The following is a 115,080-nucleotide window of genomic DNA, read 5'->3' on the forward strand; positions in this document are numbered from 1 at the left end:
GGCTGGGCCCCTTCTGAGCGTCTCCACTTCCCTTCCCCAGCACCGGCATGCGGCAGAACTGGCAGCAAAGGGGGAGGGCTGTTGGGGATATTTTATTATTTTTTGGCACAAGGGGGTGTAACAGCATCTTCTAAAGATGGGGTCAGCAGGAGCAAGAAGAGACCTGGTCTTGGCTTGATTTGGGCAATTTGGCCGGGGGGGGGGGGGGGGGGGGGCGTTTACTGTCTGGAAAGTAAGCTCGGGTGCACTGCCTTGAGGTGTTTGGGGGTGCTTTGCAGTTTGCCCTGGGACCCCCCTGTCACAGAGCAAATGAAGCACAGCAGCTGCATGGGGGAATTCAGTCGTGTCCCCTCCTCTCCCCCCGATGCCTGAGGCCACTCCAAAAATGGGGACCCCCCCCTCCCCAAGTGACCATTTCTTCCCCCCCCATTTCTTCCCAGGACGGCTGCAGCTGGGGCACCCAGGCCGGTAGGGGCAGGGGCACAGCGGCCCCCGCCATCAGATCCTGTTCGCCCTGGGCCGAAGGTGCTGGGGGGGTCCCGGGGGTTTCCGGAGCTGATTTCTGGGGTCCCAGCGCCAGCCCCGATGGCAGAGGCAGTGACGGCCGGGTCCCCGCCAGCCACTTGCTGCTTCTCTGCGTCCGCAGGGGGGGGCGGAGAGGTGCCGGGGTGGGCTGCGTTTGGGGGGGACCCTTTCGCTGCCCCCCCGTAGCACGATGCAGAGGGCGCGGGGGGCGCGGGGTGACCCCGCTGCCGCGGTGCCGAGCGCCTCGGGAGGGAGGAGGCGGAGGGGGAGGACGTGGCCCGGGGGGCCCGGGGGGGCTCGGGGGGGGCTGGGGGGCCGCGTGCCGCGCGGGGGGGTTACGTGGCCCAGCCCAGCAGCCCGCCCGGCTCCTTGCCTCGCATCCGCAGCGCCAGCAGCGCGGCCGCTTTGTGCTCGTCCTCCGGAGGGGGCTCGAAGGGGCGGCCGCTGAGCGCCGGGGGGAGGCCGTGCAGGGAATAGAGGCTGCCGATGGCGGGGGGGTGCCCGGGGGGGGCGGGGATGCCCACGAAGCCGGCCACGTTGCTGTGAGCGGGGGGGTACGGCGACACGCGCGGCGACGGGACGCTCTCGGGGGCCGCGAGGCAGGGCCCCGCCGGGCTCCCGGGGCCGGCGCTCGGCCACAGGTTGCTCTGCAGCTGGGGAAAGGCACGGGAGGCCCCGGGTGAGGCGGCGGAGGGGCTGCGTGCGCCCAGGGGAGGGTGGGCACCGCGTCGCCCCCAGCCCTCGCATCCCCCCTGCCACAGCGAGCGAGCGCCGCAGGGGCTGCCGCCGCTTCGCTTCGATTGCCTGCGGGAGCGAATCCCGACAGAAATCCGCGCAGCACGGTGCCCGGGGGGGCTGCCCCGGGGGGGGCTGCCCCGGGGGGGGCTGCCCCGGGGGGTGCTGCCCGCAGCGCTGCTGCCCCCCGGCACCCCCCCAGCCCCCTTCCCTTGTGGTGCTGCAGCCCCTACACCAAGCAGGGCGGTCACGGGAGAGCCCCGGGGACGTGTACGGAGCTGCTTTTTAAGCTATTTCTGTGCTTTTCAGTGTTTGAAAAGAAGGCGGTTTTGCAGAAAAGGGAGGGGTGAAACGCTGGTGGATTTATAGGGCAACGAGGAAGAGGAGGGAGACCCTGGGTGACCACGCACCATCGGGGGATGCTGATGGGATTGATGGATCGCCGGCCCTGCAAAAGGGGTTTCCTTTCATGGGGGGGGACCCAAAACCTTCCCGGAGGGGCACGTTCCCAGGGGAGACGGCAGGGCCGTGCAGCAGCCTCGTCCTGCCCTAGCAGAAGGTGACGGTGACGCTGCATCTTCCCCTTTTCCCGGGGGGCCGGGTGCCTTGCCGGGGGGGGTGGACGTAACCACACAGCTCGTGGCAGAGGCAAAAGCTGGGCAATGTGGGTTACCGATGGGGGTACCGGGGTGCGATGGGGGTGCCGTGGGCAGCTGTGGGGTTTCTCACCTCCTGGATTTTCCCGTAGCGTTCCCGTTTCCGCCACTTGGCCCGTCGGTTCTGGAACCAGACCTGGGGGGCAGAGGAGGGGCTGAGGCATGGAGACCCCTGCCTGCCCCGGCAGGAAGAGCAGCCCGTGCCCCCCCCATCCCTTCCCTGCCAAGGCTGCTGATTCTCTCCGTGGTGGGGAATGGAGAAAATTCCCTCATGGGCAGCCCTGGCCAGCCTCAAGCTCCCCAGACTTTTTATCTAGCCAAAGAGCAGAAATGGCGCATCTCTCTTGGAAAAGAAGCAGTCCTGCTCCACGCGTGGTTATTTTCTCTCCCTTGTGATTCTGGGCTTCATTTACCCCAGGTTTTGCTGCAGGAGGCTCTTCAGGACAAGACGCCCCCCCCCACCCCCCCTCTGTGCTGCTGGGACCGGTCAGGTCCAGCAACGTGTCCCGGAGAGCAGGACATGGTGCTGGGATTCCCACCACACAGCTCCCAATGCTACTGTTAATTTCAGCCAAATCCACCCCAAATCAGGGCTTGGAGCTCTCTCAGAGGCCATGGCAGGCGCTGCCAGGCTGGGTGTTTGCTGGCTTGGGGTGAGTGTCCCCTGCCCCTGCCGTGGCCCCAGCCCCTGCCCCATGCAGGGGGCAGCACCCGGGGCTCGGTGGCTCAGGGCAGTCAGCGCCCAGCCTCGCGCCACGCGCCCCCAGCCTCCTGCCCTGCTCTGTTCGCTCCCCCACCCGCGCTGCTCCACAACACGAAAGTGGGGTCCCGGGATGGGATCCCCAACCCCACCCAGGCTGCACCCTGGGGGCTTGGGCTGGGTGCGGGGCTGCTCCACCGCTGCTCATCCGGGATTGGGATGGGAGGGAGGCCAGGGGGCGGTGAGGGGGCTGTTTGGTGGGGAACTGGGTACGGGGAGGCTGGGGGGTGCTGGCAGCAGCCTCCCAAATTTTAACTTTTGCTGTCCCTTGGAGGGGACAAAGGAAGAGGCGCAGCGAGGCACCACGGCGGTGGTGGGCGCAGTGAGCACCGGGGCTGGGATTTCCTCCCTGGGGCTTGGCCCAATCCTCCAGGGAGCAACAGCTCCTCACTCAGCATCACCTCCGCAAGCTCTGCTGTGCAGGAGAGGAAAGTGTCCTCCAGCCCTGCCTGGCATAACCCCTCAGCAAGATGCCGAGAGCCCCGAGCCGTACCTGCACCCTGGCCTCGGTCAGGTCCGTCCGCAGCGCCAGCTGCTCGCGGGCGTAGACGTCGGGGTAGTGCGTCTTCTGGAAAACCTTCTCCAGCTCCTCTAGCTGGAAGGTGCTGAAGGTCGTCCTGTTCCTCCGCTTCTTGCTCTTGCTCCTGCCCAGCGGCAGGGACTCGGGCAGCGGGGGAGCCGGGTGCTCCCGCAGGCTGCCCAGGGGTGCTGCCAGCACGCAGCCCAGCTGTCCCGGGGCTTTGCTGGGGGCCCGGCAGGCTGCGGGCACCGCCTGGTACTCACCTTTGCATCCCTTCTCACCACCTGGGAGGGGAGAGGCACAAGATGGGTTGGTTAACGCAGCAAGGAGCCCCCCCGTCCCTGCGGGGAGAGGGTGAAGACTGCAGTTCAGGAGCATTCCCCGTCACCCCATGAGATGTGTGGGTGCAGCTCCAGGGGAAAGGGGCTGCGCCTGGGTCAAAGCCATGGCAAGGAGCGTGGAGGGCAAAGCCCTTGCTCTGAGGGAGTGGGGGGGCTGGCTCCCCGGGGGTGCCAGGGTAAAGCTTGGTGGGTGCTCGGCACCGCAGGACCCGCGCTTGGGGCACCTCTCAGGAGCTGCTCTGACGGGTACAGGGTGTGCGGCGGGGCAGAGGCGGGCGAGCGCGGGTTCACCTTCCCGACCGAGCTTTGCTCAGCTCTCCCTGCTCCCTTCCTGCGCAGGCTGCTGCCTCCCCCCGGGACAGAGCCGTTGGAGCCACAGCGCCTGGGCCACATCCAGAGCCCTACGGCTCAGCTCGGTTCGAGGGGGGACAGGCACAGTGCACCCCATAAAGCCTCTGCCTGCCACTGGTGCTGCATTTCCCTCAGCCGTAACTCTTAGGAAATGATTTGAAAAGAGAAAAACAAATAAAAAAAACACCCTCTTTGCTCCTTTCCCCTCTCTCCTGCACAATGGGAGCCAGAGCAATAGGTTTGGGGTTCCCCCCTTCCCCCCGCTGCTGCTCTGCCTGTGGGGAGTCCCACGGAATGGGCTCCAGGAGATAAATCCCTGCCGGTGTTTCAGAGGCACCACGATCGCCTTTGTCCCCCAAGGAGGGGTGCTTGTCCCCACGGAGGGACGTGCAGCGCTCAGTGAGTCTGAGCGGCTCTGGCCAGGACCAGGTGCTGCGGGGTCCCCCGAGGAGCAGAACTGGTGAAGGGGACCTGGTCCCCCAGCAGTCGCAGGGGACACACAGGGGCTTTACCCGGACAGGAGATGAACTGAAATCCATTCTTTTGCCCCCACCCAGCCACCACCTCCAGAGACTTGGGCTGGCAGCAGGTGGAGGCCAGAAGCCCCCCGGTGGGCTCGGCCCTGGAGAGGGGCAGGATGCGGCCCACCGCTGGGTGCTGGGCACAGCGCAGCGCTTGGGGCCGGCGAGGGGGGAAATCACCTCCTTGGGGACGGATCCTCCTTCCTGGCCTGTTACCGTCACATCTCGGCAGAGCGGGGTCCCCGTCCCTGCACACCCTCATGGGGCTCTGTGCCCCCCCGCAACCAGCCCCCGGAGCGGCCTTTTCTGGACTTTCCTTTCTGATTTTTGGTTGTTTCATAATTAAGGCAATTTGGAGGTTACTGCGCACAGCCACGAGTCGAGGTGCATCTGCTTTGAATTAATGGGAAAATGTTATCTTGGGGCGGGTTTGGGGGGGCGACCGCTCCCCTTCCCTCTCGGTACCGACCTGTGTCCGTGCCCGGCGGCGGGTAACGGCGAGGGGACGAGGCCGAGCTGCCGCTTCCTCCCGGCTTTGTCTTCCAAAGGGCTCAGCCGGGCTGAGCCCGGGTTAGAGCTGGGCCAGGGGGTTTAGCGATAAAAAACAAGCCCCACCAAAGAGCGGAGCAAAGGCAAGAAAAAAAAAATGCAACCGAAAATCAGGAAAAACAAAGTAAAAAAATCCGCTGCACAAACTGGTCTGATAAACGCGGCGGGTTTGGGGTTTTCCCCCTTTCCAAAGGCACCGCATTTCCAAGCGACCAGCGGGTTCCAGCAGTGGAGACAAATAAATAAATGGCCAGAAAGGAGAAGGCAGGAAGGGAGCAGGATACGGGCGCGCAGCTAAATAAACAGAGTCGCAGGGGGACAAAGAGGATGGGAAAAAGGGAAGGTACAGAGACCCCCAAACCGACACCCCCTGACCAATTCTGCGGCGCTGGGTTAGCGGCAGCTGGGGAGCAGCTGCACGGTTATTGGGTGAACCGGGAGGGGAAAGGAGCGCTCAGAGGGATCATTAGCGGAGGGACGGGGCACGGGAAGGGCTCCCGGGAACCGGGGGAGAGAGCGCGGCCGCCGGCACCCGGAGCAGGTAAGCGCGGCCCCGGTACGGCCCGGCCCGGGGGGTGGCGGGGGGGTCCCCGGTGCCCCGAGGCTTTCTCTACCTGTTGTGCCGAGCCCCACCTGGTTCCCATTACACTGCGGTGCTGCCTCTTTTTTTTTGGGGGGGGGTCTATTAAAGCGAACGGGGACATAAAAGGCCCGCGGGACGGGATGAACCGGAGCCCTCGGCGGTCTCCGACGGCCTCGTCCGGGAGGGAAAGAGCGAGGAGAGGAGCGGGCCCGGGGCGCTGCCCGGCCGGTGGAGACCGGGGAACGACGAGGAGCGCCCGGGGGAAGCGCCGCGTCCTGCCTGAGCCTGGCGGCGGCCCCGAGCCGGGACCCCCGGACCCGCCGGGACCCCGGGACCCGCCGGGACCCCGCCGCTCCCGGCCCGGGAGCTGCCGTCGGCTGCCGGTGAGGCCGGGCCCGGGCGGCGGCCGGACGCATCCCCCCGAGGGACGGGGCCGCTTTTCCACCCCCGTAGCTTGAGCTCGCGCCGCTCCCGGCCCCGCCGCCCTGCCCGGGATCCCCGCTCCCCTCGGGCGTGCCGGGGTCGAGGCCGCCCGGTCTGTGCTCTAACGGGGCCGCGTCGCGACAGCGGGAGCGTGTCAGCGGGGAGGGGGCCCGGACGCACCGAGGGCAGCCCGCCCGGGGCATCCCCGGGGCCGACGGCAGGATCGGGCTCCGTGCGGGGGCAGAAAGGAGGAAAGGAAAGGGGTGGGGGAGGAACGGCCCCGGCTCCCACCTCCGCCCCGCAAGCCCCGGTACCTGCAGCCCCGGCCGGGTAGAAGGGCTTCCCACTGACGGCCACGGCGAGGGGGCCCGGGCCGGCGGCCCCCAGGTACCGGGGCTCTGCCTTGTCCGGCGGGCAGTGGGGGCTGAGCGGCGGCGGGTGCCGGGGGGGTCCCGGCAGCCCGGCCACGAAGGGGCCGGGGGTCCGCGGTGGCCCCGGGGGGGGCTCGGCCCGGCGGCCCGGGGGGAAGGCCGGGCAGTCCCTCGCCTCCATGCCGCAGGTTGGAGGGGCCGGGGCGGCCGCGGGGAGCGGATTTTGTGCGGGGCTGGGGAGGAGGGGGGGTGTGGGGCTGGAAGGGAGGGCTCGCCCAGCACCCCCGGCACACTCACACCCACCCACCCCAGCCCACCGCACCGCTCGGGTCACGTGCGCCCTCCCACCCGCTCCGTTAACCCTCGAATCCCGGTGCCCCCCAGCCCCGGGCGCCCTGAGCCCCCTCCCGGGGCTGCGGGCACAAACCCGCTCCGTGCCCGGGCGGGGGCTGCGGGGTCTGGTCCTCGCCGCTCGCCGCTCCCGGGGGTCTTCGGGCTGCAGGAAACGCCCAGGGCCCTTCCTCGATTCAAAGCTTCAACCCCAACCCTGGGAGCAGCTCCGAGTCCCAGGCAGGGGGACAAACCTCTGCCCTCGGTCTCTCAGACGCCCGTGGGGTTTTTTCCCCTTCGCGGGCCGCGGGAGGCTGTCTGCGGCCCTTCCCTCCTCGGGGCTGCGGCTGAGGCCTGGGCAGGCCGGGTCAGGGAAGGCGCTGACCCTGAGGCACGGCACCGGGGCAGGCAGGGCTCTGCCGAGGCCAGACCCACGGCTCCGTGTGCTCCGTGTCTCTGTCTGCCCTCGGAGCAGCCCCGCGGGGCTGAGCACCGCCGTGCCCCCAGCCCGGCTTCGCAGAGCTCCCAGCTCCCTTCTCTGCCGCGGGGATGGCGAGGCGAGGGGCCGGGGTTCGCCGGGGCTCGCTCCTCTTCCACCCTCTCTCTCCTCCCTGTCTGTTCCTCTGCATCCATCTGCAGCAGAGCCACTTCGGCTGCATCCTGGGGCCCCGGCGTCTGGATTTGGGGGCTGGGGGCAGGTTTTATACAGCTTTGGGGGTGGTTAAGTGCAAAATGATCGGGTCAGGTTTGGCGATTCAAAGGCCGGGTGTTACAGCAGGGAAGATCAATGTCAAAGAGAGAGGAGATTAGGTAACAGACGCAGAGAAACGAGGGGATAGCCAAGCTGCAGGATGATGTTTTGTGCTTCCATTTGCTGTTTTCCCATATGCATGGCACACAGCACAGCTTTCTACTAATCCTGGGACATTGCTCTGTGCTAGGATCTCAAAAAAAAAATCTAAAAAAAAAAAACTGTGGGTATCAGGGTAGCAGGGCAGGGGATGAACTGCTTTGGAGTAGCAAAAACAGGTGGAGAAGAACCAGGTGGGTCACAGACATGATAAACAGCCAAACAACAGCATAACACCGAAAAATAATGTTGTACAGCGCGCTATTGCTTTTATTGGCAGTGCTGAGGCAGTATAGGTGTGCTTTGTTAGCCCGTGGCACAAATCTGAAATCAAAAGGCAATCTTGCTTTGAAGATTATGATAAAAATATAATGTAATCCCTATGTCCCATCCGCAGATGCAGGATTGATGCGATGGTGTCAGGTCATTGCAGAGCCCCGTGTTATTGCAGGAACACCAGGTCTGCAGCGTGTGCTGTAAATCACGGCTGGGTATTCCAGCCCCCGGGGAGGGAAGCCGAAAAGCAAGGAAAGCGGTTGTGGGGCTGCGATGTGGGGCCCCGGCTTGTTCTGGTGGTGTCCCCTCCTTACCCCCCCAAATGCCTGTGATGGCTCCCTCCACATCCTGCTCTGCACGCAGCGCTGCCCAACACTTTCCCTTCGCAGCAGCTGGAGCTGCCGGGATTTTCCCCGTTCGACTGTCCTCAGCTCGCTGCACATTGTAAATTATTGCTAAATAGGGACTTTAAGTCCTCTGGCATGTGACAAGTCATTAAGTGTTATTAAACATAGCATAACTCCTGTAAAGATTTATTAGTTTCAAAGAACCTCTCCCAGTTTTACTGCTGGCATTTAGAGACTTTTAATAGCAGAGGGATGAGTCTATCCATGTGTGCTGCTGGTGTGTGTGGGGGGGGGGGCGGCAGGGACAGGTTTCTGCCCGGGGATGTTCTGTCCTTCTGGGCTGGATCCACGGCGGGGACCCTCCTGGGCAGGCGGAAGGCTCTTGGGAGGTGCTTGGTCTAGAGCCAGCAGGGATTTGGAGGATCTGGGTGCTGAAGGCAGTGGTGGGGAGAGAGGTTGTGAGCTCTTTTGGGTATTTGTTGTGCAGATGGCAGCCTGTGGAGGTGCTGGGGGGTTTTGTCCCATCAACCCAGCCAGTAGGGCTGACCCAGGACTCCTGGGGTCTCCCGGGCCCACCACCACCCCTCTGCCCTGCGCTTTCTCGTCTGTGGAGCCAGACCGCGGTGCCTCATCCTCCTGGCTTGGCCCACGGATGGGCTGGGTGCTTTGAGATCAGGGGAAAGGCTGCAGGGGAGGCCAACGTGGCGGTCTGCTTGTGGCCCTCCTTGTGGCCTGCGGCTCTGCCCTTTGCACTCTGCACGGGTGTTGGGACAGGACTGAGCAGGAGAGGGAGGTCACCACGGGGCTCATGGGGTTCATTTGTCACAAACCAGAGTATTTGCGGAAGAAGGATGATCGTGACCCTTCAGGGAGAAACTTCACGCTGTCTTAGCATCCAAATGACACCTCTGCAAGGAGACATGCCACTGGTTCTGCTCTTGGATGGAAAAGTCCTTTTGTGTCCCAGTTTTGTCTATTTGCACATGTGCTACCAGATGAACCATGGCAAAAGATCTGCAAAGTGCAGCAGGAGGACTCCAGTGGGATGCTTGGAGTGAAAACATTTTTTGTTTTCAGTTTCTCTCTTGCTGGCTCAGAAGAGGATTTTTTCCCTCTTTGCATCCCATTGGCTCTCCCAACCATCTCAAGCCATCTCAGAGAGCTGTCTTGCCTCCCTGGAGATCACAAGATGTCACTGAAGTGCTCGGCAGGAGTCCGGGAGGGTTTGCATAGCTCTGTGGTTTGTAGGAATATCCCTGCACAGCCAAGACTTTGTAAAGCTACCAAGAGCCTTGGAAAAGCTCGCACGGCATGGAGCAATCCCTACTGCGCAGGATCGGGGGTGTGTTCTCTCCCTCTCGCCCTTCCTGCCTCCTGAAGGATTTGGGGTCCCTGCCTCAAAGCCAATGCTGGGGTGTGCCAAGGTGCTGGGCTGCACCAGCCTCACGTCCAACCTCCACCGGGGCATACCCAGTGCCCAAATCACCCCAAACTCCCTGGGTGCAGTAGATGGAGGCCACAGGAGGCAAGGGCCAGCCTGAGCCCCTTGGCAGCCCTCAGCCAGAGCCAATTCCACTTTCAGCCCCTCTCTGCAGCGCTGCGAGCAAGCAAAGGGCAAGCGGAGCAGCAGGCAGCGCCAAGGGGGGGCCAGCGGCCCCACTTTGACCGATGGGCTTTGTCTCAGGGATTTTGATTTTTTTTTTTCCCTGAGAAATCTGCAGTTTGCGAAGAAAGCACTTCCTGGGAGCCTGCTGAGAAACAGCCACGGCTTCCTCTGGAAAGCGCAGGGGAGCTCAGCTCAGCGTGGCTCTGTGCCTCGGCTTCAGGGTTAGGGCAGGGCTGGGTGCAGGGGCGACTGCCCTCCTGATGCCACTGGGGCACCAAAGCGCAGCCTGTGGCATCCCCGGCTGTGCTGGGCCATTGCAGACTGAGCCTGGAGCAGGGCTTGGAGGCTGTTGTGCGGCTCTGATTCGCCTCTCCATGTCTGCCATGTGCGGACAAAAGGAGCTGGGATGTGCCGCAGGCCTCTGCCTGTTGTGGCAAGGACACGTGTTGTGGGGAATCCAAGAGGTTATTCCCTCCACCGAGGAAGATGTGGGACTTGGCCATACTGGCTGCCTGCATCCCTAGCCGGGGCTCCTCCAGGCTCCGCGCCCCAGGGCAGGAACCTTCTCCTGGTCCCCAGCGGGGATTCACCCCGGCTGGGCTCGGTGTGCTCTGGTGCGGGGCTGGGGCACGTCCCTGCCTCTCGCCCTCTGGGACACGGGGAGCGACCTCAGCCTGGGGGCAGCAGCTGGGCACGTACGTGTGCCCCGAGAACTGTGACCGAGCGCGGCCAGGCAGGGCTCTGCTCCGTGCAGGGCTCCTCATCGCGCTCCTCCCCATCCTTTCCATTGGGTTGTATGGCAAAGGGCTTTGCCTCTGTTCGGGCGGTTATTTCATTACGGATCTCATTTTGCTTTGTTTGGGTCAGCAGTAGCATGGGGCAGGGGCATTTTCCATATTCCCAGGCAGCTTGATGCCAGCCTTGAGCAGCAAAGGAATCCATTTCTTTGCTCACATTTTTTCCTAAAGCTGCAGAAGTACCATCAGTTCAACCCTCAGCCTTTGCCTGTCTGCGTATCCCTCTTTTCCTCACAAATACCCCAGAAAATCCCCCAATTTCTGTTGCCTGATTCATTGCAGAGCTTTGTCTCCAGCCAAAGTTCGATCTTGCTCAGGAATGTGCGTGGTGATGGCAGGAAAATGACTTTATTAATTCACCTGGGGAAATCTTCCTTGCTGCTCGCGATCCTGGTTTGCGTTAGGCTGAGTGGGAGACAGAGCCCCTCGGCCTGACCCTGCCGGAAATCCATCGGTTCCACCGAGCCGGAGCCAGATTTGCTGTTTAATGAGGCTGGCGAAGTAGAAAATGGTCCCGCTCCCAGGTCTCACAAAGGAAAAGCGTGGACACAAACATATCCCCGCATGGAGTAACAATGCACAAAGGCAACGGCAGCCTGCGTGCCACACACGCGCTTTACACAAATACCTATATACACGCGTATTTATAGCCATCCAGATGTATGCACAGATAATTCAATTGCATGGAAATGTGTATTATAGACGTGCACACAGCACAGGGCATTTCTCTATCAGTGTGTGTTACCAACACATGGACAGCAAAATCGTGCAAGCGTGCATCTAGATTGCGGAGACACAGATGAGCGTGTGGCAGTTGCACCCGCACAACGGCAGAAATATCTCAATTTGTACAAACATATTGTGATCATATTTCCTATATAATCCAGCCCTGCCTGGCTGGATTACAGCCCTGTAGAAATAGCCAAGGAGTGATATCTGTGTGCTGCAATAGTACATGCGTGCCCTCAGCACTGCTAATGGGGGGAGTTTTTCAGGCAAATCGTGGCTTTGTTGAGAGTACAGCTCTGGGTGAGTTTTTCGGCATCGTTACCGAAATCTCTAAGTTATTGCGTCGTTCCGGCAGCGGCTTGAGTTCTTACTCCAGAACAACATTCGGTGTCAAAGCGCGCCTTAAATTAACGATAGCAATAACAATCAAGGCAACAAAACCCATGAAAATGAACTGCATGGCTGTGAACGGGATTAAACACAGCACGAAAGCCAAGCCGAACTGCTTTTGTTTTCATTTGCATTTTACGGAGATAGATTGAGGGGAAATAAAAAGCGGCGGTGTTATTTTGGCTTGACTCAGAGCAGAGTAAAATCTAGCCATTTTCTGTAGCTGCCAAATAAAAAATAACACACAAGTGTTTACAAAGTGCGTCGGTGATGCAGTGGCCTTTAGAGGAGCTGCAGGAGTAAATCAGCTTAATTCCCCCGGGCTCAGCCTGGCCGGGCTGCTTTAAACGCGCACAGGATCTGGCCCTGTCTTTGCAAGCGAGAACCCGGGGTGGATTCACGCCGGCTGGTTGGGTTTCCCTGGCTGCTGAGTTAGCCGGGCAGTTTGGTGTCTGTAAGCTCGGTTTTATGCCGGAGCAGAGCCTCTCCCCGCAGGGACACCGGCCCCTCCGTCCGCCCCTGGCCCCGGGCTGGCAGCGCCGTGCCGGCCGCTCTGTGCTGTAATGAGGAGAGATTTGTGCTTTGTGCACCAGACGCGCGGGAGATTTCCAGGTTGCCTTGGACAGTGCTGTGGGGTTCCAAGTTCAGGCTTGATTTTTCTCAGAGCTGCCCCAAATACATAAAAAAAATAAGAAAATAAAAAAGCAAAATGAAGCCTGGAAGTGGCGGCAGCCAGGGTTTAGGGGAGATGCTGGGCTCGACATGCTCTGGTTGGGTTTGGGGCATTAATCCTGTTGAAAGTCATGGCAATAGTACTTTCAATTCCTAAATTCTGACAGCATTTGCAAAATCAGGAATGCATCTAGGGATTAAATGGAATTTATTCCAGATTGACTCTGCTGGGAAGTGGCCGGACTGTGGCAGGATTCAAGGGTGCCGATTTTTACTTCTAATTTTAGAATATCACCGTTATACAGCATAAGTTTGAAATAATGACACTAAACGAGAAGTATCACTTAGAATAACAAATACGTAACTGGGAGCTGGATCTGGCCCTGATCTAATGCAGCAGCTGGTTAAATGGGTCTAAATCAGAGTAACTCCGTGCCAGGGCTCTTGCAGATTTCAGTTGCCCGTCTGGCTGCGTGTCCCCCTGGGGGTTTATTCTCCTTTGTGGAGGGCTGGGCTCACCCGATTGCAGTTATTTTGCATTTATATGGGGTGACTGTAGGCAGAATTGAGCCCTTACCTGGAAAGTCACCTGAAAAATAGTGCAAACGAAACAAAAAAAAAAAAAAAGGAAAAGGGAAAAAGGGAGATGGTGTTGGGGAGAGAATGCAGCAGGGTTTTTTTTTTTTTGCACTGTCTGTGCAGTGAGAAAGCGCTGAACTGACTCTGATGCCAGGACAGACCAAGAATAAACCTGAGTCCTTCCAGAAATCGGCTTTGTAGGAGCAAATGCACTCGGCTTGAACTTCTCCTGCATGCTCGGTGTTCGGGGAGCAGCTCCCAAACGGCGCCGTGAGGCACCCCCTGACCTGCACCCAGAGCCAGATCCGCGCCGTGCCGGGACGCTCCCCCCGTGGTGGCTCAGTCAAGCCCCCTGGGGAGAACCCCAAACCCCCCCCGGGATTCGCCAGCCATTCGTGGAGCTTGGCCGGACAAAGCTCTTCCCCTCCCCGCGGGACTGATGGATTTATTCGTCTCATCCCCTAATGAGCCACTTCCAGAGCCCAGTAAATTATACGCACCAGGACGGATGAAACCTTGCTCCATAAATCAGATCTGAGGCTGACAAGTGCTCCCTGCATCATTATCCTGGTGAGTGGCGTTTCGGAGATCCCAGGTATCGCCGCCTGCCTTGCAAATCCCAATAAATCTGGGAGTAATCATTCCCGACAAAGAGCCAGAAAAGCACCGGAAAACATTTTCTTCCCTTAAAATGTAAGTGGAAAATTTATTGCAGGGAAAGGAAAAGTCCACAACAAACAGGGATGCGAGGAACCCCCAGGGCCGGGTTGGCATCGCCTTGCGCTTACTGGGGCAAATCTGGAGCAGCCCCTAGAAATTAGGGGAGAATTTTTTGGGGAGAGAAAACAAGAGGAAAAATGAAGCTGTGTGTCTCCAACCATGTCATGAAAGGACAAGGAAATCTAAGCGGAGCCAACGTGCCGCAGTCTGCTGCCTTCTGGTTTGTGTTTAGCCTTTGGAAAAAATACCCCCTTGCAAACCTCCCCCTTCCTTAAGGGGAAGATTTATTTTATGAACTGGCCGACACCTGAAAGCAATCGGTTTTTGGCGGGGGTGGGGGGGGCGGGAGGGAGCCATCCCCGGGGGCTCGGCGGGGAGCCTGGGCAGAGCTGTATTTTCTCGCTGCTGTCGCTCCCACTTAGGTGTGAGTCCCGCTGCCGGCTGGGATCTGCTGGGACAGACAGACGGACGCGGTGTGGAACGGGCGGCTGCGCGGCGCGTGGTGCTGTATGCACGCGGGAGCCTCTGGTTCTCAGCATCTCGAGCTGCAGTTCAGCAGGGGGTGCAGAGGTTCCCCTTTCAGACAGGGAAACTGAGGCACGGGGCACCAGCATTGGTCATTTGCTGTATTAAGTGTTGAAGACACCCGACCGTCCCTCCACCTGGTGTCTTTGTGATGGGTTGGTGGTGCTGGGCTGCGCTTACAGCCAGAGGAAGCTGGGGCTGAGGCTGGCCTCGAGGAGCCTCAGAGAGGCCCATCTTCGTGCGGATTCACTGGGGTGATGATGCCTGGGGCTCTTCTTCCCCTCCTCATCCCATGTTTTCTCCCGGCTGCACGCTCTGCAGAGGGTGAGCGCTTTTCCAGCAGGCACGTCGGCAGGCATTTCATGCTTCTGTCATCAAATTGTGCGTGTCAGGACTTCAAGAGAGCGGGGTGGTGGTGATCCCTGTACCTGTCAGGGTGAATGAAAGGTGACAACACCAAGCGAACGCCAGATGGGCTGTCAAGGCTTCGTGCTTCCCACCCGGGTTTTGCCGCCTGCCTGCCCTGGCTCCCGGCCTCGAGCTGCTGCCTGATTTAAGGTGAGCGAGGACCCGCTCGGGTGGGAACGGGAAGGAGCTGGGAGCCAGCTGGAAGCAGGCAAAGGGGAAATCCTAGTGCCCCGTGGCTTGGAGCATGGGTTGGGTTGTCTCCAAGCTGCTACAGGCTGGGATGGCTGGAGAGAGGAGGATGGGGTCTGAGAACGAGGCAGAATTGGGTAAGAGCTGAGTCCAGCAGTGTTTAAGCTTTGCTACCGTAGGAGATTGCTTCTAGCATCTGGTTATTTGGGCCAGGAGGGCGAAGCTGGCCAGGCTGGTCACCCATCACCTCACTTGGCCGTGGAGAAACACATCCCTCGGTGCCAGGAACTGTTTAACCTCAGGAGACTTTGGTCTTGTAAAGCAAACGCTGCTTCTGGCTTTCTCTGGGGGATTTGTGCAGAAACACTGCCCTGTTCCTGCAGAGCTCTGGAGGGGTCCAGCACCCGAACCACATCCACGTCAATGATGCAAACCAAACCAAACCAAACCCGGCCCAACCCAACCCAATCCAGTGGTGCTGGGAGGGATATGGGGCAGGTTCACGGGGCTGAGTGGCCACCACCACTACCAGTGGGGCCAACCCCATGGTTATGTTGCTCAAATCCAATTTGGGCAATGGTACCTGAACCATCACACCCCAGTGCCCTTAGTTCTCCTGTGGATGGGACAATGGGTGCATGCTGGGGTGGTGGGGGCGTTGCCTTCCCCTCCATTGCCTTGTCTGTAGGACTGGGGATAGGGCATAGTTCCTGTCTCCTGGGTTTCTTCCCACCTTCTGCCATCGGTGCCTCATCTCCGGACCCCCAGTGCCTCGGTGCTCTGTCCTCGGCGTGACCTCCCCTTCCCGACCCAGACAGCGAAAGGTTTCCTTCTCGCTCGGCCAACTCTGATAAGGGGAACCAGAAACAGCTTTGACCTTTCAACTGCAAATCTCCCTGAGAGGAGCTGCAAGCTGTTCCATGCCTCAAAGGTCCCTTGATAGGAAACAAAACCACGCCACTGAACTTTTAATCAGTTTCACCCCCAAAAATTCTCAGGCACCCAAGGAAAGCTCAGCTGGATATCACTGGGAGGTTGTATCCCTGCCGAGGAACGAGGCCAGCATGTACTACTCATACGAGCGGTGCCCTGGGTTAACCACTTGCTTGGCGTATTGGGCGTGTGCTCCCTCCTTCCCCTGCGACTTCCAGTTCAGCCTTGAGATTTCAGCAGACGCACGACACAAATCTCCTTCCTTGCTCGTTCTCTCAGCCCAAAGCAGCGTGGGCCAGCTCGCAGCCTGTAACGGAGGCGTGTTGCTCTCCAGGCTGTCGCAGCTATAGGAAGGTGATGGCTGGAGGTGTTGGAGCTCATTAATTGCTCTAAGAAAGCTAATTGGCATCAACACAACAGCGGGAGACGTGGCGGCACTGAGGCCAGCAGAGCTGCTTCGTTTCCATGACTTGAGCTTCTCTTTCTCCTTGCGTTGGGCGTTTATCAAGAACGGCACCCATGCATGAAACAGGGGGCTGTCTGGGTGATGGAGAGCCTGAGTGTCCCACAGAATCAGGCCCTAAACACCAGCAGGCACCCTACATTTCCCCTGATATTAAACCTACATTTTCCCTGCTGTTGGTTAACCGCATTAATGGGATCTGAACCGGTTCAAAGCCTTTAGAGCAGCGGGGGGGGAGCTCAGAGCAATAAGTGGAGGCGACCCCTGCCAAATTGGAGTAAAAGATGTCTTCCTCCCATTCCTGAAATAACCCACAGCATTTTCACATTAAAACTGTGAGCCCAGACTAGCTGGGGAGGAAGAAACCATGAGGATCAGCCCTTTCTTAGCCCCTTACCTGAGGGAGCACGGATAACGGTCCAGCAGCCGATCCTGTGAGCTAGTGGAGATGCTCTGGGAGGTATCACCAGGGCTGGGGTTTGGAGGACCAGGGTCCCAGGATGTGCAGTCTGTGGGAAAGTCCTCAGATCCAGGTAATCTGAGGGAAAGTTAATGTTTTAGGGGACTGGGACATAGTAAAAATTATGATGGGATCTGATCACTACATTCCTCGTTCAGTGATAAAATGAGATCAGCAGAATCAGGCTGTGTTTGGGGAAATACATTGATTTGTTGTTGGCTTTTTTGATGTTGCTTCTTCTCAGTCATAGAATCATAGAATATCCCGAGTTGGAAGGGACCTGCAAGGATCATCGAGTCCAACTCCTGGCACCACACAGGTCTACCCAAAATTTCAGACTGTGAAATTCCATGGGGGCTCCCCCTGAAGTCCCCAGAGCTGGAGCAAGGTGCGAGGGAAGGGAGTGTGGCTGCCCCACGCCTGGGGGACCCCTCGGTGCTGCCAGGAGCATGTGGCCAGGAGCACGTGGCCGGTGGAAGAGGTACCAGGTGAATCCCTGTCCCATGGTGTCCTCAAACATGCTGCAAAGGGAAGGGGCCACAAGGGGACCCCGGTGTCGTGGGGAGCTGGGGATGGAGCTTGGAGGGATTTGGGTGTTGGTGCTGGGGTCTTGGGGGACGAGGTTTGTAGGGGCAGAGGGTCTCAGAGCACCATGGGGCTCACGCAGGCTACACTTGGCAGCTCAGGTGACCGCCTTCTCTGTGTCTAAAGCTGCCCACCGGGGTAATGCGGGTCCCAGCACACCCCTTGCTGCTCTCAGGGTGATGGAGTTACCCTGTCAGCAGGAGCCAGGCTGCACCAGCAGCTCCCCTTGGCTCCCCTCCTTCCTTCCCTTCTCCTGAGGGCATGTGTGACCCAGGAGCACGTGTGACCTGGGGGCTGGCGCTGCCCTGTCCCCAGGACAGGCTTTAATGGGTCCCACCTGGCTCCCAGGCACAGTGTGCTGGGCTTGCTCCTCCAGGGGACTGAATTCAATAACTTCACCCAGGGCAGGGGCTCAGTGCGGCTTCCCTCAGCATTAACCCTGTTTCCTCTGCACACGGAGGAGTCACGGCTATTAGCTGGGGCTGCCGGCACCAGAGGGGATGCAGAATGTCCCTCGCTGTGCCTCTGCCCTGGAAAATGCAGCCTTATACCCCAGGGAGCTGAGCTGAGGCTGCCTCTTCCTCACCACCCAACCCAAACCATGCGTGGGGACCTGGTGATCCCGCCAGAGGATAAAATTGCACAGGAAGGTTAATTTGCAGCAGGGAACAATGACGTTGCTGCACCTTTCTTTGCTGTCCAGGCTTCTGCAGTGCTGTTTGATTTGCTCCCACGCTCTCTACCTCACTGCCAGCCCTGGCAAGAGCAGGGCACCAAGAGAGGAGACTCGGGGGGTTTAGCAGCGTCTCCCCCAGCCCCTGCCCCATGAAGCATCCCGCGGTCCCTGGCACAGAGGCAGTGCTGGTGAGCTGCGTGTGGGAACACTTTTGCTCAGAGCGGGGCATGGAGCCTCTTGCCCCCCCCCCCCCCCCATCCTGGCTTGCAGTAATCTCATTAACTCATTTAATTCAAACGGGGCAGCCTGCGGCAGTGTGTGACACACTAACCCTGTTGAGGCCGTGATGTCTTGTGGGCTGAAATCCTTCCTTTCATTGATTCCAGCAGGGACATCCCTGAGCCCTTGCCTGAGCATGGAGGATTAATTCCCCCCTGCCCATTAATGTGAGCACTTCTGGGTGAGAGCGCAGCAGCCTTTTACTCACCATCCAAGGCAGTGATTTATTCTCGGAAGGAGCAGAGGGTTGGATCTAGCTCCAAAGTGTGTGCGTGGGGGGAAAATAGCAGCAGAAATACCCTCCCTGGATGGGAATGGGGCAGGAAGAGCATTTGCTATGGGAAGAAAAATGCAGCTAGTCTGCAGGATATTGTCCATTCCATAGGTGCAGGAGCAACACGAAATCCACCACCCCACATCCTACCACCCCTTTGCTTGGACATCTCCGCTCAACAGACCTGGTGTGCCCTCCCTGCCCGCGGCGAGCACGGGGCAGCTCCGCGGGACGTGCGGAGCAGCTGCCTGTGGGATGATGACTTTTTCCAGGAGGCCAGCTGCATCACTCCCACTGCCGGCTCCAGCTTCTGCCAGCCACGCAGCAATGTGCAGGGGCACCCGGAGGCAGAGCCCGTGTTTGTTGTTTCAATAAATACGGAGCAGACAGGCCTGGTGTGGGGGAAGCTCTCCTCCTCTTCCTCCTCCTCCTCTTCCTCCTATAAGGGGATCAATCCCTTCTGAGTGGCTGTCAATCACTGTCATCAGCTGTCCTGGGTCAGGGTGGCTGACAGCAGGTGGAGGGGGTTGGCTCCTGTTAACTTGCTGCTGTCTGCTCTTTTCGTGTTGTAGGGTAGGGGTTGAGGGCTGAGTGCTGCTCCCAGGGTAAGGGTGCATGGGGCTGGGCTCCCTGCAAACATCTCTGCTTCCTTCTCGTTGTAGAAGAGGATGAGGAGAGGTCTGTGCCATGCTGGCTGCAGCAGGCTGGTGACTCTCTCTGCGTCCCCTCCTTAGATTGCCCCAGGTCTCATGTACCTGCCCCATTTAATGTACCCATCCCAGCATCTGCGTGGTGATGTAAGAAGGCAGGAGGTGAGTGCTGTGCCCTCCCCAAATGAACAATTCCCAGGATAAATCCTAACTGCCCCACTTGGGTGCACCCTGATGTGTTCTACCCAGCCCATAGGGTTGGTGCCCCAAAGGGGCCTGGGCTCTGTGCCTGTCCCAGCAGGGACAGTGGGTGACTTCAGTCTGAAGGCTTCAGCCTGCAAATGCTTTGTGGGCTCCCATCAGCACCAATTTCCTGCAGGCCCCCATGATAAGAGGCTGATCCTCAGTCATGGAAATTCGATGCCCTGGTGTCAGGGAATGAAATCCTGAGGGACTGTGGAAACACAGCTGAGAATGAGCAGATCTTGCTGCTTTCCCTTGTCCCCTCTGCCAAAGAAACGAATGTGGCTGGAGGATGTGTATGGTCTTAGTGCCGCTCCCCAGCACTGAGGCTGGAGTGCGTTGCCCTGATTTCTGCTGGTGGTGCTGTTCTCAGTGTGGTTAAAAGCTGCTGGACATGAAAGCATCCAGGAAATAACTGGGTATTCGTTGTGGTTTAACTTCATCCCTTTTTTAGGCTTTGCTCTGGTCCCTTTACCTTGCCTCTGAAGACCCAGGGACTCACGGGTCCCACCTGCTCTCTGGTAAGATTTGAAACAAGAATTGCAGACAAAGGCTATGTTTTTCCTGTCCCACTTCACCTCCCATCGTCCCATCTGGGGTCTGACCTGACCATGTTTGAAAGGAGGGAGCAAGCCCTAAAATCTCTTCCCTAAACTGCCCACATTGGGTGGGTGGTCAGTGCTGTGGATTTTGCCAGATGAAGATGCTGGCTGGATACTGGATTTATGGGCTCGGAGGCAATGTCTCACTGCATCTCGGTGCTCTCTGCACAGCATGAACCAGAGGAGCTGAGCAATTCTGGCTTATTTGCTCCCATCCTTCATCAACCCTGTGCTGGAGCCCAGGTTATACCCATTCCCTGACTTCACCTCCATCCCCATATCCCAGTGCTGCAGTGTCCTGTGCCTGCACCGTGACATCTCTCTGCTCTGCCAAGGCCGTGGGCTTTGTCTTCCCAGCTTGTCTTGAAGTTGAGGAGAATTTCTCCCCTTTCAGCTATTCCTGTGCATTTTAACCATGCTTTTCAGTCTGCAGCTGCACCTCCCAGACCTGACCACACCAGAGAGAAACCATCTCCAGGTTTTGCTGCTTCTTTCCCAAGCAGGTACTGATTCAGCTCTGTGCCTGCCCCATCACAGCTGCTGGTCCTGGAGGGCGGAGGGGAGGTGTGAGGCTTAGGCAGGAAAAACAGCTCTGAAAGCCTGGCTGGCACGGTCTGCTGTGGATTGAGCCTCCTGTGTGAAGCATCGTTAAACCAGAGCTGTTACACGCCCAGAAATTACACTGATTTAATGGAACTGGTTTCTAGATTGGTTTGTACCGTGTGCCAGACGCGATTGAAATAAACTGATTTCCTTAAGGGGTTCCACGCCTGGGAGGCCGGCTGGGAGCGCTGGCATCGGCCGCTCTGCTGCCGCCGGGTGTTTGCCTGCGCTGCGTGGTGCTCTCGTACCCCGGCGGGGTGTGGGCGCAGGCCGGGGGCAGCAGCACCGGGCAGCTTTTCTTGCCTGCCCGACTCAGAGTTCGCACAACGCGGGGCCCGTCCCCGCTGCGAGGGGACGGCTGGGGTCTGCACGAGGGCCTGGTGGGTTACTTGTGGGACCGCGCGGGGAACTCGGGGCCCGCGTCCTCTTCGTGCCTGGGCTCGGAAACGTGGGCAGCGCACGTGAGCGCCGAGCCGAGACCGTTCCGGGAGCAATCCCAGCTCGGCAGCCAAAATCCTCCTTTTCCCACCCAAATAAAGCCTCAGCCAGGAAAGGGGCCGTTTCCAGGGCAACGCAGATGCCTGGCGGCTTCGCTTTGCCGCGATCCGCCCCCCCCCCGCCGCCCTCCCCTGCGGCAGCTCCGGGCTCGGCCCCGGGCTCGCTCCGGGCTCGCTCCGGGCTCGGCTCCGGGCTCGGCTCCGGGCGGAGATGCGGCACCGCCACCTAGCGACAGGGAGCCGGGGGCTGCGGGGCCCCCCCCCGCCCTGCGGGAGCTGGGGCCGGTGTCCCCGCGGGGCAGGAGGCTGCTGCCCCGTGCTGCGGGTTCGGAGCTTCCCCTCCTGCCCCCGGGCCGCGGCACCGGCTCCGGAGGGCACCCGGCCGCGTAAAGCTGGAGAAGCCGGAGGGGAAACGGTTTCTCCGGTCCTGGCCGGCCGGAGGGCGAGTGCGTGGTGCTGCGGCTTTATGGATCTCTGGGTCGGGGTGTTAAAACCCTGCCTTTTCCAAAGGAGCTGGCGGGGACGAGCTGTCCGTGCACCCCGGTTCCCTCCGGTGGTTTGGACACGCCACAGCCTCCCGAGTATCTCTCCACCTTCGCTCATCAGCACGGGGAAAGTATTTAGTGCCTTTAATGTAATTAACACATTGCAATCCCAAACTGCTAGCAGCTGCCCAGCCCTGTAATTCATTCTTCCACCCAGCCATTAATGCCTCCCTCTGGGCAATCATAAAGCAGCCCTGACCTGGCAGAAAAATGCTGCGAAACCAAGCCCTGTGCCTAGGGAAAAGGAAGAAATGGGGCAGCAGACCTGTATACGTTAAAATAATTAACACACTATGATGCCAAACCGCTGGTAGCTGCCTGGCTCTGTGATTCATCCTTCCACCCAGCTGTTAAAGTTAAGAGACCGCCTTTTGGTGCACACGTGTGTGCAAACGTGCATGTGCTGCCTGCACCCCCCCCTGTGCCAAGGGGAGCTTGTTCTGCGGCCCTGGGGTCGTCAGTGGTTCCTTGCTGCTGTGCTGTCCCCGTCCCCCCTTTTTGGAGGTGATTTCCCTTCCAGCGTCATCTTCCTGGCTGTGTCTCGCTCCTCAGTTTGCCACCCTGAGTTATGGCAGTCGCTGCATGATTATACGCCTCCGTTCTGTAATTACCTTTGCTCACAGTAATTGTGTAATTGGAAGAGGCAATTACCTGGTGAAATGAGATAGGAAAAGGAGCTGGCTTGGTGTCCCAGCATTTGTGGGATGGTGTCTTGGCCACATCCTGCTCACACTCTTTCCAGTCACCCTGTAACGCTCGAAATCCTGACCTGTGGGGTTTGTTCGGGTAGCAGCGGCTCCCCCCGACCGTGGCCTCTCCCTCCAGTTGCCTCCTTACTTGCTTTCCTGCTGCATTTCCTATTGTGGGGTCACAAAGCATCCCCCCCCGGCTCCCTGCTGCCTGTCCACCCGTGATGGTGTTCCCAGCCTCGGGCAGACCCTGCTCACCACAGTCCATGCAAATAAACATCCCCTGGGCTGCTGGGGAGCAGACGGCAAAGTCCTTGGGGGATGGATGGGGCAGGGAGGGGAGTGGCAGGATTTGCTCCAAGATTAAAGCTCTGACTTCTTTCAGCCGCTGTTTTTCCTCGTTAGTGCTCTAAGCTGATTGTGTTAAGCCACTTGGTGAGTGATCACTTTTGATGTATCTTCCCACTTTTCTCAAATCCCCTCTGCTGCCCTCAACCTATTGCCTCTGCCCATGCCCCCAGGACCACCTGCAGCTTTTGGCTTTGCTGGTTTTGCCCTGTGGTGCTGGCGAATGGCTCAGAGCCCGAGCACCCACACAGAGGCTGGAGAGAATCAGCCCAGGCCAGCACACAGTGCTGCAGCTTGCTCTAGTCTTGGGGCTAAACGTGAAGCTTGCCCGAGGAGGGAAATGAAAGCCCAGGCGTGGTGCGTTTCCTCTGCAGCAGTGCTGAGCCTGGGTGCAAAACATCAGGCGAGGGGCATGCGGCTCTGAGTGCCTCGGCAAGCAGCCACCACTGCAGCCTGAGGTGCTTTGGGTCGTTCAAGGTGAGATGGGTGCAATTTGGGGGGGGTGAAAGACTTGGTGGCACTCACTGGGGTGTGTGCTGATCCCCTGGGTACCGCCCTGGTCCCTGCTGCCCAGCACGCCCCTCTGACATGGGGAGCTGGGCTGCCTTGATGGCAAACGCTTTTTCCCTCTGAACTCCTAAACCCCAGCAGTTTTGTAGGATAAAGGTAAGCCTTGCTACGAGACAACAAAGGGCAGTCAGCACTCCCAGCGTGGAGGCACTGGGACAATTGTCTTCCCCATGGGATCCTGCTGCAACAGCCCACAGTGCCGGGAGCTGCAGCTGGAGCCCCCGGGTCCCTGCGGCACCAGCAGCAGATCGCAGGCACACATCAGGCTCATCTGGTCCGCATTAGAGGTGGGCATCGTGCAGGCACTGGCAAAGGATTTGGGTCCCTCAGGGACCCTGGGGACCTTAGAGGACAGCCCTGAGGGAGGTGATGCCTGGCCTCCTAAATCACTGCTGGCCACAAAGCCAATGGGAGAGCAATCGCTGCACCATGTGAGTAGATTCCTGTGGTGTGGCCAATGGGCAGCTTGCTTTTTGCATATGTGATGAAGGAATAATTAACAGCTGGGTTTTCCCTCCCATGCTGATCCCTCAAATAGGGGATAAAAGGGCTGTGCTGAGCACAATGGCTTGTTGTTATCCTTTTGTTATGGTAGGGCCAAGACAAAGACCTTGTGGGTCCCTCATGAGGGTGGGGTCCCCCCAAAGGCAGCCAGGGTGGGCTGCAGCATGGCAGGGGTTGGTGGCCTCAGCCACCAGCGTAGCGCTGGCCCCATGAGGGGGGCTCTGGTCTAGTGAGACAAATCCCATAGGGAGGAGGACAGGGAGTACCCAAATCATGGCTGGACAGTTTTGTGTGTGCTCTTGCTGGCTGGCGTGGGAGCCGTGGGAACCCCCAGGGCCGGGGTGAGGGGCTGAGGTGGGGACAGGCGGGAAGGCAGCACTGGGGAGGGTGAGGGGGGCATTGGGAGGTGCAAATGGTTTCAAAGGAGCTGCTTGGGGAGGTGGGGAGCAATTATAGCACAGAATAGAACTTGGCAGCCCCAGGTACGTGTCCCCTGTCCAGGCTTGAATGGAGGCATCATTAAAAAGCCCCCAAGGCTTTTTAATGCCCTAAGGGGCATCTGCCTCATGGCGTAAAGCATCCCAGCTTCTCCAAGCAGATTTTCCTTCCCCTGGGCAGCTCCAGGCTGGCTTTGAGCCTCAGGAGGCAGTTGCTGAAGGTCCCTGACCCCTGTGGGTGCTTCAGTGGAGGAGCCCTGGCTGGTCCTGTCCTGGGCACAGACGCCACCTCCGTCTGTCTGTCCCAGGCTGGGTCCCATCCTGCCCGATCCCACGTGTCCCCTGAGGGCTGGGCTGGTGCTGGGGACCAGCTCCCACAGCAAAGCTGAGGCAGCGGAGCTGAAACGAGCCCAAGGAATTGCAAGTGCCCGCGGCAGATGGTCGGTGCAGTCTGTCTCCCTGCCGCCGCCTCCTCATTCTTCCCTTTCCCCAGCCTCTCCTCCAGCTCGTCTTATTCTTGTTTTTGCTGACTTCCTCCCATGGACTTTCCAGACCTTCCTCAAGGTGGGACCCCACCATCCCCTGCACACCAGCCCCTATTTCCAACCCAAAGGGAGGCTCAGTGTGCAAAGCCAAAGGCTCATCCGCTGAGCTTGGATGTTTGGAAAAGGAAAGTCCTCATCTTCATGGGGAAATGAAGGCGTGATGGGGGCTGGGACCTTCTGGGCTCCCCTTGACAGAGATGGGCACAGAGCCCTGGTGTCTGGGGACAGCCTGGCCCCAGGGTGTTGCCAATTGCCCCCTTTCCCAGCTGCAGAGAGTCCGTGCTACATGCTCTGTGCCATTAGCTCCGGCTTTGAGCGTCTTCTTGAAGGGGCTGTAAATTCTAGGTAATGAAGAGAAGGGGAGATTAAGATGTCCATAAAATTATCCTCAGCAAATGTCTCCCATCAGGTCCAGGATCCTTCTGCATCCTGCTGCCCTCCCCTCGATTTGCAGCTCCCCTCCCCAGCTCCTGCTCTGCCCAGGGGTGAGACGTGCAGGTGTTGCAGCCAAAACTGGGCCACAAGCACTCGCCTCCGATGGGGATGGGGCATGAAAGGTTTTGCAATCCCTGTGCCAGCCCCCTCCCAGACACGAACATCCCTCGACCCCCCCCAGGGGACCCCCATGTGGCTGCATTCCTCTGCGGTCCCTTTCTCAGAGGTGGTGGCCACATCAGTCAGCAGAGGTCGAGCCCTGCAGCGGGGACGATGGGATTTGTCCCGGCTCAGAAAGATTCATTGTTTTTTAGGGTTTATTTCTCTGTTTGTTTGTCTCTTCCCCCCTCCGGGGTCTCTTTCGTGTTGCCAGTTTTGTTGTGCGTCCAAAGCTCCCCTCGGGTGGCAGCGTTTGGGCCTGACCCGGACAATGCAGCGCGCTGCTGTCCTGGCAGCGGCCCTGCGTGCTGACAGCCGTGGGGCAGCGGGGGGGACGGGATGGGGACCGGCAGGCGGTTGGGCCTGGGTGAGCTCCTGCATGGAGGCAGAGGATGCCCTGGGAGGTCTCCGGGTTGCTGGGTTTGAGGTGTGTTCCTGGGGGTCGCATGGGGCACAGACGCTGTCCCCGGGCTGCACCCATCGGGCAGGGGACCTCTGCACCATGCAGCTGGCACAGAAAGCTCTGGGAACTGGGGAGAAGAAGGAGAAGTGAGAAACACCCGGGGAGCAGGGAGGTATGAAGCCAGAGCCCACACCACGGCCAGCCGTGCTACAGCCAGGGTTGCATCCCATCATGCTGCATAGGCGGCACTTCTCCCTGCAGCTGAGCTGCCTCCTGCTGTCATCCCCATCCCAGTGAGGAGGTTTGGGAAGGAAAATCCCCCTCTCCCAGCTCCTTGGAAAGCTGGAGCAAACACAGCCTCGCTGCAGGGTGCTCATGACATGAGCCTGCATCTTTGGCTGGGGCAGCGTGGCCGTGCTGGACCTGCACGGCTCAGCCCAGGGGTGCTACCCAGGCAAAAGTGCTCCTGAAAGCTCTCCTGAGCCCGATTCCTCTTTCTCGCCCTGCTGCAGCTGGGCTGGGTCTGTGCCGCAACCAGCCCTGTTGTGCTGCTCTGTGAGAGAGAAGAATCGACCCTGCGGGGGTTAACGGGGGGAAGATGCCTTCGCTTGTGCCAGCTATAGAGGGGCAGCCCGGCTCTCCCTGATGGGCGCGGGCTCCTCTGCACCGAGGCGGGGAGCAGCGGCCCCGCAGGCGGCTGTCTCGCTGGGTGGATGGGAGCTGCCGTATGAAAGGGCTGGCAATGGGAGCTCAGCGGGGAGAGTACGGGATGGCATCCAGACTCCTCTCTCCAGCAGTGTTTCACATACCTTGGGGCCTGTGCTGTCCTTAAAGCGCAGTGAAACCCCGTGCGTGGGGAGCTCGGAGGGTTGGGGGGCACGAGGGAGGAGAGGCTTGCCCAAACCCGCTTGTCTTCATGTGGATGATTATTTCCAGCTGGGGCGCTGGGATGGGTTTTTTATCAGCTGCTTTAGTCCTCTCTGTGACCTCTCCCAACCCCAAGACCTCCTGCTTTTCCCCCTCCACCAGTCCCTCCCAGCTCTGCCTTACCTCAGATGGGCTGTGAGATGTCCTGCCACGGGTGAGGTGGAGAAATGCCCATCTGGGTTTATGGCCAAGGGATTCAGAGACAAATCGGGGTGTGCGTGGGGTCTGGGATAAGGAAATAGCCCCTCAGCCAGATGTTTTGGGCCTTCTTTGGGGCAGGGATGCCAAGGTAGGCAGTGGGTAACCCCAAGCTGGGATGGATGCTCTCGACCTTGGGCACCCCTAAGAAAGGACACGGAGGCACTCGTGTGACTGGTGTTGGCACTGAGATCCAGTGGGATTTGTTAAGAGAGAGCTGCAGATAAAAATTCTCAAGAGGAGGAAAAATAGCTCTGATCTTTGCCCTGTGCTGCTCTCCATCATTCCTGGCGCTACCCAAACAGCTCAGGTGGGAGGCGACCTGCAGTTCAGATGACGATGATCTCCAGAGGCTGTTTCTGGGACAAGATGTGTGAGCAAAAAGCTCAGTGTGTGCCTGCACTGCAGTGCTGTGAAAGGTGCCCCAGCTGCTGGAACGACGCAATGGCCACACTGCTCCATCCCTGCTTGCCTCCACGTCCCCAGATGGCCGTATCCTGCTCCCATCCAGGATGGGAGGTGGTCAGGGACTTTCCCTCTTGCTCCTTGGCAGGGCAGGACACAGCTCATTTGGGGCTGGGGCCAGTCCAGGAGGGTGGCTGGGATGGAGGGGATGGGGTCTGGCTCCTCATGGGGCTTTTTGGGGTGTGGGGAGGATGTTTCACTTGTACCCAGCTCTGAAAGCAAGGGTGGATCCATCTCCTGAAGCTTCCCCATTCACCCTTTGGGGCCAAGGGACTGTTCCTGCCATGAGTCTGAGTGCCAGGTGAACAGGCCACCTCAGCCTGTGTTTTTCCACATTTCCTTGTTCTCCCAAAAGATTAAATATCACCTCTCTCCTCCCCATCTCTGTTCAGCTGCTGAGGGGTGACCTGGCTGTGCAGCACTTGCAGAAAACGGAGGGTCGGTGTGTTGGTGATGCTGCAGGAAGAGCCCAAGTGGGGGAAGCTGAAGGTGAGATTTGGGGACCATTTTTTCTGGAAACATATAGAAAGCAGCATCCTGGGGAGATGGGGAAGAAGGCGTGACGTCAAAGGCAGCGCTTAAAATACACCCAGGGCAAAATCACACGACAGCTGGTGCGACACGAGCTGGCGGGCTCCACACACGGAGCCCTGCGGGAACCTGCAGGATGCGGTGGGAAACGTCTGAAGCTGGCAGCTCTGCTTTCACCACTCCCTGGGTCCCCCCATGACCCAGGAGTGGCTGTGCCAGGCTGGGGACAGTGGGGAAGGACACTGGTGGCAACGGCCGCGGGTACCCCAGGCGGCCGGCTCGCACCCAGCTGCTCCCCGCCAGCCGCGACATCACAGCCCCAGGCAGTTCCTGGGTGACTTCTGGTGACAGCAGCTACTGGTGGGGATGGCTGGGTGGCATCTGGCTGCTGCTCCTTAGCTGGGAGGGGAGGGTGCCGGGAGCCAAGCTGCTGGGGGTTGTTTCCCTGTGGGGGACGAGGTCCAGCTGGGTGGTGGTGGTGCAGGGGCTGTGCTCAGGGCATGTTTTTTTCCCCCAGGGGATGCACACTGGGGTGTAAACCCCGCACTTTTGGGCAATTTTAGCTCTGCATGGCAGGCAGGTTGCGTGGTTGAAATGAGTGTAGGAGGAATGAGACACATGGTGGTCTTCGCAGCATCAGGCACAGACGTGGCAAATGCCCTCCCCTCTGGGCTGTGTCCTCTCACACCAGGTCCGTTGGGATTTGGGAAGGGGACACGTCCCCTCTCAAAGGAGCCAGCCCGAAGGCAGGCTGAGGTCTCTGTTCCCCTGGGAACGCGCCCCGCAGCCAGCAGCGTCCTTGCTGGGAGATCTGAGGCTGAGCAGCCCTTTGAAGGGATTTGTTTTCATTTCCAAGGACAAAATGTCCAAAGACCCCATGGGTCCGGGAGCCACAGGCGCTGCTGAGACTGTCCCAGATCCCCTGAGCAGCCTCTGAGCTGGATCCGGCCACGAGGGAGGGCTTGTGCTGCTGCCTGCGAGGGGCAGTGCCTGGGTGCTGGGTACCTCCCCATAAACCCACCTGTGGGGCCGGCTGGGGACTGCCCCACTGCAAATCCATCAAAGACACACTGCTGGGGCAACTGGAGGACTGGGGTGGAAAGCAGCAGCAGCAGCAGAGCTCCAGGAGAAGCCACCCGAAACCCTCCCAGACCCCAGCTGCAATCACTCCAGGCCCCTCTCTAACTGACCACCAAAACCACCTGGGAGCTGAGCCCGGTGCTCCGAGGGGGTGGGAAACTGCAGCTCCCCACCCGCCTTCTGCTGCCGACAGCGCGCCGCTGACGGGCCCGGCACTCACAAATTCGCCCTCCGTTGCACAATGCAAACTCGGCTGCATCTGATCCGATGGCGGCTAAGCATGTGAAGAAAATTAAGACCAGAAAGCAGGAGCAGCAGCACTTTAAAGAGTGTTGTCCCGCTGCTAGGAGCATTCGCCCAGGGGCAGCGAGACATGGTTCTCATTCCTGCGCCTGTGCTGGTGTTTATTATTTTTCCTTCCATTGTGCAGTCCCCTTTATTCCCTGCATGCCTCTCCCCCGGGGCTGAGTGAATCAGCGTGCTTTCCTTCTTCCACTCAGCCATGGCTTATTGCCTTTCTCCTTTTTTTTTTTTTGTTTTTCAGACTTGATCTACAGGCCAAAAAGCGTCAGTCCAGCTCCCCAGCAATCTGCAGCCATGGGGAAAAGTGGCCAACAGGTGAGCGCAGAGGGGCAAGGGGAGAGTTTTATTGAGATCACTAATAAATGGCATTTATTTCTTCTAAAGGTCATTTTTTCCCATGTTTCTTGATGTTTCCAGCTGGGGCTGCCTGGCACTCATCCCTTGCACAGGGACACAACACCCTGCAGGGTCAGCAGCCTGCTTTTGGATGGCGAAAGTGTGAGGTCTGGGTGTGGGACCCCTGGAAGTGCCACCACGCCTGTGCTGGCCCAGGTGTGACAGTCACTGGCCCAAATGTGCCCCCCTGCCCAGGGATGGGCAGGGAAAAGCCCAAGGGGAAATGTCACCTGCTGCTGCTGGGGCTGCGCTGGCCCTGCCGTGATGACACTTGGACAAATCACAGCCATGCCTGGCACCTCTGATGCATTCTTTTACATCTTAACATCTCCAATTCCTGTAGTAGAGGAGCTCATAATTTTGTAAGAGGTGTTTGAGCCTCTCCATGAGGGGTGAAGGATAGATCTCAGCTGTGGCACCTGGAACCTTGAGCAAGTCCCTTCAGTCTACAGCGTTACGAGGCAGGCTGGGTTTTGCAAAATGAGTTGGGATCCTCGGGTGGAAAATGCTACGTAAGAGCTTGAAATTCCACTGCTCTGAGCCAGGACGGGCGCTCCTTGCCAGGCTCCGTCCCTATCCCTCTGTGTTAGCAGTGCTGGACCGTGAATGAGCCATGACAGGCTGTGGCTTTGCAGGCAAATACATATTTAGAAACTGGAGGGCATTTTCCCCTTAGATTATTATCACTTGAATGTAGGTTGGCTTGACAGCTTAGGTGGAAAACCATCTTCTGAGTGTACCGGCAGCTCCGCACTCACTTGCCTCACTAATCCCCTCCGTGTGCACCCTGCTTTGGGCAAAAACTTGTCCCCATGCTGGCAGCACCCTCATGGTGCTCCAAACTCCTGGGGCCAATCTGGGAGGGAGTCACTCATCCCTGTGTGCCCTGCAGATGTCTGTCTGTCCATGCTCCGCTGTCGGCCCTCCCTTCCCATAGCTCTGCCTGTGTGTTTTGCAGGTGCTCCTGCCTGCCTGCAGCACGCACCCTCCACGGCGCTTTGGAAATGCGGCTCTGCTGCATCCCTGGTGGGGAGGGCTGCTCGGTCGTCACATGCTCCTGTTAAACCTCCTGTATTTTTCCTCCCCCGAATCTGCAACTTTCATCCTTTAAAGCAGCTTGGCGGTGCCTCCCCTGTGCCAGGCCCCCTCCCCTGAGCCAGTCTTATGAATGAATGGTTGGTGGCCCTGTGATGCCATTGCCATGGTGACAGATGGCAGCCGAAAATGCAGGGATCAGGGTCACATGAGAGCAGCGGTAAATTCAGGCGGTTATTTATAGGCTGCTGCTCAAGCGTTTATGGAAATGCGTCTGTCTTGGACCGTGTTATCAGCCCTTCACTGGCTCTCCGGGGCACTGCACTTCCAGGAGAGACATTACTCACGCACATGCTCCACTTTCATCCAGCCTGTTCCCATTGCCCATGCTGGCTGCTCGGGCTGGCGGCGGAAAAGTACAGGGCTTTGGGTTTTTTTCTGAGTCTGAGTCTTTGGATCAGCCTCCACCTGGTCCCTGCCATTATGAAAGGCGAGACAAATGCAGCCGCAGCCAGAGCTTCTCGCTTCTGCCTGTGGCATCTTCTGCTCCCATCACTGGCACCATCCACAGTGTGACAGCTTGGGCAGCACCATGTGGCTTGGAAATAAGTCAAATTTTTGCTTGATTTGGTTCTGAGTGTGTTCATGAGTCCACACTCAGCCTTGCCTGGTCTTTTTTTTTTTTTTTAATAGTTTTGATCCAGCTGGGGACCTTTCTTTGCCTCAGTTTACCAACCGGCAATACATTTTGGTGGTTGTGTAGCCAGCCAAAGGGATTTCTTTAAATCCTCAGGCATGGATTTATCCCACCTCCAACCTCCTCACCTCTGCCAAGTGCACCAGCCCTCGTGAGAAGTGCAGGGACATTGCAGTGAGCAGGCGCTGGGGATTTTGCACGGTAGTAAAACACAAGCGAGGGTGCAGATCTAATGAGGTATGGCCTTGCTTCTCCCGGGGGACCGGAGGAAGAGTTATGACCATTGCTCTCAGGAGCTGGATCTCTGTGCAGGTGCTGGCTGAGCTCCCAAGTACCTGGGAGGATTGATCGTTTTGTGCCTAATAGGCTGGAAAGGGAAATGGGTCCAGAAGCCAGGAAAGTGTATAACCATTGAAATCCAGGGGCTGGAGGGAGTGTGTCTTGGGGCTGGAGGTCTGAATCCTCCATGGTTTTTCTCTCTTCCAAATGTGTTTTTCCTTCTGCCAGGGTTTCTCACAGGCTCCAGGAGATGGATACTGGTACCAATACCCCTGCACCAGAAACAAACTAGTTGGAGAAAAGTGTTCAGGCTACACCACTGGGGTTTGGATGGGCTGAATTTGGGTCGTCAGGGCTTCCCATGGACCTTAATCGTTTCCATCATGTGCTGAACAAGCAATGAACTCTATTGAATACTCCTTTTCCCCACCAGTACACCAACCTAACAGCCCTCTGGCCTTCCTGATGGACCCGTTTAGGTGCTTTCTGATGGCAGGTCTCTCTGCAGCACTGAATAAAGGGTGAGGGCTGACGTCCAGAGGTGTGCCTGGGCTTTCTGTTTGACATGCTACAGCATCAAAGCAGCCTAAAGGGCTGTGGTAAATTAAGCCTGTGCAAGAAGCTGGATTCGAAGTTTGGTTGTCCCAAAGAGCTGGTTGGGCACATGTATCTATGTCTTCATCCTAATAAAGTACCTGGAGTCACTATATCCCACCATGGATAGTTGGGAGATGGACCGGGGGAATTGGATCACTGGGTGGGCCCGTTCTGTTTGCAGAATTTCATCCTTAGCATTAAAGGTGGACTAATAAGTGCTGCTGCCTCATCCCCAAACCTGGCTTAGCCCCCAGCTCAGCCCCGCTCCAGCCTGTGCTGCTCCTGGGATGGGCTCTGGGGTGACAGGCAGGCAGTTTAGCTGGAGAAGACGTGGTGTCCTCCGAGCCCAGCTCCGGCTCTGTGGCCCCTGAGTGCCGCTGGGCTTTGGACGAGCCCTGGGCATCGCTGCCTTCCGCAGACGGGCTCCAGATGAGCGCCCGAGTTATGGGGAGCAGACTTCGGGTCCTGGCCGCTCCTCCTGCCGTTCTCCCCTGCGTGGTCTGAGGCAAAGCAGCGACTCCAGCGCTCCAAGCGCTCCTTGGAGGAGAGGGGTGACCAAAACCCAGCTCCCACCCCGAGGTGGTGCCCAGCGCAATCACAGCACTGCGCCCCCCCCCCTCGGAGCACTCCCCAGGGCAGAGCCACGGCGGCGGCCGGGACAGCAGCTCCGGGGCTGCTCCTCTCGGCGCTACAACGGAGGCCGTGCCCTTCCCTGCGGCACCAAGGTGGGCTGAAGCGAAGCCGCCTCTCCCGCCGGGGCCCGGCGCTCTCTTTTTCTTTTTTACGCAAGAGCCCCCTCGGCGAGGTGGGGGGGCCGCGCCGCCACCCCGGCTTTGACGCGCAGCCCTGGTGACTCAAGCCTGCGTCAGGGGCTGCGTGTCCCTCATTATTTATTTATTTCAGTGTGCGCTTTTTTTTTAAATTTCTTTTTTTTTTTTTTTTTCCCCGAGCCGAGCGGAGCTGCCTCCCCTCGGGCGGAGGGGAAGCGGGGCCGAGCCGAGCGCGCATCCGCGGGGCGGCGGCGGGGGGCGGCCGGCAGCAGCCCGGTGCCGCGCAGCTTCCCTCGGCCGCGGGGCGCGGAGGCGGCGGCTCCCCCGGTGGGCCTCGCAGGTGCCCGGTCCCGCCGCCGCCCGGGCGGGAGGGGGGGGGGGGGGACCCCGGTGAATTTCTCCGGGCCCCCCCGGTCAGCCTGTGCCGGGAAGCCGCTCCGCTCCCCGCCGCGCCGGGTCGGTTTCAGCCGCAGCGCAGAGGTAAGGGTGCGCCCCCCGGGCCCCGCTCCCCGCCGGCCGCTGGCTGCTTTAATCCCCCCCCCTCCCCCCCAGCCGTCGGGGTTTTTTGGGGGGAAGGTGCCCAGGGAGAAGCTGGGGGGGATGCCCGAGCCTGGAGGCATCAGGCACGGCCCTGCGGCTGCCGGCATCCAGGGCTGGGGGGGAACCGGCAGAGGCAAGCCGGGGAGGCGGGCGGTGACCCCGGGGGTGGCAGCGGCCACCGGCTGTGGGTTGGTGGGGGGCTTATCCCCCCCAAGCCGCTGCCTGAGGGTGGGTAGAAATGCAGCTTCCAGGCTGACCTTGACAATAACATTGGGAGAAGAGAAAGCACTTGGCTGCAATGAATATTTAATTCCCAGCCAGCAAAGAGTTGGGGCTTTATTTTCCCTCTTTTTTTTTTTTTTTTTTAAATTAGTACTTTCTGAATATGGATGGATTCTTTTGGGGCAGAAAAATGAGGGCTGGGGTCCTGGTTTCATGCAATTCTCTGTATCGGGTGTGGGGAGTCCTTATTTGCTTCTCTGCATTTATTGCATTGCTGGGTATGCCCAAAGGTGTGTGTTTTGGGCTGGCATCTCGACCAGGTGCAGATTTGCAACATTCTGGGAATGTGGGGCTTAAACCAGCTGAGAAATCTGGTCCCAGCTCTTTGTAAAGGACACAGAAAATGAAATTGTTCTGCTTCTTGGATCCTGCCTTGTGTCAGAGGCAACTGAGGATTGAATCCGTCAGGAGCTGATGCAACTATTTCTGGTTTTGGTAGGAAAAAACCTGAGATGCCAGGCAGCCGAGCTATTCTCGGGAGGGCGCAGAGTTTCTTGTGAATCTCTCTCTAGAGGTGTTGGGACTGGGTCAGGGAAGCTGGATGGTGGCTTGATTGCAGCTCAGCTGCTCGGAAGTGAAATAAAATTTGGGTCTGTCTGTCCTCCAGGATAAAATGGAGAGGTGGCTCCACAGAAATCAATAGGAATAAATGGGTTTGGTTTAAATCTAGAGTGACTCGAGTGCCACTTCAGGCTTGCACAGAGCAGGGAATCTGGAGTCAGAGCAGAGCCAAGCCAGGTGAGAGTCACGAGGATTAAATTTACCCCAAATCAGGCGCTGACCTACGCACATCCGGACTAAACCATTGCCTGGGGTGGAGGGGCTCCGATTTTACCCCATCCTGTGCTGCATTTGGATTTGTTTGTTTACAAACACGGATGCTTCATGAACTACAGAGCAGAGTCTGCAGAGGGATTTGGACGCTGCCCATTTGCTGCCTTTCAGGATAAACCTGGGCTGCTTTTGGGTTCAGTCACTAGCCTTCAGCCAGATCGGGTGAGTTAAGAGGGATCACTGAGAGCTAACTGGAAAAAGATCATCTTGTGAGCCTAGTGGAGCCCTGAAGGAATCATATGACGGTTGGCTTTGACATGGTGTCACACTGCTGCAGCTGATGTGTGTTTTCATGATACTAAATGGGACATGAAAGGAGACCAAATCCGATGAATCAATGGGCTCATACACTTCCTGACAAACAAGGCGCTGAGGCTCCCCCTCCTCCGGTGGTGTTGTGTCTGTCTCATGACCCATCTGCAAAACTGCCCTTTCTGAGGGTTTCTGGCACCCACTGAAGAAAAGAGTTGCACCAGAAGCACAGCCTGCCATCGCTGGTAGCAGACAGAGCTGGGGGCTGTGGGAAACGCACCCACCTCCAGGATGAGCAGGTGGCAAGTGGTGGCCGGGCTGTGGTAGCCACCCCTCGGCATGCCTTTAAGGGAGCTGGGGACTATTTATAACATCTGGACACTCTGGCTGTCGAATGGCACTTGGGTAGGTGTAAGACAGAAGCGGAGGCAGCTCTGATTCATCAGCGAATGTGAATCGATCCTGTGTCATGGTGCTAAAGTGGGGCTGAACGTTCGCACAGGAAGGACGGCGCAGAGCATCCCGCTCCTCCGGCAGGGAAGTTCCTGGTGCGTGCCGCCGAGCTGCTTACAAACGTCTGCTGGGGCTGGAAGCCTGCTTTCCTGCAAATCTCCTCGCATGCGTGTGGTCCTCGGCTACCCTGTGCTGTCGCGTGTGCTCACACTGTCCCTGTCTGAATTTTGCAGCTCCTCACGTGCGGGCGCAAGGGGTGAGCACCGTGGGACCCCGCGATGCGGGGCTGCGAGCGGTGCGGATGGTGTGACTGAGTCACCGCGTGTCGTCTCTGCGGGGTGGCAAGAGCCTGGCGCTAATTAGCAGGGATTGTTTAAGGAAGGGGAGAGAGGGAGCAGCCCTAATGAGCCCAGATGGCAAAAACCTTCCCTGTGGAGCCAGTGAGGATGAGCAGGGGAGAGGAAGATCTGAGCCGGAGCTCTGAATTTCCTGGTTTGTAAGCAAGCTTCGGCACTGAATAGCTTTAAGGTGGAGGCAGTTCTTCCCGGCCTCTACTCATGGCAGGAGGTTTGCTTGAAGGAGACTGCAGAGAGGCCCCTGGAGCAGGGCTGGGGGGATCAGAGTTGAGGACTCTCCCTGTGGGGCAAAAGTCTCTTCCTGGGGCTTTGCAGTGGAGTTTAGATGTTGCCTGGAGGGTTCTGCCCCTGGTTTCTTGCGGCCAAGGGGCTCCACGGGCCCGCACTGCGATGCCTCACAAGAGAAGCAGTTTGCAGAGGTGATCTTGCTCCCAGCTGGGCTGCGCTCCCAGCCTTGGGCAGTGGCATGGGGCAGGCAGGGTCCTGGAGCTGCTTTTCCTGTGGTTTGGCCTCAAAGCTGGGACATGCACCCCGAGTTCCTTCCCTTTGCTGCTTGGCTTTGCAGGGTACAGAGGGAAGATGGGAGAGGTGTCTGCTCTGTCCTTCCACCTCTCCTTCCTGGGCTCGCTGGCTCCCTGGGTGACCTTGGATCCGTCCCTTCTCTGCTTCAGCCTCCCCATCTGCACCAAAAGCCCAGCCCCTGGTGCAAGGTTTCCCTGTCCCTGTGCATGTCTGTGAGGACGGGGAGCTGCAAACAGACGCTCAGATCTCACAGCCTGAACCAGAGAATGGCGTTCCACCTCCTGCAATTCCTCTGTGCCCTGGACCCTTTGCTCTCCCTTCTCCTAGCTCTGTGGTCTTGCTGGAGCAAGCTGGACCTTCCTCGGTCTGCAGATCCAGGGGCTGTGCTGGGAGCATCATCTCCTCTCCTTTAGGAGCTGCTGGGGTCTTGCCTGGGAGCAGCAGAAGGAGCAAAGGTGGTGGGGTAGGGAAGGACCAGCAGAGTCCCCATGGTTTAAATGTTATTTTGAATTCACCAAATCCCAGTCTGTTTTTTTCTTCTTCCCATGTCCCTCCCCCCTTCCCCCCCCCCCCCCCCCTTCACTTTCCTCTTTATGGACCCAAATGGGGCATAAGTGCAGAATTTGGACACAGGAGCTGATCTGTCTCTGGGAGAGGAGAAACCTTCCCTGCTGCCCACCCTCCAGACCCAGAGCACAGCTGCTGCTGGTGCCTGCTCTACGTGGAGGCTGCTGTAAATCCCCTTTTCCTCCCTGCCTGCGTCTGCCTAGCTGAAAGCTCTACTGACGTGATTCCAGCCTGTGTTATTGCTCCCCGGCCGCCTCCCTGAGAAAGCAAGGACGGGCCGAGGCAGGACACGCGGCTCGGAGCTCCCTCCCCTGCTAAAGCATGCAGGGCTGTGGGGGCTGCTGGCAGCACTGGGGGACGCACAGCCCTGAGCTCCCAAACAGCGGCATGCCCACAGTGGGGGCTTCCACCTCCATCTGGGAACAATGGGAGCTTCCTGGCGGTGTCAGACCCCTGGGTGTAGCAGAACAGGAGCCTTTCCTTCCATGTCCCTTCCCTGGATGGGATGGAAACGGCTCATTCCACAGCCACCCATGGCTGTGTGCCCTCAACCTGATGCTCCTGGGTTGCCAGAGCAAAGGGACGTGGTGGATGAGGTGTGTGAAAGTGAGAGTCGTCTTCAAGGAGGGTCCTGCGGGTGCTAAAGGGTGGGAGGTGCAGGAGGTGGGTAATCCCCAGGGACAACCCAGTGATGCTCCTCCCAGCGTCTCCCCTTGCGGCTCCCCATGGGATGTTGGCAACTGCTCCCGAGTCATTTTTCAGGCTCTAGTGCTGACCCCAGAACAAACTGGTGCCTTGCCCGGCTCCTCTCCGAGCACCCACGTTGGGGGCGTCAGCGCGGGTCGTGTCTGGGAGAGGCACCCGGTCCTGCAGCGCAGGGGGGCTCTTGCAGCTGTGGGCTCTGGAAGGCCCCAGTCTTCCTTCTAAAGAAGGAAAAATGCACGTTTAAGAAAATTAAGGTCATAGGGGCTTTGTAAACAAGCTGAATTTCCATCTGCCAGTGACGAGGGGTTTCTATCTTTCTTAAGCTCAGAAAGCTGCTGGTTGTCAGCTGATCTGCCTCATCTTTCTTGCATCGTAGTTATTATTTTGGGAAACGATTTTTTTTACTAAATTCCCCATTCAATCAAATAAATGTGCAGAAATACCTTTCTCAGATGGATTCAAACTGCACTTTCCAGTCTGAGGGGTGCAGGCCTCGGGGCTGATGTAAAATCCTGAGGAAATTAATAGAAAGGGCCCTGCCGTCCTCTGGATTGGGTCCCGGTGCCATGCAGGGTGGCTGGTTCTTACCTAGACCCAGAAGAAAAGCTCAGCACCCATTTTGATCCCCAAATCCTTTGGGAATGTTGCTCTTTCAAGGAGCTGAGAGCCTTTCTGGCTTTGGAGGTGCTTGAAGCCTCCTTTTCCAGGACCACCGTGTCCTGGTGCCCCGTGACTCCTAAGGACAGCACTGACCCGAAGTGAGGAGGGGAGAGGCAGAGACCCAGAGAGGTGCTGGGGGTTTGCCCTGTCCCCATGGCGCTGGCCTGGCTTCACGCGCTCTTCCAGGAGCTGGGCATCTCCCAGGCTTTGCTCTAGGGGGTTGAGTTGTCCCAGGAGAGCCATGGGGCTCTGAGCTTTGGGGCTTGGCCAGCAGATCCTAGATCTTCTAGGCTCAGGCCCTACTGAAAGACGAGACTTTAGCCCCCAAGGCTAAGTCCTACTGAGGGCTGAGTCACCCTTGGAAGGAGCTGAGCAGACAGGGAGCAGCAAACTACTCATAGGCAGTTCAGCTGGGTGCCTAAATTCAAGGTCCACATTCATCTGCGCAGAATCTGATCCAAAATCGATGGAAATCCCGGTGATTTCCTGGCTGCTGGATGAGACCTTCTCTGCCCTCTGTTCCTGGTCCCAGGAGCTGGCAGCCCCTGGCCAGGGGCTGAGGATGCTCGGTCACGGGCAGCCGCGTGCGGTAATTGCTGCTGCCGAGCTGTGAACAGTTTATGTGAATGGTTCTTGTTAGGAAATTAAACATTGCTGGACCAGGCTGGAAAGAATAATTCAATCGGCTTCTCCGGAGGAGCTGATCCAGCTGAGGCGGTGGAGCCGATGCTGTTGCCTGGCGACGGATGCAGCTTTCAGCTGAAAATAGCTTTTGTGATAGGAACGGGGCCTGGCAGATGGGGAACTTTCTTCAGGGTGAGAAAGCAGCAAGGTGAGGGTGAGGGAGGGTGAGGCTTCCTGCTGTGGCTGACGCTTCGCTCCCCTCTGGCACCAGGACCGCTGGCTGGGGATCGGCTTTGCTGTCTGGCCTGGGGCCCCGCTCTGAAAGGGTTCAGGATTGTGAGATTTGCTTGGGGCTGAATCAAAAAGTTGGGCGTTTCTGCAAAGGGAAGAAGAGCTGGGGACAGCTGGGGGAAAACATGGGGAGGGTCTTCTTCCTGCTCGCCGGGATGGAGAGCACGAGGTCTGTCCCATATTGCCCACCCCAGGGGAGATCAGCTGCCTGTGCTGAGGGTCACCCACCCAAGGGATGGATTGTTTGTGCAGTGTCACCTTCAGGAAGCCACACGGGTGCTGCATCAGCCTTGAGCTACATGAGAAAGCCACTGGTGAGGGTGAAATGACCCCATGGCCAGCTTGGGGCAGGATGGGTCCCTGGGCACAACACTATTGCTTTTCCAGGGACTGGTGACCATCCTGAGGTCCCTAGAAAGTTGAGATGGACAAGAGAGAAAAAAGGCAAGCGTGACCCTTCGAGAGAATCATTTTTCCAAGACTTGGGATTTCTTGTGGGTTTTCTCCATCTTCTCTCCAGCTGGTGAAGCTCCATGGTCCCAGCTGGGGCAGGGACACCCAGTCTGGCCCCAGTTCTTCCAGTACGGCTAAGAAGGGCAGGGCTTGGTGCTTTCCTGGGTTGGGGAACAGCATAGACCTCCCTGATGCCTCACAGCTTTTCAAGGGGGATGAACACTGTGGGGCTAAGCTGGGTCATGGGCACCCTCTGAAATGCCTGCTGTCGGGGTTGCTCATGCAGCCAGAGTCATCCCTGGCGCAAACACGCAGGCTGTGTTTGCCAACGCACCCCTCCTCACCTCCCACTTGTCCCCGCACCGGCAGCAACCCCACACTCACCCCACGCTCCCCTCTGTGGGTCCAAAAATAAACCCACCTGTGCCTGTCCCAGCCCTGCGCCCACAGGGGCTGGTGCAGGAGTTTTGGGAATGAGGCAGGTGAAGTGGGGGGGGCAAACTGGTGTAACTGGTTGAAGTGCACGGATCCTGTGGCGTGGCTTTCTCTGGCCAAGTACGGCCCATGAGGAAGGCTGGGAAGGCAGAGGGGCTGGGATGATCGATGGCTTCGTGTTAGCCATCACTGTTTTGCAGATTTTATCTGTTGTAAAGCTGCCCAGGAAGATTTATCTGCAACTCCCAGGCTTTTAAGCTGTTCCTGATAATGTCCAGGGAGGATGTTCGTCACTGTCACCTGCACGCTTTGAGCCCTCGCAGGGCTGAGGCCAGGCTCGGCTGAGGGGCAGGGAGGGGGGTCAGGGGCAGAGCCCTTGCTGGTGGTGGATGCAGGATGGCAGAGAGGGGACCAGCCGGTGCTGCGGGCCAGGAATGGGGTTGTTAGAGGATAAAAGGTGTCTCTGTCACCTGCCACCATCCCCCTGTGCCTGGGGAAGGTCCCTCCTGAGGGCCTAGGAGGCTCTTCTCTATGGATGAAGGACCAGGGGAGTGCTCCCTGTTAGCACCCCCCAGCCAGGGATTCTAACCCCAGCTAAATGGGGGTGATGGAGACCCTGCTGTGCCTTGGGGCAAAACCACCTCCTTCTCTGTTGACCTCTTCCCCGTGCAGGTCCTGCTGATGAAGAGGAGGTGAGCCCTGAGCTGTAGCTTGCACAGGTGTGTGCCCTGTGGGACATTTGTCTTCTCCTCTTGCCCCATCCTGCCCCCCGGGGCCACACGGAGCCATCCCGATGCCGAAGAACAGCAAGGTGACGCAGCGGGAGCACAGCAGCGAGCATGTCACCGAGTCGGTGGCCGACCTGCTGGCTCATGAGGAGCCTGTGGACTACAAACGCAGTGTCCTCAACGTGACGGGGGAGGCTTGGGACAAGCAGAAGGACGGGGAGGAGGAGCTGGATGCAGAGAACCGGCCGGCATGGAACAGCAAGCTGCAGTACATTCTGGCACAGATTGGCTACTCCGTGGGGCTAGGCAACGTCTGGCGCTTCCCCTACCTGTGCCAGAAGAACGGAGGAGGTGAGAGATGAGGCAGGGATGGGCTCAGGTCCTGGGTGGGTTTAGGCACGGTCCTGCCTCCATCAGGGAGTGGATTGCTGGGCAAGGAGGGAGCAATGTGGTTTGTCTGGGCTCTGAAGGAGGAAAGGGGCAGCTGGGAGAGCTGGAAGAGCCTGGTGTGGGTGCTGCTCACTGCAGCGTGTATTGGTGCAGTGATGCAGGGACCCCCAGGGTAGCCTCTTCTGAAAGGATGCTCGCCCTCCTGCCCCGAGGACAAGACAAGCCCCAGGCCAGGAGCCAGGATTTCTCACCACATCCCTGATTCCTGCTGGGGCAATTTGGGAGCTAGGGGGAAAAAAAGAGGAGAGCATCGTCTGTTTCCCTGTCCAAAATCTGCATTGTGTAGGCTCCTGCCCCTCCGCAAATCCAACTTCCAGCCAGCTCAGGAGCAGACAGGCCTTCTCCAGCTGTGCTGAGCCCCAGCACTGCTCGTGGCACTGATGGGAGGGTGGGTTGCTTCTCCATAATCCAGATCCCACCCCGAGGCCTCTCCACCGCAGCACCAACCTTTGCAGTGACGGGAGGCGTCCCCTGCAGAGCAGCATTTAACGGAGCCAGGATCAGCCCAGCTTTCTGCTTTGCTTTCGCCTTGCGCTCACCGTATTCCTGGCACTGCATCGCTCAACGTGCCCCCAGCCCCAGCAAGCCTGCAGTGCCCTCAGTAATTAAAACATCTCTGGTGTCATCTTTGCGATGAGTCAGCTTCCTAGGTGGACCCATGCTGTCAGGGCTGCCCACACCCCTTGCCGGCCTGTCCTGGCTGGGGCACTGCGGCTGTGGCCAGCCCCTGCCCCTCTGCACGTCCCCAGCACCTGGTCCCTGTGGCGAGGGGACGCCCACAGCTCCCAGTGCCCTGCTTTGTTTCCAAGCAGAAGGTGCACGGCTGGGTTTTGGTGCAGCGCGGCTTTGCGTGATGCAGCCGCGGTATTGCAAAGCTTGGGGGGGGCTTTTGCACGTTGTCTCAGGTTGCAGCACTCATCTGCAGGTGTGCGGGGCTTGTATGCATGCATTGGCTGCATTGCACGTGCTGGCACACGTGTGCGTCACTTGCAGCAGGACGGGTTTTGTGCGTGGCCCGAGGAGGTTGGAGGCTGAGCCTGGGGTGAATGCAGGGCTGGGATAGATTGATGGAGCACTGCTGCCTTGGGTAGAGAGCTCTCACATCTGTTATTGCCTGGTTTTCTTGATTAAATGGGATCAGGACCCAGCTTGGGGCAGGAGGTTATAAACCAGGCTTCTCTTAACCCATCCATGCCTCAGTTTCCACATTGCCACAACAGCCAATAATTACCTGTAATTAGTGCAAGGAATGAAATTTTCTCTGCTTACTCTGAGGGTTTCTGGCATCCTGCGGTTTTAGCCTCGTCCACCTCAAGTGCTGGCAAATGGGAGGGGCAGCGCATGCTCCCAGGCTGGGGTGATTCCTGATCAGAATCACCTAGCAGAGCCAGAGCTGAATTTGCTGACGGTGTTTGGGGAGCATTAAGCAGCTGCTTTTTAGTCAAAAGGCCACATGGGATGTGATGTCAGGGTGGGGAATTGTACCTCCGACAGCTGTGAGACCTGCTGTGGTGGAGGTGGGCGTGCTGGGTTTGAACCCAACAGCTTGGCCACATCCTGCACTGGGACACAGGGGCACAAAGCCAGGTGGGTACCAGGGCAAGCAGCAGCTTTTAGGAGCTCCTTGCTACTGTATAATACCTTCCTGCAGCAGGTCTCCAGACAGGCTTTAAAGGCTGCCTCCATATTTTACAGATGGGGAGACTGAGGCACGGAGCTAGGAACTGGCTTGAGCAGCAGAATGCTGAGCTCTCCTGAACCCCACATTAGTCCCCTCAGCTTTTTGGACAAGTGGTACCATCTTGCCTGTCCCCTGGTGTGGATGCTGCTTTTCTGCCTTTTCTCCCCACCGCATTTAACCCTCTTGGCCCCCAGGTGACATTCCTGCTGGGCAGGGAGCCTGGTGCCAGGCAGACAGATGCGGGAGCTGGGAAGTGACGGACAGACCACTTCTGGGCTGCCGAGGTGGTGGCGGTGGCTGTTTTCTCTCCCGCTCCCCTTACAGGGGTCTGTGGGGGAGAGTGGCTGTGTGCTGGCAGCAAGATGGGTCGGAGCCAAATTCCCAGGACTTGGTGTGCTGGGAGCCACTGCAGGCTGGCGATGATGCATGGGCATGAGCTGGTGCCCATCTTCCCAGGGGTCACAGCAGGAAAATCTCTGATGTTGGAGAAATTTGCCTCCAAACTTGTCCATCTCTTTCTTGCTCTGTCTGCTGATGGGTCTCAACCCAGGTGCAGATGCACAGGAGGGTGTTGCAAAGATGGGAAGCTCGTGCTTGTTCCCAGGGTCCAGCTCCGTGCTGCACTCTGCCTTTGCTTTCACCCTCCTAATCACTCTGGGTGGCTGCATCTTGATTTACCACCTCCCTGTGTTTCTAACGTCCATCCCTAACCTGCTGTGAGGGCACTCGTCCTGCAAACAGAGCACGCTGCAGCCTCGTGGCACTATCATGGGCTGAGCTGCTTTGCAGCGCTGCTGCTTGGTGGAGCATCAGCACCAGGTCCTGCCCTGGCCCAGGGCTGATGCCTGTCACCGGGGCGTAAATCCAGCCGGGAGCTTGCCCACAGTGCCTGGGCTCCAGCATGTGCTTTGCAGCCACGTGCTCCAAGCCCCATCCCGCAGCCCCTGGCAGCAGGCTGGAGTAATTCATCAGCCGGGCGCTGCAGCGTGAGTCATCGCATCCTTTACGGCCATTTGGTTATGCTTCATGAACTGCTAATTTCTCTCTGGTCTCCTCAATTAGGCAGAGATTAACCGCCTTTCTATTTTGAGTATTTCTACCCCTACCAGAGGACCTCGCTGTGCAGGGTGGCACGCGGCGTGGCCAGTGTTGCCGCGGGGCTGTTGCAGCGCAGGGGGTTTGGTCGTGCTCAGGCGTGTGTGCAGGCAGGACCCGTTGGTTTCCTGGTGTGTCCTGAGGTCTGCACGGGCGTGGTGTGCTGTAGGGGTGTATCCTGCATGTACCCACACTGTCGGGGATGTTGCACTGTTCCCTTCCGTGCACGTGTGTTTGTTACTGCGAATGAATGGACCAGACAGAGCCTGTCTGAGCTCTGCCTGTCCCTCCCTGTCTGTCTGTCCTTGGCTGCACGAGAGCAGGCAGAGACGGGTCCGTGATGAGCTTTCTCCCCCCTGCCAGGTGCCTACCTGGTCCCGTACCTGGTCCTACTCATCATCATTGGGCTCCCCTTGTTCTTCCTGGAGCTGGCGGTGGGGCAGCGGATCCGCCGGGGCAGCATCGGTGTCTGGAATTACATCTGTCCCCGCCTTGGGGGCATCGGCTATGCCAGCTGCCTGGTGAGTGCACCCATGGGCCCCCTCCAGCCCCCACCTCAGGCTGTGCGGGGCGCTTAGCAATCTGCAAAGTGGGGGGTGGCCTGGAGGAGCCCAGTGTGGGCATTTGAGAGGTTGATGGCAGCTTTTCCAGCTCCATCCGTGGGTGCAGGGCTGGTTTGGGTACAAGCCCGTCCCTGCTCCCCTTCGGTCACTGCCCCACAGGAAGTGTGGTAGAGACGGTGTCACTGCCCCGCGGCCTCACACCGTGTCCTCCTTACTCCCCCCAGGTCTGTTTTTTTGTCGGTCTCTATTACAATGTCATCATCGGCTGGAGCATCTTTTACTTCTTCAAGTCCTTCCAGTACCCTCTTCCCTGGAGCGAGTGCCCCATCGCCAGGAATGGCTCGGTGGCTGGTGAGGAGGGGGGAGGTGCAGCTGGGAGGGAGCAGTTCCTGGGGAGGGGGGGGGCTGCAGGACACTGGGGACCCCCGATGTCTGCATCTGTTGGAGGCTGGGGACACTGGAGGCTGGGGAGTCTCCTGGGGGCATGGATTGGGTGGGAGAAGGCGCCACTGGGTCCTCTGCAGTCCAGGTGCCCTGGCCCCATGGAGGTGTTTCCTCGGGTCAGACAAGTCCTGGCCATGCCTTCAGCCAGATTCTTTCACCGTGGCTGGGGTTTGCCCGTTTGAGGACCCAGAGTTTGGGTCTCTAGGCTGCCTTGGTGCTTGGGACCAGGATCTGACCCGGGCTGTGCAGGAAACTGAGCTGGGCTTGTCTGGCTGCTTCGTCAGTGCCCGACCGAGACTCTGGTGGAACTAGTGGCGCTTAACAGCATCTGAGCGTCTCCTTGGGACAATCTGGGAAATTTTATAGTAAATGCAAATGTCTTCAACTGTATTTAACGTCTTGTTTTTGACATGACAATGGCTTTATGTTCTGTTCCCTTTTTCCTGCTAAAAATCAGCGCTGTTATCCTGTCCCTCAGTTCCCAGGGATGCCTACCTTCCCTGGCCAGCTCTGGCACGTCTTTGACATTAATTCATGTTCATCCCCTAAAAGACAATGGATGACTCTCCCCCAGCCCCTCACCCTCTGGTGCCTCTGTTCACTTGCAGTTGTGGAGGCTGAATGTGAGAGGAGCTCAGCCACCACCTACTTCTGGTACCGGGAGGCCCTGGACATCTCCAACTCCATCTCAGAGAGCGGGGGACTCAACTGGAAAATGACCCTGTGCCTGCTGGTGGCCTGGAGTCTTGTTGGCTTGGCCATGATCAAAGGCATCCAGTCCTCGGGGAAGGTGGGTATCTGCAGTCCACCCTCCAGACCAGGCTTCTCCTATGACATGAAGGCAGAAACCTCCAGGTCCACATTCTCCTGCCCTGTTCTGGGGTGTCTGGGGGATGATCACACCTGCTCCAGAGCTGGGGACATCTCGTGGGGGCCCAGAATGAGATCAGAGAGGGTCACAGGGGAGGGGTTTCATCCAGCACACCTGCAGCAATGCCACCACAAGCCAGCCAAAGCACATGTCCAGGTCCCTGTGTTTGGGGGCCGTCAGATGTCCGGACCATCCAAATGGATGCTCTGAGCAGCAGGAGCCTTGTAACTGAAAGAGGTGTGGAAGATCTGAATGAGGCAGCAGCTCCTTCCCTTGCAGATCCCAAAGGCAGCTTCACCCATAGGACACAGGGGCGGGAGCAGAGCCTTCCTCCATGGGGGAGGCACTGGGACTGCACACCAGAAGCAGGGCAGGGAGGAGCGGGAAGCTTTGGGAGAGGGATGCTGAGACCTTGCTGGAGTTGTTGATGTATTAAGGAAGGCTGTGAAAGCAGCGGTGTCAGGTGCAGAAGGGTATGGTCCCCCTGGGACCCTCAAACATCCTCATCTCCAGATGGGCTCTGCAAAACATCTGGCACATTAGCAGGTAGCACAGGGCAAGGGGACTGCTGCCTGCAGCACCGAGAGCTGCGGGATGGGAATATGGCACAGGAGCGGGGCCGGGGCAGCACGTCCCCCCTGCTGAAGGTGAAGCCCCAACCACATCTGCTCTGCCTGCAGCCCTGGGCTGATGCTGGGGAAGAGAATGGGGTGGGGAGGCAGAGCTGGCCTTCCCTAGGGCTTGCTAGACACCGGCAGTTGTGTTCCAGGGATTTTCTGAGCTAGTTCTGACATCTTTGCATTCAGCAGCCCCAGCAGATTTTCCTTCTCTCTCCTCAGTGTGTCCAAGCACTTTGCAGATCCACCCAGGTTTCAGCATTTGTAATGTCCTGCCTCACCCCTTCTCCTGTCCCCCCTTCTCACCCCTGTTGTGCTGTCCTGTGGATGGATGGGGAGGGAGCTGAGCGCGGGGGGCAGTAAATGAGGTTGTGCCCACGCTGCATCCCTCTTGCCCCAGGTGATGTATTTCAGCTCGCTCTTCCCCTACGTGGTGCTGGTTTGCTTCCTGGTGCGGGGACTTCTGCTGCGTGGGGCGGTGGATGGGATCATGCACATGTTCACACCCAAGGTAAGAACCCTGTGCCCAGGTTCTCCTCCGGGCTGGTCACACCAGCTTGGTTTGCAGGGGGGAGGTTTAGCTGTCCCAGAGGCTGCAGTCAGCTCCCTGTACCCCACGGCACACCCTCGCTGTGCCCATGTGCTCCGGTGCAAGCAAGTGTTGCGTCCTCACCTCTGAGGCTGGGTAACAGCCGCCTGCAGAGGGCTCCTTTACCCGGGGCTCAGCCCTTCACACACACATCATTGCACAGAACCCCACTTTTCCTCTATGATCCCCACCTCAAAAAACAGAGCATCAACCCCAGATGATCTCGCAGGTCCCAATAAATCAGCCAGCAGGTGTTAGCAGCACCCTGAGTAGAGCCAGGACTCGCAGACTGCCGTCCTAGTGCTGCTTCAAGCGTTGGCATCGCTCCTGTTGCCTTCAGGTGTCCAGGCACAGGGTGGGCAAGAGGGGTCCCCTAGGTGATGTGTTTAAGGACTCCATGAGATGATACTGGCTGGTAGCAAAATCTCCACTGGTGTTATGCAATTAACCAGCTAATTAATTAATTAAGCAGAGATGTAGATGAATCAGCTGAGCCAGGGAGGCTGTTACAAGATATTAATTGCGATCTCTTGATGAACGGTGCCTGGAGGCCTCCAGCCTGCAGCAGGGCAGGGGGGATGGTGTCCAGGGGATGGGCAGTTACCAGACCCCCAGCCCAGCCGCTGGCTTCCAAACGCTCCAGGCACTGGAGGCGGGCAGTGGCAGGGGCAGGATGCGGCCCCGTTGCTGTGCAGCATGTGGCTCCCTTGGGGGGGGAACTGGGATATCGGGTGGTCTGCGGTCCAAATCTTTGCTTGCCCTTCTCCGTGTCTCAGTTTCCTCCTGTGTGGGAAAGAGAAAAAGGACCTCCACATGCTGTGTAACGCAGAACCTGATTGTGGCAGCACAAAGCCAGCCCATGGCGGCTCCAGAGCCAGCCCAGGCTGCAGGCACAGCAGCCTTTTAGTTTAGCTCTGGCTCCATGAGGATGAGTTATGGCACCACCAAACCACCTATTTTCTTCTTCTGTGTCCCCCCCAAGCTGGACAAAATGCTGGACCCCCAGGTGTGGCGGGAGGCAGCCACGCAGGTTTTCTTTGCCTTGGGCCTCGGCTTTGGGGGGGTCATCGCCTTCTCCAGCTACAACAAGCAGGACAACAACTGCCACTTCGATGCCACGCTCGTCTCCTTCATCAACTTCTTCACTTCTGTCCTGGCCACCCTGGTTGTGTTTGCTGTGCTGGGCTTCAAGGCCAACATCATGAATGAGAAATGTGTGGTGGAGTAGGTGGATTTGCTTTCTGTCTCTTTGGGGTGGGAAATCTGTGCTCCTGCCAGTTGGGGTGGGTCCGAGGCAACGGAGTAAGTGATCTAGAATGGGGTAAGGTTGTGTTTTGGTGGACCCGACTTTCTGTGGTCAAGGCCTGGATCTCCAGAGATGTCCCATTGTAGCTGAGGGCATGAATCCTTCTAGTTCCATCAGGGAGTTGGGCATTTAGCTCCTCCAGCCTAAAATTCAGCCACGAGGCGGACTGTTAGTCTGCACATTGTTGGTGAGTCCATGACTGATCGCATCACCTGGGTTTCCCTGAGTTTCTACTCATGGTGGGGTCTCCTTGTCTGCAAGAGGTTAAGGAGCTACTGTGCTGTACCCCAAAAACAGCTGGAGGAAGGTGAACTTGTGCACCTCGCGTTACTGTTAGACAGTGAGCTGCATCCATAAAAATCCTGACTGTGCCAAAGCAGAAGAGAAGCCACAACAACATGTGGCTAAGCAGGGGCTGCAGAGAGCCTGTCCCCTGGTAGGGTCCCGGCTGCATCCTCTGTCCTGTGGCCTAATGCAATGTCTGCTTGTGCAAATTGCTAGGAGGTTGGACAGCACATCACAGCTGGGACCTGGGCAGTGTGGCCCAGGCAGGTTTATCCTGCCTGATGCAAAGGACTCACATGGTCAGGCCCTGTCCTCCTTCCCAGGAGGAAGGGGACACCTCTGGGTGACTGGGCTCTGCTCTCCCTTAGGAACGCTGAGAAGATCTTGGGCTACCTGAACACCAACGTGCTGAGCCACGACCTCATCCCTCCCCACGTGAACTTCTCCCACCTCACGGCCAAGGACTACAACGAGATGTACAGGGTGATCATGACAGTGAAAGAGGGGCACTTCAAAGAACTGGGCTTGGATGCCTGCCTGCTGGAGGACGAACTCGACAAGGTACCTGGTGGCATTCCTAACAGGAGAAGCAGGTCGCCTTGTCCATTGCCAGTCCCAGGTAGGAGCTACTTTATTTGGGTTGCTCCTGGCACATGGATCTGGAGAAACTGTTTTTATAGATCCTCCACAGGGATGGGAATTCCCTTTCCCTGTGGTCTTCCCAGTGCACAGGGATCTTTCCTGGGGCGCAGAAATGGTCTGCCCATAGTGAGTCTGACAGGCACATCACCACTTCCATGCTGGGGTGCAGGAGTGGATTTTTCTTTCCTTCAGGAGTTGTTCAGTGGGACAAGAGAGACCTGAGGCCTGCAGGGGCTTCAGGCTTTGTCTCTGACATGCTTCTTCTGTCCTTTTGGCCTCTCTCCCCCAAACAGTCAGTGCAAGGAACTGGGCTGGCCTTCATCGCCTTCACGGAAGCCATGACCCACTTTCCGGCCTCACCATTTTGGTCTGTCATGTTCTTCTTGATGCTGATAAACTTGGGGCTGGGCAGCATGATTGGGACCATGTCAGGCATCACTACGCCCATCATCGACACCTTCAAGGTGCGGAAGGAAGTGTTCACAGGTGAGGTCTTCTGCATCCTCCTGGGGAAGGGTGGAAGGTCCCCGGTGCTCTGGGGGTCATTCCAGAAGAACGTGGTTGTGGTGGAGGTGTACTGGGTCCTGTTAACAGAGGGAATGGACCACCTGGTTCCACAAGGGAAGGCCTTGCTTCCCCTTTGGGTGCTCTGCTGACCGTGCCTGTTTGCTCCCCGCAGTCGGCTGCTGCATCTTCGCCTTTGTGGTCGGCCTGATCTTCGTGCAGCGCTCAGGGAATTACTTTGTCACCATGTTTGATGATTACTCAGCCACGCTGCCGCTCACGGTTGTAGTGATCCTGGAGAACATTGCTGTGGCCTGGATATATGGCACCAAGAAGTAAGGCTTTTGCACAGGGAAAAGAATACCTGTGCTGTAAATCCTGGCTAAAAAAAAAAAATTAAAAAAAAATAATATATATACCTTCCAGCTCTTGCCTGTAGGACTTTTTTTCCCAGGAGGCAAGCTCTGATGGAACAAATACCCCCATAGCAGTTACCTTATAGAGGAGGGATGTCTGTTCACTGCTGTCTAGGATCAATCCTTTGCCCATCCCTAGGCGTAACACAGCCCCAGGAACACGTCCTGCTAGCGGGTACCTAGCTTTGGTTTTGGTGCTCTCTTATTTGTTAGTATGCTTTTGTTCGAGGCTCCTGGGTCACTCCCAAGGGCACCTTGTCTGTCCCAGTGCTGGCCGGAGCAAGGGAGGCTCAGGCTAATGTTAGGAAGTCTTTTCCTTGAGAGGTTCCCAACCAGTGCTACAGGTTTGAAGGACACCGAGACACTTGCCTGGATCAGCTGGGCTCTTCTTCAGGCTCTACCTTGAGCCCAACCCACAACAGGGTCTCCTGGGAGGGAGTTTTTCTTTTGAAAGCGGGAACAGTGTGGTTCCATCTCTTTCCCTTGGCAGGTTCATGCAGGAACTGACAGAAATGCTGGGTTTCCGACCCTATCAGTTCTACTACTACACCTGGAAGTACGTCTCTCCCATCTGCATGGCCGTTCTCATGACCGCCAGCATCATCCAGCTGGGAGTCAGCCCCCCGGGCTATAGCGCCTGGATCAGAGAGGAGGTGAGCACGGCCCCGGCCCCCGCTGCTGCCCCCACCCGGGCCTGGGCTGAGCAGGGGGGAGCTGAGGGCTGCAGACCACCCTGCTCTTCCCTCCTCTGCTCGTCTCTCCTCCCGCTGCGGGATGTCCTGTCTGAGGCTGCCTGTCCTCTGCAGGCAGTCAGGTTTGTCAATGCTGCCCAGAAGTCTTCGAGCTCTGACCACGGGCTGAAGTTTGGCCTTTGGGTTTTGGCTCGGTTCCACAGCTACCCTCTGTGTGCAGGACCATGACCTTTTTCCTGTTTTTAACTTTCTTTCTGCTAGTTTCATGTGATGCCCCTGAAGATGAAGTCTGGCAGGAGGCAGCAGGGACTGGCTAGCACGTAGGATATGTTGTACCTGACGTGCATCACCTTTGTTGTAACAATCCCTTGACACTGGCCTCTCTCTCTCTTTAAGGCTGCAGAGAAGTTCCTTTTTTACCCAACCTGGGCCATGGCTATTCTCATCTCTCTGATCATCCTGGCTTCTCTCCCTCTGCCTCTGGTCTTCATCCTCCGGCAGTTCCACCTCGTGTCGGATGGCTCCAACACACTTTCGGTCACCTACAAGAAGGGCCGGATGATGAAGGACATCTCCAACTTGGAAGACAACGATGAGACCCGCTTCATCCTGAGCAAAGTGCCCAGCGAGACCCCGTCCCCCATGCCCACACACCGTTCCTACCTGGGTCCGGGGAGCAACTCCCCCATGGAAATGAGCAGTGCCCCCAACGGACGATACGGGAGTGGGTACTTAATGGCCAGCACCCCTGAATCCGAACTGTGACGGTTGCCTGCCGACCACCCCCGTCGGGAGAGGAGGTCACTGGGGAGTGGATCCTGGCTTTCCAGGCAATGGGAAAATTAATAAAAAGACAAAGAAGAAACCCCTCAAAATCGTAACCCAAAGCAGCCATTTCCAAGATGACATCGGGAAGAATGGATTGCGGGAGGGGCAGGACTCCTCCGACAACCCTGGGCTGAACAGCAGGACCTCCGGGGCTTGCCTTCGGGGAAGGGAGGGGAACAAGAGGTGATGCAGGACCTCTCTGAGGGTCCTTCTCTCGCAGCCCAAATCTGAAGCAAAGAACCTCTCTTTCTAAGCAGTTGATAGTTGGAAAAAGGACCTGGTGTCAGGTGGAAAGCCAAGCACGCTTCCTCCTGCAACCCAGTGCTCTGCCCTCCCTGTCCATTGTCCTTCAGCTGGGAGGAGTCACGGCCTTATTCCAGTGAGCACAATTAACCATCGATGTTCATAGCACAAAAGGGTGCTGTTGTTGTTGCCATCGTTGTTGTTGTTGTATCTCCTGTAGTTTTTGTGGCTGTGGGCACACCCAGATAACCCCAACATTTTGACCAGGGTTGGCAGGGAGCAGTGTGGGGCTGGCTGAGTCACTGTGGTGTGTGGGACTGCAGCTGGTGGATCCTTGGCGTCTGTTTTGTTACCACCAGCACGGTGACGGCGTCTGCAGGTTGTTCTGAGACATGGAGAGATCATGTCCATGGGACAACGTGGACAGCATGCTCTGTGGTTGGGCGGTTATTGTGCTGAGAGGCAGCAGGACCTCTGAAGTGAGTGATTTTGGATGTGTGAGCATGTGTGAGGTCTGGACCAGGGTTACAGTGATGGGTGTCAGGAGCATTCTCCTGGAATGACTCCTGACATGTGGGATGCTCTGCTGAGCCAAAATCCCTGGCGTGGGATCGTCTCCTGTTGCCGCTTGCTTTAGATGTCCCAGTGGCACAAGCAGAGCTGTGGGGCATCCAGTCCTACCGCAGTCCTGGTGTAGCTCTCAGGAAACCACCCCCCCTAACTTACCTCCCTTGCACCCACCAGCTGAGGTGAGCTGGGCAGTGACTATCTCTGGACATGTCTTCACCTCTCAGAGCATCGAGCCGGTGCCTGCATTGCCTCGCTGCTGCACCTCCGCAGGCGCTCACCAGCCTTTAGAAGGGGGTAACCAGCTTTTGGGGACAGCAGATGGAGGACATGTCTTCTGAGCTGCAATGACCAAAAGTCGGTGCCGGGTCCCAATGTCCCTGCTAGCTCTTGATCCAGGCTGGTGAGCTCCTGTTAGAGCCCAGGAGCCTCTATCATGCCCATCCATGTTATGGGGACCAGGTAGAGGTGATGCTATGTTGTTTCTTCCCAGGCTGTCTAGGAAAGTTTGGGGCCTCCCAGCTCAGAGTTTTTCTCACTGGGACTGACGTTTGTTTCCCTGAATCATACATATGGCCAAGCATTTCTGTCAAGGGTACCAGTATTACGTGGCTTTTTCCTCCTTTCCTGGTGGGTACAGGGGAGAAGCAGCCTGCTCCATGTCCTCTCTCCCTCTCAGCACATTGCTACAGTCTCAAAAGCTGAGGGAGCTCCTTAGCTTCAGTCCTGCTGGGCTTAGATGATGTGTGGTGGTATTTCAAGCTAGTTTCAAGGCCAAGTTCATGGTTGCTTGTCCACGAGCCCTTCTCTCCTCCGCTTTCCTATCAATAGATTCTCTTCCACTTTGATTCTCCTTTTGGCTGAGAGTCAAAGGCAGACAGTATCTGGCCCGTTTGCCACGTCCTTGACTTCTCCTGGCACCCCAGGGTGCACAACGTCCCCCACAGTGACGTTTCTCTTGTGGGTTGTAATCCTTTATTTATAGTCCTTCTCCTTTTTGTCATGAGCTCAGCCGGTGGCTTGGGGGCTCTGTCTGGGAGATTAGCACAGGACCTTCATTAGCCATTTTTCCAGGTGGAAATGGAGGCATGGATTGAACCAAAGCAGCTCAGTCTCTGCTGATGGCTCTGAGAAGCACCATCCCCAGGATCAGCCATGCTCTCATCTCTCATCCAGCCTCTTCACCATCCTCTCCACTGTGCGTTTGGTCTTTCTCTCCTGCCCCTACAGAAGAACACAGAAATATCCCCACTGCACCACCTCTGAATGGGAGAAGCACAAAACCTATGCATTTCCCCCCAACACCAGGCAAGATGTTCCCTCCCATCCCTTATTTCTCCCTCTGTCCCTGATTTCCTCCTCCTGACCAGCAGAACAGAGGATGAACCAAATCATTGCAAAATGTCACCTTCCCGATGCAAGTCAGACTCACGCCCCTGAGCCCAGGGGATTCCCACTGCAGCTCCCATGGAGTTACCGGGGCAGGACACCTCCCGCAGCCAACGCATGTGGTTCCATCTGTTCCCACGGCACAATGCTCCTCAAACCCTGGGGGGAAGGATCCGGCCCGCCATCTCTCCCACCACTATTCCCAAACCAGCCAGGGAGGCATTTACTTTCCTCCCCTCTTCTTGCAGCGCCAATAAGAGGCAAAGTCAATAAGAAGGTAACAAAAAGCTATATTATATATATATAAAATATATACAGAGAGAGGAGATGGAATAATAACCTAGAGATTCTCTATTTCTATTGTATATTTATTCTGTAAATGTCACTGTAAATGATGTTAAATGACAAAATGTATTCCAAAGTGGCCCATGACCTATTTTCATTCCCAGTGCTGTACAGATCAATTCTCACTGTATATCAGACATATTTTTACCTTTTCATTTCTTGTGCGTGGTGGGTGGCCATCCCTCCCCCCGTGCCCCTCCCCAGCCCCAGGGGGTCCCCTAGCATGGGGACCCCGCAGAGAGGAGGAGGGGGGAGGAAGCCTTTCTTTTTATCTGTGGAAGTACTGTATTTCTGTGTGGTATTTGCTTGGTGTTAGGCACAGGGGTCTGTGGGGGGGTAAGTTTTAGGTGATCCGTGTCGTGGCCGTGTGAGCGTGCGCATGTTCGTCCGTAGATGCTGTGCGTGGGGGTGTGCGTGTGTAGGTGTGCGCGTATGTGTTTTGTTCGGGGTCACTTCTTGCTGTTCTTGGCCACTTCTGGAGCCTGCGGCGGGGCTTTCTCCCACCTGCCAGGGCAGGCTCTCCCCTCCACGCACCTTCTTGGGGTCCCGGGGCTGTGGATCAGGCCAAACCCGGTGACTTTTAGCCCTGGCAGCCACTTTTATTTTTTTCCCCCTCAGAGGCACAGGGAATAGCTGCTAGTTGTGAGCACAGGCACTTTTCAGTTTTCATCCAGGCAGTCAGAGCAGGAGGGGGGAACCGCTGCTGATATTCCTGCCCCCTCCTCTCACTCCCTGCCTGGTTCCCAGCCTGGATCCTGCTGCTCAGAAGGGGACGGTGTCCTCGACAGGAGATGCTGGCTGAATCAGGAGGGGTTGAAGTCCTGACTGGGGAGAGGGGCTTACCCTCCTGCCCCCACACAGACCCTGGCAGCTCACATTAAAGCCCAGCTCCTCCTGGGAGCTGCTCCCCCTGCCTCCCTCCCGTCCCTGTCCTCCCCTGAGCCTGGGTCTCGCCAGCAGGAACGGGGCACAGGTGGCAGGGCCGGGTGGCCTTGGTGGCACTGCCAGCCCCAGGGGACAGGGCCCAGCCTGGGCAGAGACATGGCAGCACAAGGGTCGTGGCCGGTTCCCCTGTGGGTAAGCACAAGGCTGGCAAAGCCCTTCTGTACAGGTAAAAGCACAGATCTGGTAGAAACTCGTCCCATGTATCCTCGTAGCCGGTGTATTTAACACGTGTGCCGTGCTGGCCGGACTCATTGGCAGTCGAGAGAAACCCTGTAAGAGCCGTAATGGAGTCCGATTAAAAGTCTCTTCTTACCAAGTCTCTTTGCCTGTTTCCTTTCTTGGGGTGGGCTTTGGGGTCTCTCTGAGGTTTGGGGTTGCAAAGAGCTAAAGCAATGGGCTCCAGGGCTGCCAGCACCCATGGACATAGAGGTCTCTGTCCTTCCCTGTCCTGTCCAGCCACCCACATCGTCCTTCTGGCTCCCCTTCTCCTCTCTGATTCCCTTCCTGTGCCTTCATCAGCCCCTGTAAGGAGCCCCCTCTGGGCATGGCTGCCCACAGGCTCTCCAGGAGCATCACAGAGGTGATCTTCCATCCTGGACCAGCTCAACCAGTACACACTAGTATTATGGGGCACATGCACTGGTAAGACATACGTTCCTCTTCCAATGCCCTGCTAACATTGCTGATGTCTCATTCAGGGCACTGCGGGTGCTGGGAGTGTGGAGAGCCACCTTGGAGAAGGACTGGAGCTTTCCAGCAGACCCAAATGACTTCAGCTGCTGGGTATCAGCTTAGTAACAAGCTTGGTGGGAAGCTTCCCTTCTCTTGCATCTTTTGTAGCTTCTTTGGCTTCCCCAGGGCCGATACCGGGGAGCATGGAGAGAGGTAAAAGAACAGAGGCTGGTTGGGACCAGCAGAGATGTGCCAGCAGTGGGGATGCCATCGGGATACTTCACTGCTGTGAACTGTGCTCGTCCCCTCCGCGGTGGCAGCCGCATAGGAGCAGGTCAGGTTTTCTGAGCATCTCCAGTGCTGCATTGTCTGGAGATGCTGGTGCAGCATTGGGGTGAGGAGCTGCACTGGGGGCTGGAGGAGCAGCACTGCCCGCGGCGGAGGCAGGAGGAGGCACACAGGTCCCTCCAGGACCAGGCTCTGGGGCAGCACATCCTGCAGGGCAAGGGCCAGGACAATGGGACACAGAGGACAGCTCTGGCCCCAGCACAGCCCCGTCTGTGGGAGCAGGGGTGGAGATGCTCCCAGCTCCTCCCCAGCCCCAGAGACATTCCCAGTGAGGCAGAGCAGAGAGGGATGAAGAAGTATGGGTGCAGAGCCCATCAAATCCAGCTCAGGGTGATGTCCGAGGCCCTGCGGTACCCACTTGTGGCTGCTCTCTGCTGTGCTGAGCTGTCGGCCTCAGCCTGAACCTGTGCTCACTCTGCAGCGTGTGCTGCGTGATTATGGACTTGGAAGAGGCTCAGACCTGGGACACGGGGAGGGGACACGTGTTCCCACTGCTGGACTGTGTGTGAGCAGTGGCTGGCTGGCATGAGGGCCTTGTCCCCAGGCCACCCCACAGTACAGAAAGGGAGTCATTTTGATTTATCCCCTTCTCTCTCAGGCAGGGAAATATTGCAGCTATCTGCAAAATCAAAACCAGAAAAAAAAAAAAAACAGCAGCAGGTGATGATGCATCTTTGGGATTGCAGTTACTGCATGGGCTGGGTGAGCTGCTGCCATGGAAAAGCCTCAGGCCAGGAGGGTGAGAGTGGTGCAGGCTTCGGCTTTGTTCACTCTGGGGAGTCCCTGGGCTGAAAGTGAGCTGGGGGCAGAAACATTCAGCTTCTGGTGCGGGGGATCCACGCAAAACCTTCCTGAAACAAATTGCAAAGGGTGATTCTGGCCCACACGGGGCTGGAAAAAAGCCCTGGAGAAACATGGTAAATTTGAGCCGCATGTGTACTTAAAAAAAAAACTGTTACAGATTCCCTGTGACAGTGAGGCACAGAGCCTGGCAGGAGGCAGAGGATGGTGCCACTGGGGCAGGGGGTGATTTCTGGGTGTCCCACCTCAAAACATCCCTGGACTGGAGTGTGGACACGGGGTGGGTACAGACACAGTGCAGGGGCGCCCCTGTGAATGAGTAGAGTCCCGCCGTGGGTCTCCGAGTGGCGCTGGAAGAAATCCGTAGCTTGCTCCCGGCTCTTGCAGACAGGGACACCGAGGCACGGCACGCGGCCAGGCGCTGCCCGCAGCCACCCCAACGGCAGGCGAAGGCGACTGCAGCACCTCCGCTGCTCCCGCTCCAGCCCCAGCCTCCTCCAGCCCCGACATTGCTTTGGCGGAGCAAAATCGCACCGGCGACGCCGCGGACGGAGCCGGATCCGCCGCCGGCCGCAGCCGCCCCCCGCCGCCCGCTTCCCCTGCGCGGCAGCCCCGCCAGGTGGCACTTGTGGCACAGCGGCGCGGGGCCGGGGGGGGCCGGGCTGGGAACGAGCCGTGTCCCCCCCGAGGCAGAGGTGGCGGGGGGACGGGGAGGCAAACTCGGGGTGCGCAACCTGCTCTCCCAAGGGAGCGCAGCCCCGCTGCCCGTGCCCGGCCGGCGGGGAGCAAGGTGAGCTGAAAAATTCACCCCGACGGAGGCGCAGGGCAGAGACGTGCCTTGCTCACAGCCTGCAGTAGGTTCCCTGCGAAAACCCCCTTCCGAGAGAGCATCTTGAAAGGCTGCGTGGGCTCGCACCCCGGGGAGCTGCTCTGTGCCAGCAGCACCCTGGGGTGCTGTGGGTGCCACCGCCCCCCGCCCAGAAGCTGGCCTGCCCCGCCAAAAGCACGAAGGGAAGAGGGCAGAGACCTTGGGGCAACTGTCGGCTGCTGTCAACATGTTTTTCTAGTAATAGGATCCTAGTCTTGAAATACATGGTGTGGTTGGTTTGTCCATCTCTACCCCAAAGCTGGATTGTCTCCCTAAACTGAGATGCAGTTCCCCTACCTCCTCTGTCCCCCCATGGGCAGAGACGCCACATGTTCCCAGCATCTCCCTGTCCTCTCCTTCAGGTCATGCAGCCCTCCAAGCACCCCACAGGCTGTCATGCCAGTCTCTGTGTGCCAAGCTGGGGATGTGCCCCTTTCACTGGGCTGTGGGCCCTGTGACAGAGCAGAGACCAGTGGGGGGAACCTGGGAACCCCATACCTCATCCTTGGGACCCACCCAAGGGCTCTGGCTTTTCAGGTTGGAGCTGATCCTCCATGAAATCTGCCAGATCCTACTGACCCATCCCTTACCCAGAGGTTGTCTGTCAGCCTTGCAGTGGGGATGAAGGAGGTCCCTGCAGAAGTGACTCCCTCTCTCTCCAAAAAGACCCTTATTCATCAAGCTCTTGCTATTTTTTCTCTCTCTCTCTCTCTCTCTCCTTTTTTTTTTTTTTCATGGACATTAAAAATCTGAAGGCATATTTAGAGAGCAGACAGCTTTGGGCGGGTGTTGCTGGCTAAAAGATCCTTTCCTTCCCCAGATACAACCCATTTGTCTGCCTGGCCACCCCCTCCCGCCCCAGGAGCGGCCGTGCTTGGGTGCACGGCGATCTCTTGGGATGAAAGTCGCTGTATAAAATATTAGCATCAGGTCGCAGCATTCCTTCCTCCTGGCCAAACTCACATTACCGATGATGAGGAGCCGAGCTGTGATGCCTGGCCGGTGATGCAAGGCTCGATTTTTCCAGCACGGCTTTCCCTCGGGCTCCGTGCTCCCCTGCTGGTGCAGCCCCGGGTGGTTTGGGTGTGGAGCCGTGCCAGCCTCCACCCGCTCAGGATCCGGCCCTGGAAGCTGTCGAGTTGCAGCTACAGTTGGAGCAGGGCTTTCTTGGTGGTAAGATTTTAAGCGCGGCTCTGATGTCTCTCATGCCTTTTGGGTGGCGTGTCTGCCCCAGCACCCCTGGCAGGGGGGTGATCATGTCACCGAGGGGACAAACCCGGGCAGGGGGTGAGGAGGGGGCTCAGGACCCCGTGGGGACCCTCTGCAGAGCCTAGGAAGGTGCAGATTGGTGCGGGAGTGGGGCAGCGTTCCCCACTCGCTGTCCCCTCACTCTGCACCGAGGACTCCCTTACCCAGGTGCTGACCCATTGCTTCCCCCCCCCCCCCCCCCCCCCCCCCAAGTAACAAGCCTGTGTTGGGCTCTGATCCCACTTATAACCCCAAAGCACCCACCTGCAACCCCCTCCGCCTCCCCCCCCCCCCCCCCCCCAACACCAGCAGTGCCAGTGCTGGAGTAAACACCGCCGACAGGTCCCTGGGGTCTTCGCCTTGGTGACAGGCTTGTCCCTCTTCACCTCCTCCCCAGTCCCAGGAGAGGAGCTGAGCTTCACCAGCCCCCGGGGGTGGAAGAGCCCCCGCGAGGGGCCTTAGGGGAAGGGCCTGGGGGCTGGGGTGGGTGATGCCCTGCGTCCTGCGCTGTGCCCAGTCCCAGCACCCATGGGCACAGCTCCGGGGAAGGGACAAATTTCATGCGGGAGCCGAAGCAGGGCAGAGGGGTGCTCGGGGAGGGGGTCGTGGGAGGGAAGGGCCGGGGCTGACTGGTGCCGCCGGGCTCCCCATCAGCCGCCGATCCGCACCTAGGGTCGGTCTCTCCTGACCTCTCTGTGAGCGAGGGATTGCGAGCCAGGGAGGGATGGGATCTGCTCGAGCCTCTGCCAAGAGCTGGCTCCAGATCCGCAGGCAGCTCTGGGCTGCATTTCCCCTCCGGCGCGAAGCGGAGCTGGGGTGTCCGGGGCTCCCTGCGCACTGACACAGAGCCCCCCGAGCCTCGCTGCACGCCGCGCCCCGCGGGGAGGTGAGCCGGCGGCTGGGGGCTACGCGGGGGCTGCGGGGGGGACTGGAAGGGATGGAGGGACGGACGGACGGACCGACGGACGGATGGGTGTGATGGGGGGGCGGATGGCTGGGAGGATGGAGGGAGGGATGCGGGGATGGAGGAGCGTGGCGGGGAGGGGGGGAGGGAGGGGGGGAGGGAAGGAGGGCAGCAGCGGGGGGTGCCGGCGGCAGCGGGGGGCCGTGGGGCCGGGCGCTGGGGCGGGGGGGTCCCCGGCCCCCCGGCGGGGCGGCGCCGGCTCCTGTAACCCCGCCGCTCGCTCCCAGCCCTATAAAAGCCCCGGGCGGCGGCGCTATCCCGCCGAGCCCCGGAGCAGCCCTCGCCGCCTCCCCGGCCGAGCCGAGCCGAGCCGGGCGGCAGCCTCCGGGGCGCAACAGGCCCCCCCGGGCCGGCCACGCGGGAGCACCCCCACCCCACCCCCCGCCGCCGCCGCAGCCCCCTCTGAAGGGCAGGGCTCCGCTTGGGGGGGGGGGGGGTGCCGCATCCATTCCCCCCCCGCCGCCTCCACCGGGAATCGGGGAGGGGCCCCTGCCCCTCGGCCCGGGGGGGCGGAGGGAGCGCGGAGCCGCCGGAGCGGGCGGCGGGGCCCCCCCGCGGCCGACGCTGCAGGTAGCGGGGGCTGCCCCCCCTCCGCCGGCCTTGGCGGTCTCCTCCTTCCCGGCCTGGCCCCCCCGGCACTGCCCGCAGCTCCCCCCCCCGCGCCCCCCCTTCTCCACTTGTTGCTGCCCGGCGGGGCTGGGCTGCCTGCGGGCGGAGGGCGGTTTTATTCCGGGGGGGTGGTTTTAGAGGGGGTGGAGGTTGCAGCCTCCCCTGCCGGCCCCCGGCAGCCAGCGGTGTCCGGCTCGGCTCCAGCCTGCTCCCCCTCGCCCGGCGCTGGGGCTGGCGGAGGCCGGAGCGAAGGCTGAGCCCCCCCTTTTCCCCTCCCCAGTCCCACCTCTGCTCCCCTCGCCCGCCTCCGCCGACCCCCAGCTCCTCGCCCCGAGGAAGGGTGCGCGAAGCGTGCGTCTCCCATCCACCGAAATCTATGATCAGCTCGGTGTGTGTCTCCTCCTACCGTGGACGCAAGTCGGGGAACAAACCACCTTCCAAAACATGCCTGAAGGAAGAGATGGGCAAAGGGGAAGACTCGGACAAGATCACCATCAATGTAGGGGGCACCCGGCATGAGACCTACAAAAGCACCCTGCGGACTTTGCCGGGCACCCGTCTGGCCTGGCTCGCCGACCCCGATGCCCAGAGCAACTTTGACTTTGATGGTAAAAGCAATGAATTCTTCTTTGACCGCCACCCTGGGATCTTCTCCTACGTGCTCAACTACTACCGCACTGGCAAGCTGCACTGCCCGGCTGACATCTGCGGGCCCCTCTTCGAGGAGGAGCTGACCTACTGGGGCATCGACGAGACCGACGTGGAGCCCTGCTGCTGGATGACCTACCGCCAACACCGCGATGCCGAAGAGGCCCTGGACATCTTCGAGAGTCCTGAGCCTGGTGGAGGGGCTGGTGGAGAGGAGCCTGAAGAGGAAGGGGGTAGGGAGATGGCCCTTCAACGCCTGGGCATGGAGGACAGGCTGCCAGGGGCGGCAGGGGCTGCTGGAGGGGGTGGCTGCTGTCGGAATTGGCAGCCCAGGATGTGGGCACTCTTTGAGGATCCCTATTCATCCAAGGCGGCAAGGGTAAGCTCCCGAAAAGTGCTGGCGGGTGGGGATGGGGCCGTGCTGGTGATACCTTCATCTCCTCATCTCCATGGGTGAGATGGACTCTCCACTGGGTGTCCCCTTACTGCCATGGGGCATGTTGGCCATCTCCCATCCTATGGGAAGCCTCTTCTGTCATCTCCCTGTCCCCTCCCAAGGCACTGCGCATGGGCTGAGACTGGGGGCCACTTTCACACCCTTGGGTGCTGCCAGACACCTCCCGGCCTGTCATGGAGGTGAGGGATTGTCTGGGAGAGCCTTTGGCAGGGCTGAGTTTTAGGTGGAGTTTTAGGATGCTCTAGGACAGGCAGGACTGTCTAGTTTCCCCTTCCTTGTGTGTGTGCACACACCAAAAACAATGTTAATGATGCAGGACAGGGCCTATGCCCTGGCACGTGTGTCAGCTAGGTAGGGAAATACTAAAATTGGGTCCTGAAGCAAATGGGATCCTCACATTTGTCCCCAAGGAGCTCATACCCCTCTTCAGGCCCAAAAGATGCCCTCTCCATCCCTGCCAACACCCTTGTCCCTGCACCCATGTCCACCACCATCACCATGTTGATGCAGCCCACACGCAACATACGGTCCCCATCAGCACATTGAGCACAGGCTCGCAGCTGTGGTTCTCACACAGAAACACACATTCACACACCCCTTTCAGAATCATATAATCACAGAATGGTTTGGGTTGGAAGGGACCTTAAAGCCCATCTAGTTCCAGCCCCCTGCCATGGGCAGGGACACTTTGCCCTAGACCAGGTTGCTCAAAACTTCATCCAACGTGGCCTTCCAGGGATGGGGCATTCACAGCTTCTCAGGGCAACCTGTTCCAGTGCCTCACCAGCCTCATAGTAAAGGACTTCTTCTTTCTACCCAATCTAAACCTTCCCTCTTTTAAAGCCATTACCCCTTGGCCTATCCTTACACCCCCTAACAAACAGTCCCTCCCCAGCTTTCCTGTAGCCCTGTTTAAGTAGTGGAAGGCCACTGTAAGGTCTTCCTGGAGCCTTCCCTTCTCCAAGCTGAACCCCAGCTCTCTCAGTCTGTCTTCATAACAAAAGTGCTCCAGCCTCTGATCATCCTCATGGGCCTCTTCTGGACTTGTTCTAATAGGTCCATGTCTTTCTTGTGCTGGGGACCCCAGAGCTGAACTCAGGGCTCCAGGTGGGGTCTCACGAGAGCAGAGCAGAGGGGGACAATCCCCTCCATCACCCTGCTGGCCACGCTGCTTTTGGTGCAGCCCAGGGTACGGTTGGTTTTCTGGGCTGCAAGCGCACATTGCTGGCTCGTGTTCAGTTTTTCATCCACCAGTACCCCCAGGGCCTTCTCTTCAAGGATGCTCTCTTTCCACTCATCGCCCAGCCTGTGTTTGTGCTTGGGATTGCCCCGACCCAGGTGCAGGCCCTTGCACTTGGCCTTGTTGAACCTCATGAGGTTTGCCCAGGCCCACCTCTCAGTCCTGTCCAGGTCTCTCTGGATGGCAGCCCTTCCCTCCAGTGTGTTGACCACACCAAGCAGCTTGGTCTCATCAGCAAACTTGCCGAGGGTGCACTCAATCCCACTGTCCATGTCACTGACAAAGATGTTAAACAGTGCTGGTCCCAGCACTGACCACTGAGGAACACAGTTCTTCACTGGTCTCCACCTGGACATCGAGCTGTTGACCGCAACTCTGAGTGCGACCACCCAGCCAGTTCCTTACCCACTGAGTGGTCCAGCCATCAAGTCCATATTTCTCGACTTTAGAGACAATGATATTATGGGGGACAGTGTCAAGTGCTTTGCACAAGTCCAGGTAGGTGATGTCAGTTCCTCTTCCCCTATCCACCAGTGCTGTAACCCCATCGTAGAATGCCACCAGATTTGTAAGGCATGATCCGCCCTTAGTGAAGCCACGTTGGCCATCACTAGTCACCTCCTTACTTTCCATGTGCCTTAGCAGAGTTTCCAGGAGGATCTGCTCCATGACCTTGCCAGACACAGCGGTGAGACTGCCTGCCTGTAGTTCCCTTAGTTCCCTGGGTCTCCCTTTTTTCCCTTTTTAAAAATGGCAGTGATATTCTCCCTCTTCCAGTCACTGGGAGCTTCATTGGACTGCCATGACTTCTCAGATATTATGGACAGTGGCTTAGCAACTTCATCCACCAGTTCCCTCGGGACTTGCAGATGTATCTCATCAGGTCCCATGGACTTGTGCACCTTCAGGTTCCTCAGATGCTCTCGCACCTGATCTTTGCCTACAGTGGGTGGTTCTTCACTCTCCCAGTCCCTGCCTTTGGATTCTGTGACTTGGGCGGTGTGACTTTTCATCCATGCACATCTCTGAGGACTCAGTACAGCGTGTACACACACTGTGAGCACATGCAGGTGCTAACACCCAGCTCATGACCCCTTTGCACATGCAGACAGTCCCTATCCATAGACACCAATGTGCCTGGGACGTGTTCCCCATAACCAGGAGCATCTTTGGGCTCCCAGCCCAGCCACTATCTTGCATGGGTGTCTCCTTTCGCAAATACTCTTAGATAATCCCCAAAGTGCTGCCCACTGACCCTCAGACACCCGCCCACACAGTTCCAGAGCCATCCAGTCCCATCCATGCACATCCCCCCTGTAACGCCCAGCTTTGAAATCTGCCACACACGCACACATACATGCAGGCATTTGGGATCTAAATGAATTCTGGATGCCTTTAGAGGTGTAAAAAAACATCAATGGTAAGAAATCCTGCAGGCATTTCACACCCACCAGCAGCTCAAAGGGCAGGGGGTCGGTTTCTCAAGGAGGTGTTTTTGCAGCTAACGTAAGAACGACACATGCACACACACAAAAATGTTTGGGCAGCAAGAGCTTTACTCATTTTAAAAGGGGTACCTGATCCTTTCCCCATCTTCGTGGGCTCGTTGCCTCTGAGAGATGTTCTGAGTGTTGAAATGCTTCAAATAAAACACAGAACAAAGCAAAACAAGCAAGCAAGCAAACAAACAAACAAAAAACAACCAAGAAGAATAATTCAATTCAGATTTTTCATGTTATTATTTGCTTCTGCTTTTCGTGCGCGCTGAGGCTGCTCTCAGAAAGGCATTCGCTAAACAGAAGCGGCGGGAGTGCGTCGGAGGCAGCAGGCAGGGCTGTGATGTGAGCTCTGACTGGGGAGATAATGGTGGGATGGAGTGGGACCAGGCTGTACTGGGAGCTCCCCACTTCCTTCTTTTTTGCCTCTCTAGGATAAGGGCTCAGCTTAGCACTGCTGTGGGTATGGCCACCTTCAAGCCGCTCCAGCAGTGATGCTCTCAGGCTCTCCTGGGTCATATTTTCCATGCTGAGATATCAGTGTGGTTTTGCAACAGCTTAGGAAAAATGCTTTGGCAGAAGGGGAAGCTGAGGCACACGAAGGTGCACCTGACCCAATTGGCAACAACCTGTCTAGTGCACCCAGTTATTGGTGCACTAGCTGGGTGCACTGGTGGACTAAGGTGTCACTGGTTTGGTGTCACTGTCTGGCACAAGGATGCTCTGAGACCCACGAGCACCTCTGCAGGTGCAGTGTCCAATGAGCCACCCCCATCTGAGAGTGGCTGAAATGGGACTTTTTTCTGCTGCCCCATTTCAGAGTTTCTCTGCTCTTTTTCAGAGGGGAAGCAGAGGGTCAGTGCCAACTATCAGCATTTGGCCTGAGGACGTGCTGGGCCCTCCCCAGGGCAGTTTTGGAGCAGTAGGTCCTGCGGGTGCTCGTTCTTGGAGCAGCTGGTCTGGTGCATCTTGCCAAATCTTGGTATCGGCAGGAAGGAGAGCCGTCCCAGGTTGTGTGCACAAAAACCCTCCCTAGATCTTGCGACAGCAGTGCCTGAGAGTCTCAGGGTTGATTTTCTCTGGTCCTTGCTCCTCCCCAACCCCAGAGCAGCCCCTCGGGCCCTGACTCAGTTGGCTTGTGTCTATTTCCATCTTCCCCTCTTTCCAGCATCTCTAGCCCTGCACCTCCAGACCTGGCAACTGCACGAGCATGTGGTTAGAAATTTTCTCCCCAAGTTTTGAACTCCTCTTCCTTGCAGTGTCAATGCCCATGGGTTCATTGCCTGCTTCATCTAATCCAGTCTCAGAGGTGCCAGTGAAAACATGGTGCCCAGTGTAGTTGCTATCCCAGCTCAGTGTAAAACTCTGTTGTTCCCCATCGGAAGCTGCTCTGCTTCTGGTGTTTGGTCTGCTTCCAAGCTCAGCTCATGTGTAGCTCCTATTTTTTTTCCCCTTTGCAGCTAAACCTGACCTCACATCCATTGGGAATTCCAGGCTAGGGCCACCCTGTAGGGTCATGCTTTTTGGGAACACCCATCCCAAACTGTAGAGACTATGTTGAGCCACCATTCGGATCATCAGCAGATTCTGGAGAACTTGTTTGGTGGGACTTTTAGTGCTGTATTGGTTACTGCTAGGTATAGACATGGATTTTGTGTTATTTTAAAGACGTTTTTGGGAGCAAGACAGAGGTTAGAGCTGATGTAAGATGTCTCAAGTCAGATCTTCAGCTGACGTAAAACTGGGGCAGCACTGTCGGCTTTGGAGGGGGAACAGTGGTTGGCACTGGCTGTGAACGTGACTCTCCTATTTTTAGAGGATGCTGTTGCACCTGGGGCTAAATCAGCTCTCACCTCCACAGTTCACACATCAGGGCTGTTTTATTGCCTGAGTGTTTGCTCCTTTGGGGGAGTGGCAGCAGGGTCTTGCTATCTTCCTTGGTAATTTTTTTTCCTACTTTGCTTTGAGCCTAAGGTTTTAATCTTTATGTGTCCTTCAGATTACCCTTATGGGCAAACTCCGGAATGTTACTCAGGACCCAGTTGAAAATTAGATTATTTTGGCCATGCCACCACCTGCGTAGGCACTCTTGTCTGGTTAAAAGGGCTTCAGTTTAAGATCCCACTTTGATTTGGTCGGATTTGCTTCCCCAGTTGCGCAGGGTTGGGCGCAGCTGGCCGGCAAGAGAGGCCTCGCAGCGTGTGGTCCAGCAGGCTTTGGTCTGGGGGGTACGAAGCATCTCAGCCCATCCCTGGGCAGGTGTCCATCATGGGGTGGGAGGAGAATCACCTTCCAGAGATTTCTCCCTCGATTAGGGTCTGGCTTAAACTTCACACCTAACTTCTGGAGGAATGATTCTCCTACACTGGACCCGCACAGGCTTGCCCTTGGGGACACCCTGTGAGGATGCTCTCATGTTACTGCCAGTGTCTGGGGCTGTTTTTTTCTCCAGCGTGACTCAGGCTGTCTCCACTGCTGATTCACTCCAGCCGAGGACCTGGGTTGCTGTCTCCAGCAGGCTCGTGGCAGCTCGGACGGCTGGTCTGATGGCAAAACGAGACGCGAAGCACTGCGAGCAGCAGGTCGCATCCTGCCCAGTGTGGGCAGGCTGTGTTAGCAGCAAAGGGTCTGCTCCTGGGAAGCCAAAGCAACCGTGCTTTTGTGCTGGAGGGAGGTAGAAGGAAGGTTTTTCCGCTCAAGAGGCTTTTTTCAGGGGCTCTTGCAAACAGATGCTCTGGGGAATGGACTCATCATGAGCTCATCCTGTTGGGGAGGAGAGGGCTGAGCAGGATCGATGGGGGGGGACGACAAAGTGTTTTCTGTGACACAGCTGCATGCTGCTGGCCCCTCCTAGCTCACACCTGAGGCGAAGTGGCATCATGACGTGGGGAGGAGACGAAGGTCTCTCATGTTGGAGAGAGGGAAGCAGTGGGAGCCACCTGCGTGTCACTAGGTTTGAGCATAAGTACGATGCTGGGCTGAGCTCTGCCAACTGCTCTCCGTGTTCTGCCCTCCCAGTTCCTGGGGCTGCTTGTGAGAACAACACCCAGCACTGACCCTGAGGGGGCAAAAGGACATACATCTCTGGTCCACGCCGAGACCTCATGTTAGATTCATAGAATCTAAAGAATATCCTGGGTTGAAAGGGACCTACAAGGATATCTCGGCTGTGGGATTTTGGATGAGTGTGGGGGAAAGCCCTTTGAATTAGTCCTCTGAAAGTTGCCTTTCATGCGTATTCCTTTTCATGTGCTCAAGTGGAGGCTTGCTCCAAACACAGGCTGCTGCAGGTCTCCCTTCATTCCCATCCCTGTCATCTCCAGCACATCTCCAGCCACAGCTGGAGCCCAGCACACCTTCCTGTGTCCATATCACAGCACTTGGAGAAAGGTCCTGGACCGATGACCCCAGACTCTGAGGTTTGCTGACAACTGATGGGAGAGGTCCAGGGAATGCTCCCCATTCGCCATCCTTGGTCTTGAGGAAGCAGGGACCGAGTGGATGGCAAGCAGCACAGCTCGTGGGGTGTTAGGAGCCTCATTTTTGTCAAATAAGGCCTTCTCCCATCCCTGCTGGGGCTGTTTGCTTGCAGGGATTAGAAGAGACGTACCAAACACAGGTGACACCAGAAGTGTGCCTCACCCTGCCCTGCAGTTACCATCATCGTGGTACATAAAAGCACTGCTCTCCCCCACCAGCTGACCCAAATCTTTCTACGTATTCCCAGGAAGTTCAGCTAATGGCCCGTGTGATTTAACTTTTGCAGGTAGTTGCTTTTGCCTCGCTCTTCTTCATCCTGGTCTCCATCACAACCTTCTGCCTGGAGACACACGAGGCCTTCAACATCAATGTCAACGTGACGGAGACCCTCGTGGTTGGCAACACCACGACAATCCTGCTGACGCATAAGGTGGAGACAGAGCCCATCCTCACCTACATCGAAGGGGTCTGCGTCTTGTGGTTCACCCTCGAGTTCCTGGTTCGCATCATCTGCTGTCCAGATAAGCTTCTCTTCATTAAAAACCTGCTCAACATCATTGACTTTGTGGCCATCTTGCCCTTCTACCTGGAGGTAGGTCTTAGCGGCCTGTCCTCCAAAGCTGCCCGGGATGTGCTGGGCTTCCTGCGGGTGGTCCGTTTCGTCCGGATCCTCCGGATCTTCAAGCTGACACGGCACTTTGTGGGCCTCCGGGTGCTGGGCCACACGCTCCGGGCTAGCACCAATGAATTCCTGCTCCTCATCATCTTCCTCGCCTTGGGGGTCTTGATTTTCGCCACTATGATCTACTATGCTGAGCGGATCGGAGCTAAGACGTCCGACTCCAGTGGGAGCGACCCGACTCACTTTAAGAACATCCCCATTGGGTTCTGGTGGGCTGTGGTCACGATGACGACCCTGGGCTACGGTGATATGTACCCCAAGACCTGGTCGGGCATGGTGGTGGGGGCTCTCTGTGCATTGGCTGGGGTGCTTACCATCGCCATGCCTGTGCCCGTCATTGTCAATAACTTTGGGATGTACTATTCCCTGGCCATGGCCAAGCAGAAGCTGCCAAAGAAGAAGAAAAAGCATATACCCCGTCCGGCCCCACTGGACTCCCCTACCTACTGCAAATCTGAGGAAAACTCCCCCCGCAACAGCACCCAGAGCGACACCTGCCCCTTGGCAGTAGAGGAAGGGGTGGCTGAGCGGAAACGGTCAGGTGAGACCCCAAAGGTTGGGCAGAGGGAGCGGGAGACCTCTGGGAGCCCCCAAGGCTACGTCTGTGTTCCCCTGTGTCCCAGAGTCCCTGGGGATTTCCCCGCTGCGGGATGTGGCTCCTGGCTCTCAGGGAGATGAGCTCATGGTGCAGAATGGGCCGAGACACCCGGGTAGTGGGGGCTGTGTTGGTGGGCCAGGATGCTGAAGATCAGGACCCTCCACCTGAGGAGGGCATGGCCCCAGGGGAAGGGCCATATTCTGCTCTCCAGAAATGCACTAAGCCCCCTCGGTGTGATTCAGGGTGTCCCTACCTTGTTCAGCTTGACAGAGATTGGACCATTGGCTCAATTCCCATCTGAGTTTGACAAAGTCCTTGGGGTAGATTTTTTTTTTTTTTTTTTTTTTACTTCCCACAACTGTAAATCAGGGCCAGCTTCACCAAAATGGATAAATCCATAGATACACCCTGGGGCCTGACCTCATCTTCCCATTCATCTTCTAGTAGATATGGCATTCCTGCATGGCAAGCCCAATGCTGCTCAGGCAGGAGCAAAATCAGCCTCTGTGCATTTTTTCTTTGTTCTCGTGCACGGAGCTGAAGTCTGGGACTTTTGCAGTCTTTTTTCTTCGGGTCAGGAGAGAGCTCTGAGCCCAGCTGTGGGCAGCTGTTGGTGGGCAGCATTGCTTGGGCTGAGCTTGTGAGATCAAGGGAGCCTCTCCATGGTGTCTCTGCTTGCCACGGAGGCTGCTTTGTCCTTCTCACCTGTTTGCTGCCCCAGAGCAGCCAGTTTTGCAGCAAGGAAAGGGGAGGGACCATGACAGGGCTGTGTCCTACACGGTGTCCACTAAGTCAGCCCTGAGCAGTGGCCTATCTGGCCACCTGCCTAACACTGGCCCTTCATCTGTGGGAACACGGGGAGATCCCAATGCCCTGTATGGGTGCTTTCCCTTATAAATGTCCTTTCCAAGCGCCTACACAGCCCCTCTGCCCCAGGAGACCCACCAGTGGGGAGCAGCAAGAGGAGCTGTTTTGCAGGAGCAGATCAACCCCGTCCCTCCAACCCTACACTAATTCAGGAGCTTGGGACAGGTCCTCACCAGGTGCAGCATCTCAGCTAACAAACCACAGTCAGATGACATAAATTAGCACTTCACCACCACCCAGAAGAGCCCCAATCTCAACTGCTGTGAATTTAGAAGAGCTAATTCCCACCAACTGAGGGGATGGTTTTCAAAGACCAGGGGTGTTTCATTCCTGGCCAGCCCTGCTTGGCTTTGTGCAGAGTATATAACCCTCAGTAGGAGCAAGAGATGCTATTTGCTGCTTGGGATTAAAATTCAGCATGGTCCTTCTTCCCTAGTTAGCACGTCCAGCTGGGGCATGCCTGAACTTTTGGGAGTTGCTCTAGGCCTTCTGCAATCTGGTCTTCTGCATCCTTGTGTGGTCTAATCAACCCCCTCTGGCCACCCTGAGCATGTCATCCCGTGGGTTTATCAGCTGCTGATGGGTGTCTGCCACCTTCTTGCAGACTCCAAGCAGAACGGCGAGGCCAACGTGGTGCTGTCGGACGAGGAGCAGCCGCTGTCACCATCTGATGAGGAGAAGCGGCCCATGCGGCGCTCTAGCACCCGGGATAAGAACAAGAAATCCTCCACGTGCTTCCTCCTGGCCACAGGTGACTTCTCCTGCGCAGCGGATGGAGGCATCCAGAAAGGTACGGCTGGTGCTGGAGGTGTGGGCTGGGGAGGGCTAGATGGAGCAGGGAGCTGGAGGTTTACTGCATCTGTCCAAGACCGTGGTTCATCTCCATCTGCCCAGCTGGCTGTTGTTCTCCACTCCCCCCAAACCCACGTGCCTTCCTGCCTTTCCATCTGCTTCATCCCTGTCCACCGCATCTCTCTGTGCTAGCTCTACCCTTTTTGTTTTTTCCTCCCCCAAGTCCTCCTCCCCTGGCTGCCACCATCAGGGATCTGTGATCTCGTGCTGGTCACACTGCCCTCCCTGGGGACAGTCCTGTCCCTTTGCTGCCCAGTGATCTGGCTCTTCTTGTCTCTCCAGCTCTGCTCCCCGGTCCTCACCCACCCATCTCAGGGTGGTGTTGAGAGGATGCCTCTCCTGAGATTGTGGCTGAGGCAGGTCAAAAGGTTTTCAGTAAGCAGAAGAGCCCACGGGATTTTCTTTTTCTCTCCCTCTCTGATGTCTTTTGGTGGGTTTGAGTGTGGGGAACCGCGATGTGTCAACTGCTGCCTTGCCAAAAGCACCAGGTTGCCAGAAAGGCTGTCTCCTCCGGGTTTGGAAAGTGAGCTTTGTGAAGTGTTGAGGTTTTCTATGGGAAACTGTGGGGGATACCAGTCAGGAAAACACAAAACTCTTCTACTTGTGACAAAATGACTGTCTTCTTCAGTTGGGAACCTTTGCACTGCCCTCCAGCCTTTGGAGTCCCCCTCCCAGCACCCCAGCCCCCGGGAGGATGCACCCACTGCCCACCTTGAGCTGCAGAATCTGTCTGCACCCTCAGTTGCTAGGTTAACTCTTAGGACATAGCTCAGTTCTTCAGTTCTGCAGTTTTCTTGCTCATTTGTACATCCAAGGTGGCGTGGGAAGATGCAGCTGCAGATCTGACCTACTTCTGCCTCCTTGGAACCACCTAATCCCAGTTACTCCCAGTAACTAGTCCTAGCTACTGGGATCAGCGCATGTGACCTGGGACCAGGCAGGAGACAAGATGATGCCCTGTATCTCTGAGCTGTGCGCTGGGGCCTCTTGGCTCGAGGTGTTGGTGCTTTAGAGACCCTCAAGGGTTTGCTGCTTTAGTGTTGCTTGGGATGGTAAAGACTGGATGGATTTAGGATGTAGAAAGGATCTTGATTCTGGGTCTGTGACCTCTAGCCTAGGTGCTCTGGTCCATCTCATGCCCCTGGCATCTCTTACATGGGAGTCACCCGCTCTGATGTGCGAGGCAGCCCAGCTTGACCCAGGCTTTTCTGGGCCAGGCTCTCTTGCAGTCCTGGAGTTGAGGGTAGGCATCTGGGGGCAATCACAGTTATTACATGAGCAGAAGCAAATTGGTTGTGTTGTCCTGGGAAATCAGTGATTCCCTTTGGTGTTCCTGCTCAACCTTCTCCCTTAAAAAGAGGAGGGGAAAAAAAGAAAAGCCTTGTTCATCTTTGGGCAGAAGAGTATTATACAAATATTTGCTTGAAATACTTCTTGTGTTTTCTGGAAGTACCATTTTCTGTAAAGTTGGTCTTTTCTTCTAATGCTTGCTGATGAGCAGAGGTGAGGGGGCTCTAGTCCTGCCTTGGACCTGGGGAGGACACTGATTTGGAAGGGATGGGAGAGAAGAATGACAGCCCATGCTGGTCTTTACCTTTACAAGATGCTCAAGTCAGGCAATTCTTCAGCTGAAGCATTTTATCTTTGTCCCCTGAAACCAAGGGAACTACAGGAGATCTAACTGCTGAGGATCCAATGCTGCTCTTGCTGGGCTCCCAAATAACATTACTGGGTTGCAGAAGGCCAGATTTCTATTTTTTTTTTCTCCATGCATGGTGGCATCTACAGATATTCAAAAGGGCACTGTAGTGGTCTTTCCTGGCTCGTTCTGGTGTCCTTCCTGCAAACGTCAGAGTGCTACGTACAGTTAAGAACAGACGTGTACATGGCTCACTCGCCAGATCACTTCAGCAAGGTAGGGGATCAAAGGTGGCTCTGGTGTTTAGAGGAGCCCAAGCAATGTGTGAGACCTTTTGGGAAGAGAGAACCTCGATATCCGCATCCTGCTCGTGCTGTTGGGTATGGATAGGTGGGACACTGCCCCGGGAGGTCCAACCTGATGTCTTCGCTGGTGAAATGCTCTGGTGTCATCAGGGTTAGGGGTGGGCAGTGGTGGTCAGAGGGGCAGAGCATCCTCCTGTGCTCCTGCCCAAAGGTGCTGGGAGCCGCAGAGGCGCCTCTTCCCTCAGTCCTGATTTATCTCCTGCTGAGGCTGTTTGTTCTGGTACTGGGATGTTGGCAGCTCTGCAAATTGAGATGAGTTTGGTTCTGAGCCCGATTTGCTGATGGCCATCTGTCAGATCCTGGGACAGGTACCGATGTCTGTACAAGCTGTGGAAATCAGGAGACGGGGCTGCTTCAGGAATATGCTGCAGATCTTGGCATCCGTCATGGTTTGAGCCTGATGCCAGTGGTTGGTTTCTCTGGGGCAGCTCGAAGAGAAGAGCTACCCCTGCCCACTACCCCTTGGACATGGGCCCTGGAGAGCACTGGGCTGTACTGCAGCATGGCACCTGCACCATGGCATGTGTCTCTTGTCCCTGTTGCTGCTCATAGTGGTGTCACCTTGCTCCCCTGCTGCTGGGGTCTGCTTCACACCCCTTATCTCCCTCCAGCAGTCACAGCCTGATCAACAGTTCCTCCAAATGCATCCTGCTGGGACACAAACACTGGCATGGGTCTTTCTTGGCATGTGAGCACCTGCCCTCTGCCTGCATGTGGGCATATGGAGGCAGGATGAGTCCAGCACACCCCTGGCCAGCAGCAAGCAAGATAGGTTAAGATGGTCTAGGAAAAGCAAGGCAGTGATTGAAACCAGAGCGGACTTTCTAGAGAAGCTACAGGGAATGGGGTTAAATGGAGGGAAGGGGATGTACCCTTCTGGCCAGTCAGGTCTTCCACACCTCCCTTCAACAGCACCCAGCGTTGTAAAGCAGCAGTTCTTTAGCTTGGCTGCCAGAGCCCAGCGCATCATGCAGCTGATTTTACTCTGTTGCTTGCTGTTAGTGCAGAGTCGTGACCAGCATGTGGATGGCACGGTGTGGGATCGAGTGCAGGAATGCTCATGTGAGCATCTGCCAGTGATGCTTAGCTGGGAAGGAGCAGGGACAAACCCACGTTTGCATGGGAACATGCGTGCAAGTGTGTGCAACCAGCAGGCGAGCGCCAGGCCGCCGTTATAAACACACACACACACGTTTCTGGGCAATGCCGCCCGCTTGCATTACCCCATCCCCATCTGCTGCCGGCTCAAAGCATGTGCGAGCGTGCACGTGTGCTCCTGCGCCGCAAGTGTTTGCAAAACGGGGAGCGCAGCATTGCCAGCTCCCGGGGCACAGGCTGCCCTGCTGCTGTTTGTGAGATGCCTCCACACAGCTCCTTGGCAACAAACCTGTTTTTAAAGCAATCCTGGTGACCTCCATTAGCACCTACGCGAGTTGCTGGGATACCAGCTCCGCTAACGAACTACACCGGTGGCAATTAGCAGAGTATGGCCCTTGGGTGCTTTGCAGCTTGACTTCTTAGTGGCACCTGGCCTGGAGCTTGGTGGAAAGCCATGACAGCCGTCAGGGCTGAGGGACGTCATCCTGAGCTTGTTCTCAGGTGCTTGTGCATGGCTCTGGGTGTCGGGAATAAAACTGATGGGGAAAATGAAGTGTTAGGCTCGGGGCAGGTTTGCCCTTGGAGTCATGTTTCAGGGAGGCCCTGGAGCAATCAAGCATCTTTATGAGGTGTGGCCCCAAACTGTGATGCTTAAGACTTAATCAAAACTGGCAGCATGATTTTGGCCCTGGTTCTGTACACCCTTCCACCTTTTTTTATTTTTTTTAAATTCGATAATCTGATCAAGAGGGCAAACAGCACCCCTAGAAAAGTGCACAGCCACGTCAGTGAGGCTTTGCATCAACAGGGCAGTGGCCAGTAAGCCCCAGCCCTGTAAGCCCTCTCTGCCTCTGTTGTTTGGGTGGCAGACCCATCACTTACCCCGAGCTTTTGGGGACTGGCTGCAGCCAGGCACAATCACTTCCCAGGGGCATTTCTCAGGATAGAAAGCAGGCAGAGAAATGCGTGAGCAGCTCAGGGAGCCTCAGCACTTCTGGGAAAAGAGCAAGGTTTGCTGAAGGATGAGCCCGGTGCTGTGGTTAGGGGGGTGTTTTGGGGCAAGCAGGCTCTGCATTGCCTGCTTGCTGTAGGTGGGAAACATCCCTTGCTTGTCGCGGGGCTCCCCCCAGCCCAGGGCTGTGCTCGCTTTCCCCCTGGCGTGCTGCATGGATTCAGACCAGTGGCTTCATGCCAAAACGTAAATAAGGAAATTGCTCTTCTGTTTGGAGACTGCTGCCGCTTCCATTGCGGGAACTACAAAAGCTTTGCAGGAGTCAGCAACAGGTTTAGGCAGGTGGCCCTTGGTCCCCTGACCCTTCCCTGCTGCTGGGGCGCAGGGGGGGCTGGCTGATGGGAAGGAGCTGAAAGCTCCCGTGCTGGCTGCTGTGGTTAGGGGGCGGGAGGGGGAGTATAAAAGGGGATAGCATCAGATGTGGAAGCCCCCCAGGTGTTCTGGGGCCTTTCAATACTGTGCTCGTGCCAGCACCCTCCTCAGGGGTGCTTGCAGGGAGAAAGCCGCGGCCTCTCTGCTGTGTGCAGCCAGCCCTGAGCCAAGCCCAGAGCAGTACCCGCCGTGGGTGCCTCTGCACCAAGGCAGAACCCAGGGACTTGCTGTCAGCCCCCTGGGAGGTGGGGGGATGGTCTGGGAGCTTGGCACTGCTGAAGGGGCCATCCGTTGCTTTGTTTTTCAGCTGTCAGGGTGCCGTCCCCCACTGCTCCCGCCCGGAGAGCACAGCAGCAAGCGCTGCGGGGCGGTTTGGCTCCCGCTGGCCACGAGCACCCTCAGCTTCCCTCGCTTTGGCAGCAGAGCTGGCCCTGTGAGGCGCAGCAGTCCAGAGAACAGATCTTTGGGCTCACGTGGAACATCTTTAAACAGGACTGCTGTTTGGATCTAAAAATCCATTTTTCAGTGCAAATACTTAGTTTCTTTCCCAAAGAAAAGTGACTTTTGACCTGGAAGAACACTTGTTCTGGCTGTTCCTTCATTATAAGCTTGAGCAATTTCTGGCTTTTTGGGGAGTGTTAAGGGTTCCCATGCTTAAAGAAATAGAAATGCTTGCTCTTCAGTGCAATTTCTCATGGAAAATCTCAAGCATTTCTACCTGCTCCTCTGCATACAGAAAGGTGTCAGCAGCAGCTTGCTGCTACAGCAGGCTTAAAAACCAGAGTCAGGGGAATAACTCCCTTCAAATCTCACATTTGTTTGAATTCTGCTGTTTCCCTGTTTGCTTCAGCCCACAAAATCCCCAGACTCATGCCTCATTCAGAGAAATCCGGGAAACAAAGCTTGAACCCCCCCAGGACCAGTGTTGGGATTCCTTGTTGCCCTAACATCGGTGCTGGTGGATGTTTGGTCACTGGTCCAGGAGCACGGATCCTTCCTGACCTCGCTCTCGGGTAGCTCCTGCCTTGAAAACCGGGGTGGCCATGGGGTGGGGGTGGGAGGAAAGGGGCCAGGGGGAGGCAGGGCCCCTCGGGCTGGGTTTCTGGCAGGGAAGCCCTGAGCTGAGTGGGGTGCACACTCTCCAGTCCTGGATCTGGCCAGCCCCTCTTGGCTGTGCAGGGAGCCAAGGGGAAGGGAGGGGGGCTCTGAAGCCTGTTAGGATCTGCAGAGACTGGCTGCACTCAAAGGACCAACACTGTCCTTTTTGGATTTTTTTAGGGGGTTGAAGTCAGGTGAGGGGCTGGGTGATGCCTCCCCTGGCGCTCTGCGCTCCTCCCTCCCCAGCTCTAACCTCACCTCTGTCCGTTTTCTTCACAAAGGCTATGGAAAATCCCGGAGCCTAAGCAGCATAGATGGTGTGGCAGGATCCACGGTGGGGTTGGCTCCCCTTGCGTCGCGCTACAGCTCTCCCTGTCCTCTGCGGCGCCCCTGCTCTCCTGTCCCCTCCATCCTCTAAACGCCGCCTGGATCCTGCTTTGTTGTGTCAGCCGCGTGCTCCCTGTGTCGCCCTGTCCCCCCCCACCCCGTGACGCCATGTCCCCGGCCGTGCCCATGCCCAGAGGAGACCCGAGCTGGGACGTCCCCATCGCTGAGAAGTGGGCTCTGACCTCCAGCCGAGTGCCGCTGCTGTGCTCCCCCTGCCCGTTTGCAGGAGGTGTCCTGTCTCCATTGACCTCGTCGTCTCGTGTCCATGTGTTGGGACAGTTCCCGGGGGGTGGGAGGGCTGCTCAGTGGTTTTCTTCCCCTGGAAACTTTATTCATCCTAAATAAATTGGGCTAAGGGCATGCGATCCCCTTCCGTGTCAAGCCCTCCTTCCTGTGGGCTGTTTGCACATGGGCAAAGGAGGCTGAAAACGCAAGAAGGACATGTTGACTCACAGAATTATATATCATTGTGGTGGAAAATGGCTGAGTTCATATCATTTTACGTTTTCTTTTAAATCAGCCTTGAATTTCTGGAGGCAACAGATGAATAAATCTCTATTCCCTGCCCAGCAGCAATTCCCATCTTGTTTTGTGCTTTTCTCTGCCTAAATCACACTCTGCTTCCCTGCTTGTGTCTGCTTCTCTGTCTGACCTTGGGGATGGTCCCAGGCCAGTACCCGGTAGTTTTGCAGCCCTAAATACCAGCCCTGAGGTCCTATGGAGGTGGGAGGCTGCAGGGCCCTGGGATGGGTGTGGGGAGCATGTGGAGGCTGGGATGAAGGATCGGTAAAATATGTCAATGGATGTTCCATAAAGAGCTGGGCGATGATGGGGAGGGAAATGTGTGTCTGTTGGAGCAGCTGGGAAAGCTGCTGCTGTTGAGCGGTGGGGAAATGGAATAGTTGAGACAAAATGAGGCCCGAATGGATGGGGGAGTTTTCTTCTGAGATTGGCCCAGGGTGGTGGGGCAGAGCAATCCCACGTCCGATGGGATGGGAGCTGGATGTGACCCGGGTCCTCCTGTCCTGGGAGGGTGCTGTCTGAGTGCTGGACTCCTCACTGCACGCTGCTGGTTTTTTGCTCGTGTAAATCAATTTTTAGGATTTTGAATGATCTCGGATGTCCTCCCGAGCTAGAACAAAACCTGCAGTCCCCTGAATTTTGGCTTGTTTCTTGCTTGGCTGCTCCGGCTCTGCCTCCTCAGAGGTGGCTGGGTCCTGGGTGGCTGGAAACGGAGCGGTTCAGTGCCAGCAGCCCTGGCCCCGACCCTCATCCCAGCGCACACTCATCCTTTTTCCTTACTCTGAGCAAGTCCAGCTTGGGGTAACCGGAGCCTGGGGGCTTTCAGCCAGAGGATGGGGACCAAAGTTTAGCCTTGGTTATGATTAAAAACAAAACCACAAAAGTTTACATGGATCAAGCCCATTTCCTTCATCACAGCCAAGGCAGTGCTCATCGGATGATGCAGAGTGAGGATCCCCGTGGTGCAAGGCTGCTTCCTGGAGTATTTTGGCAGACGCTGCAGCCAGGATGTTTCTGCTCCTTCCTGGGCTCCCTGTGCCTCAATTTCCCTCTGTGTAGAGAAGGGGCTAAAAACGAGAGCATCCTGCAGTAACTCTTGTTGCCACCGCAGTGTAAGAGGTGCTACACAAGGAGAAAGTTAAATGCCTCTCCCAGTTTATTTTCCTTTCCATCAAGTTGAATGAGCTGACAGGAGGAGCCAGTCAACACGTCCCCCTTCATTTGGGAAGAAGGCAGACCCCTGAGAAGCTGACAAGAAAGCCTCACCTTTCATTTTGCTTTACTTCTTCCTCCCTGCCTTCTCCTGCCCCAGCCTCATCAGCAGATTAGGGAGATTCAAAGGAGGGAAGAAGAAAAGAGGGGGGAAAAGCTCAGCTCAGTGCTGAGCTGCTCCCTGGGAGCCTGAAGGCAGGACCAGGCAGCAAACAGACCTGGTGCAGGAGTTTAAGGGTGAACGCTGTCCCCTGCTGTCCACCCCAGGGTGTCCCGTAGGGTTCCCGCTGTGGTGAGCCACCTCTCACCAGCAGTGCATGGGCTCATCGTGTATGGTTTGTGTAGCTGCGCTCATTGAATTCCTGTAATTAAAGTGCATTTGTGCACCCAACAATTCGGGTAACCCCATAGCTTTGTGAGTCATGCAAAAGGCATGTGAAATGCTGCATCCTGCCCTTGGAGTGGGGTCCTGCACTTGGAGCAGGAGGAGCTGAAATTTCCTGAGTCCGTGCAAGACAGAAGGTGACCCTCCACGCTTTCCCTGGTCTCTGAATCATAAATGATAAATGGGTAAGACCCAAGGTCACATGCTGACTTTGGAGATGAGCCAGGCCCCAGAAACCAGCCCTGCATCATGCAGAAAAGCTTTGGGTTTGGAGGCACTTGCAAGCAGGGCATTAACCCCGCACCAGGTACAGCCACAGATCCAGCGTGGAAAACCCTCAGTGGACCACGAGATTTCTCCCTGGTTTCGTATTAGAGCTGACATGGAGCTGTGCTTTGTAATTTTTAGATTTGGCGTTATGCAACTCAGTGGAAAGCATGACTAATGTGCAAAAGCTCCTCTAAAACAACAGAGCCCCGAATGGGAGACAGAGGCATTTCTGTGGGAGGCACCAAACTGTTGAAAAACCCACTGCATCTTCGCTCTCTTCCCCCCGCCTTCCTCTGAATAAGTGATTTGGAGGATGCAGGAGGGGGGAAAAGAGATGTTATTTTTAGGAGGGGTTTCAGTGGGCTTGGGGGGTGAGTTAGCAGGGGTTAATCCCTCTGATAATATAAGAGGAGCTGTAGCAGCTTGGGAGAGCAGACTGCTAAACCTCTCTGTAGCCCAGAGTCTTATCTCAAACAGTGGCCAAAATTGGCCGCCTGGAGAATAGGATAAGAATAGAGCAAGCGAATACGATACTTCCCCCGAATATCCTCCCAGCCACTTATCTATGTTTAGGGATCTGGAGAAGAGTGCACGTTCCAGCTAAGGCAAAACGCACTGGGAGAAAGCAAGGTTGTTTGATTTATTCTTGACAAACTGAATAAATCAATAGGAGTACAGCTGCCTCTGCCCAAGTCCTAAAACAGCATTTAAAAAATAAACCAGCGTGCAGTGATTGAGCTTGCTGCTGCCCTCCTGGCCCAGAAGGCAGAGCTTTGGCGTGTTTTGAGGATGTGGCTGGTGCTGGGGATGCGATGTTTGCTCCCGTCGGAGCTGCTGTCCCTGTCCCAGCAGGACGCTGTGCTTGAGCACAAGCATCTGGTTTGGTGTGAAGCACTGCAAGCCCCTGCCGTGGGCACCACGTGCATGGGGCTCTCGCCTGTGTAGGGCATGGCACCAGGCAGAGCTCTTGTGCCCCGTGCTCCTCTCTCCCCATTGCAGGTGCAGATGATGCTCAGTACTGAGGATGGGATCAGAGATGCCTCTTCCTCCTTGCATAGCTCCAGGCTGTTATTTGGAGTCCTTGCGTCCATCTGTCCTGTATCCATGTGCATGTCTGTCTGCTGAAACCAGCAAAGCAGCTGTGCAAGGGGCAAAAGCAGCTCATTCTTTGGAGCCAGGGAGCTTTGGGGCAATTCACCTGCCCCCCCCCCAACCAAGAGTTGCCTCCTGCTCCTCACTTTTGCCTGAGGCCCCCCATCACCGTCCTGTGCCGCACAGAGGCTGCGGTGAGAGCCTGGGTTGCGTGCAAAGTATTAATTGTTATTGTTGCAACAACCGCTCTGTTTCTCGAGAGATGCCTGAAAGAGCTGAGAAAATAGAAAGGCCTGTCTGTCAGCTGGGCGGGAGGTTAAGAAGTCAAGAGAGTAATTGCTCTACCCAGAAGCAGCCTGTTTCTGACTTCCCCAGCACTGCCAGGAAAAATCCTCAGTGCTTATTTGATGACAATAAAATTAAAAAAAAGCAACCCTATTCCTTGCCCATGCTGACGAGGAATGCGGAGAGCAGAGGCAGATGCAAAATAAGATGTAGCTGAGCTTAAAAATAGGAGCCTCTGAGCTCCCAGTCTGTTCCTTCGTTACCTCCGCTCAGGCAATTGATTCTTGTTAGAAGAACGGTGGTGGCTTCTGGTGCCTGCCAGCAGGCGATGGCCACAGTCCTGCCCCAGTGGGGAGGCTCAAATCAGTGCCAGGCTCACCTGAGAGCTTGGGCACTTCTTCGGGCGGTGGCAGTGCTCAGAGATGACCCCATGGGGACGTTCTTGGGGCTGTCCTGATTGCGCGGATGGTGTCCGAGGTGGCTTTGCAGAAGAGCAGCCCCGTTAGGCAGCACCTCCCTGCCCCTCGCAGCAGGGTGGCAGCAGGCTTTTGCTCCATCTTTGTGAAAGCCCCGGCTTTTTGTGGCTGGCGGAGGTGGGCACTGCGCTGCAGGAGGGGCAGATGTTCGCTGGGAGGCGTTTCACGCCGACTTCGTGGGGACCGGGGCCCTCTGCCCACTCTGCAAATCCCCCCGCATTGCAGTGGCAAAAAGAAGAGGGACCTGCAAAATGGTGCGGGTTGGACGCAGGAGCCTTCAAAGGCAGTCGGGGACCCAAGCGGAGCTGTCCCAGCGCTGCCTCCTGCACCGGCGGCCACAGCAGCTCCTCCGTGGGATCGGGCAGCGCCCAGCCTGGCAGCACCCGTACTGCGGCAGTGCTTTGGCTTTTAGAGATTTCATGTTCAGCACCACCTTGGCCTTCTGTATTCAAATGGATCTTACAATGGGAAGGAGGAAAAACAAACAAACAAACAAAAAAAAAAAAAAAGGAAACCCACCACCAGAGCAAACAGTTTTAATGTAGGACCTACCCAAATGCTGCACCGGAGCAGCTGGAGGCTGGCAGCCAGTGGAGGCAGTGCTTGGGGCTGTTTGGGGAGATGCTTGTAGGGGGAAAGTCTCTGTCCCTGGAAATTTCTGAGGGGTGGCCTTGGCAGCACTGCCGGCAAACCTGGGGGATTTGGGGGCTAGGCTGTGCTGGGTCTGAGCTGCAGAGGGGCTGGTTCATGGCTGGCTGTGAGGGCGAAGGGCTGGAAACCTGCTGGTGGTGCGTAATCGAGCTGGGAACGATGAGCCAAGATAGGAGGACGGATTTCTCGTGGTGGCTTTGTCTGGGGATAGCGATTAAACAAAATTCTCTGCTGTTGTTATTTATTTTTAGTCGTGCTAATTTCTCTGAGGCTGGGAAGCTGCTTTCCAAGGCAGGTCCCTGGGGCATGTGGGCAGCAGGTCTCAAGCTAGCACACAAAATGGCTTTGAACAGGGAGGAGGAGATGGGAGTTAAAAGCCGAGTCGTGTCCCTGGTAAATCAATAGACCTGACGGTGAATGTTTCTGGCCAACCACGAGACCTGCAGTGAGCTTTTAGCTGCTTGCAGGAGTGATTGAACCAGGAGCAGCAATATATTTCAGCAGCTGCTTTGTGCATGGCCAGTGCTGTCTTTTCCCCGGGTGTATCAGAATCCACCCCAAATTACTTAGTGGAGATGAATCTGGGTCCCCCAGAACGGTTCATCATTTGGGGACAAACTACCATGGGATTTAGGGACTGTAATCCCAGGGGTTTTGCTGGGAAGTGGCTGTCTGGGGGCTTGCAAAGACTGCGTGTGGGGAGTGAATGTCCAGGCTCTGCAGTGGGCAGGGAGAGCCCATTCCACAGCAGTGATGCTTGACAGAGGATAAGACCTTTCTTTTGGGGCAACCAAGCTGATTTTGGAGCTGTGGGGGGGAAGCCAGGGTGAAAACAGCCATCGGAGCTCAGCATTGGGTTTTGCAGCAAAACTGCTGGCTGGAAAGGGCAGCTCCGTGGCTTATCGGGTGGATCAGGAGCTGTCTCCCTGTCTGACAGCCCCTCGCCTGGAAACCTGGCACATTGGTAGAGGCAGTGTTGTGACTCAGAGCTCCAATCAATGTTAATTAATTCAATGATAACAAATGAGAGAGAGAGAGAGAGAGAGAGAGAGAGAGAAGAAAAAACACTGGGAGATATTAATGCAGTAGGCTTGGCTTTGAGACATCTGGCTTGGGGTTGGTTTGGAAACTTTTGATCACAAGCAGCTTTCTTGCAGTGAAACGACTTCGTTCCTCTGTTCTTCATTTTTACTTTCAAAGTTGCCTCAACTCCAGTTCTGGTTTCTCTGGTTTCTCCCAAGAAAGAAAACTAAGGAGAATCCAAGGAGACATGGGAAATGTCTCCACCTTGCGGGGGGTGTCTCTGGGTCTATTCAGAGGCATTTTTAGCAGTTTTGCCTACTTGACTGATAGAATAGCAGCACTTTCTCCCTCCAGAGAAGATCGTTTCACTTAGCAGTTCCTCTGTTTTCTGCACCCTACAAAGTGTTGGTCCCCATGAAACTTGGTCTCTCTCTCCCTCGCTTTCTCTTTCTCCACAAATAGCTGATGAAAGCAATCTCTAATGGTGTGTTTAATACCTCTGTCTTTAATTGCAGACACCTGCCAAGATGTCCTCTCTTCCAGTTACCCCCAGGGTGAGGTGGTCACCTTCTCCTGAGCCCCGGCTGGATGCAGGCAGCACCCCGGCGAGGGATGTGTGCCCCGAGGGATGCTCTCCCCGAGGGATGCTCTCCCCAAGGCAGAGGGATGTGCACCCCAAAGGATGCTTTCCCTGAGGCAGTGGGACGTGAACCCCGAGGGATGCATTCCCTGAGGCTAAGGGATGTTTTCCCAAAGGGATGCTCTTCCTGAGGCCAAGGGATGCTCTTCCTAAGGCTAAGTGATGCATCCCACTAGGGATGCTCTGCCCAAGACCAAGGTATGCTCTGCCCAAGGGAGGTGCTGTCACCAGTCCGAGGGATGCTCTGCCCAAGGCTCAGGGGTACGTTCCCCCAGGGGTGCTCTCCCTGAGGCCAAGGGATGCTCCCTTCAATGAGCTTTGCCTGCCCAGTGCAGCAACCTGAAGCTCTGGCTGCCCCCTCCGTGTCTGGGGGGGCTTGGCAGCCGGGTTCCCTGCCAGAGAGGGGCAGCAGGGCCAGGAGGGGAGGTCGGGGGACTGGGGGCTGCCCCGCTCCCCTGCCTGCTACCAGCCCCTCTGTGCACACTGACCCCTCCTCTCGCCCATGCTTTCGGATGCATCCCCTGGCCGCTGCTGTCCCGCTGGAGAGACCCGGCCGGAGCCCAGCCTCCGCCACGGAGCCTCGTCAGCTGCTCGCCCCTCGCTCCCGCCCGTGGCTCCATCCATGCTCTGACCATCTCTGTCGTCAAACTAGGGACTCTCCATGATTTCGGGTGCCACAAGCGGGCTGCTGCACCATCGCCCCCCTGCTGGGTGTACCCCAAGCAGACGGGGGCAGAGGGGGTTGGCTGGGGCACGGGGGCAGGGACAGGAAGCAATAGCAGTGCCAGACGCGGGTGCCACGGTGGGGTGAGCCCGGCTGGCCTGGAAGGGTCAGTGTCTTTCTAATGCTGTTACATATCTCTGTGATCAAGGCAATACTACTCCCATTTCCTTTGTCCTGTACGCATGCCTCTACCTGTCCAGCCGTACTAGAGTTCTAATAAAGACATCCACGAGCTGAGTCAGCTCCCGTACCCTCCTGCCTTGGTGTTTCCTCTCCATGCACTGTGAAGCCCCAGGCCCACGTGTCCCTGGCAGTGAGGATTGCAATTCCAGCAGCTGTGTTGCCTGCATGTTGTGGCCAAGCTCCTTGCTTTCTTGCACAGCTTGGATCAGAGCCCTCTTGGAAAGCCCACAACAGATTGATTTCAACATCCACGCAATCTTCATTTGTTGAAGAAAAGGCACCGCAGAGCTGACAAATGCATTGGCTCTGCCTGCCCTGACTAGCAAAGACGAAATAATTAACATTATGACCATACTGGTGCCATCCTTACGTTTCAGAGTGAACGCTGCATTGGGGTGAAGGGAGCGGTGCTCCCGGAGCTGCCTGGGCAGACTGGCAGCAGAACCAAGCAGACAGCGTGAAGCTGGTTTGCGGGTGTATGGCTGCTACTTCACCCTTCTGGGGCTGGGTTGCTGCTGGTGTCACCTTCTGAGCAGCTCCACAGACGGTTTAAGCCCTCTGCACCCCCAGGTGCTGCGTGAGCCCCCAGAACGCTGCAGAGGCCTGGCACGACTGCTGCAGTGAGCTGCAGGGGCCTCAGCTGAAGCCCCGTGGAGGAAGGTGATGGGAGGTATCCTCCCGGGACAACCTGCCCGGGGGCACGAGGTCTTTTATTTGGGGCTGGTGGCGCAGGGGGAGAATGGAAGGTTAAAACCAGAGGAACCAAAGAGCTGCTGCTACAAAACCGAAAAGAAAGCAGTCACAAATGTGAGCAATCAGTGGCTGGTAGCCAAACAACAATTACAGAGCGAGCCTTCCTCTGAGGCTGGGAGAGAGATGCTCTGCTTCCCACTCCGGCTGGAGAGAGCCATTTCCAAACGCACACGGCCGCCGCGTCCCTGAGGATGCTGAACGCTGTGGCCCTTCTCCAGCGCTGAGGTGGTTGCGTGCTGGGATCGATGCCGAGTGCTCGGGTTGTCTGGTCAGGGCTGCTCATTCAAATGATGTCGGGCACCTGCATCCCCCTGGGCTGCGCTCGCACAGAGTTTGGAGACTGGGGTGGTGGCAGGAGTGCTCGGAGCTTCTCGGTGATGCACAGGGGGCGGGTGCAGCCTGGCCCTGTGGGAGGTGGGTTTGGGGACAGGTGGGCACGTGGTGGGCAGATGGTCCAAAGCTGGCTGAAGATGCCCCTGCGGTGTCCCTGGGCAGCAGGACAAGGTCCCTTCTCCAACACGGACAAAGCCTCTTCCCATTGCTGGTCCGTGTCACAGCAGAAATGTACAACCTGTTTCTTGCTGACTCCTGTGCACAAATTAATCAGGAGGCACAAACCTGTTGGTCAGGGACCTGTGGCTGATCCCCAGGGATCAGCAGCACCCCCAGGATGGCTTCACGCTGCTGATTTAGGAGTCTGGATTTTTTTTCCATTTGCTTCTAAAACCCTGAAACCTAGTAGGGACTAGTACTTTCCCTGCAAATCCCAGCACAGCACCATGGAGGTATGGGGGCGGCGCATCCCAGCAGCTCTGCACCCCGCAGCCCTTCCTGTTGCAGCTCTGATGGGGATCCTGATGGCGCTTTGGAACATCTGGGCAGACGAGCAAATGGCACAGGGGGTGTGAAGGGGGAGCAGAGAGCCCAAGGCTGGGAAGCTGAAGGACAACGCTGCCTCTGGAGCACAACCAGTGACCAAGACACGTGTGTGGTGGGTGAGACGTCGGCCAGGTGAGATCCTTCCCCCTGGGCGCCGTGGGGGTCTGAGTGGAGGTGGGCAGATGGGCCAGGGTTGTGCCAGGGGGTGCAGCCCCTTGCCCACCCCCCAGCTCTTCCTCCAGCTGTTCCGTGGGGCTGGGGCTGTGCACGGGGCTGCTGGGCATGGCCACGGGCACCCCCACTTCTGATGGGCTCCCGAGACCTACAGGGTCAGGGCAGGTGGAGGGATGGAGATAGGAGAGGCCAGGCCTCTGGGGAGGCTAAAACCCTCTTAGGGGGGGCGATGCCAGGCATGGAGGAGCAACAGCTCCCGGCTGAGCAGAAACGCGGTGGGGAGCAGGAAGGAGGGTTCACTTCTGTGTTCCCCACGAGGAACTGGAACCTTTTGCGAACAGAGAGCAGGGAAGGGATCCAAATGTCACCTCCCCACGACCGCCACCAGCGGCAGGATGCTCCCCACGTCTCCGCAGAGTTGCTCACCCCAGGTGGAGCCGTCGCTAGCACTGCTGCTTGCTGGGAGCTGCCTGTGATCTCCCGAGCACGGCTGCTCCTCGCAGCAAGGCTTGGATTCGGGCGTGCTTGGCACGAGTCCCCTCCTGGCCGGCGTTCCTTGGCTCACGGCCCCTCTAGGTACAAACCCAGCACGAGCCAAGCAGGAGGAGGACGACAAGGGATGGGGAAGGGGTCTGGCACATTCTTACACCCCCTGCTTTCCTTTCCCAAATAGCTCCCCACCCCCCAACTCCCTGAGCATTTTTGACGCTTTCTTTATTTTTGAAGCAAAGAACAGAAGGGGAGGGAAGGCAGGTGGAGCAGGGAGGGGGCACGCAGCAGGGCCTGCAGGCCAGGACGTGGCAGGGAGGGAAAACGGGCAGAAAGCCCCAGTCTGGGGGGGGTCTGTGACAGCATTGCTGGCCTCGGGGCTGGGATCAGCTGGCGGGTTCACTTAAAGGAATTTTAATCAGCCGAAGATGGTGCTGTCAATAAAAACAAGTGAGAGGCTCCATGGTGCCATGCAGCGTGATGAGCACGTTATTTTTAATCTCGGGAAGTAGGCTGGGAGCAGTGTGCGGCCGGCAGCGGCTCCTGGGGTGCTGGCCGAGGGGCTCCCCCTGTCCCCCTGAGCCCAGAACTGCTGGGGCCCCGTTGCAGCAGGAAGGGGGGGGGGGGGTGCTGCAGGGCAAAGGGGCCGCAAAGGCAGCGAGGGGCTGAGGGACCAGCCTGGGGCAAAGCCCAGGAGAGGGGCGCGTGTGCTGAGCCTCCTGGCTGTGAGCACATAAATGGGGCTGAGCCCTGGGGGCTGCCCAGCGAGTCCCCGGGGGCCCAGCTCCTCTGGCATGGCCCTGCCTCGAGCACAGGGGCTGAGCTTGGCCACGGCACCCGGCTGCCCCGTCCCCACGCATCCCCCTCCCTGCTGTGACGCTTCAGTCTAGTGGGGTTAGTGCTGAGGTTTTGGCAGGGAGGGCTAAGGATGGTGGGGTTGATTAAGTCCAGTTCCCGCTCATTTAATGTGATGAAATTTAATAAATAAATCAAGCCTGGAATTGCTTTTCTTTACGGCAAGCAACGGAGCTTGCAGCCCATTTTTGGCCAGACCACGCGAGCCTTGCATGGGTTTATTTTACCCCTCTGGCTATTCAGAGCCAATGTCCTTAATCATCACTGGGGGAAAGCTCTAAGAGCCCCACCTTGTTTTTTCCTGCTCTGGGCAGTGCAAGGGGGGAATTTTCCACTACAAAGCCCTGTTTATCACCCACCTTAAATCCTCCCACTGTGAGCTGGGGATGGCATTTCTGCCCCTTCTCTGGTTCCGAGTGAAAGCAAAGGTTTAAAGCGCCTTCCTCTAGGCCCTGGGAATGCTGGCTGTTTCTCTGTGCCAGGGACAACAGCAAATGTACAAATGCAGTTCTCCCTGAAAAAGCAACTCTACAGCCAGCAGCTGCACTGGATGAGCATCCTCAGTGCTGTTGGGTGTGGGCTCATCCTACTGCTCTGTGCTTTGGGAGCCTTTTGTTTAGGAGGTAGAGCTAATTGGGGTTAGCAGGGTGCTTGTGATGCATGCAGGGGTGTTGCAGGCTGCAGTGGCTTTGGAGGCAAAGGGCAGCATCTGGGGCATGGCTGGGGATGTTGGGAAACCTGGATTCACTCCCAGCTTTCAGCCACGTTTCTGTGGTGCTGAGCAAGCAGGCTCATGCCTCAGTTTCCTCATCTGGGTGTTGCTTCCCAGGGAATGGTGTGCTGCTGGGAGAAAGCCTTTAAAAAAAGAGAGGTGTTTGTGTATTCTGCAAAAAGATGTTCTCGGAGTCAGCTGAGGACAGCCTCGACTAACTGCAGAGAGGAGAGCACGATCTTGTTTGCCTATTACGGTCCCAGTAACGCTGGGCTGACGTGCAGCTCGGGTGCAGTGAGGGCACTGGCAACGTCCACAGCCCCAGTGTCCCCAGCCCCAGGGTTTCTGTTTGCTGGACCCCAACATCTTTTTTGCAATGTGATGATGTGAGCGAGAAGGGAAAGCACTGTGCCAGCCTGCCGCTCACCAAGGTCACCCCCTCCCCAGCCCACGCCGAAGCCCCTTGCTGGGGACAGGTGGCTGCATGCCCCAGCCCAATTTGTGCTACGTGTTGAGCCTGGCATGTCAATTAGTGCATTGCACTCCCAGCTGGCTTGGGACCGAGGGCAACCTTGTTTTCTTGCCTTTACCCCTGGAAAGGGGCATTTTGGAGAGGTGAAACAAACCCCCACAGAGCCATGTGGTGCAGAGCCTCCCATCTCCTGTCGATCCTTCTGTTCCATCCCTCGAGCAGGGACATGCTTCCCATGCTGCAGCAAGGGTTGGGACCCCTCCACCACCTCCCCCATCTCCCTTTTTTTAGCTGATTCATGAAATTTCCATGCTGGCAGTGCCGTGTTGCTTTAAGCTGTTTACGCGAGCTCAGGAGGCGACAGTGCACGGGGTATTTTTAGCTCGCCGGGTAGCAGAGTGGGATTAAAATGCAGTCAGTGTTACAGACGCTGGGGCTGAATCAGTATTCCTGCACAAGCCTCTCTGTGCCAGCATCTTCCATTGAGTGTCTGAAAAACCCGAGTTTCCATGGAGACCCGGCTCCAGGGCAACCCGTTTCCTTGTAAAGCAGCAGCAGGTAGGGAGCGGGCGCAAGGCTCGGCCAAGCTCCGGCTCCAGAAGGCGAATGGTGGCTGTAAATCCCGATCCCTTCTCATCTGGGATGCAGAGAGGAGGGCATTAGGCTGCAAAATGGTATTAAAAGGTGGATGGGTGCAAGCCAGGCATTTCATCCTGTCCCATCCCCCTGGTATGTGTTTTTCTGGGGTTGGATGTGCTTGTTGGGAGGATTTGCAAAGTTGGTGGTGGCTGGCAGAGGCTCTTGGTGTGGGGAGAGGGAGCAACGTGGTGCCCGGGGGAAGATGGGTCTGGGTTTGCCCTGCTGGAATGGTGGAAATTTGCCCCCCACCTCCAGCAGTTTGTGTCAAATGAGTTAAATTAGCAAATTCTCTTCCTATGTAGAACGAGCAGAAACCCAACAAAGCTGCTTGGGACCACGGGTAGCTGCCCCAACAGAAGCTGAAACCATGCAGTAAAAGCGTGGCGATGACAGCACAAAACAAAGCCCGGGTCTTGGGGTGGCCAAGCCCACCCCCAGCTCCTTGCACGGGGCTGCTGGGTCCGCAGGGGCAGAGCAGCGGCCGTGTGGCCACAGGCACCTCATGGGCAGGGCTCCCCGCGGGTTCCCGGATCCGGCGCTCGCGGTCAGGTCCTCGGTGCCGGTGGGCGTCGTGGAGGGGGAGCAGAGACCTCGCAGCAAGGCCTCAGGCGGACCCAAGGCAGCAGCCCCCTAAGCCACCACGGCCTCCGTGACACCGTTTGGTGTTTTGGGTTTTGAACCAGTGGAGAATAGCCATGCAGGAACAAAGTCGCTCAGTTTTCAAAGCAGAGTTTGTGCTTTCCCATCTTTCACCTAGGAAAAAAATGAAATCCTGTCTGCAGAAAAACGTATTCAGTTTTTCAACGCCTTTTTCAATAAAAGACAAATAGATGTTTAAAACCTCATGTCCTTGAAATAAAATCCAAGTTGAGAACTTGTATTAAAAAAAATGCTTTTTACAGCAGCATTTTTCAGCCTGATTTATTAACATTTTTGCCCAAACAGAACACTTTCTGTGGATAGGTTTCTTTTGATCTAGAAACTGTTGTCATAGGCTTTTTTTTTTTTTTTTTAATTGAAAACCACTTCCATTTTCATTAATAGCTGTTCTGCCATCCCTAGGCTGCACTCAGCATGCCTGAAACAACTCCTATCCAATGGGTTATTCTCCAGCACTGGAAGCAGCAGACACGACGGGCTCTTATCTATGCTCATGGCATACTTAGACAGACTTGCTACTGTGCGGGCTCTGTTCAGAAAATGGTGTGTTTTCCTTTTTCTGGGTAGTAAAATGGAACAAGTCATATTTCAACCCAGCTCCTTGAGTTTGTGTAGTCCTGGAGATTTTCTGTGCCCGTGGAGTCAAGGGGATGCTACTAGAGGTACTCTAGCATCTGAGGATCTTGCTTCAGCTCGTCACTCTTTTTTTTTTTTTTTTTACTTTTTTTTTCTTTTTTTTCCCACTGCTTGCCATTGGTTGGTATAGGACCCCCATGATGTTGTTGGGGTTGGGGTTCAGCCGGGCAGAAAGGTGAGACCCTGCTGGGTGCTGGGGTAGTGTCACAAGGAGTCCTCTGTGTCCCTGGGGTCGGGGATTGTGTGATGGGGCTGTACTCTTCCCCCTGCCAGATGCTCACGGTGACAACAGCCTTTTCTGAACGCACACCTCGAGGATGCTGCAGGAACACATGCAAGTGAATTGCCTCTTATCACCGCCGCCTGACCGGGCCCCCTCCGTCATTAGTCTTTTGTTTCTTCCTGGGGTGAGCTATTCTTCACCTTCGCTTTCTGCTCACAGAAAATGATATTTGCTCAACAGCTGGCAGGGAAATAATAATAATTAAAAAAAAAAAAAGCAGCACTCCAGATATCTATCGACACTAATATTTTTGTAACATGCGTAAATTCTCCAACATGCAGAGGATTTTGGGGAAGAGGGGGACTTTGCTGTTCCACCCGCAACGCCGCAGCGATGGGAGGCAGGGATGGTTGGGCAGGGCATGGCGTGGGGTATGTCAGAGAGCTGCGGGCTTGAAGCCCTGTGGGAAATGCTGCTCTGCTTGCAGCACGGCGTCCTGCTCTCCCTTGTGCAGTGGGACCACGGGAGGCTTGGCCAGGGGAAGAAGGGAGAACCCCAAGAGCACCTTGCCATAAGGATGCTGTGGTTACTTCCAGCTGGGTAAATACCGTCTCCCTCTCTCCGGTTTGCAAGCAAGGGGGAAGTCAACCATGTCCGAGCAGCTTTGGAAGGCTGCAGCAGTGTCTCGCAGGGCTGGTGCCAGCATCGTCCCCTTTAAATGCTGCAAATTGTCTCGCTGAGCCCCTTCTCAATGCAGACCTCCTGTTCCCTCTCCGTGGGACCCCAACGCTCCAGCCTCTGCTTTGCATTTATAGCTGCCGGTCGCAGCTCTTTGTTATTTTCTGATGTTAATTTAAAAAAAGCAGCTGACACCATCTCACTGTTCACGGAAGGAAACTATTTAGGGACACAACCAGTGGGTTTTGGAAAACTTACCATAATGGGAGAGCTGCAGTTCCTTCCAGCCTCACATCTGCCCTGCTTCGCCTGCCAGCTCACCCGGGGCCCTGCTGAACGGGGCGATGCTAATTGGACGTTAACGGCTCTGAAAATATCTCTGCCAATTTCTGAGCAGAGTAACTGGGAGTCAGCTGGAGCCAGGGGCTCGTCGTGCTCCCCAAGCCTTTGTCCCTCTCAGAGAAGGACGTCACATTCCCGTAACCAGTTTAAACGTGTCCTCAGTGCTGACTGGTGAGCCAAAAGCCAGCGTGCGCTGATGGGCTTGGCAGGGCTGGGTTTGGGGGAATAAATGGGCTTTAAGAGTCTGGGCTGAACTGGAGAAACCCCTGCAGAGCAGATGTGGGAAGCAATTAGGGAGAGGCTGGGGGAGATGGGCAAGTCCTCTCTGGTCTTAGTGGTGGCTTTGATGGGAAAACCTGCTGGTCCTGTGCAGCAGAGTGAGGGTTCCTGCACTGCAGAAAACGTTGGGTATAAACGGAGGATGGACAGTGAGGGCCCCCCTTGGTGTCCCCCATCCTCTGCTAAAGCCCTGGTCGTGGGGCTGCTGCTTGGCTTGCAGGCCGTGTCCACTGTCCCCTAATTGCAGTTCATAATTTGGGGCTTCTAAGTTTGTCTCTTTTTGGGTGGGAGGAGTACAGAGGAAGGTGCATGGTGGGGAAGGAGGACAGGGAGAGTTTCTCTCTCTGGCTCCATTGTCTGATCAAAGCGAGCCTGACAAAGTGAGGCTTCCTGTCCCTCTGGGGTTGCCCAGGTGTTACTGCAGTCAATGAGCCTCTTTGGGGTAAAACAGCTCGGTTTGGTCCTAAAGACGCTTTTCTCTCTCTCCGTATAGGAGAACAGTTTTGTGTTGCAGCAAAAAGCCACGCCAGCAGGAGGGAAGTGACGAGCATGTGAGGGCTCAGCTCTCAAAGCTGCACAGTGTATATGGGGCAGGACCCACTTCCGTACCCTCTGGCGGAGCAGCACGAGGTCGGGACGCTGCAGAAGGACCTGCTGGTGGCTGGGGGGGCAGAGGGTGGGCAGCAGCCAGGAGGGAGCCACTGCCCACAGGGCTGGGGGAGCTCTGGCCACTCGCGGAGGGGCCCGTGCCAAGGATGCTGCTCTCGGCAAATCGATGCAAATCCCATCGTGTCTGCTGCGGAGCTGGCAGTGCCCGGGCAGGCGCAGGGCGATGGGCTGGGCGGGATCGCGGCAGGCCAGCAGGGGTGAGCTGACGCGCGGGTGATGAGCTGGCTCACGTGTCCCTGAGGCGCCTGGGTCCCTCCTTGCTGCCGTGCTCCCTCCTTGCCAGCTCAGATAGGCAATCCTAAAGAGGTGCATCCCCGACTTCCACAGCGAGCAGCTGAGCCATGGAGGGAAACTCTTCTGCCTCTTGTGGCCATGGCCCCTGACCAAAACCTCACAAGGAGAAAGGAGAAAGAGAAGCTTCCTGATGAGCCCCATCACCTTTGCTCCTGGCTCCGCTCCCCACACTTCCTTGCTGCTTTTGTGCTCCAGGTGTCCAGACAGCAGAACAAAACTCTCCGTGACTCCCCTACCTCCCCAGCAGGTACCTTCCAGTCCACCCTACCCCATGTTCCACCTCCATGCCCCAGTGCTAATTGCATCCCAGTAGCTTCCCAAGGACTGTTTTCTGTTTTCTTCCCCGTGGAGGATGCAGGTGGATGGGTTTCTCCTGGCCTGATTGAAGTTCGGATCAGCGGCAGTGAGGCAGCCTTGCTGGCTATCAGCCCTGCTCATCACCGCCCGCAGCCACCGTTCCGTTCAAAGCAGCTGCTCTGCACAGCTCCGACACCGAGCCGCTTCCCCAGACCCCCGCAGCCCTGACTGAGTGACCCGCCAGGGCTGGGGGGGGGCTAATTAGGGTAATGGTGGAGAAAATCGCTGGAGGGAGATGGGAATAATTCAGCCACGTTTGGCACAAGCCCATTGCGCCCAAGGCAGGCTCATGGGCACAGGTGGGAGGGCAGCAAGGGGCTGCAAACCTCCAGCCCTGGCTTCTGCCATCGATGCACTTTTTAGCCGAGGGCACCTCATTTAACTCCCAGACTCAGCTTTTAAATCCCAAATCAAGGCTGCCAGCCCTTCAGACCATGCTCTGCCACCTCCAGAAGGCTCCATTGACTTTTTCCTGGGATTATTATTATTTTTGTGGCTAGAAGAGCCCATTGTGTTCAGCCACTTTGACTTCCTGCCTTAGACAGGCCATGAAATGCTGCGTGGTGCTAAGCTTTATTATTAGCGTTTATTACTGTGGAGGGAATGAGCACAGAAAGCACAACTCCATGGGTGGGTAGCTTTTTAAAGCAATCACCTACGGCCATGCAACCTGTTATGAAAACTCTCTGCATAACCGAGATGGATTTGTTATGTGCATAGGGGATGTGGGTAATTATAGGAAAATCTCCGTCTCTTGACAGATAAGATCCTGCCGTGTTTGTTCTGGAAATTACGGAGGTTGGTGCAATTGTTGTGGGTGTTTTCCCCCTCTCAGGGTTGCAGGAGGGGATGGCGGTGGTCGACGATGCTGGCCTGGAACAGGGCTGGCTGCCTGGCTCTCCTGGTGAGCGAAGGGAGCCGTGCTGGGTTAATACCCGGGAAGGAAACGGCAGTGCTGAACACCAAATGCTTGATGATAGCTTTGCTGATTATCCTCCGTGTTCACCAGTGGGCCCTGGCGATGGTTTTGGCTCAGCTCTGCCTCCCCACCCCAGCTGGCCCTTGCAGCTGAGCGGGGCTGGGGTGTTTCAGCCCTGGAAGCTCCAGCCTAGGCAGGACCTCGCCGTGCGAGGGGCTCAGTGGGCACAAGATTGGACCTGCGTGGCTGAAGCTTGAGCAGGCTTTGGTTGGGGGTGGAAGACTCTGAGATGGGGAAGAGCTAGGAACACGTGAAGGAAGGGATTTAGCCTGGTGCAGCACAGGGGCTGCAGTCCCTTTGGTCTCTGTCCGTCCCTTCTTCCTCTCAACAGCCTCCCCACCACCGCTGCTTCACCCTTAAATCTGCCTACTTGGTCTCTCTATCCCCACTGCTGCAGGACAGTTTCTGTCCCTACAATCCTTGGGGAACAAGCTCTGGGTGGCCGTGCTACCACCTCTAACCACCCTCATACCTGCTGCCAGCCAAACCAACCCCTCCAGGTGAAGATCTCCAGGGTCTCTGTATTCCAAACCGAGCTGCAAAAGGGCTTGGGGGATGTTGACTTTTGCTGCACCTGGATTTTTTTTCTTCCGCACATTGAAGCTCGGGGAGGATGACAGGACCCAAGGAGCCTTTGGGGCTGGATCCTGGCACTGGGCACCTTACCTGCTGCTGAAAAAAGGTTGCACGGGGAGGGGGAGGGAAGGGAGAACAGCCTGAACTCATCAAGGCATTCACAGCCTGGCTTCCCTCCTCTCTGATTTTGTTTAAATTAAGCCATCTGCCCACATTAAATGGTAAATTATCTCAGCTGCTGCCTGTCTCCCTGTGGGGAAAGCGGCCGGAGGAGGAGGGGAGAGAAGGGGGGTAAAGGCTGCAGAGCTGCCCCCCAGCTGGGACCTGGGGTGTGCGATGCTCTCGTGGAGGTTTGTGCCACCTCCCCTTCCACGTGCCGGAGGTCAGCCCCCAGCAACCTGGAGCCGGTCACCTTGGTGTGGTCACAGCCCTGCTCCGCTGTCCTTGGCAGAGAGGTAGGAATTGGTCCTTAATCCAGCTGATGGAGGAGAGCGAGTTGCAGTGCGACCGCCCTCAGCTCACGTCCTTGGGAGCCCTTCTCTGGGTGGCAGCACAGCGCCTGCCTGAGCGGCGAGCTGAGAGCCCTCGCCGTGAATCTTCGGCTCAGAGCGGTGGAGGCAGCCGGTGTACCGGGACGGAGGCAGCAGGGCTGCCAAGGGGAATGACCAAGACAGGACCTGGTTTTGGTCAGCTTGTATGCTTGGTGTTTTGCAAGCGGCGCTCGCAAAGGGATGGCTTTTCACCGTGTTGTTGAGCTGGGCAAGACCCTTCTGGTGCTCTGGGGATGTCTGCAGAGATGAAGCCCCCCTGGGTGCTGAGGTGCTGGGTGGGCTCCACCTCCCCTTGGGCAGCTTGGAGCTAGTCTCACACCCTGCAGTGGGGTCGCAGTGATGGATATGGCTTTAAACCAGTCCCCTCTGCTCCTGCCCGTGCTGGGTGGTGGCAGTGTCACCTCCCAGCAACGTGCACATCTGCCACCTCCCCACAATGCGGTGCACGGTGCTGCGTCAGCACCCCAAAAGGAGCCATCCTCTCCATGCAGCTGGTTGGGTGCAGAAAAGACGTAGGTTTTCATGCCAGCTCCTCGCTGAGACCCAGCTCTCGTCGTCGCTGTACTGCGGTGTGCAGTCTGTCTCTGAGCAGGTCCCCACGGTGGTGCTGGGGACATGTGGGTGGCCGGGCACAGCTCGCCACGAGCCACCCTCTGCCCCCAGCACCCTGCAGGGGCCCTTTGCAGGAGGAGGGGAGCATTTGAAGAGGAGGGCTGGGTGTGGGAGACCACCAGTGCTGGGGAAAGGATTGGGGTGACAGAAGTGGGCAAGAAGGAAAATAATGTGAGGTAGAGGGGACGCTGAGGGCTCTGAACTGCCCTGTTTTACAGCCTACATATTTGGGTTTCCCTCAGGAGCCAGAGAAGGGATGCAGTGGGGTGCTGCTACTTCAGGGAAAGACCTCCCTGCTCTGCAGTGCCCCAGCTGAGGCTGCGTCTCCAGCACTGCTCTATGGGTTGTTCCCGCAGAGTTTCTGTGTCCTGCAGAGCTTCTCCATCCCGCCATGCCCCAAATGCTGCTGTTAGGCAGCAGCAACCTCTGGTTCCTCTGAAGTGTAAAGGGTGACAGCGTCATGCACAATATTCTGCTGTCCCTCACTTAAAGCTGAGTGAGCAGTGAAGGAGACCATTTTCTCCCTCTGTCATTCCATCACTCGGCCTCCTGCAGCAACGCTGTTGAAGTGCAGCCGGAGCCAGGACGAGGCAGCGCAGGTCAGCTCTGTGCTGCGTGCCCAGGTCTGCCTTGCAGAAGCTCGGGGTGTCCTGGACCTGCACCAAGAGCATCCGCAAGCAATTCTGTCACAGAAGCTCTTGGCAGGCAGCTGCAGCCGTCCTGGCTGCTCCGTGGGCACGGCCCGGGGATGTCCCAGCCCCAGCAGCAGCACTGGGGCTGCCTGGCTCTCAGCAGTGGGGAGGCAGAGCGGTTAGGTCTGGCATGCAGGTCGCGGCACAAGACTTTTCTCACTTGGTGTAATGAGTGGTGAAGCCGTAGGGTCTCCTCTCCTCATCTCAGTGGTCTCCTGGGGTCAGGCTCCCCCTCCAAGAGGCGTTTCAGGGCATCTCAGCCCATTCGTACTCGTTCTCACCAGGCGTGCTGGGTTGTGTGTAGTATGTGGGTGCTGCTGAGCTCCTAAGAGAGAAGGATCCTGGATCCGTCCTGTGCTGAAATGTGGATGCAACAGTTCGTGAAGCATCTCCAAGACTGAAGGCACAAGAGGGCTTTTAAAGGACCTGTGGTAAGAAGTGAGCTGTGCAGTTTCCCCTGTTCACAGCTCCTATGTCCCACCTCCCAGCCATTATTTTTGATTTTTTTCATTTTTTTCAGCAAGCAGACAAATATTTGCAGCAGCTCAAGTCTGCCTTTGACTGAGGTGTGAGAAACAACTGCAGTGCCAAACTCCTGAATGTGTAGCAGGCACCCAGGGAGGAACAGCGTGCACCAACTCACGTAGTGTAGCTTGCCATGAATGCACCGAGAGTGTCGGCAGCGGTTATTGCGTCTCGGCAGAGTGACGGTAACCTGATTACTGGCAGCCTCTACCCTGGGGTCACTAAACACCGGGGAAAAGCAACTAGAGTCTCATAAAGCTTTCTGGAGAGATTTGGATCAAAACCTAAGCTCTGAGTGTCCTTGGGCTGTGAGGTGCCTATTCCCATGTCCATGCTCCTCCACCTGCCTTGTGGGATGGTTTGGAGGAGTCTGCGTGGGAAGTCCAGGCTGAACCCTGATGGTTAAATCTCACTGGTGAAATGCGGGCTTCAGAATGGGGCTGCTCACCCAGGATGGTGCAGATGTGGGTTAAATCCTGCTTCAGGCTCGGGGAGTTTGATTCCCTCCCTGCTTTGCTACCCGCTCTTGTCTGCATTTCCCATAGGGAGCCTGGGCAGTCTGCGCCTTGCAGACTGGAGGCACCTGGAAGTGCCTGAGCAGCGGGGGAGCTGCTGGAAGAAGGCAAAAGGCAGGCTCCGTGTGAGGAAATCTGGGAGGGAAGACAGCAATGGAGAGCCACTGAGAGAGAACGGAGGAGGAACATTTCTCCCTTTTCTGCTGGAAGCCACCAGGCAATCCCGCTGCTTCCACTAAACCCACCCAAAGGAGTCAGGCAAAAATCTGAGAAATGCACAAACTGAAACAGCCGGCGTGAGGGGAGGGAGGGGTAGAGCTCAGTGCTGGAGTTAATGGCCTGTGAACAGGACTGATGGCATGGGCCATGGGCAGAGCCTGAAGGGCAAATCACACCTGCAGGGAAGACGAACGAGCGTTTGCCCGCGGCGAACAAGGGCAGCTTCTCAAGGGCACCAGCAGGAGGATGGGGCAGGGGACAGCCACGGGGCTGAAAGGGTTAAACAAATAGTTTCTTGGCTTTTTCACTCATTTGTATGCCTCTCCTGGCAGCATTTAGGTGTAATAAATCCACATGTGTGTGCGTGCACACCCAGTGCCCTTCCCCTGAGGGCTGCCTCAGAAAATAACCTCTTCCAGCTGCAGGGCCGGGTGATTACCCGCAGGTGTCCGGCGGGGAACTGAGAGCGGAGCAGAGGAACGCCTCGGGCCGGGTGGGAAGAGCCCGCGGTGGGGCTGGGGCAGGGCCGGGGGGGTTTTGCTTTTGGGCACGGGCTGAAGGCTGGCCCCAGCCCCAGGGCTGCCAGCAGGTCTCGCGCTGAGCGGTTGGGTTTCCTCTCCCCCGAGATCAGAGAGGGGCCGAAAGCCCCGTGCGTGCCTGGGCAGGGCTGCAGAGGGGTTTTTCGCCCTGGTTGCTCTGGGCTGGACCAGACCCGGGTGCTGTTCTCCCTCAGCTCTTTTTTGGGCTGGCTTTTGTCTGCGCTCTGCCAGGCTCCTCGTCGCCCAGACAGGAGAGATGAAAATGAGCTCTCATCCTCTGCGGAGGAGAAGATCAGGGAGAGAGACGGAGGAAAAGTGAGGGAAATTAAGCAGAAATAGCTTCAGGGGTCATTTAAAAATATCCCCACGACTCCCTTAAATATATATTTAGCAAGAATTCATAGTCCATGGCTGAGGGAGCTCCAGGCACCAAATGTACAGAACGGTTTTTGATGAAGACCCATGGGATCCAGTGAGGGTTGGAGGGACGGGGGCTGCTGGGGTGGAGGAGGGGGAGACGCGGGGCAGGGGCGGCGAGGTGGCTCCCAGCCAGCTCCCCGTGCCCGTCAACTGCCTCAATGCAGCACGCAGCCGCGTGCTGGTCCTCTGGGGCTTCCGAAACAAGGTCACCTTCCTTCAAGGTCTGTCAGCAGGTCAAATCCAGGGCACCTGCTGTGCAACCACCCAGTCCATCGCAGTTTTCCTCCCCCAGGAGTAGCTCTGTCTGGGTGAGAGCTGCCCGTCTTCGCTCCTGGGGCCACAGCGGCTGGGAACGGCCACAGAGGCACAGGGCTGAGCCCGGCCCTTCTGGAAGGGAACCGCTGGAGCTGCTGGTGGACCAGGAGGGGTGGACATGCACGGGATTGAAATGGTCCTGAAATGCCTTCGAGGAGAGAGACAAGTGCTCAGCATGGTTCGCCCAGGAGGACAGTATGAAGCCGCTGCAGGGCTGATGCGTGGCGGGTGAGGCGCTGGGACAGCCGGGAGCAGCACAAGGTGCTTGGCTTCAGCTCGCCCGCTGGCTCTGAGATCCCAAAGTGTTTGTCAGCCCCCAGTGCTTCAGGAGTAGGAAGGTCCCCTTGTTCCTAGGAGCATCTTGGGCTGAAGGAAGGTTAAAATCCCAGGGCTGCGTGATCTGCCAGAGCCCATGAATTATTCACTGCTCCTCCAAGTTGCAGAGGATCCCGTTACGCTGTGCAAAAGGGTCTCCTTGAGCAACAAAGCCTTGCCCACAGCTGCCAGCTTGGAAACCCAAGGGCTGGAGGGAACTCAGCTCACACCTTCCTTCCCCAGGGCCAGCACTGCTCCAATAGCAAAGTCAGGCAGGCTTTTGACTTCGGGGCTCTGCCTGAAGGTTGGTGGGTGTCTCCTTACAGCCCTGCTTTATGGATTGTCTCCTGCCTGAGTTCCCACCCTATTCAGACTGTAACTGCTCCGTGATGACAAATGGGGCTGCCAGCCTCTGATTTATTTTAATTGCCATCTTCCCTTCCCGCTAGCAGTGTAGAGGCACAACAAACCTGTGCTGGAGTGCCTGAACTGGGAGGTGCTGGAGGCATTTTGGTGATTTTGGGGGAACTTTCTCGGTTGGAGAATCCTCTTTCCCCACCTGTCTAGCACAGGAAAAGCCCTCTCTGAAAACCCACAGCATGGGAAAACTGAGGCACAGGAGGTGCTTAGGAGGAGGTGGGAACCAGTGCCTGGGTGACAGCGAAGAGAAACCAGCGTCAGGCTGCCCATGCGTAGCAAGGGCTGGGGAAGGAGGATAAATGGGAACAAAGTCTGCGTTTTGTGGTCAGCACGTGTCGTCAGACTGGAGGGCTCCCTGGCACCTTCTGGCCTCCTTGCCTGCCGAAGGGGTGATGCCTTTCAGCACAACCCCATTTTTGCTTGGGAAGGCGTCAGAGGGAGGAACATTTTGTGAAGATTTGGTGTTTTCAGCTGTAGGCCTGCAGGCAGAGGTGCCCTGACAGGACAGGCTGTGCTAGAGGAGAGGACCTGCTGCTCGGCACGCTGCTCTCCGCTCCCACCCGTGGAGCATGACGCGGGGAAGATATGACACAGGGCACCCCGGAGGCTGTAGAGATGGGTGACTTTTGCATGTGTGTGGCAGTGTTTGGCACCATGGAGAATGAGGTAAGGATGCTTACAAGGGTGGAGGAGAGGCGTGAGGTGCCTGGGTGCAGGCTGGCTCACGGGGCCATCTCCACGGTCCCCCCCTGCAGGTGCTGGGCTCTGCAAGCTGCTGCTCAGCTCATCCCTTCCCAGCTGCTTGTGCAGAGGGTTGAGAACTACCTTCTGCCACAGGCTGTGTCCGTGCTTTCCACCCCACTGGGACAGCAGGGAAAGGCCACGGGTCCCAGCAGCTCGGAGCAGGGCTGGCTTTCCACAGCATCCCTTCGCACTGCTTCTCCTTCCACAGCAAGCCACTCATCCTGCAAACACGTCGCACTTGGCGGTGACATTACAGCTCGCAGCAGGGGCGGGGGCCTCCCCCGTACGTCCCCTGTCCAAGAGGAGCCCTCCCCTGCCCAAATTCCCCGAAGGCGCCTGACAGCCCTGGCTGAGAGCAAGCCAGATCTCTGGTGTTCGGGGCGTTTTGGGGCCCCGTGGTGATGTGAAGTCCTCCTCGTCTGGAGCTGCCCCCTGTTTGCTGTCTGCCCAGCAGAGCACAGCTCGTGCAAGGCTGCTGCGGTGCTGGCTCCTTGTGTCACGGTGTGGCAGCGTGTCACCCTGCAGTGACACGGCAATGGCTGGAGCGCAGGATCCAGTGCTTAAAGATGCCAGGAGAGGGGTGAGTCCCGTCTCTTGGTGTGAGCGCAGGTGCATCGAGTTCTTCTGGGACGGGTACCCGACATCTGGTGCCCATCCCATATGGACATCACTGTCCGGAGGGGGGGTTGTCCCCAGCGTGTCCCTGAGGAGGGCAGCTGGGGACAGGGAAGGGCAGGAGGCCAAGAGCGCAGAGGAGCCCCGGCTGCTCGAGACTTTGTAAGGCTGAACGCCTGGGATGGGCGTCCTCTGGGCACTGGGCTTCAGCGCGGGATGCGGCCCTGGCTCCCCGATGCCGCCTGAATCCTCTCTCTACTTTGGGGTTTATTCTTCCCTTTCCATTAATCTCCGATTATTAGGTGGAAAGCGAACAATTACTGTGCTAATGGCTCCATAAATTCCTTCATTACTTATTAAACCCGTGCATTTCCCCGCGCAGCGGAGGAAAAGCAATGAAACGGGGTGGGGAAGGGACGGGGAAGGGATGCGGCCGATTCCTGGGCTGCCGCCGCCCTCTGCCGGCCGCGGGGCTGGGCTGGGGGGCAGCGGGGTGCCCGGGGATGCTCGAAGATGCTGCCAGGTCTGGGGCACGGAGGGGGGCACCTTGCCTGGGGAGCTGCTGCAAAAGCTGTCCTCAGAGGCCGCGAGGTGGTGCCGAGCGGGGCTGAAGCACGGGGCAGAGAGTTCGGCTTTAGCTGGGCAGTTATCGAGTGCTCCTGGTTGATTTTGGAGCAGAGCTGCAGAGGGAGGAAAATCAGGCAATGCGGGACCAGTCCCCACCGAGCACACCAGCACAAACCAGGAGCAAAGCCCAGGCCAATTCCTCAGGGCCGAGATGTTCCCAGGGACTGTCACGGCTCGGCGCAACAGGAGAAGCGAGCCAAGAGCTGGGGCAGGTTGAGGAGTCCTGAACTCACCCCCATCTTCACGCTGGCTCCTCAGGAGGCTGCAGGCAAACCCCAGGCACCTCCTTTTCAGCTGCAGGAAGGAGCCCGCTCCCTCCTGGCTTTCCTCGAGGTGCTGGGAGCTGCCTCGCAGTTTGCTGCCAAACCTCGCTACGATCCTGCAGGGTGGACGTTCTCCAGCTTTTTTTCTGCTGGCGGAGGCAGAGATCATGGCGAGAACTGCAGTGACTGTGCGGGGGAAGCTTTTGCCTCCCTTTTGTGGTGCTGAGGGTCAGGGTGCAACCCATCTCGCTCCTGCGCTGGCAGCCTGGCTCCTGGGAGGGCTCTTGTAGCCTCACCTAAGTGAAGCTAATGTATTTTGACATCTCTAATGGCCAGCTGGGATGCAAGTGCATCTCCAGGAAGAAAGGCAGCTTGTCTGAATGCAAAACTGCCAACAAGCCGTCACCTCCCCAGCTGAGATGCTCGCAAGTCTTCAGCCCCCGTCAATCAGGCTGTGGGGCTCAGCGTCCTGACGGGAGCCCTCTTTGCCTCTCCTCCATCAGGCTCGCTGGCTCCTCTGCCATCTCCATCCAGGCTTTAGGAAGGAGCCACACGCTTAAACTGTAGAGAAAGGTTTCTGCAGAAAACAGCAAGTTTCTCTGGTTCTGCAACACCCAAGTATCCTCCAGGATGAGCCCAGCTCGACAGAGGGACCTCGATGCCCAGCTCCCACTGACACCAAATGTAATTAGATGTCTCTATCTAGGCCAGGGGCTCAAGGGCCATCTGGCTCCTTAATTATTCATACACATAAATAAACACAGACAGAGTGCTTGTTATCTAGCCCGGGCCTGGGGAGCGATTTCTGCTTACGCAGGACCATTTCTTGGGTCTGACAAAGCGTGCTTTTCTCCAGAGCTCATTTTGGGTGCTGCGTTGCCTTTCCCCGCTGCCAAAACCCTCTCCCAAATGCACCAGTGCTGCCAAACTGCACGTTAGACAGATCTGCATCTGCTGCCGGCTGATGCAGAGGTGGAAAAACTCTGGAGGAGATGTCTCTGCTTGGAAGGAGCAGGTTTGGAGGACAGAAATCAGATGAAATGCCTGTCAGGAGAGCCTGTCCCTTCAGCGATGTGGCCCAGTGCTCCTCCAAGGTGTCTCTCAAACTGTGACTCATCAGCTGTGGAATTTTAATTTGGGTTTTGCTTGCAACCTGAGGCACCACAAGGAAACAGTTAGAACCTCGGCAGATAGAAGTCTCTATCGCTAGTTGTTTAAAGTGATGCATTTCCTCTCAAGCCTGTGGAGCTGTGCCAGGTTTTACCAGATGTAGCCTCAAAGGTGCAGCGGAAATATGGCAATATACGATTTTCCCCATATTTTTTATCGTGACTGGCCGAGGAGTGCTTCCTCTGCTCTGACAGACGCCATGGGATGCGCAGGAGAGGTACTGGCAGGGAGGGTACCTGCGTGGAACGTGGCTGTGTCTGTTCCAAAACAAGGTGATGCTCCTTTCTCTTTCAAACTGGGATATTCTGTTCCCCAAAGCATGCTGTGCCAGGCAAGGTCTCTTTCCTGAGGCAATCCCACCCCAGGCTCCAGAATCCTTTCCAGCAACACTGGCCTTGGAAGCGAGGCATTTCTGTAAAATGGTAACACCCCGACAGAACAGTGAATTTCCTATCGGAAAAAAGCGGCCGTGTTTTATCCTCCTCATGTGTCTCCCCAGGAAAGCAGCACGGATCAGACAAGAGCAGCGGTTGCGATAAGCCTGTCTGCCAGGCTCCTGCACCCTTCTCTGCGTCTCACTCTCCCATTGCTCTTCTGTGCCCGTGGTGCTGCCCCTCCCTCACGTACCTATGTACCATTTCATCTGGCTGACCCACACCCACATAATTGTGTCTGTCTCCCATACACGCTACAATAATTATATCCACGCCAGCGATCTCCTGTATCGCTGTGGGTCTGTCTCCAATCCGCCTGTTAGGTTAACTCAGTGTTGTTACATAGGAGGAACTTGTTTTCTAAAGCTCAACATATATCTCAAACACAATTTCTATCGCTCCTAGGTCTATATTTAGATACCAGCTATTTACCCACCATTCAAAACCCACCCACGGTTTCGGGAGCCTCTGTGCACCATCTCTGTCAGGAGGAGACGAGCTGACAGGGAGACATGCAGCCTAATGGACTGCTATTAAAAAATCTGATTCAATTCTCCCTCTGTTAGGCTAAGACGTTCCCGGGGAGAGATCTTATTTCCACGGGTGGCACAGGGCTGCAGGGACGTTTCAGTCAGCGGCAGAGCGAGGGAACGCTGCGCTTTCCGCTCCCCCCATTTCGAACCGCTTACGGCGACTACGAAACGCGGCTCGGGGGGGCCGCAGCCTCGCGGGGTTAAAGGCCTTCTTCCCACTGCAGCGTGCGCGCGGGGCCCTTCCCTCGGACAGGCCCGCGGTTCGACGCGAGGCTCTGAGGGCAGCTGAAGGAAGGGGCAATTCCCCAGCACAGCGCGAGGAGGGGGCGCGGGGGCGGCTCGGGGGGGCTCAGGCGGCGTTTCCGCGGCCGGCAGCAGGGCCCCTCCGCCGCAGCGTCCTCCCCCGGGGGCCTTTCTCCCTTCCGCCCCGCTCTCAGCGTGGGGCTGGCACAGGGGGGCCCGCCCGCCCCGGCTGCCTCTGCTCCGGGGGGCTGCGTCCCCCCGGCCTGGGCTCCCAGCGGCCCCGAGCCCCGGAGGCGGGCCGGGGCCGGAGCCGGAGCCCCCCTCCTGCCCTCGGCTGCGAGCGGGAGCAGGGCGCGGCCTGGGGGAACGGCCCGCGGCGCGCTCCGCCGGGCCTCGGGCGGGCAGCGCGGCACAGGGCCCGCGGGGGAGGGGGCGAGGCAGGGACCGACCGACCGCCGGCCCGGCCCGAGGCCCCAGCGCCCCGTGCCCGTGCCGGCCGCCCGCAGCCGCGCGCCGGGGCTGTCTGAGCCGCCCCGCACGACGCCTGCCGAGCCCTCCTGCCGGGAACCCGCCCTCCTCCACGCAAAGACCAATCGGAGTCAGAAAGCGCGTGACTGAGCACCGCGGTAGCCTATCGGCACGCTATCTGACTGCGCCCAATCGGATGCCGGAGGAGGTTTTTCTCGCCCAATGGTAAACGAAGGGCGGGGCGTGAGCAGCGGCCCGCGCCTCCTCGGGAGCGGCACAGCGTTCGGCCAATCAGAGCAGCGGAGGCCAATGGGGAAAAGGGGCGGGTAACGCGCTGCTCGCGAGAGCTTGAGAGGGACGATGGGAACCCGCGTCTGGGCGAGCGGACCAATGGGGAGCGGCGGGGCGGGGCCGCAGCGGGACCGCTCCAACTGGCAGGTAAGAAAGCCAATCAGAAGGAAGAGATCCGTTCGCCCAACGGCCGGCGAGCGGAGGCGGTCCCCTCACCGCCCGGCAGCCGCTACTGACAGGTCCAGGCGCCCAATCAGAAGGCCGCGCCCTTTCTAACCGTCCAGTGAGCGGGCGGGGCGGGGCGGGGGGGTGTGGGCACGGCTCCTCCCGCCCCCTCCTCGCGGGCGCGGGAGGCCGGCCGGCGGACGGACGGCTCCCCGAGCCAATCGCGGGGAGGAGGGCGCGGGGCCGGGCGGGCCTTCCGCCCGGCGGGGCCGAGGCGGCCAACGAGGGCCGCGGGCCGGCGCCGGGCGGCCAATGGGCGCCGAGGGGGCGGGGCCGGCGGCCGCCGCGGCTTCCAAGATGGCGGCGGGTGCGTGAGCGCGGCGGGCGGGCAGTCGGGGAGGCCGCCGGGGCGCGGGGGGGGGCCCGGCCGCCGCCCGCCGCCATGAAGGGCAAGGAGCGCTCCCCCGCCAAGGCCAAGCGCTCGCGGGGCGGCGGCGAGGACTCGGCCTCCTCCTCCTCCTCCTCGGCGGCGGCGGCGCGCGGCGAGCGGAGCGGCAAGAAGCCGGGCGGCTCCGGCGGCTCCAACGGCGGCGGCGGGAAGGCGGCGGCGGCCTCGGCGGACGGCGGCGGCGGACGGCGGGGCCCGCACCCGGACAAGGCCGCCCGCGCCGGCAGCCGCGAGTATGAGGCCGGGGCGGCGGCGGCGGCGGGCGGCGGGGGCGGGCGGCACGGCTACGGCGGTGGCAAAGCCGCGGAGCCGTCGCGGAGCGGCAGCAGCCGGGGCGGCGGCGGGGGCGAGTCCCGGGCCCCGGCGGCGGCCGCCCCGTCCTCCGAGGCGGGCGGCGGCGGCGAGTACAAGACGCTGAAGATCAGCGAGCTGGGCTCGGCGCTGAGCGACGAGGCGGTGGAGGACGGGCTCTTCCACGAGTTCAAGCGCTTCGGCGACGTGAGCGTCAAAATCAGCCGCCTCCCGCCCGGCACCGGCGCCGCCGACGAGCGCGTGGCCTTCGTCAACTTCCGCAGGCCCGAGGACGCCCGCGCCGCCAAGCACGCCCGCGGCCGCCTCGTGCTCTACGACCGCCCGCTGAAGATCGAGGCCGTCTACGTGGGGAGCGGCGGAGGGAGTGGCCGGCGGCGCGGCAGCCGCTCCCCGGCGCTGCTGGACAAGGAGTCGCCCTACGGCGCGGCGGCCGTGGGGGTCGCGGCGGCGGCGGCAGCGGCTGTGCGGCACCCCCCGGCCGGGGCGACGCAGCGGGCCTTGTCCCCCGCCGGCAGCGGCGGGGCCCTGGGCTATCGAGACTACCGGCTGCAGCAGCTCGCCCTCGGCCGCCTGCCGCCTCCGCCCCCTCTGCCCAGGGAGCTGGAGAGGGAGAGGGACTACGGGGGCTTCTACGAAGCACGAGTGCGGCCGGCCTATGGGCTGGAGCGGGTGGCCGGTGTGGCGGCTGCCGGGGGCTTCCGCGGAGGAGGCGGGGGCGCCGGAGCTGCCGGCGAGGAGGAGATCAGCCCGGAGGACGACCAGAGAGCCAACCGCACGCTGTTCCTGGGCAACCTGGACATCACCGTGAGCGAGACAGATTTACGCCGAGCCTTCGACCGTTTCGGGGTCATCACTGAGGTGGACATCAAAAGGCCGGGTCGGGGGCAAACCAGCACGTACGGTTTTCTTAAATTTGAAAATCTGGACATGGCGCACCGGGCCAAGCTGGCCATGTCAGGAAAGGTGCTTCTGCGCAACCCCATCAAGATCGGCTATGGTAAAGCCACGCCGACCACCAGGCTTTGGGTGGGTGGCCTGGGGCCCTGGGTGCCCCTTGCTGCCCTGGCCAGGGAGTTTGATCGTTTTGGCACCATTCGCACTATTGATTACCGCAAAGGTGATTCGTGGGCCTACATCCAGTACGAGAGCTTGGACGCGGCGCAGGCGGCCTGTGCCCACATGCGTGGCTTTCCCTTGGGTGGGCCGGATCGCCGACTCCGTGTAGACTTTGCGGATACTGAGCATCGGTACCAGCAGCCCTACCTGCAGCCTCTGCCCCTGCCGCCCCCTGCTCATTACGAGCTAGTGGCAGAGGCAGCTGCTTTTGGGGCTCACCGGGGGGCCCCGCCTGATCCGCTCCGGGGGGCCCGGGACAGGACGCCACCGTTACTCTATAGAGACCGTGACAGAGACCTTTATCCCGAGACGGAGTGGGTGCCACCCCCGCCCCCTGTACGGGATAGGAGTAACCGGGCAGCTGCCTACGACCCCCTGGAAAGCCTAGAACGGCGTCGGGATGGTTGGTCCTTGGAGCGGGACCGAGGGGAGCGGGAGTTGGGCAGCAGTAGTAGGGAGCAGCCGAGAAAGCGGAGGCTGGCAGAGGACGGAGGCCGGCACTTGGACCGCTCGCCAGACAGCGAGCGCTCGTCTTCCTCCCGAAAGCGTCACTGCTTGGCCACCACCTCTCCCCCAGACCGCAGCCCAGAGCTCCTCGGAGGGAGGGAGCGTTACAGCAGCGACCCGGAGCGCTCGTCCTCCCGCCTGCTCCTGTTGGAGCGGCCCTCGCCCATTCGGGAGTCGCGCAGGGGCAGCCTGGAGCAGGGCCAGAACGAAAAGCGCGACCGCAAGAATTCCGCTGAAAGGGAGCGGAAGCATCGCGCTTCTGCGGCAGCTGCCGCGCAGGAGTGCAAAAGTCCAGCCAAAAAGGATGAACGCGCTACGGAAGGAGGTGGCGGAGGCTCCCGGCTCAAACCTCCGCCTCAGAAGCAGCAGCAGGATGGTGCGCCGCAGGCCGGGGGAGCCTCCAAGCTGTGCTTGGCTTGGCAGGGGATGCTTCTGCTGAAGAACAGCAATTTCCCGTCCAATATGCATCTGCTTCAGGGGGACCTTGGAGTTGCCAGCAGCCTCCTGGTGGAAGGAGCGACCGGCGGGAAGGTGGCGCAGCTCAAGATCACCCAGCGTCTGCGTCTGGACCAGCCCAAGCTGGACGAGGTGAACCGCCGCATCAAAGTGGCGGGCCCCAACGGCTACGCCATCCTTTTGGCTGTGCCGGGCACATCAGACAACCGCTCCGCAGCCGGAGCTAGCGAGGCCGCTACGACCTCCACCCAGAGGCCGCTCAGGAATCTGGTGTCCTACCTAAAGCAAAAGCAGGCTGCTGGGGTGATCAGCCTCCCTGTGGGGGGCAACAAAGACAAGGAGAACAGCGGGGTCCTGCACGCCTTTCCGCCCTGCGACTTCTCCCAGCAGTTCCTGGACTCCACGGCCAAGGCGCTGGCCAAATCAGAGGACGACTATCTGGTCATGATCATTGTCCGGGGGGCGTCCTAAGGCCCTCGTGTTCTCTGTACCCAACCCTGCCTACTCCTCCACGCAGCCCCTCCAGCGTGTGCCAGGTGCTATGGGATACAGCCTTAGCCAGCCCTGTCATTATTTTTAATTAGATCTTTGTTTGTAGGTGACTTTCCCTGCCCGTTTTTCTGTTACTACATTTTTCTATAAAGTTAGAAGCCAGAAAGGTTGGTTAGCCATTAGTGTGAATAGGATGTTTTGAGAATCCCTTATCCATGGGGATAGCTGGGAGGCTAGGCCTGCTTTGATTTACAAAAAAAAAAAAAAAAAAGAAAAAAAAGAAAAAAAAACTGGGGGAGGGGGTGGAAGAACAAACTCCCGTCTTCGTAATTTTGATTCGTGTCCTTTTTTCATTTCATGTATTTTAAAGCAAGTTCGATAGCTCATTCTCTAGAGTTACAAACCTAAAAGACCAGATTTAAAGCACTCAGTATTTTAAATGGAAAACCACATCCCTGCTAGCGGACTGGTGTCAGCTCATTTTTGAGTCACTGAAATTCTGTGACGGCCTCAGGCCAGCGGCCCTTTGGCGCGCACGATCCCTTTCCTCAGGAGCCTGAATGGTTTCCCTTTGAGTTGCATGGCTCGAGGTTGATTTCTTTCAGGTGACCAGCACCTGCTCTTGGGTACACTGCAGAACATGAGTTCCTTTATCGGGTGTTTGATAAGTTCATCCGGCCCCACGAAATGCATGCACTGAAGGTATGCTTTTTTAACAGGTGTATTTCTCCTATTTCTCCGAGTTCTGTTGTATCCCATATATGCACTTTGGGTTTGTAGCAGCGACAATGTTTGGTAAATAGCTGAGGACTTTGTTACAAACCATGAATGTCTTGTGCTTACTCTGGTATGCAAGCAACAAGGAGGTGCTTTAAGAATAACCTTAGTTATGTTGTGGTTTTTTGTTTTTACTGCCTTTTTCAAAGAGTTGCAGGTACAGTGGGGTCTGGTTCCACAGTGCAAACTCTGAGCAAGTGTGCTTCTCTCCAGAGATGGTTTTAATTCTGTAATAATTTAATTACATAAAAGTTCTCATTATCATTTTACCTCTTTGTTAATAGCAAGGAACTGCTGTCTGCTAGAGACTTTTCAGGTACAGTACAGTGGGCATTACATGAGGTTTATAATTCTGTGATAACCTGGAGCAAGGTGTTTTCAGCATCTTGGAGAAGTTTAAAAGTAATTCGGGGTGCTGAGGTGAGAGTTCTTCTTCATGTTATCCTGGGAAAAAGGCAAACTGCCTCCTCCTAAGGAACTTTGTTCATTTTCTCGCGTGCGTTTCTCCCCTCGCTGGGCGCTCTGCTCCAGCGGTTTTGGGCGCCTCGCTAATACAGGCAGCTCTGAGGGAGGAAGGGATCCGGGTCCCTCGTTCTGTTTAACAACTGCAGGGGTGTTGCAGCTAGCTTCTCAACTGAGGTGTAAATCTGACTGTATCTCTATAAAGGCCCTAAAATGTAACCTTGCACTTAAAGCCAGAATGTAATCTTGCACTTAGCCACATTTTAAGAGGCGGGCAGTGTACACGCGATGCTGCCTCACTCAGTTGGTGCTCCGATGCGTCCCCTGGGTGACTGCTGTGGGGCAAGCTGGTGTCTGTTTCAACTTAGATGACACAAAAATCAAATTCAGATGTGGGATGGGTTGCCAGTAGTACCTGAAGGAGGAGAGGCACCGAATGTGTTCTGTGGCCACAGAAGTTGTCGAGTTTGGCAGTGCTTGCTCGAGATTCGCTGCCGCAGAGAGGTGAATTTCTGTAACGCCACTTTACGGAGCCACTCTTCGGAGAGTGCTCTCGTTTCTGTGAGGTGTGATTTCCTTTTTCTGAGCAGGAGGAGGAGATGTTGTGTCCCAGGCATCGCGGTGAACTGAGAACTCGAATGTGGCAGCGTATCTTGAAAACAGATTTTGGTTTTAGAGCTACTTTTCTTTTGAAGTGGAAACGTACAAGCCTCATTTAATGCTCTTAAGTGTTTCAGGGTGAAATCCAGGATTTCTGGATTGTTGTCCTTCAACGTGAATGTAGTAGATTTAGATGGCAGAACTCAGCTGTTCATCTTACTATTAACAATGAGAATTTCTTGAAATGACACCAATAATGCAAATAACTGTGTTTGAGAAGATACAGCGTATTTACCACTTACCGCAACGAATGTCTGTTTTAACTCGTGCAGGTGTCTGTTGTGTGCTTGCGTGTGCAACACTGCTGCGAACTTGCTCGAAGTGCTTCGTGCATTCGGAGTGAGTTCTCTAGCGGCATCTGACGTGAGTCACTTGCAAGCGCAGAGTTTTAAAGGAAAGAAACTTTAACTGCTGGGAATTCAAACGTGCCCAACACCAGAACAGAAGCACTAACATCGTTTGTGTCCAACACTTCAAGTTGCGAAGCACAGTGTTCGTTATGCTGGCACGCAGCAGACGCCTGTTTTTAAAGCCCATAAAACTTGGGGTCAACACAGCTCGTCAAAGCAAACTCTTGACAGCTAGCTGGGGCGGTGTGGGATCCCTTTCCGGAGGAGCATCTTGGGTGCCCTTACTTTTTTCCTCGTAAAATAGCAGTGGTTGTACCTGCCACTGGCGTTTGTAAGTCAAAGTTGTGCTGCACTGGAGGGCAATAAGGAACGGGCAAGGCTGTGTTCGACTCCAGGTTTTCGGGTTTCTTACTGAACGGAGTACCTGCTTCTTTAAATCTGGTTTGTTTGTGGTTGCTGCTCTTGTTTTGTAAGCAAGGATTTTAACACCCTTTGAGGGTAATTAATGTCAAAACATAGCTGACTGGCAATATTTTTTTGCCGGCACTTGGCCACATGCTGCCACCACGTCTGGTACAGCTTTGGCGGCTGTGCTGTTCTCTTGGCTCCCAGGTGTGCACCATTGGAGCAGCTGTCCACTAAAAGTCATCTTGGCCGGGGCTGAGCGCGAGTAGAAGTCCGTCTGTAATATCACTTCTGTATAGAGCAAAACAGATGTAGCAGAATTCAGCTCTCTTGTCGTATTTGGCATTATGTTGCTCTAGCCGGAGCTCAGTATTTCTTCGAACTTTATGTGCAGCTGACGTTCCTATATTTCACGAGTTAGTTTGTTGAATTAGTGTGGAAAAAGGATGTCCTTTTCCTGAATCATTTGGTAGCTGTGCTTTATGCTTTGGGGAAAGAACCTCAAATGACTCATACTTTTGTTTAAGATTTTATTTAATTATTATTTTTTTTAAAATTGGAAACTTTACGCAACTTCCTTGGGTGCTTGCCAGTGGCTTTGTTTGCTCCGGTCTAGTGCGTGGTGTGCTGCGGACTGGGAGCGCAGCACGAGCACCGAGGTTACCATCAGCTCTGGAGGTTTCAGGCTCCTGGCTTATGACTCCTGGTGCATCCTTTTAAGCATTGCAGAGGGAGGAGCGATTTATGTGCCAGGCAAATCTTAACCCTATTTTTTATACGGCTGTCAAAAGACTGAAATACTTTGGAGACAACTTGCTCAACCTCCTGTGGAGGGTGGAGAAGAGAGTTTAGGCTTCCCGCGTTGGCAGTGGAACGATCTAGTTGATGGTAACTGAGGTGAAAGGCCTTAAGTATTAATGGGAAGGAGGAATCGATGAAAATTGTGAAGACAGGTTCAAAAACTCTGAGGACTCAGGGAAAATGGCTTGGAAAATCGTAGTTCCTGGCTTTTAAGACAAACAGTGCTGAGGGCAGTACTCGTGGGAAGTCTGCTGCACGCCTGTTGAACAGAAACAAGAGTGGAGGAAATCGTTGCCATGCTACAATTACAGAGTTTTTGGGGTTCTTTCCCCCTTGTCTCCCCTTTTTCTAACGACTTTCTGCAGATAGCACCGAAGGACAGGTATTCCAATGAGTTATAAAAGGAATGATGAGATGATTTTTATATCAGGCTTAAAGCAGACCGTATTGTTCAGAGAATGGTTAATTGAATATACAACTTCCTGTAGTTTTAATGGTGTGAAAATGATGGATGAGAAATATTACTTGAATAGTAACAGTTTTGAATGATATTAGGTGTGTCTTTGATTTGCCCTCTTTAATATTGGAATTGCCTGCTGTTGGAATTACGCAGCAAAATAATAACAAAAGAGAAACTTGTAAACACTACATTTCACATTTTTGTTGATAAGTTGCCTTCAGGAAATGTTCTTTGAGGAAAGTCAACTGAATTGTCAAAGATTCCGTTGGTTTTTCTCATGGTTAATTATTTTGACATGTCCCGTTAACTGTTGCTGAAAGTTGAATAACCATCAATACTGTAAGCCTAGTTTAACCTCGGTCCAAAACCAAGCCCTGCACTACTTGTTATGCATCTATACATGGAAGGTGACTTCATTGCAAGGTTTCGTGCCCGTGGGTGGTATGACATTGGGAGGCGAAATTCTGTCGTATACCTTTGTATTGAAATAACATTTTCTTTCCTCCTGCAAGCAAAGCTGGTGGACTGCAGAAGACAACCGCATGGGATACCAAGCTCTAATGGACCTTTGGGAAGAGAAGCTGTGGCTTGTGTGGAATTTACATGGGCCCCTTGATGGAAGAAAGCTTATCTGTTTAGTATTTGTGCATTTTACTAAAATGGCAGCTTTAAAAAAAAAAAAGTTGTGTATCTGCTATTGTGATGCCAATGCCCGTGTTTTAAGTGGAAAAAAAATGAACCTCTTTGCTTTGTGCTGTGTACACAAGATTGCTGGAAAAGTAAAGGAATACCCTTTTTATGGCTCACACAGCTTAAAAGTAGCTGTCACTCAAACATGCGCTCACAGTTGAGCTGATTTTGTTTCATTCTAAATAAATTGTTTCTTTTGAGGAAAATGGTTTTTCTGCCTGGAAGTGAATTGACGACAAACGTTTGACCCCTTTGTTTGCAGCAGAGGGGTACTTGCTGCTGCTGCTGCTGCTGCTGCTCAATGATAGTTGCGGGTCTTGAGCAAGAAGCAGGGAGACTGGCACTTTGGCGTTGACCAGCGTGTTTTACCAAATCTGAAGAATCTAGTTGATTGTCTGGCTGTGGCACCCCCTTGGTTTGCGGTGAAGGGGGTCACTTGCTGCTTTACTCCTCAACCTTACGAGGAAGCGGTGCTGATGCTGTCATGCAAGAAGCAGGGAAGCACCCCCCTGCGTCTCAGAACGGTGTCCAAGTCTGGGGCTTCGACGAGCTGGAGTTCCTGAATTTTATGTTTCTGATTTGTTTTGTTCACCCAACTTGTTTGGCTTTAGTTCTGATTTTTTTTTTTTTAAGTTTGAAGAAGTTTGAAATTGCGTTGAATCTTGCACGTAAACCTTTGCACCAAATTGCCAAAAGAAAAAGCGAAATGAGTCCTTAAGAGTGTTTAAATGCTGTTAATAAAGCCTTTCCTGACATACACGAGGCGCTCCTCCATCTCCAGGGGCTTTTCAGCAGTTACGCGGTGCTGGGTGTAGTTCTGAATGGATGAAGAGTTCCTGAGAGCTAGAGTTGGTAATTTAAAACCTTTGCGTTGGTGTCAGTGCCTTATTTTGACCGGTTTTGAAGCAAATGTTCCACACGCCTCGGATGTGCATGCACCCTGATCGCGTCCCAGGTACGGCTGCATGTTTGCTTGCAGTCACCACAATGTGTAGTACAGATGGTGAGAGGAAAACACGGAGGCGTCCTGACCTTGTTGTGTGCCGTAGCCCTGCCTTCTCCTCTGTGGGGGCTCCTGAGCTGTGGAAGGCTGTTCCAGTGCAGGAGCACAACTCCGTGTTCGCTGCAGGAGACTTCGGGGCACATTTGACGACCGCTGAGCCGAAGAGGAAGCTAACACCGCGGCATCGTTGGCTTCAGACACCTCTCGTGTTATGCTTGCCGGTCTGTTAGAGTTAATGTGACATGCAGATGAAGACACCTTGAAATGCAAGCTTGCCCTGGTTGCCTTGACATACTTTAACCTCCTGTGGATAACGAACCTAGTGCTGTCCTGCAGCCGTGCAGGATCACTGCTAGGCTGCAGGCGCCTTCCAGCAAAAGGATGCCGTGGTTGTGCTCCGCGAGGTGTCTCTGTTCCCGGGGCAAAGAGC

At 57.1% G+C, this 115,080-nt stretch overlaps 4 protein-coding genes and 1 long non-coding RNA gene across 11 annotated transcripts; 4 read left to right on the forward strand and 1 right to left on the reverse strand.

The window, feature by feature from the left end:
• Positions 1-852: 852 nt before the first annotated feature.
• On the reverse strand, positions 853-6,542 carry ALX3 (ALX homeobox 3). Its single transcript, XM_083813049.1, has 4 exons — positions 6,279-6,542; positions 3,170-3,480; positions 1,990-2,052; positions 853-1,178 (listed from the first exon to the last, which is right to left on the reverse strand). The coding sequence occupies exons 1-4, from the start codon at positions 6,514-6,516 to the stop codon at positions 861-863; spliced, it is 930 nt and encodes a 309-aa protein (XP_083669175.1). The 5' UTR covers positions 6,517-6,542; the 3' UTR covers positions 853-860.
• Positions 6,543-24,992: 18,450 nt separating this feature from the next.
• LOC310887281 lies at positions 24,993-30,069 on the forward strand. Its single transcript, XR_014575700.1, has 3 exons — positions 24,993-26,734; positions 27,636-27,732; positions 29,399-30,069. It is a non-coding gene; the product is annotated as an uncharacterized lncRNA (long non-coding RNA).
• A 1,763-nt stretch (positions 30,070-31,832) lies between these two features.
• On the forward strand, positions 31,833-55,421 carry SLC6A17 (solute carrier family 6 member 17). Of its 5 annotated transcripts, none has more exons than XM_083813045.1 (12): positions 31,833-32,886; positions 40,578-40,984; positions 44,223-44,380; positions 44,647-44,773; positions 45,475-45,656; positions 46,755-46,865; positions 47,926-48,167; positions 48,903-49,095; positions 49,470-49,662; positions 49,856-50,015; positions 50,587-50,749; positions 51,185-55,421. In XM_083813045.1, exons 2-12 carry the CDS (start codon positions 40,699-40,701, stop codon positions 51,551-51,553), a joined length of 2,184 nt encoding a protein of 727 aa, XP_083669171.1. In that variant the 5' UTR covers positions 31,833-32,886; positions 40,578-40,698; the 3' UTR covers positions 51,554-55,421. The 5 variants fall into 5 exon arrangements, with proteins under 5 accessions (XP_083669171.1, XP_083669170.1, XP_083669173.1 ...); XM_083813044.1 differs by lacking the exon at positions 31,833-32,886 and adding an exon at positions 32,945-33,411; XM_083813047.1 differs by lacking the exon at positions 31,833-32,886 and adding an exon at positions 33,480-35,387.
• Positions 55,422-58,764: 3,343 nt separating this feature from the next.
• On the forward strand, positions 58,765-103,722 carry KCNC4 (potassium voltage-gated channel subfamily C member 4). Of its 3 annotated transcripts, XM_083812907.1 has the most exons (8): positions 58,767-58,967; positions 60,896-61,642; positions 68,223-69,159; positions 70,688-70,873; positions 83,338-89,432; positions 89,645-95,490; positions 97,175-97,321; positions 97,411-103,722. In XM_083812907.1, the coding sequence occupies exons 1-5, from the start codon at positions 58,800-58,802 to the stop codon at positions 83,397-83,399; spliced, it is 2,100 nt and encodes a 699-aa protein (XP_083669033.1). In that variant the 5' UTR covers positions 58,767-58,799; the 3' UTR covers positions 83,400-89,432; positions 89,645-95,490; positions 97,175-97,321; positions 97,411-103,722. The 3 variants fall into 3 exon arrangements, with proteins under 3 accessions (XP_083669032.1, XP_083669033.1, XP_083669034.1); XM_083812906.1 differs by lacking the exons at positions 83,338-89,432; positions 89,645-95,490; positions 97,175-97,321; positions 97,411-103,722 and adding an exon at positions 76,801-77,553 and having other exon boundaries at positions 58,765-58,967; XM_083812908.1 differs by lacking the exons at positions 58,767-58,967; positions 83,338-89,432; positions 89,645-95,490; positions 97,175-97,321; positions 97,411-103,722 and adding exons at positions 59,475-59,928; positions 75,729-76,320.
• A 2,318-nt stretch (positions 103,723-106,040) lies between these two features.
• RBM15 (RNA binding motif protein 15) lies at positions 106,041-113,853 on the forward strand. The gene has a single exon (XM_083812905.1). The coding sequence runs from the start codon at positions 106,154-106,156 to the stop codon at positions 109,019-109,021; it is 2,868 nt and encodes a 955-aa protein (XP_083669031.1). The 5' UTR covers positions 106,041-106,153; the 3' UTR covers positions 109,022-113,853.
• Positions 113,854-115,080: the final 1,227 nt, after the last annotated feature.

Source organism: Anser anser (genome assembly GCF_964211835.1).
Source record: "Anser anser genome assembly, chromosome: 27".
Lineage (NCBI taxonomy): Eukaryota > Metazoa > Chordata > Aves > Anseriformes > Anatidae > Anser > Anser anser.

Bases quoted from the DNA above. Each gene is read 5' to 3' on its own strand.
- ALX3 (XM_083813049.1), bottom strand. From the start codon at position 6,516: ATGGAGGCGAGGGACTGCCCGGCCTTCCCCCCGGGCCGCCGGGCCGAG. The intron at 3,481-6,278 runs GTACCGGGGCTT...CTCCCCTCCCAG, and splicing joins CTACCCGGCCGGGGCTGCAG to GTGGTGAGAAGGGATGCAAA. The intron at 1,179-1,989 runs GTGAGAAACCCC...GCCTTTCCCCAG, and splicing joins GCTACGGGAAAATCCAGGAG to CTGCAGAGCAACCTGTGGCC.
- SLC6A17 (XM_083813045.1), top strand. From the start codon at position 40,699: ATGCCGAAGAACAGCAAGGTGACGCAGCGGGAGCACAGCAGCGAGCAT. The intron at 40,985-44,222 runs GTGAGAGATGAG...CCCCCCTGCCAG, and splicing joins GTGCCAGAAGAACGGAGGAG to GTGCCTACCTGGTCCCGTAC. The intron at 48,168-48,902 runs GTAGGTGGATTT...GCTCTCCCTTAG, and splicing joins AATGAGAAATGTGTGGTGGA to GAACGCTGAGAAGATCTTGG.
- KCNC4 (XM_083812906.1), top strand. From the start codon at position 58,800: ATGCAAGGCTCGATTTTTCCAGCACGGCTTTCCCTCGGGCTCCGTGCT. The intron at 58,968-60,895 runs GTAAGATTTTAA...TCCCCTCCCCAG, and splicing joins GGAGCAGGGCTTTCTTGGTG to TCCCACCTCTGCTCCCCTCG. The intron at 61,643-68,222 runs GTAAGCTCCCGA...TAACTTTTGCAG, and splicing joins ATTCATCCAAGGCGGCAAGG to GTAGTTGCTTTTGCCTCGCT.
- RBM15 (XM_083812905.1), top strand. From the start codon at position 106,154: ATGAAGGGCAAGGAGCGCTCCCCCGCCAAGGCCAAGCGCTCGCGGGGC.